The sequence below is a fragment of the Pieris rapae genome, chromosome 23 (genome assembly GCF_905147795.1).
Source record: "Pieris rapae chromosome 23, ilPieRapa1.1, whole genome shotgun sequence".
NCBI lineage: Eukaryota > Metazoa > Arthropoda > Insecta > Lepidoptera > Pieridae > Pieris > Pieris rapae.
In genome coordinates, this window is record NC_059531.1 from 1,107,665 (window position 1) to 1,231,222 (window position 123,558).

Consider the following 123,558-nt stretch of genomic DNA (forward strand, 5'->3'; position numbering starts at 1 on the left):
CATCACTCACACATTTGCACCCACACACTTACTCATGCACTCAGGCGTGTTGATAACAGTTAAAAATGTAATTATTTTTAGGAATTAAAAATTAAGTTTGTTTATGTAAGAGCTAACCCTGACATAGGTGTTTTTGATATGAAACATCTATAGCCGCACGTAAAACCGATTTCTGGCGTGGCGACGCATGCCGTGGCGACGCATCGCCACGCTATGATATACAGTCTAAATGCAGAAGTAAATTTCACATTAAAAATATTTAATGAAAATAATGTTTATTCAACAAATAGTCATCGTTATCTGGAAAAAAAATCGTAATATTTTATTTTATCATTATGACATATTTACCTTTAGATACTTTTACTAAAAAACTCAAACAATATCTTGTTAAGCTGTCCTATACTGATACAGAAAACATTCTTATTGCACAAAAATAGTATAGATATAAATTTGTTGAGTAAAATTAATTATTTAAATAACGTTTAGATGTAAAAGGAAGAGACTGGCTGCCCACAACACAGGGAATCCTAGTGTGGGGGCCAGTCCACTCTACTTTATAGAAACATTAATGTATTTTGTGTCTAATAAAGTTCTTTCTTTCTTTCTTCTTTCTTTCTTTCACCTGGTTCCTATCACAGTCTGTTCTTTTCTGCATATTACTTTTACAAAATAATGTCGATGTTTCACATCTGCCAGGCGTCCCGTTACGGCTCACAATTTTTTTACTTCAAAGGCTTTCCAACTCTTACATATAGGAATGAAAATGTACTTAAAATGGATGAACTTTTTACTTTTTTTATTAGCACCAAAACTTAATTGATTCTTCTACTGGGAGTACATAGAACCAACGCTTAACGTAGGTTTATCACGATTCAGAGAGAAATTGCTACCAGTACTTTGGCATAACGATAGAAAAAATCAGTTGCGTAACAACATTTTTAGATCTGGACCAAAACGGATACAGAAATCTGGTATCCGTTTCATGAACATTTGACAATCTAAAACGAGAGGGCCGATATCTGGCCATGCGTCATACTCGTGAACGGGTGCTACTTGTGGTGACTGGTCGTACTTGAATTCGTGTATTTGGTGTTAGTTATATTTTTCTATTAATTATATTTTTTATTAATTTTTTACGACTTTAGAAAATACCCGGAAGGGCTTTAAAGAAAAAGATACTGATTATACAAAAACATTTATTTATCAAAAAGCTGAATGTTCTCGATTTCATGTGGTATATGTCCACCGAATGGTGGACGACAGGTCCTTACTGAAGTCACAACCTCGTGGTAAGAGACCGGTAGACCGACGCTTCGCTGGTCGCATTTGTTAAGAACAGTGGGTGTTTGAAGTTGGACATAAGAAGCACGAAATAGATTGCGATGGGGATAACTTGAGCAGGCTAAGACCCATAAGGGGCTCTATAGCCATTGATGATGTTTTATATAACTGAAAGAATATTCATTAGAAACCATATCGAAACACAATTATTTCGCAGACGATGACGATGATGTCATGACATGCAGATAATTTATTACAACACAAATATTTTTGAAGTGATACATCTTTCGCGCGTTAGGGAAAAATGGTGAGAATAAATTTTTACGATGCGCGCGCACACCATCACAAAAAACCGATACCTGTACACCGTCACAAAAACCGACACCGGCATACCGTGATATAAAATAAAATTTATTTAACTATTTAATGCTTTATAATAATTAAATTAATGAAAAGATATTTTTCTGTGTATAATATTACGTATTCTAATATACCATTAACACTATCTATAATTCAGTGTGGTCTATGGTTGCTGAAATAGATGGTGGAGACGGCTGGCGGTAGTACTTTGAGTAAATCTCATCCCAGAACTGTGTTCTTTCCTTCAGCAATGAATCACTCAGGCGCATAGGATTGTCTATCACCATGTATGGAGTCCAATCTTTGCCTACTGGTGGCCATGACGGGAAGTCAGATCCCTCTGGTACTGGTTGACTGGAAAAAAAAGTAAAAATAGGAAACCAAAGACAGTTGTTAAAGTATATAGATAGTATATAACAGGAGTAATAAAAAAAATAAGTGGTGCTACAATCTTTTTAGGTCTAGCCCTCTATATATTATAAGTTATTGTATACGGGATGTTTTTTTATAAAAAGAATTAAGATCCATGTTACAGCCAAGTTTTTGAAGTGAAACTTCTCTAGAATCGTTGTGATTTTAAACCGGATGCAACGGAAAAAGCGTCACTAAAAAGAGACGGAAAAATAAATTCATAAGATTTAACGTGGGAGAAAATGAGACAGGAGGCATTATACAGCCTCTTTTTACTGCTGCTTTTTCATTTTATCGAATATAAAAACAAATGTTTTGTTTTTTTCCAAATTAAAGATTTATATTAAACTTATAAATTAAAATGTATAAAAATATACTGGTATTAGTTAAATACGTTTAGAAAGTGAAAAATGTTCAATTTATATATGATTAAAATCTGTGACAGAAAAAGGCGCGTATTTTTTTATTAATATTTGTCCAAATTCCTATTGAAAATGACATCTTTCTTAAGTATCATATGTTTCTTCATGATATGCACTTGCTGATTTTTGATAAAAACTAGTGATAAAAACTAGTGGTAGCGATACTATTTATTGGGTGCCGAACTGTTAAAAGTGTTTTATTTAAACAGAACTAAACAGCCTGACTTAGCGTAAGTGCACGTTATTCTTAAGTTGTACAGATATTAAACAAAGTATTAATTTACCGGCTGCGGCGCCATCTGGCGGGATGATTTGTGAATTTAAACCATCCAAGGCTCCACCCAAACGAATGCAAATGTAATTAAAATCGGTTAAGTAGTTTTGGATTTCATAGCGGACAAACCAACAATGTGACGCGTAATTTATATAGTATATTAAGATTAGTTTGGTTCAGCGAGAACAGGAAGCTGATGAAGAATATCTCCATGCACTAAAGACTCGGAGTCTGAACGCTTTTGACATATACGAGAAATATTTATCACTTTTATATATTTTTTTAATAGGCCGGCAACGCACTTGCGAGCCTCCTGGCAATGTAACACTTAACATCAGATGAGCCCTCTGCCCGTTTGCGTCCTGTTACATGAAAAAAATACATACCCTGTACTAACAAAGTTGTACCAAAGATCTCGTACAGTCTGCTTCATATCCCTGGCAGGCTTTGAGAAGAGCCCTTCATCCATATGTGTAAAATTCCCATCTCCCACATCGCTAGATTGGGCGCAGTGAGCTGCTCCACGCACATTTGTGTACGGTATTGTGGGTATATCATCATGTACAAAGGAATATTCATACAGATATATCTTATCATGGCCCGCTTCCACATGCAACTTAACAGATCTCAGTGTCGCATATGTGAAGAAGACATCCGAGAAAAAGTCTACATAACTCAAAACCTTCTCGTTACTAACCGGCTCATTTCCAAAGTAAAATTTCTTAATTTTCTCAGCAACCATCGCTTTTTCCTTATCATCTTCAAACTGCAAATCCGGTGGTAGAAATTGAGCAAAATCTTCGTTCATTTCATTTTTCCATTGATCGAAGGTGTCTTTCCTCAATAGGCCCTCCATAGCAGCGAAACCATACAGCATCGGTACTTTATTATACTTCCCACTCTTTAAGATGTTTACCGGACTCTCAGTGAGAAACTCTTCTTCATCTGTTTCACGCTCTACACAGGGAGACATTAAGAATGTGGAGTCAGTTCGACTTAGAAGACTCATTTCACCAGAAGTGAGAATTTCGTATGAAACAGTTTTATAAAACTCTTGGAGGGCTTCCACGTTTGTGTAATCGGTAAAGTTTATAATTTTCCCATATTCTTGAGCATTTTTAATTGGATCAGTTTGAACACTCCAAGCTGCTGTATTCGCGCCACTTTCTGGTATCACTCTTTTGAATAGACCTTTCGTTGTATGTGACAGCATGAGTAGATCGACAGATGACGATCCGGCGCTATAACCAGCTAAGGTGACTTCTTCTGGGTTCCCGCCGAAATTTGCTATGTTCTCCTTAACCCAACGCAGAAGAGCGACTTGATCCTTCATACCAGCATTGCCAGGGATATCTTCTGTCCCCAAACAAAGAAATCCATGCGCTCCTAGCCGGTAATTAAAAGTGACGACAATCACATCTTTGCTTTTCACTAAATTCTTATAAGTTACTAAATTTCCGTAACAGGCTATATAGCCTCCACCGTGCACATAGACTATTACTGGTAGATTTGTTTTTGTGGTATCCGGTACGAAAATGTTTGCAATCAAACAGTCTTCTGTTGGTAGCAAACTCCGTTTTACCATCATGGATAAATCTTGTTGTGGACAGGTGATGCCTTTGTCGACAGCTTCAAGCACGTAAGGCCGATCCGCAGCTGGTAGCGGTGCCTAGAATAGAATTTATAAATGCATACGTTATCCATTAGAACTTATACAATTTTAACCTATAATTTTATCCTCAAATGATAGCTAATTGACGATAACGCCTTGTCATGATGATCTTTTCTATATGTAGACTAGCAGTTGAAAGTCAACAAATACATATACAATAACTAGCAGACTCGGCCAAGCTTTGCTGTGGCTAAGCTTTTTGTTATATTACATAGTAGTAAACTATTCAAGGGAAACGGTAGCAGAACTTCTGTGAAACGTTGGTACTTTTAACACAGCGCCATCTGTTAGAATTGTATTAAATATGTATGTAAGCTATCCTATATTTTAAGTTAGATCAAACTGCACACGGTGTGCAAATTTGATTGATATCGGTTCGGTAGTTTAGGAGTCCATCGCTGACAAACATGTAAATACATATATTAAGATATTATTTTAAGTATCTCCTCTTTGTTAGGAATAAAAAAACCATGATTCATTTCATTTCCCGTTTTAAGTTTTTTTCTTTGCCTCTATTTATAAAATGGATAACATGAAATATACTATTGACGAGAGTTCCATCATACCACCAGTGAGGGCTCGAATGATTACTGATATATATGGCGGCGGTTTTGCAAAAGAAAATACAGTTTTCGTTCTAGAAATTTCATACTGCATGAAATCAACCATTGTGGACGGCCGGAGACCAATGTTGATCAATCGTGTGACCAGAGACATTGCGTAATGATGATAATGAAAATATTTATTTGCAAGAATATAATACAATAATGTTTTGGTGATATGTATGATATACAATCTAATGTTCACATATTCTTATATAATGACGTGCAAATTTGTCTTAAATTGGATTTTACATAGATTTATTTTCTACACACATTACTTTTGGTAATATTTTTTTATTATATTAATGATGATTTGCGGAATCTTAATTAATATCTATGTTTGATAAAATAATAATATATTATAATAATATTAAGTAATGATAAGATAATATTAGAATTGACTATAATGATATGACTCAAATGTCACTTGTAGGTAAATATTTATATTATATTCTTTTTTTTTTTGACGTTCATATTATGTTACCTATATTAAATATAAATGATTTTTGATTTTGATTTTTAACATTTTTGTAACACATTCTTGCAAATGAATTATTATAAACAATCACTAACAATCTTAAACCAGTCGTATGTTGAATCGGCATTCATTCTTATGGTGCAACAGTATGTAGTTTCGTTATAAAATCTAAGAGTTATGTAGAAATTACTGTCAACTTGACAAATGAAAGAGAATGAAAGAGAAGTGTCCATGGTCCGAGTGTGGGGGGTCAATTTACCTAAATATCCTTTTTATTGTGTAAAGATTGTCTTTCTTTTATTATACATATATAATTGTATACTTATATAAACATAAAACATTTATTCCAACTACATCACCTAATACATAAAAATATATCTAATAACTAACCTTAAAATTTAATTATTAAAAAATATTATTAAAAGGAGTGCCTTTAGGCAAGGTTCCGAAGATACTAGCAGCGTTCCCCCTTTGAATAGCTAGACTAATTCTTTGTGCGAGGTAGCTGCCAGCTCTTCGTTCTCCTGTGACTAACCTTTTTGATAATTCCCTAAAAAGCTTTAATGCGCTAGGACCCCATATAAATATATCTTTTATTAACATATACTGTAGAATTTATTATGATGTCTTATATTAAATAAATCACTCCATTTGTCCTATCTGTCTCCACGTTAACATTTTTTTAGTTTAGGTAGTTCTTCTTACCCGCTCTACGCCCTTGACTTGCGAACTGGTAGTAAATGTAAATTTACAATTAATTTAATTTTTTTGACGTTCATAAGTCATATCTAAATGAATAAAGATATTTTGAGTTTGCGTTGAGTTTGAGCGGTTCTAAATGCCCACATATTAATAACATTAGTGCCGATCGAATCTATTTCAAATATGAGATACGCACGCTTAAGACACGTCTTATACAATAATATTGAAAAAGGCACCTTCCCCATGCATCTCAAGAAGATCAAAGAAAAAAGGGTCCTGCCCTGCCCTCCTGTAACATAAAAACAAAGTTAGCTATAATTACCTTGAATCTATCTCTTCCAGTCGGAGCCTTGGCGTATGGCACACTATAGAAACTGTACAGCCCATCATCTTTGTACCCTTTCACTGGTCCCTGACTGGTACTAACTATGCGCGACTCAAACGCATTGGTTAAACAAAATAACAGACAAAATATTACAATCATCGCGTCTGTCGCTCGTGAAGCGTGGCACGCTTTGGCTAATCACCTGATTACACACACATGCGCTCCGGTTCGGCTCATTACTTCCCATCCACACTCTCCACGACGCGAGCGCGACGCGAGCGCTCGTGACATCGCGACAGCTCGGCCTGTTTAACGCCCAAACCCAATCACCTATCTCAATCCATAGTAATCCTAAACCAAATATTACCAACACCCAATCGACGGATTGTAATAGCTATCTGTGGATTAAAGCTTTCCATGGTAGGTCGGATTGGTGTATAGACCTTTGTGTGAAAATGACAGTTCAAACGTGCCAATAACCTATCTTAAGATTTAAACTTACATTAGTTTTTAAAATATTTAAAAAGCTATTGATTGATATGTTATTAAAAAATATTATTTGTACGGTTTTATTTACTTTATTTGGTTTATATTGATTATCAAATATAAGTGTAAAGAGCGAAGAGATTGCATTCTATCCGTCGCCGAAAATGAATTTTGTTCATAGGGTTTGGTTATTGGGTTTGAGCGTTAGCGAGCATTGCTCACTACTTTACACTTTGAAGGACTGGATACTTTTTCACAGTCACAACTGCTTCAAGGATATATACTTGGTACTGTCAATATCGGGTATCGAGTTCGTAAAAAAATGGTCTACAGCTTACGAGAGATCCAACGCCCATAATAATCCTAAAACATTTTTTCTAAGTAATGAAAACTTTATTTACATCTACGTAACTTCCCCATAACAGGATACCATAGCGTCTTTGCCATGCCTTTTCTATCATGCAGGCTTGCGCCGCATATCTTCCACTCGATTGGCCTATCCGTCCTAGGATTCCCTCCTACCTAAAATGAACAATATAATGAATCAATGGTATTCATAAAATTATGCAACGGTCTGTGGTCCGTAAGCCGACCGAACATAAAATAAAAACATTTTTTTTTTTCATCATCATTTCATTTTTTTGTGATAAAAACGCAATATATATATAATATATTGCGTTGGCAGCAGTAATGTTTAGGTTATTTAGGTAACGCAGCTACTCCAATGACGTTTTTCATGAAGTAGATATATCGATAGTGTGGATGGCTGCTCATGCGGCCTTGACTCGCAAATATTCGTTGTGATGGCCTCGGCGACTCGAGAGTCTTCTTCAAAATGGATAAAACATGGACTTAACGAAACCTATATTGAAAGGACCAAAGGGAAGAAGGAAGTAAGGGCGGCCCCACAAAAAGTGTACTAATAATAATAATCAGTGGCACTACGGCCTCTTTTAGGTCTTGGCCTCAGATTTCTGAATCTGTTTCGTGATCAATTTTTAAATCTAATAGGCAAGTACGTGATCAGCTTCCAGTGCCTGCGAGAAAAAGTATACAAGATGTATAAAACATGAGCTTATAACTAAGAAAACATTAGGGAATATCTTAGTTAGTGGACATTGGAATTACAAAAAAAAATATATATATATATGATATGTACCTTTAATAAAAATTATTATTTCCAAATTATTTAACTCCATAAAATCATGTTTTATACATCTGTATAATAAATATGACTATGTTTATTTCATTTTACAACTTAATCATTAAAGTCATATTTAATACAGAAATAACATAATACATAAAAATATATCTAATAACTAACCTTAAAATTTAATTATTAAAAAAATGTTATTAAAAGGAGTCCCTTTAGGCAAGGTTCCGAAGATACTGGCAGCGTTCCCCTTTGAATAGCTAGACTAATTCTTTGTCAGAAGTAGCTGCCAGCTCTTCGTTATATAATCAGCCAAATAAAAATAAGTAGGTACTCAAATGTCATATAAATTATCAGTACCTGGATGGCCTACGATAGTTTAAATTGGGACTGCTCAAACACCACCTTTTTGTCATTTTCTATCATTTATTCCTACTAGCTAGATCCAGCTAGATCGATTTATCGCCCCCGAAACCCCCCGTATACTAAATTTCATGAAATTCGTTGGAGCCGATCCCGAGATCCCAATTATATACATATATACAAGAATTGCTCGTTTAAAGATATAAGATAAGATAATAATAGTACATAACAAAAGGAAGAAATAATTGCTGTTTCACATCAATTTATTCTTAAAAGTTAGGATGATTTTTTACATACATTTGATCTTCTGCTGATGCTATTCTTGTTTGATGATTTTTTAAATTTAAGCTCTCAATTATAACTCCGAAATCCGAATATCACAAACAAGATATTTCCGCCTCGACGTGCAAAACAGGAAAGCGTAGTTTAGAAGATTTAAACGTACAAACAAAAAGAGACTTTATGTTAGCTACATAGAGATTATAACACAAATAAAACTCTATATAAAAACCACAATCGGTTGCGTGATTAAAAGGTAAGAGACTGGCTCCCGAATGTCCTGAACGATTTTTGGTACATTTATATCCGGACGGAAATTAAGTTTCCCGGGAACAAAACCAATTAGAGTACGAAGGCGGAAACAAAAAATATGGAACAATATATTATGCTATGTTATAATATGTTTTTGAAAGTATATCTGTCGCAGTAAAGTATTTAAATTATTAGGTTTAATTAAATCTCTAGACAATTAATTAAAGATCGATATTCGATAGATTTTTTTTGAAAAAAAAATATTGTGAAGTATGAATAAGAATATTATGATGACATTATGATAATTAATATACATTTGAATACCTATTTTATAAGACAGATTGTGCGGTATTTTATTTATTTATTTAATTTTTAAATCAATCTTAATGTAGCACTTTCATTGTAAATGATTTATCATTATTATTACAGCACCACGTGTCGAGTCCTTTAGATAAATCGTTTCAAAACTAAGATAAAAAAATAATAATAAGCAATTTGATAATAACGCCATCTAGTGTCTACTTCCGCTGCATTGGTTTCAGTATAAATTCTGAATCCCAAACTGAATAGTAATGAATCTGAAATTTACAACCAAATGAACTTTAAACTCCGACTTCATCCTAGAGTTTTGTATAATTGTAAGAAGCTTGTAGCAGGTTGGCTGAGAACTTTACCTGAGCACATTTTGGTGCGAATTCGCTAGTTTGAGACAGGCCTAATTGTATACTTGACAGCATGCACACACTCACTCACACAAATACACATACACACACAAACACGCATGCATAGATTAAGTTTATAGCTATTCTTTTTAGAATTTGTATAGATAAGGGAAGTAGCGTTAACCCCAACACAAGTGTCTCTTGACAACTTACAGGGTTTGTCTCATACACATTTATTGATGTAAAAAATTTGAGAAACAATCAAAAAAAATTAAAAACAAAAGAAATCATCATTCTATACAATGCGCAGAGAAAATGAGAACTTGGGGAAACTGGTCGTGTTTGGCAAAACAGAAAGCAAAAAATCACGTGGCAGTTCATACACTAGATGGATCGATCAAATGAATCATCCTCTCCAAAAGTGTACACTCTCATAAGAGAGGTGCTGGGCGGTGGAAACAGATAGTCTACAACAGTTTCCTTGCTGACCTGACGAAGTTTAGTTTTAGCAATTTGAGTTAGTTTTTGTCCGTCTAGTTGGTAGGAACGCAAATACGTAACATTATTTTATGGTGTTAAAAAATATTGGTAATTGAAATTCTGATTTTCTAACCAGTACCTATTTTCCAACCAGTAACCATTCCACCATGCTACTTTGTTTTTTAAAATGTACTTTTAACAAATTTTGAAATAAACATTATTTTTTATTGGTCGAACTTTTGGAAGAACTCATTAGCAATTTTACTTCCGATTTTAGAAGTCATTCTTTTCAAATGTTTATTTTCTTATTAAAAAGGGGAAAAGAAAGATCTATTGAAAAAAAATCTATTTATATACATTCCTTTAATCTTTAACATCTACATCGTGCTTATAATAAGTACTGGTTAAGTAATAATAGAAATAATTTAAATAAAAATCAAAATTAATTTATTTATTATTTATTTATTTATTCCAGTAAATTTTTCCCCTCCCTACATACAAACATTAAAAAATTAAACTTATATTCCCAAATCTTATAACTAACAATATAGCAACTCTTGTGAACTCAGCCAGTGTACAAACAAATAGGTCTACCTCAATGGAAATTTTGTTAATTATTATTTGTATTGCTCGCGTGAGTGGCGCTTTGATAATGAAAATAATTTTCTATTTATACATCTAGTCCAACTCTTCATGTGTTCACTGAACACATAAGACAGAATCCCCAATACGCAGTTTGTCTATTGTTTTTGATCAAATGTCTCTGGATGTCTAATCCACAAAGCTCTCTCGAAACAGTTTCAATTCGTTCACATCACAGTTGAACAAATTCGTCTTGTGTTTTGAACGAAGCCCCTACTATAGTGCTTCTAAATATACATTTTTGTATGGAAAAGACAATCGTGTATAATTACACTCTCCAGTGATGTTTTATCTCTTTCAATTTATTTGTGTTAACTCTATGAATGATTAATAATAATAATACCCTTTATTTAAAAAAAAAAACTTTAAAATTTAGGAATGTTTTATCATTTAGTTAATTTTTGGTTTACACCGTTGGACATAGGCCTCCTCCATCCGGTTCCACTCGCGTCTGTCGCGGGCCAGTGAAGATGATGATGATGAATATGAATGATTATTAATATTAATAATAACCCCGTAATAATAATAATTGAAAATTGATGAATAGAAATTAAACCAACTTTGAAAACGTTGATTGCGATTCTTATTCGAGGAATGAACCAGCTCTGATGTACAACCAGATGGAAACTTAAATACTTAATTACCAAAGGGATCAAAAATGTTAGTAGATTTTTTGTATTTTCGCCTGATTGTGCCAAAACATTAACATCATATCAGATGGATCAGGACTGGATTAAGGGGAAAAGGGGGAGGAGGGGCAATAAGAATGCTTGGAAATATGCTTTTCCTGCTCCATAGGGCCTTGACAAAATCAATTGGCTGCTGATCTAATTTTACATATTTTTGTTATTTTTTATATTTTATAATACTACAAACTATAATTATTTTATTTTTATCTGAGACACTGTTTTATTGTTTCTTATTACTCTTTAATGTATATTTTACAGTTTCGATATTTGTAAATATGTGAGGAACATTTATACTCACAATACAATTATATACGTGTATAGTAGTGTTATTCTAGGAGTACATTGTCTCATAATTATGTAACTAATGTATACAAATTTATTATACAATCTAGAATGCAGTATTTGCAATTTCCTTAAGCTCCAAAGTAATAATAAAAATTATTAAAAATGTATAATAAAGAAAATCAAAACAAATCCATCGTCAAAAAATGTAAACAAATATTGTAAATTCTATTTTAAAAGAGCAAGTGTGGAGTTTTTTGCCCTTTATCCACACTAATCTACTTTTTGGAAGGGGCAACTAGAACCATCTTTATATTTTATTTAACGTTCAAAAGTGCTATATTAGGTGCTCTAATTGGAATATTTTATTTGATTAGACTTTTTATAAATTCTTTTTATAAAGTATAAAGTACGACTTACTTCACGATAAATTATTGAAATAAAAATTCGACTGATTTTTTTTCAATTCATTGATTAAATATTTTGGGGGTTCGAGCCTCCACTTCGATAATAACTTATACTTATACACTTATACAGTTTCTTATTCACTGCCAAGATGATTCGTATGTAAAAGTTACACGTAGTAGTGGACCTCAAGAGATTCAATTTCCAACAATAATATTGTTTTGCTAAACTGTTGTTGTGAACTTGTGACCTCTACTGTATTTCGTATAACGCTTATGTCACTTTTCAAATTACATAAGTAGATTATGTGTTTGGAAGTGAAAGTTCTTTAGCCGCATGAGGATACAATTTTTATCAAACGTCACGAAGATGTGCAGCGTTTATGTCGAAGAAAAGGGAGAGAGCGATTGAGATCGATTGAGAGAGAGAGTGAGAAAGGTAGATCGAGAAAAATACACGCATATTAGAACTTTAGATGGTAATTCTGTCACATAACCTCTTATGTTAAACGCAGAATTTTATTTATGTATAAAATCATTAGCACGTATACAGTGTGTAAACGGTGTGAACATAAACAAATACATGGAGGGATCATACACTGGTACATGATCATCTATTGGTTTTACCTTAGTAATAATTAATTTATAAAGAAGTTTCACTTCTGACATGTGTAGGTTGTACGCGAGCACTGTTTTAATAGAACAGTTTACCATGAGTTTTCTTAAAACAATCTACTTAGTTGAGAAGCTGTTTCATTTAATAAAATAAATCTGTCGTTATGTTTTTTTTTATAGAACATGGGACAAACGGGCAGGAGGCTCACCTGATGTTAAGTGATACCGCCGCCCATAGACACTCTCAATGCCAGAGGGCTCGCGAGTGCATTGCTGGCCTTTTAAGAATTGGTACGCTCTTTTCTCGAAGGACCCTGGGCCAGTGGGCAGCTGGTTCCAGGTGTTCGCGGTGATACGGGTGGAATTTCGTATTCTGCCTCGACGTCCGATGATGAAACTCAGCTGCAGCTCAGCTCAAAAATCGATGCTTACACGACGATTATACTGGGCATCGTTACATGTTTTAACATTTGTAACTTTATTTAATTAAAAAAAAGTAAAAACATTGCTGCTCTCTCATCGTCTTCATTGCTAACCACATACCGTACTTAAGTTCTGTCAAATATTATATAGTGCAGAGATTTTATACTCGGTTCCAATTTGGTTATCTTCAGTCTCAAGTCTCCACGTTGTTCTATCTAGCTGATTATCGCCCTGTGGGGCATGGACCTCATGTTAGGAAACATTACTCTAGACTCCACACCTCTTAAAATAAACAAAATAATATGTAAAAGCTTTTAAAATATTTTTATAAAATCTCTCGACACTTTAAAGCGTTTAAAGTAAGTGCATTGCCGAGATTTCCACGCCATTTCACCGTATTTTGAATTTCATTTTAGACACGAACATACTTTGCAGTACAGGGGATGTACTAATGATATTTTTTGTCAAACGTAATATAAAATACTTTAAATATAAAACAACATTTTTACATAATGGTAAGAAAATTGATAAACTAAATTTTATTAACACATTAAGTTCTCTTTTCTCGGATCCGAGTGGAGCGGGGTCATAGTATCGGTGCCGCCCACTCGAATCCGAGAAAAGAGAACTTAATGTGTTAATTAAATTTAGTTTATCAATTTTCTTGTATTATTATAATTATTTAAACATAACTTTAAATTTAAACGTCGGTTAAATTTATTATTATATAAATTATGTTTAAATAATTATAATAATACATAACTTCAATCCGTTAAAAAAGTGTTTTTCTTTAAATTTGTAAAAGTTATGTTAAAGACAATACTATTGTCGATAAATTACTGGTGAAGATAATATCCTTTTCGGAATGATATCTTGCGTTAATAATTGAGTTGTGTTTATTTTGATACAAATTACTTTTTAAACATGGTCCTTGAACTCATGTGACCAAGAGGTTTTCCTTATAATGGACCAAGAAATAAACAAATAATGTTATAGATAATTTAGTATTGTATGGTCCATCGTTATGTGGAGTCGTGTTTTTATACTCTGCGCGTGCGCATGGGCATACTCTGAGTCACGGGTTGTGAATACGGCTCAGGGCCCAGTCAAGGGTTACCAGGATGACAGTGGGCTGTACATCTTCTATAATATTCCGTATGCGAAGGCTCCAACTGGAATAAATAGATTCAAGGTAAAAATTCAGGTTCAATTATATACAAAAAAAGTTTGTCAAATTTCTTTGTTTTAAAAAATATCAAAGTTTCTATAGTTATGCAGGTTTATGCTTATATTTTAATTTAAACTCACTAGAATATCGACGGAATCAGCAAGGCTATTTTTACGCGCTATTCTTAATGGGAGGATAGATAGCTATTTGCTATCGTTAATTTCTTTTAAAATCCCTAATCTGTATGCGACAAGATACTCAAAATTGTTCAGTGTGCCTCGTACGAAGTCGAATTACCTGCGTAATTCGCCAAAGTTTCGGTTTTTATCGAACATCCATCATCAACATCATCCATTATCAGGACATTGATCTTTTCCACCTCAAAAAGAGAGATGTAAAGAAGTACGAAAGAAAGAAAAAAGAAAGTAATATGTATAAGTATAAGCTGTTAGATTACTTAATAATAATAATAGCCTTTATTTAGATACATTTTACATTATATATTAGATTACTTACAATTAAATAAATAAGGTATTGCATACTTAAATATTGTCATTTTCTAAATAGTGTTAAAAATAAGTTTTGTGATAATTTTCAGTGTACTCGCTGCTACATTGTTTCGCCATAATAGTGTATTAAATATAAATAAATTTTAGGGGTTCCAGAGAAAGACTTAAAAAAGAAATCCTAAAATTGTGAGATTCATTACGAATGTTTTATGTCCACAGATAATCTACGCTACTAGTAACTAGATAGCATAATTATTATCAAACAAAATCGTTCATTGATAACGTAATGACTATGCACTGATTCAAATAGATACACTTAATACAAACTAAACCTTACTAAATTTTAAACCTTTTGGCGCGATGGAGAAAATGATGAGAGAGATTTTTTACGATGCGCGCGCACACCAACACCTAAATTCGACATCGTGAAGTTAGGTCTAGGTGGCATGGAAATCGATAACTATGTTCATGTTGTATATTTTAGTATTTTTTTTATTTAGAACACGTGTTTCGTAACAGTACAATTAAACAGTGTGAATAAATAAATATTGTTTTGTTGTTTTTAAATCAATTTCATATACGACGGTGATAGTATTTACTAATATTTTTTTATTTAAATAAAATCTTTTTGATCCATTTAATTATTTTAATACAAATCACTACTGCATTTTAGTATTTTTTTTCACAAGAAATAAGTACACACACCCTTTTTTTATTCCAGATTAAACACAATTAAACAGAAAGAGACAACAGAGTCTTATTAACTTATTTAGTAATATTAAATTCCAATAATTAAAAGTAGAATTTACAGCTTAGATATTATGATCCGAATATCCTTTCTTCCTTGAGTATCATTGATCGCTTCTATATCTTCTAGCCACCTTTTCAGGGAATCATTTTCTCTTTCTTTCCCTCGTCCCTTTTCTTTTTAAAGTCCATGTTCTATCGGTACATCATGCTATGATATACTTTCATCCATAGTATTAATCTGTTTTCAGGCGCCATTACCAGCTTCAAATCGATCATACGTCTTAGAAGCTATAAATAAAGGAATAATTTGCCCTCAATCAACAGAACTCTTATCTATGTTCATGTTCAACCAAACAATAACAATAACAGAAGACTGTCTTATCGCAAATATATTTGTGCCGGATACCAAGAAGACTAGTTTACCAGTGATTGTCTATGTACACGGTGGGGGATTTATCCTTGGACAAGGGAATTTCTTAACATACAAACAGTTTGCTCAAACGAATGATATTATAGTCGTCACTTTCAACTACCGTCTAGGCGCCCATGGATTTCTATGTATGGGAACTGATGATATCCCCGGTAACGCTGGGATGAAAGACCAAGTTGCTTTACTACGCTGGGTCAAAGAAAATATAGCAAATTTTGGAGGAGATTCAAATGATGTAACAATCGCTGGCTATAGTGCTGGATCTGTGGCTGTTGATTTGCTAATGTTGTCAGACATGGCAAAGGGATTGTTCAACAAAGTGATTCCTGAAAGTGGAGCAAATACAGTCGCATGGGGCGTACAAACAGATCCGATTAAGAATGCAAAAGAATACGGGAAATTACTCAATTTCACAGTGGATGATGTAAATGCGCTAGAAGAATTTTACAAAACTGTTTCATATGAAATTCTGACGTCAAAGCAATTCGGTCTCTTGTCTCGTCCAGATCAAACTTTCCTATTCTCCCCATGTGTTGAACGTAATACAGAAGGAGAGGAATTCCTTACAGATAGCCCAGTAAACATCTTGAAGAGCGGAAGATACAATAAAGTACCAATGCTATATGGATTTGCTAATATGGAGGGTTTGATAAGGATGACAATATTTGAGGAATGGAAGAATAAGATGAACGATAACTTTATTGAGTTTCTGCCTCCAGACCTTCAATTTAACAGCGAAGAGGAGAAGGAGACCGTTGCGAATAAAATAAAAGATTTTTACTTCGGTGGTAAGGTCACAGATGAAAATACACTTAGTTATGTGGATTTTTTCTCTGATGCCCTCTTTACATACTGTACTTTGAGAGCTGTTAAGATGCATCTAGCCGCTGGTCATGATAAAATATATCTATATGAATATGTTTTCGTTGACGACGATGTGCCGGTCGTCCTACATACTAACGTACGAGGTGCCACGCATTGTTCTCAATCCGTTGATTTAAGTGATGGCAATTTCACTCACGCTGCATATGTGCCCTTTACACCAGAGGCGAGGGATATGAAGAAAATTGTCCGCGAACTTTGGAACAACTTTGTAAAAACTGGGTATGTTATTGTATACTTTGATAGAAGGTTCAAGTTAAATTCGTAATTATATTAAGTTAATTATTAATAAACTTTTATTATTATTATCGCTTAACGCGAAATATTGTCACCCGTATGTCAAATCAAATACTATTTTGACATAATAATCTTATAATGAAATTAAAAGGATCATTTTGTCTACCACCAGAATAATCCCAAAATACATGGTCATCATCATCTCAAATTATAAGAACTGAAATCCATATGTTTCTTTCAAAAAACAAGCAAATTTCTATGATCCGATCCTAAAGTAAACATACCAATGATAATAAATTAATAATTAAGCCTTAATAATATTTTTTAATAATTAAATTTTAAGGTTAGTTATTAGATATATTTTTAGTTTGTAATTGTATATTAATATAATTTTTTTTCATTGTTTCCATGTTTTAAGAAATAATTACATCTTTGTTAATCCTTAAGTACTATATATTAAATAAATATTAAGCCTTTATATATCTACCCTATTGCCTCACAATACACAATAATATATACAATTTTGATTCAATAAGATGCAACTCCTGTCTGTCTGGTGGAAGGACTTCTCCAAGTTTTTCCACCCTTTTCTATTTCCCGCCGTCTTCATTCAATTTTGTTCAATGTCAATTCACTGTTTTTGACCATCTGTATTTGAGTTGTAGGACATGTTGACTTCACATACTTTTCTGTGTGTCACTTAGTTTCATTCTTACGAATTTTGTCATACTAAAGGTCTGTTTCACAATTTATGTGTTGAATAGCTATTTGGTACTTTATCCATACATTGTGAAACAAGCCCTAAGTCTAAATTCTACCTCATGAAATAGTTCTATCAAAATTAAAGTTATATAATTTTACAGGCAACCAGTACCGGAAGGTTCCAAGTTCCCATCATGGCCGCCAGTTGACAAGGACTGGTCTCCGCACATGGAGCTCAATAACCCTCTTCAGCTAAAGGGATCGCTTCTAAAAGAACGAGCATTATTTTGGGATGAAATATACGAAAAGCACTATCGCCACCCGTTACCACCACAAAATATTGCAAAAAGATTTGAACTATAAATAAATATATAAATTTAAAATGCGTTTTATTCTAAAATCTACCAAGAAACCAAAATTATGACAATTAAATAACTATATAATTTAAATAACTCTCTCAGCAACTATCATCATTAAAATAAATCAAATACACAATGACACCGCAATACTCGTCGAGCGAGTTTGCTTATCTTGCCGAAGCCGCGTACAAATTATTTGAAGAAGCCTATTAGGTATGAGGGTGTGCAATTATTTAATCGATTACCATCTCAAATTCGCGATATTGGAGTGTTTGACAAATTACAAAAGGCAGTAAAGATGCATGTTAGAATGAACACAGTTGACTAAAATTAAGACGGCTTATGGCGACGTGTATCTCGCTTGTATATATACATATTAATATTGTTTCTCATATATTTTTAAGTAATTGCTAAGTACAGTGAGCCTTCTGTGCCTGTCAGACAAAAGCGTGTAAAACACACTTTTTGTGTTTTTAACACACCGTTTGGCTTATTGTAAGATGGTGGAAGGTCCAAGCCGAGAGATGCAGCCGACCCATGTTTAGATCGTATCTGCTTCTATTGTTTTTGGCATAATAACAGAGGCTACCAGTTGACTATGTGTATAAGTTTAATAAAACCAAAAACGAATACGTAAAAGTACTTTTGTTTTCAAATTTATAAAAATATAAACTAAATCAATAAATCAGTGGCGCTACAACCTCTTTAGGCCTTGGCCTCAGATTTCTGAATCTGTTTCATGATCATTTTTAAATCTAATAGGTCGACTTTTTGGGTCTAAGACATGTCAGTTTCCTCATGATGTTTTCCTTCACCTTTCGAGCAAATTTTAAATGCGCACATAGAAAGAAATTCCATTGGTGCACAGCCGGGGATCGAACCTACGACCTCAGGAATGAGAGTCGCACGCTGAAGCCACTGGCCAACACTGCTCCAAATTTATAATAATTTTGACAATTATCCCGTGACGATTTGAAATTAAACTTAGACGAAACACTTAATGTTAAGATTAAGTTTAAGTTATTAAGTTTAGTTTTATGTTATTAAACTTCATTAATAGTACTGTAATTAATTTTGGTACAAAATAAAGTTACCTACACGTTCTGTAACTATATTTATTATTTAAATTATTTAAAATTAATACTGAGACCTTCGTTTTCTTGTAACCCGTAATTAGTTTAAAAAATATGATTAATTGAATCATGTTTAATCTTTTACATATAAATGTCGTACATTTTATTATTGCTTTTTTGTGTATTGTTTTTTAGCCGTAATGCGATAACGGGGTACAGATAGCAAAAGATAGAAAATTGTGGGAAATGTACTACAACTATTTGTTAAATTATTTACAGTTATCGTCACTACATAGTATAAAACAAAGTCGCTTTCTCTGTCCCTATGTATGTTGTATGCTTAAATCTTTGAAACTACGCAACAGATTTTCATGCGGTTTTTTTAAATAGATAGATTGATTCAAGAGAAAGGTTTATATTATGTATAATAACATCCATTAAATAGTGAAAATTCCGTGATGGAATATGTCTATATGGTATATGTCGCGTATATGATCGGAGCTTTCCAGCGACGGAAATAACAATACATAATAAAAACCTGCTTTTCATCAGCATTGCACCCGTGCGAAACTGGGGCGGGTCACTAGTAGCATATTATCATAGATGTGTTTGTATTTAAATAGAGCAAAAAATCTATATTATTTTCATACCTGCCGCATTGGGTTGACCCGTAATAGCAGCTAATGAGGTAAATTAGATAAATTATGATGATTACAGGCATTATCAGGTATTATTAGAAAAATTGCGTGATTATAATCAATTGTCCTTGTGGTAGTCGGGGCAAACAATCCACGCTGAGCTTTCAAAGGGCCTTGAGTACAACAGTAAAATTCCATCTTAGAGAAGCTACTGGAACCTTCAGCCAGCCAGAATGTATGCACAGGATCCTTCCATTATTATTTTTCTCTCGGCCTACACCCTCTGTCTTTGCCGATGAGTAGGGATGCCAACAGGTTCGAATTTAATGACGTGGAATAAGTGATACCATGATGATCTTATGTTACAAAATAAACGTATTTTTTTTTACTTTTACCCAACTTCAAAAAAGAATATCAGTATGTATCTGATAATATTTGAGTATAGTGTTTACAATAGTGGCGTGCCACTCCCGTTCTTGAGGGCCAAGGTTCGATGCCCGACTGTGCATCAATTGAATTTCTGTCTATGTGCGCATTTAACTCGCTCGTACAGTGAAGAAAAACATGATGCTTTGGACATAAGCAGTCGATATGTATCGCTCCAGGCTGATCACCAGTTCTTGCCTAGTAGAGAAATAATATCATGTAAATAAATTATTGTGTTTTATGACGTTTAAATTTTGTCAATCCGTTAAAAAAGTGTTTTTCTTTAAATGTGTAAAAGTTATGTTAATAAAAGACAATACTAATAGCTTACAATAACAGTCACACTCAAAACTAACTGAATTTTCTAAACCAAATGTATATTATCACGGATTGACTCATAAGTTAATTACAAAACATGATAAAAACATCGTACCAAAGCAAAAAAGATAATCTTTGAAGATAAAACTGGTTTGATACTCGACTGAGTTCGAAGCCACACGCGCAATGCTAATATTTTTAATTTTTACGTTTATTTGTGTCTGTCAATGTGTGGATTATCGTGTTGTTGAGACATCAGAAGGTCCGGTGAAAGGATACAATGATGATGGAGTCTATGGGTTCTATAATATACCGTACGCGAAAGCTCCGACTGGAAGAGATCGATTCAAGGTATTGTAAAATAAAAAATAAATAAAATACGTTTATGTATGTATATGTGGCGGATTGTGCGGATTTTTGTAATTTATATAACTAGTTGTACCACTATTCTAGCAAATAAACGATTTGATTTGAATAAGTTCACCCGTCGGCCCGGATTCCTTGTAATCGCAAGTGCTGCGCTGTAGGTTTTGGATGATTTTTGGTGAAGAAAAAGAACCTTCCACTGCTAGCTGCCGGGTTTTTTTCCGTGCTGACAAACGGCGGCTTTATATGCACCTCCGAGACAGAAATACGCGTTCCAATATTAATTAATTAATATTTTTTCTAGGATTTATATAAAATATATACACTCTTAATTATACGTTTAAATAACAGAAAGATTTTTAACAATTACTAGCTACTACTATTACTTTAATTTTGCGCCATCTATCCTTAGAGTTTGGTAACTTCATACATGTGGATCTACAAGCACTGTTTAAGGTTGTGCCACGCTTCACCAATATGTGGAACCAGCTCAGACTTTGGGCCCTTTAAGAAAGCGGACTAATTCTTAAAAGGCCGACAAATTTTTCACATTAGGGTTGCCTGGAAGAAATCGCTTGTAAGCGATAAGGCCGCCCGTTGTCTTATAACTGAATTATGGCATTGAAAGTATCCATGGGCGGCGGTATCACTTAACATCAGGTGAGCCTCCTGCCCGTTTGCCCCCTGTTCTATAAAAAAAAACTTTTCTAACCTGTCCTTTTTTTATATGTATTTAGAATAAGGTCATAAAGTATTAATAAATATAAATAAATAAATAAATATTGCGAGACCTCTGGTAATGTCAGGGTCCATGGGTTAACATAAATTAAGTTAAAAGCCTACATGAGACTTCCTTCGTCTCATTGGCTGGACGTCAAAAATGTATTAGATTTTGGCATTAACTTACTTTGTTACATCTCACTCTTAGGTCTAACTCCAGATCTGACTCCAGTGTTGAGCTCTGAACTAAGATAAACATTAAAAGGCGGTAAAGTCGTAATATCAAATCCATAGACAATCCAGGATTGGCTGACGGTACACTATTATTATTAAAATTACCATATTACACAGATGTAGATAGAACATCTCGTAAGTTTAACGAGTAGCTTGTTAACGTAATATATAATGTAGTAAATTAGTTGATATTATTGTAAAAAACAAGATGAAAAGTATATACTTAAATTGTTAAAGGATGTGAGTCAATCATGATAATATGGTTATTTTTGTAGCCTAACAAACAGTAATAATATATATTTATTATGATTTAATCTCGACTTTAACTTACATTGTAAATAATAATTTAATATTATACATTACTGATTTGTTTCATTTTAGGATACGGCCCCCAAATTTAGGTTTTTGATTTCATGCAGTTGCAATTTTAGACAATGCAACAAAGTCGTAAAAGCTTTTTGACAATTAAACATTATTGTTAACTCGTGGTAAACAAACGTAGAGCATAATATATCGTCGCAACATGGACAGTTTTTTCAAGGAACGTGTTTGAAGCCACCATCTTCTTTGAAGTGCTTCAAAAAACACACAACACCTTTAGTCGTCTTTGGCAAAGAAAGAAAGTTGAAAGAGCCAGATTGTAGATTATTGTTTATGATCGGGAACGTAGGCATAAATTCAAGATTCGTCACTACTGATGCTGTCGTAGATGTGGTTTGACTCTCCTCAGTTGAACCTTCGCAGAGGTTACTGCACCACCTGACGGAGACCGCCTTGTCGGAAAGCATATGCGGTATCCAGAGCAAAGCTTTCTCACACCAAGCGCTTCATAGAAGATCTTCTGAAACGTTGTCTCTGAGATGCCTAGTCCTCTATCTCTGAATACGATTTGTTTTCTCAATGCAATGAAGGCGAATTTGTCCTTCGCGAGATTTGTCCGTAACACTAGTATGTCCACACTGGAATTCTAAATTCCAGTGTTCGACAGTCCGTAGACATGGCTTCATCACCGAACACAGATGTTAACTCTTCAAAACACTGAAGCCGTGTCAGGCATCTTCTACAGTTATCTTATATCTTTAAACGAGCAATTCTTGTATATATATATATATATATATATAATTGGAATCTCGGGATTGGCTCCAACGATTTTCATGAAATTTAGTATACAGGGGGTTTCGGGGGCGATAAATCGATCTAGCTAGGGATAAATGATAGAAAATAACAAAAAGGTGGTGTTTGAGAAGTCCCAATTCAAACTGAAAAATGTATCTTCCTGACATCTATCGGCGAATAATAATACTATTTTTTTTCGCAATAAATTGCTTTAACGATACAACAATATTAAATCTATATCAGCATATATAATCTATATTGTTCATATTTCATCATTTTATTAGTATGTAATTCCATTCGTACTTATATATAATTTCCAAAAACACAATTTATAAAAAAATAAAAATACCGAGCAAAGCTCGGCCATCCAGGTACTAGAAAATTATAGCACGAACATTTTCCTTAGAAAGATTAATTTTCGTACGTAGCCTGACAGATTCCAATCACAGTGACTATAGAATCGCATTCATACTTATATTTTTAACAGCTGTTTTGAGAGTCAAAATTTAAACACATTTAAAAATATAACAGTCCCAGATTCAAAATTGCCGCGTAATATTATAGAAGGAAAGGAATTTAAATATAACTCTCTTTTATTTTCTTTTCAGCCAGCATTACCAGCACCACAACGACCTTATATCCTAGAAGCTGTTGACAAAGGAATTGTGTGCCCTCAACCAAAAGATCTTTGGATGCTTTTAAATCGTAGTTTACTTATGACTGAAGACTGTCTTATTGTCAATATATTTGCACCGGATACAACTAAAACAAATTTACCAGTCTTGGTAAGTGTTCATGGCGGTGGATTTGTGATAGGTGACGGCAATCTGCTGAAATACAAGAACTTAATCAAAGACAGAGAGTTAATAGTAGTCACATTCAACTACCGTCTTGGGGCTCATGGGTTTTTATGCCTCGGAACGGAGGACGCACCCGGAAATTCCGGCATGAAGGACCAAGTCGCTCTCCTACGTTGGGTTAAAGCAAACATAGCTAATTTCGGTGGAAACCCCGATGATATCACAATTACTGGCGGCAGTGCTGGAGCAGCGTCAGTTCATTTACTCATGCTATCACCCATGTCACAGGGATTATTCAATAAGGTTATACCAGAAAGTGGTGCGGCCACAGCACCGTGGGCCGTTCAGATAGATCCTATCTGGGTAGCCCAAGAATATGCAAAAATGCTGAATTTTACCAATTATCAGGACTTAAATGCACTAGAAGAGTTCTACAAAACGGTGTCTTATGAAATTTTAGCATCTAAAGGAATGGAGCTCATGAATCAGGCTCATGCATCAATTTCTCTTGGCCCATGTCTAGAGAAGGGTTATGGTGATAAGTTCCTAACTGAGAGTCCGGTGAATATACTGAAAAGTGGAAAATATAGTAAAGTACCAATGCTGTTTGGATTTGCGAAGATGGAAGGTTTGATGAGGAAAGATAATTTTGACGTGTGGTCAGAGAGGATGAATGCGAAGTTTTCTGACTTTATACCTCTAGACCTTGATTTAGATAACGAGACTATTCAGAAGGTGAAAGAGTTCTATTTTGGTACTACACCAATTGACAAAACTAAAATTGTGGATTATATTAACTTTTTCACGGACATTGTCATCGCCTACCCAACGCTTAGATCGTTAAAGATGCATGTTGAAGCAGGTCATGATAGCATATACTTATATGAATTCTCATTCGTACATGATGATGAACCGTATATACCTTATACACAAATAAGAGGAGCTGATCATTGTGCTCAAACGCTGCATGTGGGGGATGGTAACTTGACGCATACTGATGATGGCGTATTCCCGAAGGAATGTAGGGAAATGAAAAGAATAACTCGGGAACTCTGGTACAACTTTATCACCAAGGGGTAAGTTTGTATTACAAAAATAGTTATTAAGCATTACTGATTCCTGTTTTGCCCGACATATGCTAATCATGTGTAGACTACTAAAGGATGTCAGGTCTTCGTATAATCTTTGAACATCACAAAAAAATGCCCAATATGTATTTATCCAGAAATAAATCGGACAATCTTTATATTTTCTTCTTATTCGGTACGCTCTTGACAGAGCAGTCGTGATCGCTATGTGGTAGAAGGCGCAGATGTAATGCGCTTCACGACGCTCCGCCACCGTTGCCTATTGGAGGTCATCCTGCTGCACTGATTCAGTGATTCTCCTACAGCAGACTTAATCAGTCCAACGTATAGGTGATCTGCCGCGCGTTCTTTTTATATGTAACACGATAATTTGCTGTTTTCAGGAAACCAGTGCCAGAAGGTTCAGCATTTCCATCTTGGCCTCCAGTAGGTAAGGATCTATCACCCCATATGGTGATAGACGTTCCATTGGAGCTAAAAGATGTATTACTTAAAGAGCGAATGGTCTTTTGGGACGAGATATATAAGAAGCACTATCGCCATCCTTCACCTCCGAAAATTAAACTGTCAACACGTACTGAATTATAAATAATGGGTTAACGTTTGTTTTAAGTTTTTTTTTTGTTAATTGTTTTTCATTTTTTGTACTCTACCCTCTATTAGTGTTTCTTTATCGTTGTCTCTCATTAGGGTTGCCTGGAAGAAATCGCTTGTAAGCGATAAGGCCGCATTTTGCCTTATAACTTTTGTAACTGTTTTTTTATTTTTGTTATGTGTGTTTTTGTATAAGGCGATAAAGGATAAATAAATAAAAATACTATAACGAACCAAAAAAATAAGATTTAAAGAAACCAATGGTGCTACCTTTTAGATTTTTTTTATAGAACAGGGGGCAAACGGGCACTTGATGTTAAGTGATACCACCGCCCATGGACACTCTCGATGCCAGAGGGCTCGCGAGTGCGTTGCCGGATAATATATCTATATTTTTCGGGACTCTAATTTATATAGCAATTCGGGCCAGTGGTACACAGAAAGTCCATTTGTGCACAACTGGTGATAGAAACTACGAGCTCAGAGATGAAGCACGCTGCCTGAATGAAACGAACAAATTTACAACATCATACATAGTATGACAATTTTGGTGAAAATAAATGTTACAAAAACATAAGATACATATATATTATGCAAGTTAAAATAAAAATACCAAAAAAATTGTTAAGCTTAAAAAAATTTATCAACAAAACAGCGGATTTAGTTTCAGATAGGCACTTAACAATGCTTTCTTTAAAATTGATCACTACCGAATATATCCAGCTCCGGATATGTTTTAATCCGTTAAAATCGCGAAGACTTCGAAACAACAAGACACACAAAACTTTATTTTCATAACGGTCTTGCATCTAATGTAATGATGGGTTGTGTGTTAATCTTATTCGCATACGATGTCTATGCTGATTGACAGATCAAAGTTTCTTTTATTTGGACCACAAAATTAGGTGATAACACTTACAAATTGACGAACATACAAATATAATATACAGCGGTGCAGTCCCTATAAAATGAGTATGTATTAAACGTACACTACCACAGGGACCAACTCTTTTAAATTTGTTTTGAAAATAAGTTAAGAATATATTCATTTTTAATTAGGTTGGCCATCATGCTCTATGCTGAAAAAAAAATTATTCATTGATACAGTTTGAAATGTAATTTTCGCATTCTTTATAAATCCACACACATTTTATAAGTTAACGCCGGAGCCCAATAATGTTTCCACAATCTCAGATAGAAAATAATCCGAGATTGTGGATTGTCAGACCATGACAGTCGATCGATCTCCTATCTACATCCCAATAAACCCTACGAAGACAATCAATTTTTGGCGACATAAAAAAATAAGATAGGATATGGGCATAATGCAAGTCAAGGCCGTAGAGCAGGCAAGAAGCACTGGGAAGAAACTCTTCACTCTTTTTAATCGCCAACTATCAGACATATTACAATTGTTTGAACTGGATTAAATCAATGATAAGGATAAGAATCATTTAAATAATTGATATGGTTAAAGAGTGGTTCTTCTGAAACCTGGTTGGTCGTATGCTTAGTTTAGCTGAATTGAATATTATACCAGTTAATATATATATTATCTACACTAATATTATAAAGAGGAAAACTTTGTTCGTTTGATTGTAATGAATACGCTCATAAACTACTGGACCGATTTTAAAAATTCTTTCACCATTCGAAAGCTACATTCTCCACGAGTATTATAGGTAGTATAGTATATATCCCCTATATTTAATTTTGAACAAAAATAGGGTTCCGTAAGATATTAGGGGTTTTCGGACACAAAGTGTAAAAAATCAACCAAAAAAGTTACTTATTTTGCGTACCCTGCCTAAACTATTAAAGATAGAACCATAAAATGTTCTAAGTAATTGTAGATTTTATAAATATCTACAAGTCCGCGACACACTATACCTATCTATGTCGAGTGAGGCACAATAACCATAAATGATATACATGGCAAAACAACGTTTGCCAGTTCAGCTAGTTAATGAATAAAGTCGACGTTCATTTAGCAAAAACAATAGACAAATCATTTCTATGCCGTAACTATAATCGTAATTACAAATTTTGATGAACATCACAAGCTGTATCAAAATAAGATTTAGCCAAAGCTAGATGTCGCCTTACTTTGAAAAAGAGCTCTTAGAATACATGGAGTGACCCCTAACAGACTAGCTAATGCGGGCTAAAACTCTTTCCTAGCCTTTAAAAGATTTTTCCCGAGTAAGCGGTACCTAAAGGGTGTAAATGCGATTAAGTAATGCTTCAGTGTCCACACAATGGCGTAGTGTGCACTCATGTGAGTAGAGATAGCTAGTGAATCGTGCCTTGCCGCATGAACGCAACCAGAGGGAATAGAATATAGAATATAGATAATATTTTTTTATAATTAATATTACAGATACACGTATACATGTCTTCGACATGTATTGTTAAACATATTCATAATAAAAAAAAATCAAGTCAATTGTCAGTCATAAAAGAACTGAATTTAAACAAACTACAACAAAATAATTGAAAGAAAAGAAAAAAGAAATTTGTTAGACTATAAAATTTAGTTTATAAATTATAAATGCTACCAAATTAAATAATTAAAAAACCCAACGGTGTCCATTTACTGCCTGGAAGAAAATATTTAAAATTGTTTGCATAATTTCTAGTAAATGTCTTTTTTAGTAAATTAGGTTAGACATAAATTACTTTAGATTGTAATGTGCCATGTCTTAGTATAGACTAAAGACACATGTGATTTTCAGCATTTTCGTCAGGTTTTATACCTTTTCTTGAAGGTATAAAAACCAGGACATTGATGTTTAACAAAATCTAATTAATGTTAAAACACCTTTTTTTCTCTTTATTTACAAAATAATATAGTATATCACAAAATGTTACATTAGAAAACCGCTGTGGTTTGTATTAATGTAACCATAGCAGTCTTGTTTAGGAGCGCGACAAATGCATGTTAAAGTAGTTTTTTAATTTAGAGTTTATGTTGGTCAGTGTTAGGCTAATTATTATCTGATTGGGTACCCATTTATTAGCCACGGTAGCAAATACCTCAACACTACAGAATGTTACACGAAGTTTGTATCACTTAAGTGTTTCGATCGTTTAGGAAAATAACAATGTTTAACGTCACATATATAAATAATAAAAAAGGTTTTTTAAAAAGCCTTAACCTATTCCCGTTTAATAATGATTGTGATAATAATTTTGCCCTGTAATGCAAAGTAGGTAAAATAACATTATAAAAATCGATTTAAAATAATACAGTAAATTTGTATGCAATATTTCTACAAAGGTCCGTGGGTGAATTTGAAACTAAAAGAAAGTAATCACATACATAATTCGAATATAAGAAGTGATGCCCCCCACTCCTAATATGATTTTGTCCCATTCGGTGTCGACACCCTTGGTCCGTGGGGTGGATAAGGACTATTTCCTTATAAAAAGGTTAATCAACATCAAAGCGAAGAGCTGGCAGCTAACTCAGTTTGCCTAAAGGGACTCCTTATAATAATATATTTTACTTATTATATTATATTTTTTAAGACTTTTAGTTTTGCATTCAAAAAATGTAGCTTTTACGTTGTTTAATTAATTTAATATAAAATAAACGTAAAACATAATTAAAAATCCTATCGTAAATAAGACAACACGAGTTAGTTAGTTAGTGAGTAAATAAATAAGTTAAAAAAGTACGTTTTATTAAATTTTACGTTAATTTAGCACACCATTAGTATTAATTATTACCGATTTGCGGATCCCCAGAATAATTATTACTTTTTATTATACCTACTATCTTGATATTTCGGTAATGTAAAATATAATAGCAAATTATTTTATGAATATGCAAATGCGGCATTTTATTCTCTATTACTATTCTAAATTTATTATTTTGATTTGATAGAGAATCGATGGTGATAATGACAAAATGAAAAAATAATCGGTGGTAATTAAAACCCATGCTTCTATTAATAATGCACTTATGGTTACACACAACTATGGTTGATTTACTGTAAAAATTTAATGTAAGGTTCGAATTCAGTTCCTCAAAATAATCAGAATCGATTACATAACTCGACAATGATATAATATATTTTAAAATCGTAATTTAAAAAGTATGACTATTTAAACTTCGTTCTAGTTCTTTCCTGTAGGCGGTAACAACAAAGTTCTCAATTTGTATATTATATTAATCTCCTGCACACACCTACCCCAGTCTGTGGTTTCATGACAGAGTAAGAATTTTTGGCGGGAAAACTAATTTACGTTTTATTTTATATTTAAACAACCAGACTTTTAGACATCAAACAATTTTTTTAAATAATTTTATGGCCTGGTAAACTACAAATAAAATAACATAAGATACATAATTTTTATTAAGCACATTTGAAACAGTATTCATTATGAATTAACTTAAATTACAACAATTTGTATAACTGATAATTTATAATGTTTATTATACATTCAAACAGTTTATTGTACCACAACAAATATTTGTATCTATTTTAGTTTCATTCTTAAAACATCAGTAATTACAAAGAAAATGCGTCTCTTCCTTTCAGGTATTTATATCAAAAGACAATTAGCGCGATTCGTTTAATCGTTAAACATCATGTTTGTCTATGATTGAACTAGAAATGACTTTTATATAATAATATATTGGCTTCTGTGGCGAAACAAAGCCCATCCAGCGCTTGAAGATGATTGCTAGGCGCTAAGGAGTTTTGTTAGGCTTTGACCAATTTATTCCGTATAACATATAGCAACAAAAGCGCTAAGTACGAGTCAAGCGAAATGCGCTATTGTTTTTTTTTATAATTTTATGGCCTGGACCATTGTTTTCACATACAGTCATAGACTAGAAGTTATACAAGAAAAGTAAGAAATTATACCTCTCGTTTAATGTTAAAGAAATTTATTGTACCATTAAAAATAAGCAAATCACTTAAGTATACACAAATTGTACAGTTAAAATATTGTAACTGACATTAGAGTAATAAAAAATACAATAGGAATGTTTTTGACTTTACATATTAAGAACCAAATTATAAAAAGTTTAACATATTTAGCTTATTTATATGTTTTGAAATAATTTTAAAGATTTACATGATTATCATACATTATATCAATTTAAAATGCACTTTTTATTAGAAAAATAGATTAAGTTAGAGCCATATAGTTAATACACAATATACATTGACACCCTACTTATAATCACCTTCTAAGTAACCATCAATCCCATTTTAGTTTAATGTTAAAATTTTCAATGAATATTTTGTATAGTAATGTATCCTAGTAAGGATACATTTCTATACAAAATAAAATAAAAAATACTTACAAACATACAAAAGAAAGAAGTTTTCAAAGGTTTAAAACGACCAGTAGTGGCAAAAGTCAATCCACAATATAAACTACTATTTTTGTTTTACAATGCAAAATATACTCAGTTCTGTAATTACCAATATCCAGTCTATTAGATATATCATCTATGGGTACTATTTTATACAAATATAGTCTGTGTATTGCGCGTTTTTTTATCTTCGTCCCATAGATAATAAATAAATAGAGAGTTAAGAACGATACTAAATTATAAATATATGTTCTTAGTTTCAATCATATTTTGGCTTGATTTAAAAAAAAGTCTATCAGTGTTTTGAAATACTTATCAAAATAGGAAACATTTTTTTATAAACGTTCGTGGACCTGACTATGGCCGTGAACTTTTTACCAAATTAATAGAGTTCAAGGTCACTTAAAGCAAAATTAACAATATTTCGAGTCGAGCCTTCGCGCTAAATATATACGCATACTTCCGTATGTCAAACATCTATTGTCTTTGATGACATAAAAGTGTCAAATTCAGGCCATCTCTAACTAAACTTTAAGTAGAGGATTTTAGACTTTTATACAATACAGACAATGGGTTTTGATTCTGGTTTAATTAAAAGGTATTTATAAGTAAGTTAAGGATAAATAATTTAACAGTCTCACACACAAGCAAGTGTCCACACAATTATACTATGAGATCAATTTGTTAGAGCAGAGATTGTTCCACCATTATTTTCTCGAACCCATTCGGAGGCGGATACCGAAAATTATCGAGGATTATATCCAATATAGCACCATCATCAACTGAAAAAAATAATTTGAATATTTAACCAATTTCAAAAAATTACAATGAGTTCAGGTAACATAATTATTGGGAAAATAAAACCTATTCGCCAAATATGACCCATTTTTAGATTCAGAGTAAGTATCATTGAATTAATATGATACAGATAAACAAACAGTCACACATAATACTTAATCTACAATTATATTATAAATGTATTATAATTTAGTTCTGCCAAAAATAATGTTGTCATATGTTTGATATCTTATTTTATGATATTTGCTGATGATTTTTTTTTCTCTTCTTACATAATAAAATAACTGCACAGTAAAATTAAAGTACCAAAATTCTTGGTAATTTTATTTTATTGTGTTTTTTTTTTGTCTTATCTTGTTTATGTTTTTAATTGTATCTTTTTGTTTGTTTTAAATTCCCATTTTTTGCAAAACTTATGTTTACATATATTGTTGTACATAGTAGATAGAAGATTATATAAAATTATCAGTTGATTTTGTAATATGTATGATGTAGACTTAATAATAAATAAATAAATAACTAGATATCCTCAAAACCCTCAAACACATGAAACACTTAAATAAAAATTCCATCAAAAAGATAATATATACATATCAATTTATGCTAAATTAATAATTTAAAAATAGATGCATAAATTATCTCTTCACAAACTCCTAAATGGCTGGATTTTAATGAAAATTCTTGTGTATTCAATTATTTAAGATCATCGGATCAAGCACACCGTACATCTGTGTGGTCCACTAGTATTTATATAAATTTTCTGTTAACACTGTTTTATTTATTATTAACAACTCAAACTCACCATATAGGGCAGGATAAACTGTCCCTCTAACACTACGTACTGGTATTTCCATAGTCTTTCCATTTAAAAAGAAATTTAACTCGACATGATCATAAGCTAATCCTATAACATCACCTTCCACAGGCATCACTGATATTATATTATCTTCATTTTTGTGATTCTGTGGTGAGCCTGTTGATACTAGAATATCTGTTTGTGTGTCTGGGGCCGCTTTCAGTTGATAAAGTTCTACATTGTCATGCCTGACTGTGCCATCACTGTTTAAACACCATGATTCTTTATCTACTCCACCTGAAAATTCATTCATTTAAATTATAATCGAGGAGAGCATGGCCTAGTGGCATGTTTCTTAACCCAGAGACCATACCACTATTTTCTTTCGGAGTTACTGAAGTACTTTAAACAAGCTTTTCCTTATTTTACATGTACTAATACTGCCTATGTTTTCTTACTCTAATACTTTCAGTAATTTAATTTAGCCCAGAGTTTTTAGAGAGAATTTTCACTACAGGTATTAAGTGTATAATTGAATATGTATAATTTTTATGCAACTTGATTAATATTTTCACACCTGATGTGAATGTGTTGTTAAACAGTTCAAAATAAAAGTGAAATCATACCATGAACTTTATTTATATCAGTTTCCCGTGAAGCTAATCCAACAGCCCAAACACCACCTTGCTGTAGTTTCACCTCAAAGTAAGCCTTGTTTTGGACAAGTGGCGCGTTACCGAGAACACAACCGGATCCACATGCCCGTTGACCACCTTTTACAATTACTACTTCATGGCCTGTAATTTAATTCACAAAAATATTAATTATAGTCTTCTAGTAATAAATATTATTTAGGCTTTACCAAAACATCCATAATGTATCTATAGACTTTAATAAAAATCAAATATAGCTGACATTCTATGGTAGAGGGAGATTAATATATGATAACTATTCTTAACCCTCACAATTATTATCTTCAAAAAAATATATATGTCAAAAACCAAGCTAATAAAAATAGTTTCACAATAATGTTTATGTGGTAGTAATTGTAATGTATCCACTATTTGTAGTTGCATGCTTAAGGAGTTTTATAATAAATAAAAATTCCTAGTTAATTTGATGTGGTTAGCACAGAATAAGAATAAATCGTTTAAAACACTTTGTCAGAAACATTTCATTTTTTTAACTCTTACATACATATTTAGAAAGAATACACAAACAATATTTTGTTGGAGTTTTAAAAAAGCTAAAGCGACGATAAAACGATAGATTTTTATCAACCAACTCATAAGATTTTACATTTGTTACAGTATTCTTAGAATATTGAGTTTAATTATAATATTTATATATATTTATACCCATATGAAGAGTGTCCAGCTGAATTGGATTTTCTTTTACCCTAATTGGCACACTGGGTGTTAATGAGAACCCATTGACACAACTTTTCAAACAGCAAAACATTATGTTCACGCAAATTTATTTTATGAAAAATCAATACACTTATTTGTTTTGTTCCCTTCTTATTTTTTGTTTGTAGATCAAGGCAAAACGTTTATCGAATAAATCAACGTTGTCATATGTCAACGTCAATCCGGATTGTGTATATAAAATATATGGGACTAACAGCTGTCATATTAGCTATGCAGACTTCAATTTTAATATTATCTATAGTTTGTTTAGTTACTCTTATTTCTAAATTAAATTAGTAAGCCTTTCCCTTTACCACCTATGTAATTCAGATCAATAACGCAATAAAAGCAACCATAATTTAAATGATAGTACAAAATGTACACAATGTAATAATGGTAGTAAAATTGGATTTAATTGTAATTAAACAATTAGTGTTTACTAGACGATTAAATCAATGATCAAACAGTCAAACTGAAAATCAACTTATCATCTTAATATGATTCCCTAGACAAAGAGCAATACAATATGACTAGTGATTATCCTTCGATTTTAATTACTTATTGACTCTCAATTATTAGATCAAACATGAATGGATTACAAATATTGATCGAGATAATTGGATTGGCTAAACAATTTGTATTTATTTAGTTTATTGAATCCTTCTTTTTATTTAAATGTCAAATTCTTGATTGAAATTTACATTTTCCAGTTAATTTTAAGGATGTAGATAACTAATAGATAAGAACTCTTTTTGTTGCTATTTTACATGTTTCTAATAGATTTTAATTAGGGATGAATCCGATACCGATCCGGATAAATCGCCGATATTTAAATTGTCGATACAACGATACTATTCAAATTTCAAATTCCATCTTGTTTGATCTAGTGCGTTGCAAACAAGGCAGGGACTGTCATTGCCCCTCTCACCTCTTAAAAGAGAAACATGGGGGGGGCCTTGTCTCTCTTTTAATTGCTATCGCGTGTAGTACTTTTTCGATACCAAATATGATACACAATTACAAAAATCTTATCTTATTATTATATTTATTATTTAATTTAATTTTTACTCTTAATTCTGATTAAAATAACGAAACCTATAATCTTATTCAAAGATTGTGAGTGTTTATATTTTATAATAAAAATTAAACCAAACTTGATACATTTTACCTTAATTTAACTTTAATTCAATAAGCGTATCAGCAAAAGGGCGTATCGATGCATCCCTAATTTTAATATAACACACATACGAGAACACTTATATTTCTTCTTATTGTTTATTTATTTATAAGTAAAACAAAAAAAACTATAAAAATAAGCTACTCATTTACTATATATTATAAAACTTAACACTTAGATAATATTACACAAAGCTATAACACATCGACAAACAAAATGTACGAAATAGAAAAAAAATTAAAGTACCTACTTACATTAATATAATAAAAGAAAACTGAAATTAAACAACTGAATGTTTTAAAGAAAAGATTAGATAGTTACAATTCCTAAATACAGTATTCCCACTGCGTAAAATAATGCTTTCCTAATACCTTCTTTGATAAGGTGGAAAATGTCTAAATCTTCATAAATTGTATTGTTAGCTAAAACCCGCCTATTTAAGTCCAAGTAGGTCTACTTTTCAAGTAAATATTATGTAGTATCGCGTCTGTCAATGTCCAGTATTGATGTTGTGTAGCAAGCCTGCGATGTATACAAATATGTCGTAATATTATACTTTCGCTTATCACGTACGCATTTTTACTTAAAACCTCCTGGGTGTTTATGAAAACAGGGAAATGGTTTTGAAATATGCACTACTTACTATTATTATAAATGTAATTTATAACTTAAAAAGAAGTAGTGGCCTAGTGGCTTCAACGTGTGACTCTTATCTCTGAGATCGTGGGTTCGACCCCGTGCACCAATGGACTTTCTATGTGCGCTATGTTATATTGCACATATGACATTCGCTCGAACGGTGTAGGAAAACATCGCGAGTACATCGTCCAGTATTAGACCAAAAAGTCGATGGTATGTGTCAGGCACAGGAGGCTATACAGAAATCTGAGGCCCAGATATAAAAAGGTTGAAGCATCAATGGAAATGCGTCATTTTGATTTATTTTTCTGTGGCTTTTTTTTATTGTTTTATCTGTGTCAATTTTTTTAAAACTTATAATAAAAATTATACAACAAAGTATAGAGGAATATATTATGCATAGACAATTTCATTATAATAAATGCATTATTACACTGCCGTTCTCTATTGTGTGTACTTTCTGGCACATTATGTATTATAATCAGAATTTCTCTTGCGTCATGTTTATTGGGCAATAAAATCAAAATGTGTATAAAAATGTCCTTCAAGAAAAGAGCGTACCAATTCTTAAAAGGCCGGCAACGCACTCGCGAGCCCTCTGGCATTGAGGGTGTCCATGGGCGGCGGTATCACTTAACATCAAGTGAGCCTCCTGCCCGATTGCCCCCTGTTCTATAAAAAAAAAAAAAAAATTCCTCAACGTTTGACAAGATTTTTGTCTATATTAAAAAACAGTAGTTCAGTATTTGACGGCTTCAGCGATGGCTTAGGGCTCTCATACTCGAAGTCAGGCCTTCACAGACGTCAAAGGATTTTTCTATAAACGCATTTAACACTCGTACGATGAAGAAAATCATCGTTAGGAAACCCGCATGCCATAGACCTAAAATTGCCGGCGTGTGTCAGGCACGGCTGATAGCCTTCTTGTCTCATACAAGAAACAAATTAGTACTTAACAGATACAAAAGCTTCTCGCACTGATAGTTTTAAGAAATATTCGTCATAATGGTCGTTTTAGTCATGGCTCACCAATACCAGATTAAGCATTTCGATAAATGAGTTAGGTCTGGATATCCATAGTTGCCCACCTCACACATTGAAATCGATTTTGATTTAGTTTCTTAAGTTAATTTTTTTTACTAGTAATTTTTTATTTTGTTAAATAGTTGTTTTGTTTAATATTAGATTTCTTCGTGTAAGCCATGTTTGACCTGTGCTTGTCACATTAAAAATAAAATTTTGTGATTTTTTTTTGCGATGTACCTAACAGTGTGCCAAGCGTTGGCAAGCTTTTTAATTAATAAATAAAATGCTGAGAGCGTGTATCAATCAGGTACAAAATGCTAGTTACATATTTGCCCATTACCAGAATCTCCTATAGTTTGAAGACTACGGGTTTTCAGCCCCTGGCTGCCTACCAGCGACCCCCTTGTAATTTTTTATGGTTGTTGCCTGATTGTACACATAACTTTCGACCTACAGGGTCACGGATGAGTAATGGTCATTATAGAGAAAGCCTTTTTATGACTAACTCAGCGAGTATTTTTGCGCTAACTCATTAAAGCAAATACTACGCCATGCATTGCACAAAGATACATTATCAACGGATAATAGTAAGGACAGGGCTCGATTTCTTGCGAGCTCAATAAAATTAAATGGCTTAAATGCTGAAGATATGACTGAAATTCCACGTAAAAAATCTTATATTATTCTACAAGACTAATGCATGGTAAAAAAGTACTAGTAAGAGTAGGTACTATAATGATATCTTTATCAAATACTTTCTTCTTGAAAATACAATATACGATATAAAAATAACTAAAGCATATACCATAACAATATCAGACTAATATATTATATACTTGAATTTCTAATTGCACTACATTGGTAAAAAACGTAAGTAAATTGTCAATCTGAAATGTGATAGGATATGTGGCTTGCGCTGTGCGCTGCCATATTGAAAAAAAAATACCAACTTGCGCGGGCGGCAGGGATGCAAGCCCTCAACGGACCCTTTTTTATCAATATATAACTATGAGATAAGAAATTATTTTAAAACTCTTTGACAATAGATACAATTCAGGGAAACGAACCGTAAGATCAAATGTAATAAAAGATTTTATAGCAAATATGTATTTGAATAAAAGTACGTGGTGTAAGGACCTCACTGTTGGTTATTTCGACTATGTAATAGAGTGTTGTTCCCACGAGAATGTAAGTGTGTGCTCCTATTTCACCATACCCACTGCTGATAGAGGACAAATCTTTGTTTTTGATTTTTTATTAACTTACTATTAATTACTTAAGCTATCATATGGAATATGGTGAAATGGTTGTAACTCTTTACAAACATAGTGTAAAAAAAACTTGGCGATTAAAAGAGTGGCGGAGAGTTTATTGCCAGTCTAATTCTACGCCTTTGATTTGTACTGGCAGTAAATGAAAAATTAGAAGCATCTAATATAATTTTTTATTAACGTTCATAAGTGTACATTGTGTTACCTATATGAATAAATGAGTTTTGACTTGTGACTTAAAGGATCTTGGCTTCCCGGGTTTTCATCTTCAATTTGCACATAATAGCAGAGGTCCAGAAGTTATACATATCCGTAGTGGGAAATACTTGACTAGACTTAATAATGACATTATCTAAGATTGTAAATGTCTTTACAGGATTCAAATAAAATGCTACATCATCTTCCAGATATTTTTTCCTAATAAATGGCAAAAGGTCAAACAATATACATATATATATATATATATATAATAATAATATATAATCGTATATCTTATGTTCTTTTCAGAGCCAATAAATGCTAGAAGAAGACATCAACGCGTGGCCATTTTGTTATAGGTTTAGAATGTTGTACGATCAAATGTCAGTCCTAAGTTGTTTCAACGCAGATGAAACAGTTGCTCACGTAGTCTGGAATGCTTGGCTGTGGCTTGCCAATAATAATAATTATTTATTTATTTTCTCCCTTAAACATTAACAATAATAATTCATAATACAGAATGAAACCCTCAGAGAAGTGAGGTGTAACGAAGTGTCCACGAAACTTTTGAGATTCTAGAAGGATTTACTTAGGCTTATTTAAGCCTCTTTCTCATAATTATCTAAAACAAGCCGGTTTCCTCACGATATTTTACACCGTTTATTATTATATAAGATTGGAAGTGGCTTTGTTCTAAACTACTGTTTATAAATAATATCAACTTGATACAGGAGTACAGAGGAACTTTAGACTTGTATAAAATTATGGTTTTATAATCTTAATCCCAGGAAGTGGGTTGACTGAACCCCTAATCATACATCAGACATAAGTAACAGGTGTTTCTTGTCAGAATTTCAATCAAGTCTTGAATGTGTGAAATACAAATAACCACAGACAACATATAAAAAAAATATTTTTAATTTTGTTATCGTCATGTCTATTGTATTTACTAATGAATTCGTTATCTATGCTGCTAGCATTAAAAGTACACTGCCAGAGAACAAACTATTAGATATGTTTATTCTATTTATCAATTTTTAATTTTTATTATTACTATATAAGTTAGAAATATTGTAAATACTGCACATTGTAATAACTTTATTATTTATTGAATAAAATTATATATAAGAAGTTATATATAAGAATATATACTATTTTCCTTAATAAAATAAAAAATCTCTTGTGCTACAACCTTAATACGTCTCGCCCATAGATTTCTGTTTCTGTTTCATTCGTTAATCCATTTGTGCACAGCCAGGGTTCGAACCTACTACATCTGGGGTGAGAGTCGTTCGCTGAAGCCACAAGGCCAATATTGTTAAATAACTTTCATCAATAAAATTAATTTTATCCTATTTTATTTATATTTTGGAATGATTTGACATTTAAGACCCTAATTTCAGGTGCCATAAGATTTTATTAGATATTTAAATAGTTACAAATATTGCATACATGTAGTAAAAAAAGTAAAAATATTTGTTGGATAGCTAATAGAATATAGTAATAACTAAATGATTAAATAACTAATTATTAAATAAGCAAATTTATTTGTTCTATATTTAGATAACAATTTTGACGCCATAGCAGACAGAGCGGGGCCAGGAACCAGGACTTGGCTGTCAATATAAAACCAGCGCAGCGAGCTTGCACATCAGTTTGTGACGATAACGGACGCGTACACGCAGTGAGTATTAATAGCATTTCTTTTTTGTAGACAAATATTTTCATGTCTTATGTGAACCTATATAAGCCAGTGTATTAAATTTTTGATTTTACGAATAACTATATGTTGAAAGTGATTTCTTTAGAATATTTCAATTTCATTTCAGTATAAACTTTTTAAAAGTGACGTAATATTAAAAGTTGAATTGTATTCACATTTATATGAGCATTTAATATGAGCTTTTTATTGGTATATTATTACAGCAAAATAATCTTAAACGGAAATATAGATTATAATTATTTAAACTCAAATTGAAGTATTATTATTTTAGTAGAGTTAACGCTTGTCCACAAATGAACTTTTGAATATGGAATTACACAGATAACATATTTTTTTGCCGAATTATGCTTTTAACTGACGTAATATTACGCGGGAAATCGCAGTTTTTTAACAGTTTCTCGTAATTCTGTTAAAACAAATACAATAATTTATTTGTCTACAATTTTATCAATTTTTTAATGTTATAACTGTTCAACTAAATTTTGATTAGTGTTTATTTAATTGATTAATAAATATTCGTGATGTGCAAATGTCAAATTCAAGTCCAAGCGGTAATATTTGGAGTGAAACAAAAAAGACAAAGTTATGTTTTGTTTTAGAATTAGTAATTTAGAATTAAAATAATTGTGTTTATTGTGTCTCACAATCTAAGAAGAATATATTATTAATGTTTTTATAACGAAAGGAATTCCTCGTTATATTCGTATCGAATTATGAATAGTTAATTCTTAAAACGTCTCCAAAACCGGTAGTGATTTAATTGGAATTTGTATGGAGGAATGAACCCATGGTTAAATCGACAAGGTCGCTTTCTATAAACGGGTGAGCATGGTTTAAGATATTTACTAACATATATAATTCGTAAAAAATAAAGTTCTGCCGTAAAGAGTGACATAAAATATCCAAGTTTATTTATTCAGTACTTAAGAGACCTTTTGTCTTAAGTTATTGCGTAGCTAACATCTTATAGTGACTACATGAAAATTAAAAAAAAAAATTACCTGATATTAACTAGAATTACAGAAAACAGGAGATTAAAATTGGTGCTTGAATTAGTGTGAATTTCAATTCCTTAAAACTAAAGAGTTAAAAACAACATACAATTAATACAAAATAAAAAAGATTGACAGACTTTTAGTTTTATAACAGTCTTAAATGGCTTGAATGGTTTCCAGAAAAGTATAGGCCGCTCAACTTGGCGGGCACACTGAAAGACTTTACTTAATTTAGCTTTTGGTATAACAATTAAATGCATCAATTAATTAGATTCAGAATTACGACTCCTCAATAAAACAACTCCAATTTTTTTACATAATTCAAATTCAAAATCATTTATTCATGTAGGTAACATAATGTACACTTATGAACATTAAAAAAAATCATTCATCACTCGGCAATGGCATACCATACAATAATGTAATTATTTACTTCATAGAAATTAATTAAAACATCACGTTTTTTAAAATAAATGGAAGCCAGTACAAATTTTTGGCTTATGTATAAATATCAGGTGAGCCTCCTGCCCGTTTGCCCCCTGTTCTATAAAAAAAATCAGTGGCGCTATAAACTTTTTAGTTCTAGGCATCAGATTTATTTATCTGTTTCGTGATCATTTATAAATCTAATAGGCAAGTAGGTGATCAGCCTCCAGTGCCTGACACACGTCGTCGACTTTTTGGGTCTAAGACATGTCGGTTTCCTCACGATCTTTTCCTTCACCGTTCGAGCAAATGCTAAATGCGCACATAGAAAGTACATTGGGGCACAGCCGGAGATCGAACCTACGAACAAACTGTTGGCTCCACTTGAAGGCATCTTCAATGTTTTTCTATCGGTTTTAAGGACTTGTGTTATGTGTTCAAGTAATATTGGGGGCATGTAATCTTGACTGATTATATTTCATGTATGATGTAAATTATATGGTCTCAGGGCCCAATGAGGTTTTATTGATTACATCAGGTTAGGTTAAATTATCTAAAGAAGTCTATTAAGTATTTAAAATTCGTAATATTAGCGCGTTTAATCAATTCAAAATACATATCAGAATGAACCTATTAGACTAAAATTGGGACGGCTGATGGCGACGTGTATCTCGTTCGTATTAAGTTTGTCATGTAAATAAAATACATTTTTTGTTTCTTATGAGAAATAAATTTCTTTATACATAAAGCGATTAGAGGAGTGTTGGCCTAGTGGCTTCAGCGTGCGACTCTCATACCTGAGGTCGTAGATTCGATCCCCGGCTGTGCACCAATGGACTTTCTTTCTATGTGCGCATTTTTACATTCGTTCCCAAACAGTCGATGACGTCTGTCAGGCACCTACTTGCCTATTGGATTGTCAAATGATCACAATACAGAAATAGGCCTAAATCTAAAAGGGTAGCCTCACTGATGTTATAACAAAATACATTAAATTATTGTAACCCTAGCTAGGACCGGTCTCTCAACATGTATAATATGATAACTGTTATAATAGACATAAAACTTGATTTATTAAAATATCTGTACTGCTCGATGGGCCGGTACTACTTTCGCTAACTTCGGATAAATTGGTTAAAAATATCTAATAAAAAAAACGGTTGTCTATAAAGTCGATTTACTGACGATAGTTGAACGTGACAACGTCATAAGAAATTACTGATGGAATGGTTGCATTTTTTAATTTTATTTCTATTGCGAGAATTTTTTAATTTTATTTGTTTAATAGATATTTAGTTTGTATATAGAGAAGGAGGTAAATGGAAATCACAGTCAATCAGATCAAGTTACATTCATTTGTACTCATAAATACAATTATGTCAATTTTTAACGAACGAACGCTTCCGAACGCAGCCTATTGTGCCTCTTTGTCGCTCGTTCTGCGCTCTCGCTTGCACTTCAAGCCTTAAATAGAACGCCTCAGGGTGAGGTAACGCCTGAGTCATGTTTTTTCGGCTCCATTGAATTATAAGAAATTGTCATGTCAAAAAATACAATAAATAATAAATTCCCGGTTCGTGATGTAATTTTTAAATATACCTTTATTTGAATTGTCAATTTTTTTGTTTTACACAATGTTTATAAGGAGCTGCAACCATTACTCCATGTTCCACATCTTAAGTAATTAATAAATAAATAAAAACATGTGTGTGTACTTATGTATATACACGAGTTAGAAGTTATACTTCTTGAAATGAAATTTGCGAAGATAGATACATTAATTATAAAAATCCGCCACATATAAATAGGCATGCAAATGTCATATTAATTTTATAATGTCATAATCTAAACAGGACCTGGATGACCGAGCTTAGCTCGGTATATCTTTTTTATAAATTGTGTTTTTTGGAAATTTTATTTAAGTACGAATTACATACTAATAAAATTATGAAATATGAGTATATTTATCGAATAAAGATAATTATATTCATATGTAAGTGTTTATTTGGCTGACATCTTTAAACGAGGAGTTCTATGTTTAAGTTGATAAAACACAAATAAAATGACATTTTCTAGAAATGATTCCTAGCTAAATCGATTTATCGCTCCCCAAACCGTCCGTATACTAAATTTCATGAAAATCGTTGGAGCCGATTCCGAGATTCCAATTATATATATATATATATATACAAGAATTGCTCGTTTAAAGATATAAGATAATAATAATATAATAGGTCTTTGGCCTAACTTTTATCTTAAAAATCTTTTAAAAATGTTATCTTTCGCCTTATTCTTCCTTTTTAAAGGACACTTACAACATAAAAACTGTAATTTTGACTGTAGCTAACTTCAGAGTGTCGGTTTTTAGTAACTGTGTGCGTGCGCATAGTAAAAACTTTCATTATTTTTCGAAGTATAACTTCTAATAAGTAAAAGATTTGTCCTATAACAGTAGTAGACATGGTGATTCAACCATTCCCGTGGGAGCACGTCGAGATTCAGGTGGAATTTCGTAGTCTGCCGTCTGAGTTTATTTTCTCATTCTAGACGACAAAAAAAAAGAGAAAAAAATCACGAATCATTATACGATTCTAATCTCAATTAGCGAATGCAATTTTGATAATTCTAGAATAAAAATGTTGACCATGACCTTACATTTGACATTTTGAACCAATCCGGCCATCTTTGTTCATAAAACTTATGTAAAAACATAACTTTTTTTTATATTATTTTTATTAAATTAGTTTAGGCCGGCTACGCACTCGCGAGCCCTCTAGAATCGAGAGTGTTCATGGGCGGCGGTATCACTATCAGGTGAGCCTCCTGCCCGTTTGTCCCCTGTTCTATAAAAAAAAGACTTCTGATCATTTGTCAATCTAATAGACTAATAGTAATAGGTTCACAGCCGGGGATCGAACCTACGGCCTCGCGGATGAGAGTCGCACCCAAAAGCCACTAGGCCGCACTGTACAGTTAATTGACTTATTGATTAGTTATATTACATTGATACGGCTATCTTTTTATTGGGATTATTTTAAGAAGTACAATGTAAATATTTAATCTAAGTATTATTCTCATGTACTTAAGTGTTATTTTTTTTGAGAAATAAAGTCTTTAAACTAGACTTTAAACTAGAACCAATTCGACTTAGGGTCCTTCAAGAAAACAGCGAACAAATTCTTATAAGGCCGGCAACGCACTCGCGAGCCCTCTGGCATCGAGAGTGTTCATGATCGGCGGTATCACTTAACATCAGGTGAGCCTCCCTCCGTCCGTTCAATCCGTTTGCCCCCTGACTGTTTAATGTTATTACGCCTGTGCACCAATGGAATTTCTATGTGCGCATTTAACATTTGCTCGAACGGTGAAGGAAAACATCGTAAGGAAACCGACGTGTTTTAGACCCAAAAAGTCGACGACGTGTGTCAGGCACTGGAGGCTGATCACCTACTTGCCTAGATTTAAAAATGATCATGAAACAGATTTAGAAATCTGAGGCCAATACCTAAAGAGGTTGTAGCGCCACTGGTTTATTTTATTTTTTATTGCTATTACAATAAAATATAAAAAATTAAACATTTTGTGAGAGTATAATTTGAGTTTTTTTTTTCAATTAACAAATTTAGCAAACGTATATCGTTTTGTATAGTATTGTTTGCGTTACATCCTTGTTGATTGAATAATACATTTTTTATACAAAACGTACGAGCCAAGGCTGTCTCGCTCACTCAAGCTTATTTAGTTTTTTAAAACTACAGTTTTATTTCTCTCCAAGAAAAGAGATACTATTTTATATATAGTATTTAAAAAAATACGTTTATTTTTTAACATAAGATCATCAAGGTATCACTTATTCCACGTCATTAAATTCAAACCTATAGGCATCCCTTCTCATCGGCAAAGAAGACAGATGGTGTTGGCCGAGAGAAAAAGCCGGCGTAAAAAACTCTCGGTACTCTTTTAAAGAAGCAAATCATCAAACAATACTTATTTTTATATTAATTTGCTATATTTGTTTTAAATATAGCAAATTAATAAAGTTGTTTATAATAAACAAAACATAATGGGGAAAATCATTTTAAATACAATAAATTTATACAAAGTTGTGTCCTCGTGTAATCTTTAAAGCATATGCAATGCGTTCTTAAAAAAAATTGTTCTTATGTCAGAACACGTGAGCCCGAAGGCATTGGGAGTGTCCATTCAAATCAAATCATAATTTGTTTATTCAGTTTAGATGCGATGGGCATGCTTATGAATGTTAAAAACGTTTACAATATTCGCGAAAGAGCAAAACTACCAGGACACCTTGTCAACTTGTATTAAGAGTACTCAATACTCGGAACAAACGCAGGCTGCAATTTCCCTGTACTAGACTGTATAAAGTTAGTAATTTGGGAAAAGGGATACTCTTCTTTGATGAAATCCCAGAGGCTCTTTAATCTCTGCCTTTAAATAAATTTAAGAAATGTATTAAAGAAAAGCTGTGTAAAAATGCTTACTATAAAGTTAGTGATTATCTACTTGATAAAAGGGCCTGGGACTAGTGCTGGGCAGGCTTTAATTTTCCATATTTGTTTTAAATATTGTAGAATGGTTTGATGATTTGCTTTTTTTTATAAGAGTACCGAGAGTTTTTTACGCCGGCTTTTTCTCTCGGCCTACACCCTCTGTCTTCTTTTCCGATGAGTAGGGATGCCAACAGGCTCGAATTTAATGACATGGAATAAGTGATACCATGAAGATCTTATGTTCCAAAATAAACGTATTTTTTTTTATTTTTTTTTTAAAGAGTGTCGGAGAGTTAACCATTCTTCTCGTTTCTTGATTTGGGAACTGCTGATAAAAGTAGCTTATATTATAGTTAAAAAAAATCCATCTTTACAGATAATGAAACAATTCGTGCTATTAGCGGTTTTGGCTGTGGCCCAGGCGCAATTTCAAAATGGCCGAATCCTTGAACCACCCGTGCCATCGCAGTGTGTCCAGCGAACAATTCACGAGAGATATGTGGACAGTAAGTTTTTATTTATATTCACAACATACAATGCCAATACGGTGATAATATTAAATACATAAATAATATTAAATCATTGGCGCTACAAACTCTTTAGATCTTGGCCTTAGATTTCTGAATCTGTTTCATGATCATTTTTTAAATCTTATAGGTGATCAGGCTCACACGTCATCGAATTTTTGGGTCTAAGACATATCAGTTTCCTCACGATTTTTTCCTTCACCGTTCTAACAAATGCTAAATGCTCACATAGAAAGTAAGTCCATTGGTGCACAGCCGGGGATCGAACCTACTACCTCAGGTATGAGAGTCGCACGCTGAAGCCACTAGGCCAACACTGCTGTATTATTTGTTGTTTTTTAAATGTTAAATTTCAGTTTAATTTAGTTTTTTTTAATGTGTCTTCGTTTATTAACGCACTTGCTTGTTTTCTGTTTTATATACATATATTGTTTATCTATGTGATCTGTTTTGGCTTTCTGTATGGTCTTACGCCCGAACCCAATAATTAGTCCACAATCCCAGATTGAAAACAATCTGAGATAACTCCGTGACAGTTGATCGATCCCTTATCTGCATTCCAATAACCAAACCCTACGAAGACAATCCATTTTTGGCGACAGAAAGAATGCAATCTCTTCGCTCTTTACACTCATAAATATAATATATAATCAATATAAGCCAAATAAAGTAAATAAAACCGTACAAATAATATTAAAATATACATGCCTATGTTTAAAACATATTAAATAGCTTTTTATTCATTCTAAAAACTGGTGCAAGTTAAAATCTTAAGATAGAATATTGGAACAGTTGAACTATCATTTTCATAATATATATATACATAATATCCACATACGTCAATCCGACCTACCATGGATAGCTTGTATCAACAGATGGCTATTACAGTCCGTCGATTGATTAAGATGATTAAGATGTATATCTCAGATGGACAAAAATGGATTGAGATAGGTTATTTTTTTTGGGCGTAAGTATTTTGTGTTATAATATGTATAAGTATAAGCTGTTAGATAATACATTAGACCTTGATACAGATTTGTCCACGTATGGATCTTATTAACAGGAAACTTCATGTTTTAAAAGAGATAAATCGGCCATTACATAAATCGTAAAAAAATGTTTCAAAGCACTTAAAATGTTAGATTAGCAAAGGAATTCCATATCGTTATCAAAACTCCCGTTGAACAGGTTTTTTATCTCGTTTCCGGGGAGAGATAGTATTATTCATAAACATTTCTGAAGACCAAGGAATGTCACTAGCAATTTTACATCTTATTTTTATGTAATAGGAAGCTAACGGGCATGTGCACCTGATAAGTGATACCGCCGCTCATAGACATTGTTAGAAGGCTCGCAAGTGCGTTGCCGGCTTATCAAGAATTGGTACGCTCTTTTTAGAAGGACCCTAAGTCGAATTTTTTCGGATATATTTCAGTATTACTGATATATATAAGGCAGTTTTATGCCTTGCACCACTCTGTGGAACCAGCTGCCCACTGAAGTATTTCCGAACCAATTCGACTTAGGGTCCTTCAAGAAGAGCGTACCAATTTTTTAAGGGTAACTAAATCGTGAGCCCTGTATTGAGTGGTATCGGTGGTATCACTTAACACCAGATGACCCTATTTGACCGGAATTTGAAAACTGGGGGTTCTATAAAACAATAAAATGTTTAAAGGAATATTAATATTATTATTCAGCACAAAGTTTTTAAATTAGTTCAATAGTTAGTTTAATATTAGTTCTTATTAAATTAGTTCAATAAGAGCGTAATTATTTTATTTATTTATTAACACTTCGTTACATTACAATATAAAAAATGAACATAATTAAATGTAAAGGCGGCCTTATCGCATTCGAATGATTTCCACCAGGCAACCACTGTGCGAAATAAATGTAAATAAAATACTAAATATAGGTAAATGCTGCCACAGAGAGCAAACTTTTTTAAATTTGTTTTTATTTTCCTTTAATTAATTTTTAAATACTATATAATTGATGGTAGTTTAGATTTTAGAAATAAAACAATTTGTATAAGTAAAACAAAGAAATAAAATTAACACAAGTTACAATTTTGCTTTTAAAGATGTATTTCAAACTAACCTTCACGGCCCGGATAGCTCAGTCGGTAGAGCATTGGACTTTTAATCCAAGGGTCCAGGGTTCAAGTCCCTGTTCGGGCGTTAACTTTTTTTATTTTTTTTTACCATAACAAAACATATTAAAAACTCAATTTGAATTTAATAATATTATTTTATAAATGTTCGGTACAATTTTTCCTTTTTACGGCGCAAGAACGTCATATTACGAATTACGGGAGAAATTTATTACCGCTGAAGCCGTATTAATCATGTTAACGTAATTTTCTCTAACCTACATTTTTATCAAAAAACAAAAGCGTCGTTTTCCTTTCGCGTTCACAGACTTTTCCACGACAATATGGAAAGTAAGTTTTCTATTGATACCTCGCACCCAATTCCCATGATTCTATTACACAATGTAAATAGCGTTGGAAAAACATTGATTTACACTTTTCCTAGATAATGCTATTTATGTCATCAGAGCTGCATGCGTACAGGCAGATCGCAGTCTCTATATAATTAGAGATTTATTTATTAATGAGCGAAGATGTACTTTAAAAAAGCGGCGTACTAAGCTTTCGACTTTAGCAGTGTTCCCTGAGACTAGAGTTCTGACCGCCCTAGGCTATTTATCGGGATGCGCCCTCTTATTGTTTTTTTTTCAAATTTGATCGTTTAAAAAAATTTACTTTCTATATCTATGTACATTAGCGAGAGCACTGTAAGTTTTTGCTGGCGGAGCGTGGAATGCAAGTAACTTTAAACTCTTTTTAGTGCTGAAAAGACCTTTGCAGCTGCAGTTGGTAACACATCTATTTTGGTATCTTTTTCGAGTTTTTGACAGATTTTTTGTACCACCGATTCGTCATCTAATTGGGATACTAAAATCTCCCTTCTACATCTAGATCCAGTTCACAGTTCATTTAGTGATTAGTCTCGGTCTAGTTGAAATACGCAGGGAATGTTGCATAGGATCTGTCGCTCCTTAATTAGCCTAAGACTTAATCAGTGTTGCAGTGGCTTCAACTGACATCCCAAAAGTCGTAGGTTTGGTCCTCTGTGCACCAATGGACTGGAAATCTTAAACGAAATAGTCGAGGGCGTGCATTAGGCATAGAAGGCTAATCACCTACTTGCCTATTAGAATAACAAATGATCATAAAACAGAAATTGAGACCCATAAATTGTGCCATAGATTTATTTTGTTAGTATAGATATTCCGTAGTTGAGGTGTAAATAATTCGTTCTTGCAGATAAAGGATATTACTTCTCCTGGCGTGACCCAGCACAACGCGGCACTGAGGTCGACTGGCTGACTGCTAGAAACTTCTGTAGACAGCGTTGCATGGATCTTGTGTCTTTGGAGACCAGCGATGAAAACGAATGGGTCAAAGCACGCATCGTACAGGATAAGGTAGGATTCGTAAAGATCATAAGATTTTATTTATTCTTGAAACCAATTTGGCCACAGCTTAAATAAAACCTAGATTTATAGCCCATCATTGTCACGATTCAATGTAACAAATTCTTTTTTTTGCCCATGGCGCAGGCTATAGTCTTTCGACCATACCGCCTAGTATTTCGTAGAATTTTTCCATTAATTATATATTAGGTTCATTTATGTCTTTCGTAAATTTCAATTTCTTTTCAAATCCATGTTTTAACTTTTAAGTTATGTCAAATCGAAATGGTTATCAATAACAATTCAATTCAATTAGTGATCACAGATTAAATAAGCACTTCGCTCTTTCCTCCTTAATATATAAATATTATAGCTATAGTCTGTGATAAAAAAGAGACTAAAAGATAATGACATATTGTCAAGCATCATAATTGGAGGGAAAATAGTTCATATCTACGATTATAGAATAATTTCAAAGTGATATAATTCATATGAAGGTGTTTTTAAATTAGAAAACATTATCTTCCAAATATATAGAGCAATACAAAACCAAACATTTATTTCATTAGAAACTTTTCGCAAATGCTCCACTTAACATATTTAGACGTAATATGCGCACAATGCGTTTATCCGTGTCCATTTTCTCGCACCTGCACAAGAGATTTTCATGACAATGGCCAAACCTTGGCCTCGATAATTGTATAGAAATTTTAAAATTCGCGTCACGAATTTTCAAAAATAGAAAGCGCATACGTGTTCGTTGGCGATAAATATTTTTTTAAAGTGAAATTCTTGTGGCGCATGAGGGTATTACAATAAAAGGGAGAGAGCGATTGAGACAGATTGAGAGAGAGAGTGAGAAAGGGAGATCGAGATATTCGATTAGTAGTTAAATATTATAACTTTCGATGGTAATTCATTCGCATAACGTCTTGTGCAGAAAACGCAGATTTTTATGTATTTGTATTGTCATTAGCACATATACAGTGTGAATATAGATATACAAATACATGGAGTGATCATAATATACTGGTACATGATCATCTATTGGGTCTTTTATAATCTTCAGTAATAATTAAGGTAGGCGAGGTAATACGAATAGTATTTTGTATTCTGCCTGGTAGAAGGTGTAGAGATACCCCACATGTTAATGAACCCAAGTAGAGCAAAGGTAACCAAATTCAAAATTCCAGGTCAAATACATCTGGACTTCTGGGCGTGTATGTGATTTTAAGGGTTGCAACCGTCCCGACCTCCTCCCCAATGATGTCAATGGGTGGTTCTGGACTGCTGAACTCCAGAAACTGGCTCCGACTACCAACAGACAGCAGAACGACTGGTCCGAGGGTGGCGGTATTGGGAAACCACAGCCTGACAACAGGGTGAGTATTCCAACGCTGGATCTAGCGGCTTAATTCTTCAGCTAAGTGCCTAATTCAGCGCTATTTTGTTTATAAATTCAGACCATCTTTAGATTGTTGTAGTCGACGAATCGCGTTTTTTGTGAGTTGACACGCCAGCCTAACCACCCAATCAAACTAGCGATGGCAACAGCTACAGTTCGCCTAGGATCATTTTAAATTTATTTATTAGTTCTAAATCCACGTGTATACAATATACATACAACTTTTACACATAACATTGTTAAGATTTAATGGAAACAAGTAGTTTTATGTGTGAAAAAATACTTTATTTAGTAATATACAATACATCGGCTAATAATGTTCACAGAGTAGAGAGTAGGCCAAAAAACAAACGAGACTTGACATAAGACTCAAGTCTATGGAGCAGAAGGCGCGAAATTTTCAACACATCAATTATTTTTAGCAAGGGAATTAAACACATTACCACATAATAAAAAAAAATTATAATATGTCTAATCGGGGCTTTTTACTATATATATATCTAGAAGTGTTAGATTTAGTGTCTCTCTACTCTACATTTTGACCCCCCTCCCATGTAACGCGCCGTAAGGTTTTTCTGTACCCAATACTTAATCATTTCATTACCACCCAGTGACTCATTTTACCATTTATGTGGTTTGAAGTAACGGAATGTCGAGAATAATAACAATATATATGCATAATTCAATTGCCGCCCCGCATCGTAACGTTTTACCCCAAACCCCCCCCCCCCCCACAATTCGATACGTAATCCTTGAACGCTCCTTAAACCGGATCTATCTTTAGAACTTGTGACAGTAAATGACTTCTGCAGTTCATTATTATTCTTTGCAGTAACGGAACTGTATAAGCAGGAATGTTTATCTTACATCACCACGTATTAGCAGGTATTTCTTCTATAGGCATGACAAATTTCATGACGTACACATATATACGAACGCACTAACCACCAATCAACATATTTTTATAGAACACACGGCAAACGGGCAAAATTATCTGATGTTAAGTGATAGTCGCCGTCTATGGACTATATCAATGCCATAAGGCTCGCAAGGGCGTTGTCGGCATTTTAAGATTTTACTCTCTTTTCTTGAATGATCCTAATTCGAATTGGTACGGAATTACTTCAGTGGCAGCTGGTTCCACATATAGATGTGGAACGACGAAAGTCGAAGATGATTGGTGATACGGATGGTATTGTATTCTGACTCGACGTCTGATGATGATTCCGCCGCAGTTATTAATTCGAAAAAATCTGTAGTTTTTAATATATGTATAAGCTTTTTAGTAAATACCAACATGGAACATTTTGCTATGCTACCCCAGAGACTGTTTGGTTTTCTGGAATGAAAACTTTTTAAGTTTTTCTGTGATGTTTCTTTATATGAACCTCAGAGTTCATGTCAATTAACAAATAAAAATTGGGGTTACAAGTAGAGGGGTGAAAATTATGGGTTGTATGTATTTTTATATGCATCATAAAAACATTTAAAAAATAAACAAAAATAATTGAGTCAGACACTCCAGATCGCTTAGGGGTTCGAAAGAAAGATTCTCAGACTTACTAAATATGCATAATAAATTTCATAAGAATCGGTCGAGCCGTTTCGGAGGAGTATGGGAACTAACAAGTGGCGCTACAACCTTTTCAGGTCTGGGACTCAGATGTATTTCTTTCATGATCATTTGTCAATCTTATAGGCTATTATCAGACACCTGTGCCTAACATCGACTTTTTGTGTCTAACACAAGCCATACGTTTTCCTTCGTACGAGAGAATATATATATTTTATAGGTATTACAAATCTTATATATGCCACAATAACAAACGATGCGTGCCCTCATGGCGTAAGTCGTAAGGTATTGGCTAGTAGTCATAGGATGATGTCATACAATGAAAATGAAAGCTGCAGTTGCAATTACGAAATTAAAATCGCTGACAAATATTTCTCCTCTATAGCAACCGAATGCTTATAAGGAAGCTTGGTGATTGACAGATATGAGTGTAATAAAATAAAAAAATGTGAGCCGTCACGGGACGCCTGGCAGATGTGAAACATCGATATTATTTCTTTAAAAGTAATATGCAGAAAAGAACAGACCGTGATAGGAAATAAATATGTTATAATGATAAAATAAAATATTACGATTTTTTTCCAGATAACGATGACTATTTGTTGAATAAACATTATTTTCATTAAATATTTTTAATGTGAAATTTACTACTGCATTTAGACTGTATATCATATAGCGTGGCGAAGCGTCGCCACGGCATGCGTCGCCACGCCAGAAATCGGTTTTACGTGCGGCTATAGATGTTTCACATCAAAAGCCTTTATTGCTAGCTAAGTATCTAAATTAAACGGTGTCAGGAGCAGAAGGCAGCTGAGTTCTATTGAGAAAAATTGCTCACACACATAGAGCGTAGTACCACTAGTTTTTCTATACCTTTAGCACCTGCTTACATCATTTCGCCCAGGCTAACAGCCACTCTCATCTCTGAGGTCGTAGGTTCGATCCCCGGCTGTTCACCAATGGACTAACGTGCGCTTCTAACATTCGATCGCTCGAAGGTAAACATCGTGAAGAAACCGGTTAGGGAGCGTTCATGTATTACGTAACGCATTTGGGGGGGGGGGGGGGGGAAAACATTACGGTGCGGGGCAGGGATTGAATTATGCGTTATTGTTAATATTATTTTTGACTTCCCGATACTTTACACCATATAAATGACAACTTTTAGGTTTAATGAGTCCCTGGATGGTAACGAACCGTTTGAGAAAATCGTAAACGGTGCCTTACATGGGAGGGGGGAATCTCCAAAAATTACGTGAAGCAATAATTGAACGCCCCCTTAGACACAAATAGTGGACATGTGTCAGGCACAGGAGGCTGATCACCTCTCTTATTAGATGGACAAATGATTATGACTGAGACACACCCCTAAAAAGGTTGTGCGTTGTATTTATTATATAATTTCGCAACATATAACTATAATAATTATATAATTTGGCAACGCACTCGCGAGCCCTCTGGCATTGAGGGTGTCCATGGGCGGCGGTATCACTTAACATCAGGTGAGCCTCCTGCCCGTTTGCCCCCTGTTCTATAAAAAAAAAATAAAAAATAAAAATATGAAATGGATATCGTTTATTTGTCTATTTCCCGAACGGCGAAGCTTAACCTAGGCGATTCTTATCTCTGAGGTCGCAGATTCGATCCCCGGCTGTGCACTAATCAACTATGTTTGCTCCTAACATTTGATCGCTCGATAAAAGTACACATCATGATCACCTCTCCTATTAGATTGACATATGATCATGAAACATACAGAGGTCTGAATACTACACTTAAGAAGGTTAGGTAGTAGTTATTACATAATTTCGCAACATATGAAATCGAAAGCGTACAATTTGCCTAAGGGCGTACCCGCATACATTCCACTGCTCATCAATATTCGACCAGCATCGTCACATTGGCACTTTCACCAGAATTATTCTTTTGACATTTTCGCTCGTTCATTAGTAACACAAAGGTGTTTTAACTTTCTTTAGTGTGGAAATACGTGAAAAGCAAATAGACATTAAAATTTCTATTGGACTAACGGTATTAACGCAAAATGAATTTAAATTAGCTGGCTAAAAGGAAACAAAGTCATAGCATTTAAAATACCTGAACACCGAATCCTTTGATTTCACAAAAATATACTATCCTAAAATCTAATCAAATCAAAAATATCTTTATTCCGATCCGATTTAGAAACTCACTTATATGCTTCTCCACTAGGTACTCCGGCATCCGGCTTTTAACGGTCCGATAACTTGCTAGATCGGAATTAATATAGGGGATACTAGATCCGTACCAAATTAGTGTCAAAATCACACATTCATATTAATAAATATTTAATAAGGCTTATCAAAGATATGATTTTCCGTACACATCAATAACAACTTTTGCTATAAAAAAATCGCAGGCGTAAATTTTATTCTATGGTACATTACTTTTGCTTTGGAACGAAGTTTGACATGTTTCTATTATTATCTATAGCATTGACGCAAACTTCTAAAGCAAAATCTCTATTTGGATTGGATTTAGATTGGAAACGCCGTCGGTATTGCTATTAGAGCAATAGAACGGTGTTGTCAGCGTTAAAAAATTGCGCCTTACAAGAAAAAACGCTATACGGGGCCTATACGCTATATATCGCCTGTTTTTGCTTTATTCTAATTAATATTTACTTTTCTTTTACAGGAATTGATCCAAGGAGGTGCAGCTGAGCATTGCATCGCTATTCTGAACAACTTCTACAACGATGGAGTCCACTGGCACGACGTCGCCTGTCACCACGTCAAACCATTTGTTTGCGAAGAAAACGACGCATTACTAAAATACGTCCGATACACAAACCCCAATTTACGAGTTTAATAACGTATACTTATTTTAACACACCTTTTGTTATGAGTTTGATAAGTATTAAATATAATCTGTGTAAATTTTCACGATAGGTTCTAGCGCCACCTACCGGTTAAGAGTAGAACTTTCAAACATTTTGACGTATTGATATTACTTGTCAAACTCGTAACTGGAGGGAAAACCGTTAGTAGATAACTGAAATATAAAACAAATTGGTATTCTAGAAATTACAATTATCTAAACAATGACCAACAAAAATGTTTCCATTTGTATACTTTCAGTATTAAGGGTTTCCCATGGTGTTAAAATTATTAATTTTAAATCAAAGTATGAACATCACTTTTATATGTAATTTTTTTCTCACCTCAATAGTATTATAACGTCTAAGTACTTAATTTATTATGCGTTATTAAATAAAGATATTTAAAAGAATCGATTATTTAATTTATATATAATAGCCCCCTGATAAATATTTCATAATGGGACAGTTAGGTATATATTATAAACAAACTTATGGGAGTTTTGGAAAAGACACCAGCATCATCCTGTTTGTCGCGGTCACCATTATTTATGCATCACGTCGGGGTCACCATTTATGGGATATTCTATATTTTTATAAATCACAACCCATTTTTATCTTTGTTAAATTGATATATTTCTTCACAAACAACGGTAATTAATTTATATTCTTATAGAAACGCTCATAGGAAAAAATACATGCTCACCCATCTTAAAAGTCTGTTCTGAGTGACGTCTGTTTTCTTCTTTTCTTAGTGTCCTGTATTTATGTTGACACATATATCAAAATCGTATAGAAACTACTACACCAAACAGTATGTACATTTTTAGTGCGTATCTACGATACGCGACAAACTGATATCAAAAGAGGAAAGATATCCAGTGTAGTAGTATTACATATTAGTAATATCTACCAATATAGAACTAAACAGTTCAAATTTTAATGAGGAAGTTTGTATCAAGGAAAATCATAATCATTCATACAGACAATATACATAAGAATTATAATTTTAAGTTAATTAAGACTGGATAAAACCTGTATAGAATTTTTTTTCACAAGAATTAAATTTACAATTTACATGCCAAAAAGTATGTGATTTACAAAATTGTCCTATAAATATAAATACCAGTCATAAAAATGTTTGGTAAATATCTGCACAAGCAATGAAATGTGCATATAATAAATAAAACTAGCGATTATTGCTTCACTGAAGCTATTAAAACACTTGAAGAAGCTTATGTAATATGTATTTATAATATTTTAAAATATACCCAAACAATGCAGATATCACCTAGAAAGTAACAAATAAAAGACTGAATAAAACAGTATTAAATTTTATTCACATATTGACTAGCCGGAAAAAATAATCTGAAACGGTAAGCATATGATTTGCTTGAATTTTTCTTGATCATAATGAACCATAGACAAATATTGCAAAAATATACTAATGTCAATAGCATTGTGATATGCATTAACCGATACAGCCTTAGAAAACTTAGTTTCAGTCCAAAACTGGAAAAACAAATTAATATGATTAAGTTGGAAATGTATTTGTGTTTCATTCAATATATGCAAGTTGATACATAAGTCTGGCAAGCAATACCAAGTACCTGTAAAGTTTTATAATAATAATTAATACATATTATTGAAAATGGTATATAGAACTGGGCTTACTCTCTATTGGCAAAGTCTTCAATATTTGAAACAAGGGATTCATTTGATTGCTGTGAATCAGGCAGTAATGCAAAATCCTTATCAAATTGTTCTTGTAAACAACAAATCCGTTCCATAATGAATAGTAGTAGTATAGCCCAAAAATATTCAAACTCAAACACTGTATCACTCATTTTTTGCCTTCTACCATAATAATATGATATCCGAATTTGGTCTTAATGGGAGGGTCAGTGTACACTGGATTTGTTACGGAAGAAATTGGTAAAGCAAATGCTGCATCCTGGAATGGTCCCACCATAGAACCGCGCGTCATCCAACCCAAATCTCCACCTTGACGCGCTTTATCCTCACTATATGCAGCAGCTACATCAGGAAACTTTTGACCGGCTTTCAATTTTTCTAGGGCCTCTAAACATTTCGACTGTTTCTCGCACAATATATGACGGACTTTGACAGCGGTGCCACCTTTTTTTTCTTTCCCGCCAGATTCTAAATTTAAAACAAGAACATGTTGAAAAATAACTAATAGGAATGTGAATTATAAGTTTTATTTAAAACACGTTTATATCCAAAGTAAACAAAACATCAAGCAATTATAACCTTTTGAATCGCCGCCGGATTTCGATCCACCTTTAGCTGCTGCGTTACCCTTCCCGCCTTTTTCAGGTTGCTTTTTAGGAGGCATTCTTACTACTTTGTATCTTATCTAAAAAGGAACACAAAACAAAGTTTTTATTAATAAGTTTAATTTTAAGCAGTGCGTATCAGTGTTTTGAATTTTGATAAAATGTTTTGACATTGTTGTTTACTTTACATTAGAATGTCAATGTCATAAGTCATTCCATTTCAACTTACCGTTAACTGCCTTAGAACATAACGGATTACAGGTAAAACAAACAAGACTAAGAAAAATAAGCAAATTATTAAATAAATTTATAAATATTTCTAAATTTGGTAATAAAATACATTGTGTTCTTTATTTTTAATTTTAAGGAAAATTAGTAAATTAGTAAACAATAAAATTTTACGCATAATTTATGTTTTCCTGTAATAATTCGACAAGACTGCATATTCTTCCCGGTAACACGTCAACGTTTGCGGTTACCAGTTTACTTTGCTGATTAAAACTAACAGGGATCACGCGATGATTTTGTTATTGTCACATAAGTTGGGTTAAATTTTGCGTTACAAACATATCTATTTATAACTCTTATCATATAAAAAGCTATAAGTACCTACATAAAATAACTAGATTTTTCGTCAAATCAGCAGTTTAATTTTCTGCGGAATTCAGTTGGCCTTTCAAACACTTCTATTAGAATGCTATTCTTCATAAATAAAAACAGGAAATTCGAAAATTTATATATTTTTTTTTTAATTAGAAATTAAATTTACATTATGTTGCGTGTTTATATTTCCTGTGTAAACCTTTATTTATAAATTCTATTATAAATTATAAAAAGAAGAATTTCCATCTAAAGTTCTAATATGTAACTACGAAACGAATACATCAACCAATAGCATGTATTTTTACTGGATCTTCCTTTCTCACTCTCTCTCTCTCTCTTTCTCTTTTCTTCAACAGAAACGCTACACATCTTCGTGACGTTTCATCCGTAAAAATCTTACCCTCATAAATTATACCCTAACGGAGTTTTACTTTAAAAATAATAAATACATATATAAAAAAGTTTAGTATTGTCTTATATTAACATAACTTTTACACATTTAAAGAAAACACTTTTTTACGGATTATAGTTATGTATTATTGTATTTAAACTTATAATTATTTAAACGCAGGCTGTAAAGCACGCGAAACGTCGGTTTAAATTTAAAATTATGTCTAAATAATTATAAGTTTGAATACAATAATACAGACATAACTATAATCCGTAAAAAAGTGTTTTCTTTATAAAAAAGTTTGTTCCCTGTGTGAAACTTTCAGCATTTCCTTGGTTGCGAGACTTATTCGTCGTGGGAAGCAATTTAAAAAGCTCCGGTTCAATCAGGCACCGGTGACCCCAGAGCTTTTTAAATTTTCAACTAGCTTTGTGCTTTTGAACCCAAAGGCCCAAAAGTCTCATTTGACTTTTTTTTATAGAACAGAGCGCAAACGGGCAGGAGGCTCACCTAGTGTTAAGTGATACCGCCGCCCATGGACACTCTCGATGCTAGAGGGCTCGCGAGTGCGTTGCCGGCTATTTAAGAATTGGTACGCTCTTTTCTTGAAGGACCCTAAGTCGAATTGGTTCGGAAATACTTCAGTGGGCAGATGGTTCAACAAATAGGTGGTGCGCGGCAAAAACTGCCTTGAAAAACGCGCTGTTGTGGCGAACGCCGAGGTGATACGGGTTGAATTTCGTATTCTGCCTCGACGTCCGATGATGAAACTCAGCTGCAGGTATAAATCCGAACAACTCCTCTGAACACTCTCCATGGTAAATGCGGTGGAAGATAATTTTAATTTCATTTTTGTGTGGTAATTCCATATATATGTCATATGTGTACGCGGTTTAACCCGCTGAGGCATCAGAACATGGAACTCGTTTTCACAAGGAAAAACCTAAACTTATTTATATAATTGCAAGCTAATACTCATGCCAGTCGCATCCAAGATGGGAGTGCTAACACAGTATCTGTTCCTGGCGTGTTTAATTAACATTTCATACGCTCTGTATTTATCGTCACACGATTCAAAATATGCGGTAAGTTTAGTTTATGTATTAATATTGATTGAATTGTTTTTTTATACTCCAATCTATATTAATTCAGCGTTATAATCGAGAATATGCAAATATTGCAGCTGTTTTTCTTCGCCATTTTTTTGTTAGCAAGATCTTTAAGATACTTTAATGTCTTCTTTGACATAGAAAGAAAGTTCCTTTGGTACTTCAAAGGACAAGCTCAGACGACTGTATTTTTTTATCATTTCTTTATTAGCTACATAATATTCTAAAAAACTTACATGACAATAGTTTTTACTAGTAAAAAAAATACCTAATAAAAATACTAACTTCTTTGCTACTACTACAAAAATGTATTGATTTATTACTAAATATTAATAAATGAATAAGTATGGGCTTATTTACTTAATTATATTAATACATCATATACTATCGTTATGCATGTGTCATCTAAAGTAGATATGTGTTGCTTGTATCTTTTCTAAAATATGTATATTATGACAATTGTGGTAAGCATAAATGTTACCCACGTTATAAAATTACATTACCAATTTTAGATTTTTGTTTTACATGGTGGATTAGGTATTAGATAGGCACTTAATCATGCTTTATTACGTTTTATTAGATTCTTAAGTTTATATTTTTACTAGTAATTTTTTGTTTTATAAAATATGTAGTTGTTTTTATTTTGTGATTTTTTTAGCGAACAGTGTGCCAAGCGTTGGCAAGCTGTTTATCAATAAACTAATTAATTAATTAAAATTGATCAGCTCACCGAATATATCAAGCTATTAATAAGTAGTAGTAAAATATGACGTTTATATTATGTTAATTCATAAATAAGATATATTTATTTCCTAAATATTTAAACATCATGCGTTTTACTTTTCATTATGATATTTTAATGTAAATTGTCAATTATCTTTTCAAAAAATGTTTAATTGTCAACAGTCAATACATAATTTGGTCTACAGACGTCAGATATGTCTTACGATTTGATTTAATTTTTTTATTATCGGTTTTGATCATTGTATGATGTCAGCCACTTAATTAAACTATTTTAAGCAATAAACGTTCCGAATGGGTAACCCCCTATGATTTAAATTATACTAAAACAAGTTTTTGATTTATGATGCGGACCATCGAGCTGCATTTAGCTTTGAATAATCAGAATTTGTTTTTTTTTTAATTATTGGGGTTTCTTTTACTAAGAGAAGAAATTTTGTTTATATGATTTTGAAATTAAGAACTATCATTTTCATTACAATATTAAATAAAATTACTTACTGATTTTTAATTTAACTTAACTTTCCTATTATTACGACATAATGTTAATGCTTGTATTATGTGACATAATAAAATTAACGACATTTGCATGCCGATTTATATATGGCGGATTGTGCGGATTATTATAATAATTGTAATTTGTATCTAATTGTACCAGTATCTTAGCAAATAAACGATATCATTTCCAAATTAATTTTACCAAATAATCATAAAATTTAATACAACAGTTTAAATTCAAATAAAGAGCGATATATATTTGTATATGTTCTGTCTGTCACCATCGTAATAATATTCCTGCAAAATGAGTGATATTACGTTCTAGACATTCCAAAATTACCATCGTAATGTTCGTTTTTTTTTAATGGAATCTCGCTGTTGACCTTAAGGGCCTTTACAGCTCAGCACGAGCTGTTTTGGCGAGCATAGCTGAGCCTGAAAGGGTGGGGTTCCCGCGAATCGCGTAGGGGCGTCTCCTGTGAGACAGACCTCGGCTTGGGCCGTCGCGGGGGGGTCAATCGCCTGAAGGGCAGGACTGAAGCTCACTGGAGTGAGCTAAGTACGAAGTAAAGGTCCTCGCCTACCCCGGCGAAGGCGGATTTTTACCCTAGTCTGATGTTTATTGCTACTGTTATTATGTATAAACAGTAAAAGTTGTATATGTTTAAACAGTAAAAGAAATGGGCTTTATTTTCAGGGTTACTTAATCAAGTTCGGTTACATGAGAAGATCTAGCCTCAGTCGTCATGGCGGCAACACAAATGTGGACGATGACGACTTCAGGAACGCTCTGAGAAACTTCCAGAACTACGTTCAAATTCCTGCATCAGGTAGGATTACTAATAGAAGTATCGTTTAAGGATTTTGTCAATGTCATTTGTCAAGCGTTGTATTGCCAACGAACTTATTTTAATATTTATTAAATTAGGGGGACCCTTATCACTTAGTGTGTAAAAATACGAAATATATAAAACATATATGTGAATGGGAAATCACTTAAATAAAATACCAATAAAAGTTTAGTATGTCAAATATATAATTCAAGGGGAAGGTTATTAGGTTTTTAAAGGCAAGGTGATTTTATAGCGTGGGCGAGTATCTAGATCATAAGTTTAACACCAATTCTAATTTACTTAAATTTCCTATTATTACGACATTATGTGACATAATAAAATTAATGACATTTGCATGCCAATTTATATATGGCGGATTGTGAGGATTTTTATAATTAATGTATCTAATTAAAAAAATATGTCAGCAAATAAACGATTACATTTCAAAAATAATATTTAAGATAAACATAGACAAACTTATTACGTTTTCAATTGCCTTTTAACAAGTTGATGTTTTGTGAAGCACTTAAATGTTTCTTTAAATGACAATTGTCAAAGTCCTATTCGTCACCACAGAACCCAATTTTTTAAATTTGTCAAGTATTGGCTGTATTTAAAGATTCATAATTTCGAGATATCACACAGGTGAAAGATATTTTACATAAAGACATTTTAAACTTTTATTTTCATTAAACTAAACTAACTAACCACAGCCAAGTCTGTTCTTGTGTGTAGTACTGTAGTTATCTCTGGGCAAGTTACACTCACTCGCTTGTTCTGCCTGCCTTAGTTTTCTACAGGGCCGGATTTAGAGGTCTGGAGGCCTCGGGGCAACAAATGAGTGGAGGCCCCTGGCCGGAATTATTTTCAATAAAATAAACAATTATTTTTAGGCTAGTTTTTCAATCATTGTGAAACCAAGTAGATTATTTTAGTATGTAACAAACATATAAAAATATAAATACAGGTAAATTATTTTTGTCAATACTTAAGAATAATATACAATTGTACATTAAAAAAATATAAAAAAAAGTGTTCACTAGTTGGAATTTAAAACTTTATTTATTACTTTAAAACGATTTTGTTTGAAGTCTATTGTGGTGCTCTCCCCCTAAATCCTACCCTGGTCTTCTATATATATAGAGAACTAAGAATGATTAGAATTTAGCACTCCGGAAAATGCTCTGATTTCATCATCTCCTATCAAACTCAGCACATCAAGAAGCACGCTTGTTGTTGACACTTAGTGCCGCTCTCCACGATTTGCATCGACCCCGAGGGCGTCGGCCCTTCCGAGTATAACAAATACAAATTCTTAAAAAATCGGCAACACACTCGCGACCCCTCTGGCATTGAGAGTGTCCATGGGCGGCGGTATCTCTTAACATTCACACAAATAAAAATCACAAATTTGTATAGTAACTTTTTTTAATTCCGTTCACAGGTCAGCTGGATGATGCTACCAAAAACATGATGACCCGCGACAGATGTCAGGCAAAAGATACAGCCGTTGGTATGAGAAGAAGGAGATATACAACTATTGGTAAAGTACTTCAACGCCATCTTTGGCTTTCTTTATTTTCCGCCATTTTGTAAAATTTAAGATATTTAACAAGCAACTTGATTGCCCCCAACCTTTCAACTTAATTTCGTGTACCCCAGACCCCATCATCCCATTACTCTTTCAGAAGAACGTGTTTTGCCCAAAAGTTACCGATATCCAGAGTATTTTGATAAACGAGCTAGGACATTCTTAGTTGCTCCATTCACGATTAATTCTATTTTGTATGTATTAATGAATGTATGTATTTTCTCTTCGTGTTTGTTGTGTGTCTATAAGTGCTTATCACATTAAAAAACATATTATATGTTTCTTGTACCAATGGGGCAGTGTGCCGAGCGTTGGCAAGCATTAACAAAGGGGCACAGATATTTAAAATTTATTAGATGATAGAAATATAAATGCTATACGACGTAAAAGGCACGAAACTTACTTTAATAACAATTAAAAATAGGGTACTCCTATTGTACCAAAGGAAGAAAGAACTAATTATTTTAACCTGTATAAGGGGGCGTTTAAATTACTAAACATTCTCAGGGTTAACTCAGGTCAGTAACTATAGGGTACTTGAAGCGTCTCCATCTTCCACTATTAAACAATTATATCGCCTGGTGACCAATACTCAACAGCAGGCGATTGGTTTAAGTTTAATACCCATAGTGAAAAATATAGTAGGAGAAAATTAATTATATAGAAAAAAATGTTGTGGTTGTACCACGACTCGCCGGTATACTTCTATCACTCCTTGATGCCCCCTGTCTCCAGTCCCACTCGCAGCCGGCATTCGAGGGCGTTGCCAAGTAAGGTAGATGTTTGGTCATTGTGCAGGCAAGAGCACGTTGGAGATTTCCTTTGCTTTTTCCCATCATCTTTGCTTACATCTACTAACCCTCTACCCACCCTGATGACTCTCGTCTATCGACGCTCTTGATGTACTGCTTGATGAACTTATTGTTATTTTACAGGAAACTGGCCGAAGAAGCATCTCACATACAAAATCACGAAGTATTCATCGAAAATAAGCCAACAGGAAGTGGATTCTATAATTTTCCTCGCATTTTCCGTTTGGTCCGATCCATCTGGTATTACAGTCACGAAGCGAAAGGGTGGACGCACTGATATGGAGGTCAGGTAAGATTGTCATGATTTATTAATTAACACTTCGTTGCATTACATAAAAGAAAAAAAAATATTAAACATAATTTAATGAAAAGCAACTGGCGGCCTTATCGCTTTCGAGCGATTTCTTCCAGACAACCACTGTGAGAAAAAAAGAAAAAACATGGATTAAATTACATAAGGTAGGCAAGAAGTGCAAAAATACATATTACAAATACAATAAGAAGGAAAAAACATGATCTGTGTTGGTATATCTTATAATCAGGCTGTGGGAATATATTTGGGCTGGCGAACTCGAATAGAAAGAAAGCACAACTAAATACTAGCAGGATAACTTGGTCGAGAGAAGGAATAGTTACCCTGTAAGCTAAAGCCCCTTGCGGGATGTTGGTATGAGAACGTTATGTGGCACTCTGTGTACTGCTGTAAACTGTAAACCTACCCAAGACGCCATCTTCTGAGAAGCTGGTCCGGAGCTTTTCCGTCCAAGACACTTTTTATTCCAGAGGAATTGTGTTTCCTCCTGCACGTCTGAAGATGATTAAGATTAAGTAAAATTAAAAAACAGCGCGAATCCTTTCTATCAAAATCTATTATACATTTTCGATCGAAGTCAGACTTAGCACCAAATCTCTTTTCTGAATCTAAAGGCCTGTATTCACTTTGATTAGTGCGAGTGCAAGTGATTAGTGATGAGTAGGAGAAAACAAGTGTGGACAATTAATAAATCAAAGTGAATACAGGCCTTTACCCTGGTGTAATAGTTTGAAGATTAATAATAAGTACCTGGATGGCCGAGCCTTGCTCGGTATTTTTATTTTTTTATAAATTGTGTTTTTGGAAATTATATATAAGTACGAATGGAATTACATACTAATAAAATGATGAAATATGAACAATATAGATTATATATGCTGATATAGATTTAATGTTGTTGTGTCGTTAAAGCAATTTATTGCGAAAAAAAATAGTATTATTATTCGCCGATAGATGTCAGGAAGATACATTTTTCAGTTTGAATTGGGACTTCTCAAACACCACCTTTTTGTTATTTTCTATCATTTATTCCTAGCTAGATCGATTTATCGCTCCCGAAACCCCCCGTATACTAAATTTCATGAAAATCGTTGGAGCCGATCCCGAGATTCCAATTACATATATATATATATATATATATCGCTCGTTTAAAGATATAACATATTCAGTGGCGCTACAACCATTTTATATCTGCACCTCTGACTACAACTAGTCCAGCACTGCACTGATGTTAGAAACATACTTTATAGAGTTATTTATCTTGCAGATTCGATACCATCGCACCAAGAGCAGACGCCCACATCTATGGAAACACAGTAAGATTTTTCATTCTTTAATAAGTTAACATCAGGTGAGCCTCCTGCCCATTTGCCCCCTGTTCTATAAAAAAAATTCCAATTTTTTCTAAATTACTTTTGATTACAGAACAGCCGACACAAAACAACTGTCATCACATTGAACGACGCCATCGACTGGTCGCAAGACTTCAGCACTGGTTTACCCAATTTATTCCAAGTAAGTTTGAACTTTATCCACTGTAAATAGAAATCACTATCGATCTCGAAGCTTCTTTCAATAGAGAAAAAAATAATCAATCTATCAATCAATCAATGAAATGCAGACTCCCAACGGAGATTCATAATTAATTTTTTAACTTTCAAACGCAACAAAACGATTAGATACCTCGTATATCTTATCTTATATATATTTGTGGTATGTTTTAAAAATGTTTAATTAAGTTTGGACACAAATATGTGTAGGTGATACGAAGTTCGCGAGTTTATCTAGTGATATATAAAATAGAACGAATACTAGAGTGGCGGAGAGTTTCTTGCCAGTTCTTCTTGCGCGCTCTACGATTTCAAACTTGTAGTAAATGTAAATTTAGAATTTAAAAAAAATACTTTACTTGGAATGGCCCAGAGAAAAAAAAAGAACGCACACCAGAAACCTGGGAAGATGAAACAAAAATAACGGTGAAAGACTTGAAATAGCGAAGATGAGAGACAAGTTTATGATGTCTATTACGTATGCAGACATGTAAAAACCATATTTATAAACGTGTTATGTAAAAAACTTGCTTTAATTAATTCTAAATTACGTCTGATTCATTGACGTCATTTGCAATTTTGCCTTATTTTTGCCTTAAAACGGGACATTGGTTTCAATCAGTAAGTAGTCTAACTAATGTATATAAATATTGTAAATTCTATTTTAAAAGAGTAAGTGTGGAGTTTCTTCATTCTTCTCCACATGAAACCTTTTGGAAGGGGCAACTAGAAACACCTTTATATTTTATTTTACGTTCAAAAGTGCAATTTTATGTGGTCTAATTGTAATAAATGATTTGATTGATTGATTGATTCATGAATTTATTTGATCTATTTGGTCCAAGGAAAATAGCAAAAATTTCTTGGTGCCAGAGGACGCGTTAATTTCTCTAAATTCCTATTTTCTACTCTCATGTAATAAACATGAACTTTCAGACAGCATCACACGAAGTCGGGCACGCTTTAGGATTGGGGCACACAGAAGTAGTTGGTGCCATGATGTACCCAGTATATGACCTGGGTATCAAAATATTCGGCCTGCACGACGATGACAAGCAGGGAATAGAGGTATGTGTCTATTAAGTACTTAAACAAAAAGAGAAGCCGCAATTGCTTTTCTGCACTTCCTTTTGATACTGGCTACGTAGTAGAAAAAAAATATACTTTGAAATTTTAAATGCCAAAATATGAAAATCGTTTTCATGCATTTTAATTTTCTTTTTAGTCTCTAAAGTCTAAAGTATTTCTGAAAGACCAGCGTGGCGGTTAAATATTATTCTCATTTTCTACGCGCCATTTAGATTTTAGTGTCCTACTGTCAAACTATATTGACGCAACAGTATTGTCAACATAAAACAGTAATTTAGCAAAGCTGCGACCTTAAACGACTCTTCGGACACAGACTAAAAATCTGTATTTAGGTACTACATTTAGGGCCTGTTTCACAATGTATGGATAAAGTGCGAAATAGCCAATTTATGTGTTGCATAGGCAACACATAAATTATTCGAAAGATAAAAGTTCCAAATAAGATACTTCGAATTTCATGACGTATAGCGCTATCTGACAATCGTGAAACGGAAAAATACTATTTATCCTACCAATAACCAATAGGTAAATAGCGTATTTGAAACTTATCCGGACATTGTGAAACAGGCCCTTATAGTAAAAACTTAGACTTAAATCTTTGTCATTCGAATGTAATAAATGAATTCTAACAAATTGGTTGCAATGTGATTACGATTCTAACAAAATTCCAAAAATGTATTAAGTTTTTTTTTTAGGATATCTATAACAACGTAAAATCCGTATCTTACCCGGGAAGATTTATCTACAAGAAGAACAGGAACAATATGGAGTCATCATTTAACAAATTAAAAGAACGTATAACAAACTCATTTGGACCCACCGACTTCGAAAACCTCAATTTGCCAACGGAGTTCTTCGAGAATGGCTTCTAAAGATCTAAATTAAAAATACCCAACAAATTTAATTTACATATTTCTGTAACATTTGATTGCATTTATTTAGAAATATATTGATGAATATAATATAAAAAAGCCTTTTATTTCCTAAAAATTAATTTTACATATAATTTTTACATTATCTTTAAACGCTTAACTACTTAATTGATCTTAATACCTACTTATTCTTATTTATTTTCTATATTATTTACCTATAACTATTTGATTTACTATTATTAATATAATATTTACTATTATTATTAGCTAGCTTGGTTAGATTTTAGATACCTAAATAATATAATTTGTAGGAACCCCATTACAGGGTGAAGGATCCAAAGATGCCCATTTGTCTCTGTCCTGTGCAGTCTGTTTCCAGTTTGGGCTGGCTACTTTTTTTATCTCGTCGACCCAGCGACTCTTATTGATGACATTGATGAATATAATATGTGGCTCTATTATTAAACACTTGCTTCAACTTAAACAATCATTATCGAAGTTCCTTTTCATCCATTTCCTTTAACAAAAGTTTCTTCATGCAAACTACTAGTACGACAGTTATCAAATTTACTCGTGTCTTTTGAAGGTGAGGGATAACTGAGAATAATAATTAATTGAAGTTTTCATCATCTAGTAGCGCCATCTATGTGTCAGTCTACGAACTTTTCAGATCTCTTTTGAAGGTTAGGGATAACTAAGAATAATAATTACATAATTGAAGTTTTCATCATCTAGTAGCGCCATCTATGAGTCAGTCTACGAACTTTTCAGGCTATCTGTTATAACATAAATATAAAAGCAACTCTTACGTCATAACTAAAGACAGATTCTATTCTAGTGAGTATTCTTTGACTCAAAAAGATACATTAGTTTTATTTACGTAAAATAATAATAATAAAAACCCTTTTAAATCACAAAATATAGGTACCCAAAATGTTAAGTTACTTAATTAACAGAAGACAAAATTTGTTATTAAAGTGAAACTTTTATTACATCGTCTCAAACTTTTTGGTCTGTGTGGCGCATGTCGCGTGACGGTCGGCCGCGGAGTAGGGATAAAGTGAGAAGCGCTTAATATATAAATGTAAATAAAATTTATAACACGGTCATAGCAGCCAAGGACAACATGGCAGCGCCTGACCGTGTAGTTACTATTATTCATTTGTGCCAGTGCTCCACGCTATTTCGTTTGTTTTTGTCAGTGTTTCTTTATTTAATATGTGTATAAAATCTTAATAATTGTTAAGTATTATGTACGTCGTACTCCCAAAGACACAGAGTTCAATAAAAGTATTCGTTGGAGACTAGGTCTACTTTTATTATTTCCCATTATAATTCAAGTTTTCCAAGTTTAAAATAAAGATTGATAAAGCGATTTCTCTACCCTTAATGGAATGTTATTATTTTAATTTTTGAAGTGAAACTTCTTTAGAATCGTAATTTCAAACCGGATGCAACGGAACGAACGGACGAAATAGCATCGTTTTGTCAGTAAAATAAAAAGACAGTATTTAATATAAATTTATTATAAATTACACATTACTTGTTCCCAGTACAATTTTACTATTGACTAACGATATTTATTCAACAAGATAAAAATTGGTATTATGTACTGTATGTGCTAACACATTTTATATCACTTTTAACCTAAATTTGTTTAAATAATTTTATGGTAACGAGACCTTTAAGCTTAATTTAAATAGATATAATTATTTCAACACTCAAAGTCAGCGCCTATTAGTACTAATATTAGTACTAATAGGCGCAGAATGTTTGTAATCTGTGGCAAATGACTCTTCTACTTATCTGTGGCGTGGACCGTTTCGCGCGCTTTTAATGTTCAAATAACGTAAAATGCTGGGCCAGCTAAAGTTTAACGTAAATAACTTTATTATAATATACATAGCTTAGCAATGTTTTACTTAAGTTATAAACTATTGTAAATAATCGACTAGACTTGTATTTAAACTATTTGACATCAATTGTTAACATTTTATTTTTTGGCACTTTAATACACACATTTTATAAGTAAATTATACATATACTAATAATAAATAAGTACACACACACAATCTTTCCGTTATACGTTTACGAATATAAACATTTCATAAAACGTTTGACTTTTCACTCTTTAATACGTCAATTAAGTTTTTGTTTATTTATTTATGAAGTCTACAACATCATACATATTACTAAATCTACTGATAATTTTATAAAATCTTATATCTAATATGTATGACAATACATGTAAACATAAGTTATGCTAAAAAAAAATACAAAATTAAAAACATAAACAAAATACGATAATTACATAATAAAATAAAATCAAAGTTTTTGTTAGCGTCACAACCTGTCTCGCTCGCACTTATAGGACTTATGGAGGGGAGTAGTGATGTGCGTAAGAATTGTTTGTACTACACACAGAAGTTAACTAGGCATCTCGCTGTAATGACGTCATAGAAATACTAACTGCATAAAAAATTCAAGGTAATCTATAAGGCCGCGACACTCGCGATAGTAGGTATCTGTGATTATAATATCAATAAAGAGTTTAAATGTAGGTATATGTTTCCATAGCTTAATAAAACAAATATAATTTAAGATTATTCTTTAATAAAATGACAATTTACTGATCGCACTGTCATGTCAAAGGCGAGAGCGGTAGGCGGTGGGGTGAGGTGGGAGGGGAAGCACATACAGCTGCTTCTAAGACCTATTATGTAATTACACACTTTATTCATTCATTCACTCACTGACTCACTCATTCACTCACTAACACATTTGCACCCATACACACATGCACTCAGGCGTGATGATAACAGTTATAGTGTAATTATTTTAAGGAATTATATATATAGAATTAAGTTTGTTAATGGAAGAGCTGGGAACCCTGACACAGGTATTTTTTACTTAAAAAGGTTTCCAAATCTTACAAATAGGAATGAAAATGTACTAAAAATGAATAAACACTTTTTATTATGTACACCGCGCAGGTGCCAAGTTGACTTCTGCGTGTAATTGGCAGTCATTACCTACACCACATACCACATGACATCTTAAGTAATTAATAGTTAATTAATAATAAAAAGTCAGAGTGCGTGCGCAGATAAGTATCGATAATGCGTCAACTTTAGTCATTAGATTTATATATCAACAACTTGGAACCCGATGAAGGCATATATCAACGCCATGGCACACATTTCCACTAAAACAGGCAAAGCCGTGTGCAGCCCTTGTCAGCGATACAGTTCCCGTTCGTTCCTTCGCGAATCGCGCCACAGACTAGAATAATGTAACAGCGGAAGTAACGCACCGCCTAATAACAGAGCACCAAACGTCGTCTTGTGAAATAACCTACGAAAAAAGAGATTAAAGCGAAACTAGAGAGCGCTAAGTATGACTTAGACATGTCAAAAATATGTTATTTGGAATCTTAAAAACACAATTTTATTGGCAAGTTGCAAAGTATGACTTTGACATTTCAAATTAAATTTTTGACATATCTAAGTCGTAGTTAACGTTATTTGTAACCGTAAAAAAAACACAATTTTATTGGCAAGTTGCTAAGTATGACTTTGACATTTCAAATTAAATTTTTGACATATCTAAGTCGTAGTTAACGTTATTTGTAACCGTAAAAAAAACACAATTTTATTGGCAAGTTGCTAAGTATGACTTCTTTATGTCAAAATATCAAAATGATATCGCTTTACAGCTGATGTTAAGTGAGATTAATAACGCCTTTCGTCAAAACTTTGGATTTGACATACCGAAGTCATACTTAGCGCTTTCTTACACCTGATATTCAGTGACTTAACTAAGTATGACTTGTGACAAAAATTTATGGTAACCCTATTGTACTCACATAAGTCAAAATATTATAAAATATTTATAGTGATAATAACTGGCAACACACAGTAAAAACTATAAATAATAACTCACCAAGGTATTGATATGACGAAAAGTGTGTATGAGAACGACAAAACTAAATTGACCCACAGCCGGGTACAACGGCGCAAGTTACTTGAGACCAACTTACATTGGAGAACTGAAATAATTTAAATACGTTAATAATATTTATTTATATTATCATTAGCATGTATACAGTGTGTAAAAAGTGTGAATATAGATATACAAATACATGGAGAGATCATAATCTTAATATATATAAATCTCGTGTCACAATGTTTGTCCTCAATGGACTCCTAAACAACTTAACCGATTATAATAAAATTCGCACACCATGTGCATTTCGATCCAACTTAAGATATATGATAGTTTAAATCTCAAATTATAGTCTCAATTTTATTTTATTGCAATTTATTTGTTTATTATTTGATACAATTCTAATAGATGGGGCTGTGTTAAAAGTACCAATGTTTCACATAAGTTCTCCTCCCGTTTCCCTTGAATAGTTTATTACTAAATACATGTAATATCACAAAAACCTTAGCCACAGCAACGCATGGCCGAGTCTGCTAGTATGATATATATTATACTGGTACTTTAATCATCTGTTAAGTTACACCGCCGCCCATGGACACTCAATGCCAGAGCGCTCGCGAGTGCTTTGCCGGCCTTTTAAGAACTGGTATATTGGTTGTTTTTCGTTATATATGTCAGCTGTAGGAATACGTAATATATATATATTTTTACTTACACAATGTCAACCATTCCGGATGCAAGGTCATGGCGGAAGCGAAGACCTGTATGAATCCCAATATTCTATACTTCCATGTGTGTGTGTTTGCATCCTTTTTCTCCAGACTATAAAGCTGCTTTAAGCTATACGAGCCCTTTCGTAATAACGAAATGGGGTCCGCGTAGGGAAAGTTCGTTGGACTGTATGGTTGGAGAGTACCACTCTCTACCACTCCCACGACTGTATACTAAAAAATTGTTTTTTATAAAATTTTTTTTGGTACAAAGAGATGTATATAATCAAATTGTCTATAAAACAAATTTCATAGACTTGTCTAAAAAGCAAACGTCTCATAATCGTCTATGACATAAACGTCATATGCTTGTATATGAACCAAATGTTACATAATTGACTATGAAGCAAACTTCATAGACCTGTCTATGAAGTGAATTTTATAGGCTTGTCTATGAAGCAAAAGTTACATAATTGTCCGACGCAAACATCACATAATTGTCTATGATGCAAACGTCATAGACTTGTCTATGACACAAATGTCATAGACTTGTCTATGAACCAAATGTCACATAATTGTCTATTAAGCAAACTAGGTCTATGAAGTGAAGCAAACTAGGTCTATGAAGTGAAGCAAACGTCACATAATGTTATAGGAAGGAAATTTCACATAACTGTCTATGAAGCAAACGTCACATAATGTTATAGGAAGCAAATTTCACATAATTGTCTATGAAGGAAACGTTACATAATTGTCTATGAAGCAAACTTCATAGACGTGTCAGAGCAATAGACGTTACTGTCAGCTGTCATGAACGTATACTTACAATATCGTCCTCCCGTCCCGCGTAGGAGAAGTGGATTCGTAAATCACCAATTTCATGATCCAATGCGCTATTCCCGTGATAATAGAATCCCGAATGGAGTTTAATATCACTTCTTTCCGGCCTCGAATCAGACCAAATCTCATAATAATCGTTCACTTTTCTTTTCACATCTACACCTGGAAAAATAATAATGTTGGTCCTGTGGCTGACATCCCTGAGGTGAGATCGGTACACCAATGGACTTTCCGATGCGCATTTAATGGACGGAAAGCTAGCACTCCCTTCCCTGAGGTCGTAGGTTCGATCCCCGGTTGTGCAGCAATGTTCTTTACAGAAAACATCGTGAGGAAACCGGCTTTCCTTAGACCCAAAAGTCGATGTGTCAGGCACAGGAGGTTGACAAATTAGCATAAAACAGAAATCTGAGGCCCAGACCCCGACAGACTCAAATTCAAACAAGTACCAGGATCTTTCTGATTCAAAGAGTGCAAAGTACCAATACTGTTTCTTAAATTATATATTTTTGACATTATAGTATTGGCTTAGAACTGTATTGCATTGTATTGTATTTTATTCTAAACTAGATTTTTTTAAAACAATACCGCAGAGTATTTGCGTCAGTCTGCTGCATTTTTTTACGAATATCGAGATATTATGTTAACAAAGAACTATTTACCTAAAAACATCCATCCAATCTTTACATTATCCGCTACATGCGTTTCACTGAACATCGGCATGGAAGTAGGATTATGGTGACCAGGTCTGATGTAGAACAGAGCGGAATCAACGACGTAATCCTTCCATTCCTTGCGGTACCAGTATGTCTTCTGTGATTCGTCTGCATGTTCGCTTATAAAGTTATCCGTTTCCCTGAAATTGGTCATAATCAAGTCAGACTTAGAAAACTGTTGCATGGAGAAGGTTACTTGGATAAAAAATGGCAAGAGAAATAAAGTTAATTTGGCAAAAAATTGGCAAGGGAATAAATTCAATGAAAAGTTTTTTTTTTGGTTAGTCACAAGTTCACAATGGCCCGGAAATAGATTTGCCAATAAATAAATATGCCATACAAAGGGTAACACAATTTCACTTTTTTCAAGGCTAGTTAAATCAGTAAATCTGAATAAAAATTTAAATAAATATTTACAATACCGCTATATAAATTGTAAAACCTTTAATGTATACACTACTCCATATTCTAGAGGCACTAAGCCTTTAAAACGATAAACACTCCATTTGAAAAGTTATAGCAGAAAGCATTAAAAGGTCTGTAACATCTCAGGTAATTAAATGGTGTTATTGCCATTAAGTAACATCTAGGCTAGATGTTAATTTAATTCAGACTGAATATAAATTTAATTAAATACTTACGTAGTTTCTTCAATCCACTGATACATTTGTACTCTTTTTCTGAGCTTGACAGCTTGGACTTGTATATTGTAATCTGGTTCAGATATTGGCTCTAATATTCTTATAGGTCCTATGACATGTACAACTTGACCCTCATACCTCTTTGGATCATCATTTGAATGAACATCAATAGTCTCTGCTGCTGATACAAGTTCTTCTAGCATCAGGTTGTTTTGAATTGCATGGCCCTAAAATAATTTTCAATGTTAATTATATATCTACTTGTTACTTACATATTACACAGTTTATTGTATTTATGACTATCTCCTGTGTTGTGATATTGATGTAACCAAAGTGTTATTATATAGTTTCTAGATTACTACAAGCATATACAAATCTAGATATTAAAACATCACTTATAAGAAACTTAGAAATGCTTGAAGACTGATTGTATGTGCAAATTATAAAAATATAATGTACCTACTTTAAAAAATCCCCAACTTCTTTTAAAGCAAATTAATTATTTTTAACAGTCTCACGATAAGAAAAGATCTTCATTTGTATTTTGTTAACATACCTCAGCCCAAACTAAAAAATAAGTAACTCCACAAAATAATATACAACTCATTAAAGTCGTAAGCCAAGTTTGTTTAAAATGATTACTAACAGCTGACCAATCCATCTGTAATAACAAATTATTCTTTAAAAAGTGCGCTTTATGATAATTCATAAGACAAAAATAGCAGTAAAAGTAGTACTTAATTAAAATAAAATTTAATTATATTTACAATCTTTTATTTTCTATCATTTTTTTTATTATCTAGGTACCTTTAAATTATGGCGCTGTACTTATAAAAATATATTTCAATTAATTCTTATTTATTTCTTAAGATTATTGGTTATTTCAGAATGAAATATACCAAATATAATATATTCAATACACTATAAAGACATTGTAGATACCGGCTTACTGCTAAAACATAAATTCCTGAATAGAATTGTACATTAAACATAGTACATACTCATCTTATGGCTAGTAAGTCAATTCGATGACAACTGACAGCAGTCAGCTATCAAATTGAATTAATCAAATGTGTAGTTTATTTATATTCAGAGTATGTGGGCTATTCATGAAATTATATATTCTAATAAGTAATCTGTGTGTGAAGTTGTTAATTTTTATTTAAACTGTGCCGGGTGCCCTCTGGAGTCTGGGCAAGTGATAAAATAGTAAACAAATGAAGAATGTCGAGATTAAAATTAAAAATAATTAAATAAGTAAGCATTAAAACAAATACTGTGTGCAAATACCTAATCAAATTTATTAAGTAATAACCAGTATAACTCTTGTTTATGCCAAATTTTATTATATTAATCTTCTATGCTAAGGTAACCTCTTGGATGTTATCCAATAATTATACATTTATACAAGTTTTAGTTCTCATTTAGTCTAAAACCATTTTTAAAGTGATTATAAAATGATATCAAAAAAGAGTGTTATTTACTTTGCCAAAACCTCGTCAAGACTACTTATATCTAATATTGATAAAAGATATTACTCTCAAATTAATGATGTTCCATTTCTAAACTTCTACAAAAATATCATGGGTAAGTGGTTCTAAGCGCATTTTGTTTGATTAATTGTAGTTATTTAAATATTATCAGAAACATGAAGGACAATAAATATAACTTATAAAAAGTTAATAGTGGCAGACTAGACTCCATCAGATGGTTTTCATCACTAATAAAACATAATTATAAATATATGTATCCCAAGTTATGCTATAGCTATATTTAATTTTCTAGCAGGTATTTGACTGGAAAACCTGTGTACAAAACAATTAATAACAAAAAAATTAAAAACGACACACTAACATTTGAATTTTAGAGAAAATATTTTAACTAATTTTGAAACTGTATTGAGAAACGAAAGTAAAAAGAAGTATTCCATAAAATTGTATATATCTAATAATTTTTAGACTACCAATTCACATTTTATATAAAAAAGTAATTTAATATTACAATTTTATTACAGGTGAATCGATTCCTGAAAAAAAACTAGAAGAATTGAAGAAAACTGAGCCAAATCTATCAAAAATCACTTCAGATACTTTAAAGATCTCTCTAGGTGTATTAAAAAAATTTGATATCACACCAGAGGAGGCATGTCTCAACCCTCACTTGCTATGCATAAACATAATATCTCTGGACAATTATGGAGAGATACTCAAAGAATGTGGGTTTATTAAAATTTTACCTATACATTTAATAAGGTATTTTTGTGTTAGTTTTAGTATAAAATTTTATAGAATCAAGGTTCACCTACTGACTTGTTTAGGCTATTGCCTATCGCGGAATGTGGTTAAAAAGTGTATTAAGAATATCCATAGCGCAAAATCACCTACATCATGAGCACACATACACACCATCACGTACACACCCACACTTTTACACCATCATACAACACACAACACAACCAAATTAGGCTTAGTTAAATAAATTGAATCACAATTAGTTAAATGTATTGAATACTTTTTGTTTGTTTGTGTCCTTTTGTAAATCTTTGAACCTTTTTGTAGTAAAATGTATGATGTATTTCATCTTTGGCTATATTTTCAGTGTATTTGTTTTTAATTATATATAATACTAGCGGATCCGACAGACGTTGTCCTGTCTACACGTCTTTAATTTCAAAATTTCAATTTTTAATAAGCCATTTTGATGAAAATTATTATTCAAATGTTATGACAATATCTAACGATCCAGCACATGGTCACACACGATATAACACAATGATAACAAAACTTTTTTTAAATTTCGGGACAGACTAAAATTATAATTCGAATATTATTTAAAATTTGACACTGCGATGGTAGCGCCGTCTGTCGGATCCAATGTAAAACATTCCAAAATCAACAACAACTAATAAATTGAAAATTAATTAAAAAAACATTGTCCTGCGGACAAAATTGTGAATCTAAACCATTCCCAGATCCCCTTGAACACACACAAAAAATTTCGTCTAAATCGGTCCAGTCGTTTAGGAGGAGTTCAGTCACATACACACGCACACAAGAAATATATAGATTAAGATATGTTAGCTGTAGGATTACGAAATAAATAACTAAATAGTATTTCATGTTTCTGTAAATAATTGTGTCAATCAATATTTTAATGGTTATAAACATGTTGAGTATATTTTAGCAATAGTGGTCAGGGAAACACTGCTACGTGAAATTGACAGATTAATTATTGCCTATAAAAGTATTAACATAAATAGGCAATAATTAAACATAGAATAACTTGAAAATAATATTATAGTAAGATCTTTTATATAGAATCATTTTGACAGTTTCAATTCAAATACATAATATGTCAGTATATAACATGTATATAAATATTTTCAGATACAATACCACAGTGAAGTCTCGTACAGTATCACAATTGAAAAAGGATGGTCTTATTAAAGAAGCAGCTAATCTTGAGGAGACTCTCTTGGACATATTTCAGGAATGGCCTATTATTGAGAAGTCATTGCAACAATTCTCCGATTCCACTACTAATATATGTAAGTTGTACTACCTGCTTTAACTCCCATAGAATAGATTTTGATTACCATTTAAATTATTTGCCTGAAAATTTAAAAATAAGTGAACTCAAATATTGCAAAAATAAAATAAATAAATCAGTGGCGCTACAACCTCTTTAGGTCTTGACCTCAGATTTCTGAATCTGTTTCATGATAATTTTTAAGTCTAAAAGGCAAGTAGGTGATCAGCCTCCAGTGCCTGACACACATCGTCGAATTTTTGTGTCTAAGACATGTCGGTTTCCTCACGATGTTTGCCTTCACCGTTCGAGCAAATGTTAAATGTGCACATAGAAAAGTCCATTGGTGCACAGCCCGGGATCGAACCTACGACTTCAGGTATGAGAGTCGCACGCTGAACCCACTAGGCCAACACTGGTCAAAAATAAAATATCGCTGTCATTCAAGTTTGACGTTCTAGTCTGTGTATTTAATTATTTCAGTAACAATAAGAATGAGTGTATTGGAACGATATTTGCAATGGCGTCTCTCAATAACATCGGACGATTTCGCCAAATATTGCAAACACTACTTACCCTTGAAACACAGACCGATGAATGACATTCGCCAATCATTGGAATTGGCCGAGAATGTAATAAAACTGGATAGGAATTGTATTATAAGGAATGGGTGTATCATATCATCAGATCCTGTTAATACGCAATTAATTTTGGAGAATGTGAAGTCATTGGCTGGTATAGATATAAAGGAAGCGATAAAAATGGTACCCGCGCTTTTGAAAAATAATTATAAAGCGCTATTGGAAATCAAGGATTTGTTAAAGGTAAGTGTTAATTAATCCCAGAAGAGATGAATGTACCTAAAACAAACAAACAAAAATATATTTATTCATATAGGTAAACAAGTAAACTTATGAAAGTCAAAAAATTAAATTAATTGTGAATTTAAATTAAATTAAATTTAAATTTATGTGAAAACATTTACTGTGAGTTCTCAAATCAAGGGCGTAGAACGGAAGAGAAGAACTGGCAATAAACTCCGCCATACTCTGCGCCATAGTCTTGATTTGTGATTTTTTGTACGTTAACATAATATTATGTCTTTTTCCGTCTAATTGTATTTATTTTGTGATGAAAAGAGATAGTGGGTTAGTTATAGTGATATTCTGGCAACAGTTTAACAGACTGTTCGTTATATTGCGTTACTATATATATAAGATTAGAAATACTTTTTTATTCACGGCCATTAAAAATTACTAAAGTAATACACAGATCATACATCGCCATATTGCCTGTCAATAGAAGCATTTGTTTAAATTATGACATTTATTTAAACCCCTCTCAACCCTGTATTCAGTTAATGGGTGAAAAAGTAATTTCAAATTATACAACCAAACCGCCATTTTGTCTGACAATAGGTAATGTTTAAATTTTGACATTTATTTAAACCCCACATAACCTTAAATTCATTTAATGGGTGAAAATTTTACTTTTTATACAAATATGCTTACGTTCTTCCGAAATATATCCTTTTAATTCATTCTTGACGAATCCTTTAAGCTCTCTGCAGTGATGCATTGGAATTCCATACCCATCTTCTCTTCCTTTAAATCTTTACTGTAAAAAACATTGCCTGTCCACATAATATCCCTAACTTTCATACTAACCGATATGAGACTAATCAGAAATTATTGTAATTTCATGCGAATTTTTTTATTTTAGTTGTTTGATTTCTCTAAATAACTATTTGTATAATGTATAAGTTTTGCACTTCTTCCTTACCTCATCAAATTGTTTCTTTTCATAGTTGCCTGGAAAATATCGCTTGAAAGCGATGGCAACTTGCCAGTTGCGCTCCTTTTTATTTAATTATGTCAATTATACTATATTTCTGCATCGAAAAATAAAATAAATATACAATTTAATGTGTTTATACTATTGTACTTTAGGAATATCAAATATCTGAAGACGCCCAAAGACGATGTTTGCGTGTGTATTGTATGAACCCGGATTCAGTAAGAGAAAGACTAGAAGATCTTGGAGGAATGAAGGAATACAAAATACTTTCTTCTAATCCTAGGGTAAGTTAGTATTAGAGATGTTTTTTATTAAAATATTTGTATCAGTCATTAGTTTTGTGAGGGATTTTAATGGTGGTAGGCTTAGATGTTCAAAAAGCGTCTGCAGACGGCCATATCGGGACAATGATGGTGGATGATGATTCTCTAGTAGTTCGAATTGGTAGTAGCAGTAGGGTTGATAGTAAAATTAGGGTACGATTTGTCTACACACAAGTTGTCTAGGGTACTCCCAACTACTTACCCGATATTGTCCGGTCGTAAAATCAGAGGATGTAAGGACCGTACGTAGACGCTTTAAGGGTGAAATTCACTATGTGGAACCATTCCACTCAAGTATATACAATTCTTAGGGTCCTTTAACAAAATAACGTACTAAAAGTTAAACGGCCGGCACTTGCGAGCCCTCTGGCATTGAGTGTCCATGGGCGGCGATATCACTTAACATCAGATGAGCCTGCCTGCCCGTTTGCAAAAAAATATGGCAATATTAAAAGTGGTTCTAAATAATATAAAACAGCATTTAATTTTTTTTTACTTATATTTATAGATATTGTCTATGGTAGTGCACCAAAGGAAAGTTTTGAATCGTCTACTAAAAATCCAATCAGCGAAGAAACAATGTTTTAGTCTCAATAGTCTTATTTCGTCGCGGAATATATTCAATTCGTAAGTATTGAAATCAACATTTTACAGACATACTAAACAAAATACATTTTGCTCGCACGAAACAAACGACGCATTGTCCCGTAACGCTCATTGTACGCTTACGCCGCATCTATCTCTCTCACTCGATTGGCCTAACCGTCCGAGAAGATTCACTCCTTTGTATTCATACAAAAAAAAAACAAACATATTTATTCATATAGGTAACATAATGTACACTTATGAACATCAAAATATACTTTAAATGAATCTAAATTTATATTTACTGCCAGTTCTCAAATCAAGGGCGTAGAACGGAAGAGAAGAACTGGCAATAAACTCTCCGCCACTCTTTTCAATCGGCAAGTTTTTTATTACACAATGTTTGTAAGGAACTGCAACCTTTACACCATGTTCCGTATGACATCTTGAGTAATAAACAATAATAAAATAAATTAAAAACAAAGATTTGTCCTCTATCAGTAGGAGGCATGGTGAAATAGGAACACGCACATAAATACTCGTGAGAACAACACGCAAAAACGTAGTATAACAAAATATATATATCTTCTATCGTGTCACGGGGTTAGTAACCGAACTCCTCCGAAACGGCTCGACCGATTCTCATGAAATTTTGTGTGCGTATTGGGTAGGTCTGAGAATCGAACAACATCTATTTTTCATCCCCCTAAATGTTAAGGGTGGTCCACCCCTAAAAATTTTTATTTATTTTTTAGACAAAATTTTTCGTTTCTATTTTTTTACGATACACCATACAAAAATACATGCAACCCTAAATTTTCATCCCTTATGTTTTTTTTGTTAATTATAAACTTTAATTTTTTGGCACAAAAACATGGCAAAACAACGTTTGCCGAGTCAGCTAGTAATATAATATAAATATAGTGATTATACAATAAAAATATTACATTTTATTAATAACGTATGCATTCATTCTATCAATGTTTTGTTATGACTATAGTTCCTAAACAGAGTTTACTTTTAACACGTCATGTCAGGCACAGATGCCTGACATAACAATAATTATGAAACAGATATTTTTGGTAGTACCGCCACTTTTTATATTTTTAGATATATGACCAGCTTTGGAAGCAAAGTATGTAGTCGAGACATCGCCATATTGATTCTAACAACTCTGAATGGAAATAATCAGAAATGGCTAATAAATAACTTAAGACGACACAAATATTGGCTACATACAGCTTTAAATGTAATATATGAAAATATATGTATGTTGAAACGTGATTTCAATGATGAAGTTATTTTGGAAAATTGTCATTTACTTTTGTATCCTGGGTGAGTTGGATACACTATTTTCCGATAAATGCCGCTAATTTTTCACAGTTTAAACGAATTTAATTTTAGGAAACGCCTAGGGTTGTCATCTTTTTTTGCAAATGAAATACATTGGTAATTTTTTTATTAAAAAAAAAATTATAAAAAAAAATATATATACAGTCAAAATAAAAAATATACAGTCAAAATCTGTTATAACGACATTGAAGGGACTACTCATATTTAGTCGTTATAACCGATAGTCGTAATAGCCGATAACACATTAATTAAGAACCTAATACAGAAGAATTCAGCCGGGACCATTGATGTTGGTCAATATAACCGGTATGTTGTTCTAAACGATGTCGTCGAAAACGGTTTTGACTGTATTTTTACTTTATAACGAGTAGCAACATCAATTCAGCACCTATCGATAAACAAAATGTTTATAAAATTGATCAGTTTGTTGAAGTTTGTTCATGTAATTTACTCATGTGTTTTCGAAAAAGGCGGGAAATTTCTACAGTCTATTATATTCTCTATGGCATAATCTGTGGATGATTTTTAATTACAGATCGGAAATAGCGAAACACATTGGCAGCTTTCAAAAAATGCGCAAAGGTCTAACAGAAAAGACCACAGATAATTATAATAGTTTAAATCATATAAAACTTACCGACAGTCAGGTGTTGAGTCTGGTTTTATATGAAATTGAGAAAAACTACCATTTCAGCGGGGATGGTATATGGACGAACCAGGATGGATCAAGAGAGCAGAATATGAATAAGAAAATCCAAATGAAATAAAAAATTACTACTACTACTACTACTATGTGTGAGAAAATTGATATGTCTCAGACTCAAAATCGTGTGTCAGGCACAGAATGTATTTGCAATCTGTAGCCACGAATGGTGTTTTGTAAATTATTTATGTAAATAAAACATTCTATAAGCACAAATTTTTATTTAACTTAGATTTATATTGCTTTATAAAGGTATAAATCATACGATAATTTTGTCCCTGTAAAAATAAAAGAAATTTAAGGGACATCTTAATATCTACTAAAAAAATGTTATCTCTTTCTTAATATTTCAAATGCTAATAGAACAGAAAGAGACAAACAGTATTAAATATGTACAACATTGAAAGCATAGGTTTTTATGCATGTAAAATGTATTTCTAACTTAATAAATCACTTAAGAACTATAACTGTAAAAAAATATTCAAGTTGTGTATTTTACAATAAAATACGTTTTTTTATAACGCTATAATATAAAATAACACTTAATTACTTTTTGGCACATAATTCACGTTTTAAAATATTAATTTACCTTAAAAATTGTTTTGAATACTATGTTAAATAAAATGCATAATTTCTTTGGCTCTGCGGTTAGGATTTAGTTAAAAAAGGAATTGATTTAAGAATTGCTCATTTAAAGAGATGTTTGGTTATTAGTCAACACCACTACCACAGTCATTCAATCCTTGCGATTTCTTCAACAATGAACTATGAAGATGTAATGATAATCATGGTTTGTTACTAAATTATAGATAGATGACAATTGACAACTCTTACTGAGTCAACAAAATTCTGTATACGTTTTTAAGGAACAAGTTTTCTTTGTTATAAGCTTTACTGTTAACTTTTTAATTTTGATTAATCTTGCTGTTTTAAGTCAAATTTCTAAAAAAAATAGGATTGAATAAAATGTACTTATATAAAATATTATTTTATAAATAACAAATACCTATCTAGTTTAATAATTCTTACTTATAAGGCACAAGGAATGCAACTATTTTAAGATGTATTTATTTTTAACTAACACAACTAAATTATGATTAAATCTACCAACTATATAAAGAAATTAATAATACTTTTGGTCACGATTTTTGGCGCATTCATTAAAAAAAATATATTTCAACTAAAGGTAGGCGTTGCGTTGCGCGGGAAAGTCAAGTTTCAATGTTTAGTGTCACACTGCGAACACTAGATGTCAGCTATGACATTAGGTGTTAGTGAATTTTCTAACAGTAAAGTTGGATAGTTTAACTAAAAATTTAATACTACGCGTGCATCTATTGGAATTTAATTAACTGAATAATAATTATTAATATATTATATTATTATTAAATAATAATAATTGTTATAATACGTTATACAGGAAATGCACCATAGTTTTCAGTCATCTCTAAATTTCACAGTTTGATTTATACCGAAATGCCATAAATCGTAGATTCAATATTATGTGGACGGCTGTCAATACCCTCGCTATACAAAAATCAATGACGCAACTACAACTGGATTATTTGTTAAAGAATCTGTTATACGCAATCTAAAATTATATTATTAATCTTAAATTCGTGTTTTACATAAAAATGCGAGATAAATATATTCTAAATATCGCTTATTATCTAATGTAATTTAAATATTGAGTAGACGAAGCCATATACTCTTTTTCGAAATTAGTTAATTTCGTTTTTTTACACACTATTTGTTCTACCACGACTGTAAATTACACTGACATTTCGCTTAGTACTGTTAACTGCCCCGGTAAAGCTATTGCTTAGCATTTTTTATCAACTTATTCAATTATTATTAATTCAATCTTCTACTCTGCCAGACTAACACGATTATATCGTCTGTCACACTCTAACGCGTATTGGCCACACGTATCATCACCGCACGTCATCGTGTGTTAGTATTATTTTCGTTACGGAATTTCTTGATTCGGTCGCCGCGCTCAAAGCCGCGATAAAATCTATGCAATAGCTTAAAAATTTGTATCTTGTTGTGATGTTTAGAATAGTAACAAATGTCTGTGGACAAAATGTTTGGCGTAACCCACGTAATCCATTTGAACTATCAATATCTATGCCGTCAAATTATTGTCTATGTCGTGTGCTTTCACTTGGACAATTTCGAAAAAGAGTATTTCAATTCAAAAAAGGGGGCAGTGACGTGTACGCCTGACCCGTGCTCGGCTCCATTTTCACCACAACCGGTTGCGACAAATCCTGGCGATCCATCTCATAGTGCTTCTCATGAACCATCGCGCACTTGTCGTAGTCCTCTGGCGGGTTGTACCGTGGCTCTTCCTGTAGCGCACACGCGTACTTCTCTTCATGCTCATGACGGTACTCCACTTTGTCCTCGTGCCCATGGGGTTCTATTTGGGGAGAGTGAGCTACCATGGGATACTCACGCAAGGGGGGACTTCCTTCACCATAATCGTAATGTCTAGCAAACATATTTTGTCCGTCGTGACCGTTGAGAACTGTGGTGTAGGAGTAGCCAGGTTGAGGGTTGAAGGCGGGGTAATTACTCCCGGATGACAGTAGGTGGTGGGAGGATAGTTCGTACGAGTGTTGGTACGACCAGGAATCAGCCGGGGCTGGTAATCCGTTTTGTGGGAAGGCTGGTAGATTGCCACCGATGCCGGAGAATCCGCCGCTCAATGTGGTGGAACTTGGTGAGCTGGACCCGATGTAGCCGGTTTTTCGTGGTGGTTCGCGTTTACGCCACTTTGCTCTTCGGTTTTGGAACCATACCTGTCAAAAATATCTGTATTAATACAAACGTTCATTTATGGCAAATTAAATAAAACAGAAGAAAACATGGTTATCAAGGTGAAACAACCATCACACCAGAATTCGTCACAATTATGTTTAACACTCCCTCGTACGGTAAAGAAAATGTTGAGAAATGCCTTCCCAAATATCGAAGTATCGGAAGGCTGACTTTCTTGTCTATTAGAAAAAAAAACATCACGAAACAGAAAACTGAAGAGCAGACCTTAAAAATTGTAATACCACTGGCTTTTTGCGGACACGAATTCTTTTTTTATAGAACAGGGGTAAGTGGACTAAAGGCTCATATGATATTAAGTGGTACCGATGTCCAGACACTCACATTGCCAGACGTCTTGCAAGGGCCTTTTAAAAATTGCTACGTAAAAAATTTTTCTTCCTAAGGGCGAGGTCCCACTGCTGCGTTGCGTCAAAACGAAGACGCAGATGTGCAACATATACTTTTATTCTTATTCGGCCTCCACGTCCGTTCAAGTTCACCATATTCATGGGTGCGTCACATGAACAGCACTAAGTTTCCAGCACTTCAAATAAGGCAAGTAATCCTACCTGTACTCTTGATTCCGAAAGATTCAATTTCAGTGCCAGTTCCTCCCGAGCAAATACATCGGGATAAGGAGCGCGTTCAAACGCCCTCTCGAGCTCCTCGAGTTGATATGCCGTGAATGTTGTTCTGTAAAAGAAATTATAAATAAGAGTTACAACGAAAATATGTTTGTTTCCTAATTTCCTATTTTTACAGTAACTTAACTATTACAATAGAAAACTAAGCTAAAACATAATACAAATATAACAAGGAAAAACTTATAACCATTTTAAAACTGATTATAAACAATGCAATTCTTGTGAATTCAGTGTGCAACTAAATACATCTGTCTCGCTAAATAATATTGGGATGCAAATATGAGATCGATCAACTGTCACATCATAATAAATTATAAATATATTTGTTACTGTAAAAGCTCGAACTACGGTTAATCTTAAGATTTAAGTGTAAGTCTTAGGATTTACCGACATGAGTTGGTAAATGTAAGTATTTCTAAAAATACGAAGCTTTTTTCGAGCTTTTACCATTTGAATTCAGTAGGTATATGCTAGATTTTACCAGTTTGGTTTTAGGAAAAAAACAATGAGTAATCCGGATCCGACCTACCATGGATAGCTTGTATCGACAGATGGCTATCCGTCGATCGGCTATTGGCGCATGTTTGTCAATATTTGGAATAAGATGTCTATCTCTTCTTCTGTCTATGTATAAAATATCATAGCATGTAAAATCGAGAATTGTTCACATAATTCCTTTTCCGTACAAGTCCTGCTTAGACAGTCACGGAAAACACAATAACATACCGTTACTGTATCCCAATTGACAGGCAATTAGATGCTCACGCGCAGGGGGTGAATTTAGTTTCACGCTCAATCAATTTCTGCGCGTGCGCCCGCAGACATATTGCACGTCATATGTTTGATTCGCCCCGGGATAAGGCGATTGAAAAATGTAATTAGAGTTTTAAAAAGCCAGTGGCGCTGGAATTTCAATAGAACCACTCAACCAGATCAACTGATGTGACATCGATGTTGCCAGGCTCGCGAGTGCGTTGCCTGCCTTTAGATCAATGTTGGTTTCGGGGGTTAAAGCGTCATAAAGTCATGAATGTCAAGTACCTGCTACGGTGCATATGGAAAGTATTTTTCAGAACAAGGTTCTTCGGGACATTATTATTGCAACATGGTATATTAAAAATGAGGGTAGGTAGAGGATCTGAGTGTGGATACAGTCCCAAGTACGGATACAGTACAAAATTCCTACAAAGCCGCGTTACAGAGACTCCAGGCATAATAAACTCAAAAACCTTCGGTAGAATATACACTACATTGAAGGTAGTGTATATTCATACATATCTTCTCTGAACCGAACTATCTCAGATTGTGGATTAAATATTGGGTTCGGGCGTAAGACTGTTAATGAACATTACCTTTAGTAGTAAAAATTTAATCAACAATATTAATTTGTTGTACAGAGTAGTTTGTTATTAATGTAAAGTTGTAGTCCTTTTTGTGAACTTAACCGTAGGGAAAAAAAGAGTATTATGCATTTGGCGTATGGAAAAAAAATTAAAATGCAGTAGTGATTAACGATAAATATTAAAATTAATCAAAAAGATTTTATTTAAATAAATAAATTATAATTAAATACTATCACCGTCGTATAAGAAATTAATTTAAAAATTAAATTAATTCTACTGTTACGAAACACGTATTCTAAATATAAAATTACAAGAATACTATACAACTTGAACATAGTTATCGATTTTCATGCCACCTAGACCTAACTTAACGATGTCGAATTGAGGTGTTGAAAATTCACTTTCCTAATTTTTCTCCGTCGCGCCAAAAAATAATAAATAAAAAAAAAGTAAAAAAATACCCTATTCCAATTTAAGCTTATTTTATGATATCAAGATAAGTCTCTCATAGGGGTAATAAGCAAAATACCCAGCATTGATCGTTTCCCCTTCATTGGTTAATAATGACTTGAATCTATCACAATGAGCCAGATCGTGGTAACGAAATGATTTTTTTTTATAGAACAAGGGGCAAACAAACAGGCAGGAGGCTCACCTGATGTTAAGTGATACCGCCCATGGACACTCGATGCCAGAGGGCTCGCGAGTGCGTTGCCGCCCTTTTAAGAATTTGAAGAAAGTGCGCTTTTTAATGTTGTGGGCTTTTAACTTAGTAATAATTAATTTACAAAGAAGTTTCACTTCTGACATTAAACTTATTTGGATTGCAGAGCCAGTATGAAAGTAATGTATACAGAGAAGTGTTGTTACGGAGCATAAGATTTCTAGAGGTGGTAGGTTCGATCTCCGGACTGTAATAGCTGTCTATGCCCGCATAAAGCACCTCATAATGACGGAAATTTTGAATATTTGCAGAATAAAAATTATCACGAAATTTAAGGCTAAGAAATTGTAGTGTTTAATCCAAAGTAACGTCAAACATATGGCAACATTTTTAAAAATCATCATATTAGTTATGCAATAGGGTTGCCAGTTAAAAACTATAAGGGTGAATTCCTCTGCACTATGCCCCTTTTACCGTCTCTACAGATGCGCCTGACCTGAACAGTTGTTCGATATTTGAAACTCTAAGTTCGATTCTCGATAGGAATTTGTTTAATAGATTTTGTAAGTAGCTCTGTCATTTATATATTTTATTTATTTATTTATTTCCTAGATCTAGGAAAGATAACGAAACACCAAATATTACACTAAATTTAAGCATAATATAAATCTTTAGAATTTAATGTTAACTTAACAAATCCATGTACCTAATTGATCTGAATAAAAGGCTATTATTATTACATTTATTTATTTAATTGTTTATTTCGGAAAACAAGGTTCCATAACAATGTCAGTAATCACAACTTAATAACTTAAATCTAAGTGTTAGTAGGTTTCCATTTTATTCATACCGGAATCATTCCGTATGAAATAGCGGAACACTGATTGAGGTATGGGCAATCGACTCGGTAAAGTCTGTAAATTGGACCATTTTGAAATGCGGTCTTGAAATGAATTGCACAGCATAGGTAATAGCTGTATTAAATGAAACTATATTTATTTAGCTTTACGTATAATTAATAAAAATAATTACAGCAACACAAGATAATTACCATTTTATTTACTAATTCGTACTTAGTACATACTTATTTATTGCACCACACATTTGGTAAGTTCAACTTAGAGAAAGCTTACTTATAAGCGGTAACAAAAACGAAAACGTAATTTAAGGAAATGTTAGGAATAAACTTACTTATGAAATATCCATAGCACATTCCTTCATCATCAGCACATCTCACACCCTCTTCCGTACATACCCATACTTTTACACAATCACACAATACAGCCGAACAAATTACTTAGTTAAATGTATTTAATAATTTTTATTGCTGTTTTCCTTACGTAAATGTTTGAACCTTTTTGTATATATGTAAATAAGTAATTAAATTTGATAAATTCGATTTTTCTATTTTATGTTAACATAACATATCATACATTTGTTTTTTTTGCTTTTTATTTGTTTGTCTATGGAAGCTAGTTTTGTTTGTCTATGTATGTGTTAGTCATTTAAATTTGAATGCGAAGATTTTTTTGTCAAAACATTTTGGATTAATTATAAACCAAATAGGAAATAAGTGATTTTCCAGTAAAATAACAAACTCTAAATGTGGTTTTTCAAATACATATTTTTGTAACAAATTGAGTTTCATTTATTATATATATATTTATTGCGCCTTTGGCTATATCTTTAGCATAATTGTTAGCTGTAAGAAATAAACAAATAAAACCTTTTTTTAACTAAGACATCCTTTTTAAATATATAATTTGGATAAATTATAAATTGTTTTCTTATTGCGTAAAACAAAAGTTCTCAATTTTAATACACGAATGAAATTTATCATCTAACATTGTTCAGAAACTTCTAAAATAAAAAATGCTAGACTTGGCAACACAAGAGGATAATTAAAAAATTAATTTTCACTTTATGTCTAAATCACAAAATATCTATAAACGTCACTCTATCACCTACCTTGTCTTTTTCTTCTTAATCCCGTTGTTTTCTCCCTTCTTTTTCTCACTCTTCTTTGTTGGCGGTGGATGCGTCGTATGCTGTTGGGGCGCATCCACTTGCTGCAGAAGTATCGGCTCCTCTTTCCGCTTCTGCTCCCCCGGGAACACCGGCAGCTCCTCCCGATACAACTCTCCACTCGACCCGACCACTACTTGAACCCTATCCTTCCCAAATTCGCCGAACATATGCTCCTCAAACGTCGGGTGCTCCATACTCGGCGCCGGTTCGAAGGAGCACTCATATCGCGGCCCGGAATCTCCACAGACGTACATAAACTCGGCTGGTGGCGGGTGAGAACCCGCTACCTCCGTCCCAATCTCCCTTGGCTCCGTGTCTACCCGCCGGGCATGAGATGCCCGACCAACTTAATTTAATATTAAACAATTTACGCTCATTTGAGTTCTTTCGCGTTCGTACCGTCGCGTCCGTACCGCTTAAATGGCTTTAATCAGCATTAACGAACTAACCGACTTTCAAATGCGGTTGGTCAATTTATATTACCATAATACGAGGATAGAAGGAATCGTGAGCCAATGAGTGTACTCAATGAGTGCGGACCGTTGTATGCGGGCGAAACAACTCTAAACTGTAGCATCATAGCTCAGAGGGGAGTTTCCAATCTTCGAAGCCGGTGCATAAGCTTATTTGAACGGGAGAGAATCTACCAATGGGTGGAGAGATCGGCCACACCCCTCTGTATCCAGCACCCTTCATGGCACGAGCTGCGGGCTATCACTACGCTGTCTTTTTGGAAGCATGCGGGATTCCCAGGAATTCATGAGATTTCTCGTATAGGGCGCAAACACCCACATCATTATCAAATATTATAAATCCCTGGTCGTGGGAAAATGTAGCAATCTTAGATTTTCAGGATGGCGTGTCCCTGCTCCGTGGCCAGCCTCCGTTTCAGCCGATGGCGGGCTTAATTATCAATTAACAGTGGATTATTAATAAAACATTCTATTGGCACTTAGATTAACTGGGGGAGTAATGGCGCATTTCAACAAATTCGGTTGTTATTTAATTGAAGTCAATTTAGATGATCAGAGTCTATTTAGGTTGGTGCTGGAACGGGATCTCTGCTTCATTGGGCTCATTGGAGACTTTCAGGCAAGACGAGTTGCACTCGTGAATGCATTTGTGCATATGCAATTTGTTCGCGAAGCATGGCGTCTAATTTGGGAGTGTATTGGCGGAATTTGTGTTTTGTGTTGTGTTGTGTTTTCGGATTGTGCCGTCTTGCAACAGTCAAACCAGTAATGATCACATGATGTGAGGTGAGGTATGTCGCTTAAAACCTTATTCATCTACATTTTTTTTATTAACAGCCAGTCGTATAGTCTATTTTCAAATTATTTTCCACAGATTAACAAATTAAATGAAACGTCAGTTCACACAATAGATCTAATAATAATCTAAGAAATAAAATTATTTCTTTAAGGTTGTTGCTTGTTTATTTGTTTCACAATGACCGGATAAGTTCCAAATAAGCTATTTATTACTTATTGGTAGGATAAACAGTATTTTTGCGTTTCACGACTGTCAGTCACTTTCATCGAAACTTTTATCTTCCGAATATGTGTTGCATAGCTATTTGGTACTTTATACATACATTGTGAAACAGGCCCTAAGCCTGACTTTTGACTAAATATACGAGTAATAAAGAATCACACTGTGTTAAAGGTTCGGATTGGTTCTATTGTGAACTTAACTATTAAATATGGATGAAACTGAGCATTTTAAGCCCATAACTGGGATTTAATGACTTGATTTTCGAGCTGGAACGAATGAGTCGAGTCTTTTTTCTTCTGTATTTAAATTAATTAAATATGTAATAGGCCACAGAGGTGATTTTCATGAAAATAAAATGAATCGTTAGTATGTCTTGAGATGTTTCCTTATATTATTTGTTTTAAAATTAAATATAAATATAAGACTTAATTAACTCATATATTATATAAAATAATGATTTAAGTACTTATTTACTTATCAGACCGTGACAGTCGATCGATCCCCTGTCTGCATCCCAATAACCGTACCAACGAATGCAATCCATTTTTGGCGACGGATAGAATGCAATATCTTCGCATATTTGATAATCAATATAAACCAAATAAAGTAAATGAAACCGTACAGATAATATTAAAACATATCAAATAACTTTTTAATTATTTTAAAAACTGGTGTTAGTTTTGATGTATGCTGCCACATACATCAACATCTTTTAGAAAATACTACACAATAATTAGTATGTACATTTTTAGTGCTTGTAGCATATCTACGATAAGCTACAAGCTCATCCACCGTCCGGCGTTCTGATATTGTTCATGTATTTTGTGGCCCGTTTCCACTTACTTTCAAAAATAACAAATAATAGTAAAGAAACAAATATGTACATCTTATTCTAGTCCGTTCCATCTCTTCGCCAGATCATACCTATGCATTGTTTTTTTGCTTCACTTCATTTTAGTCTTATTTTGGATATTACATTAATACATCGTTTTTGCTTCTAAGAATTGTGAATTTCCATTTTAATTTCTAGATTATTTGTTGAACGTAAATTATTTTTGGCTTTTTTTAGTCATCCTGTCATGTAATTTTATTATTTAGTTCTATCCATGTGTAAGCAATGTGTTATAAGCACTTTTAGCGCAAGTGCGTATATATTATATATATATATATATATATATATCGACCATAATAATTATGTTATAACAATGAATTGTAAAACACCTATACTCTTCTGTCTACTTAGACAAATTGCTGTATAACTATTTAGTTATTTACTATTTACACTAAATAAATGACAACATTGTTAAATCGTTAAGCTTTCATTTGATAAACAAATATGTATATGTACTTACGTAAGTGTATTTTTACTGAAAAAATTTGAATTTGTTTTTACGAGTCCAAATTCTATTTTTTTCCAAGCCGACACAAGAAGCATATCATACGAAAGCCCGTCTTATGAAACACACAAATATACAGTACTTACCTATATAGCAATAATAAAAATTTAAAAATGATGGAATACTAAATTTCAAAAGTATCCCTGTGCCAGTCTATTTTAACTTTACCACTTTGTGGAACCAGGTAAAGCTATACCAACGCTCGGCACACTGATACAGTGGTAAAAACAAACACAAAATACAATTTTTAATGTGACAAGCACTTAAAGACAAACATGATATACATTTAGAGCTCATACAAATATCAATCGAAACAATTATTAAACAAAACAAACATTACAAAAAGAAACAATTACAAAAAACTAAACAAAAATCTCAAAGATTTTAAAGTGTGAGGGGAGCAACTATGGATATAGCTCGCGTTGCCCGTAAAACATTTACAACATCCATTAGTAACTAAATGTATTTTAATGCATATTTGAAATTACCTATCAACCCGACAGTACAACAAAAACTTTAGGGATTTTAAAGCGATATTAAGAGTATAATCTAATATATAAAATTCTTGTGTCACGGGGTTAGTAACCGAATTACTCCGAAACGGCTTGACCGATTCTCATGAAATTTTGTGAGCGTATTGGGTAGGTCTGAGAATCGAACAACATCTATTTTTCATCCCCCTAAATGTTAAGGGTGGTCCACCCCTAAATTTTTTTATTTATTTTTTAGACAAAATTTTTTTTTTTTACGATACAAAAATACATGCAACCCTAAATCTTCACCCCTCTATAATCATCCCTTATGTTTTTTTTGTTAATTATAAACTTTAATTTTTTGGCACAAAAACATGGCAAAGCTAGTAATATTCTATAAGATTTTCTGGTCTGGGCCTCAGATTTTTGTATCTATCCCATCATCATTTAATATAATAAGCGAGTAAGTGATCAGCCTTCTGACATTTTTGGGGACTAAGACGTGGCGGTTTCACGATGTTTTCCATCATTGTCCAAGTGAATGTTAAATGCGCATATAGACAGTCCATTGGTGCACGGGTATCGAACCTACGACTAGAGATGAAGGCTGATGCCACTATTCCTACACTGCTGCCACTGTACTCGCGTAATATGAAAAAATGTCTATTTCATAACAATTTATCACTATCATTAATGACGTTCATAGCTTTGTCCAAAAAAAGATAGATGTAAAAGTGTCAAGCCAGTGGGAGCCGGTGCACGAGGTCATTTCAATTGAAATCAATTAAGCCAATTGGTCTCAATTGAGCGGGCGGATTCGATGCCAGAGAGATTTTATGTGAAGCTCCTTCATCACATGACTCAGAAAACCATTGTCATGCAGCTTTGTATACGAATAGGATTTTCGTATCAAAACCTCTTACAGGGTATTAAAATTGTAGTCTCATACTCGTTCCCTAGGTCTAAAATCACCAATATTTTCCAAGTTCCTTCTACCAAAACCAACCTAGGAGTTCAGGCACCTCTCGTTCGAATTCTTCGAGACTTTAACGGATTGATCACAGCTTATCCGGAGCTGGATATATTCGGTAGTGGGCTGATCGGTTTTAGAAAAAGCATTGTTGGGTGCCTTTCTCAAAACTGTAGGTACGCTAACTAGCTACGTACGTAATTCGCTGTTTGGCTGATGATTTTTCTTTTTCTGTATTTTAAGTTCCAACATTCTTTGTAATTTTATTTTATTTTATTGTGTAATTATCTTATCTTGTTTATGTTTTTAATTGTTTTCTTTTTAGCATAACTTATGTTTACATATATTGTCATACATATTAGATATAAGATTTTATAAAATTATCTTAGATTTTATAGATTTAGTAATATGTATGATGTTGTAAAGTTAATAAATAAATAAATAATAAAAACAAAACCATGTCTCGAAGTTTTGAATACCAATCATCTCCAAGTTTCATCATTGGACGTCGAGGCAGAATACGAAATTCCACCAGTATCACCTCGACGTCCGCCGTTCCACAACTGCGCGTTTTTCAAGGCAGTTTTTGCCCCGCACCACCACCTTGTGGAACCAGCTGCCCACTGAAGTATTTCCGTACCAATTCGACTTAGGGTCCTTCAAGAAAAGAGCGTACAAATTCTTAAAAGGCCGGCAACGCACTCACGAGCCCTCTAGCATCGAGTGTCCAGGGGCGGCGGTATCACTTAACATCAGTTGAGCCTCCTGCACGTTTTTCCCATGTTCTATAAAAATATAAAAAAAAAGAACCGCATGCAGAAATCTTTGAAATTTTTAGGCATCAAAAATTCGGTGCCCAAATTTGACGCCCCAAAAATCTGCTATCCTAAGCTTCACCCAGCCTGCTGGTAAACCCACCACTGCCTCAATACAGAACAGTATGCCGACCTAGAGCAAAAAGCATCATTCATCTTTTCCTGGAAACAGTTTAGGCCATTCTCGACGCTTGTTTCATTGTAGAATTAGATTCAGTAACCAAGCGGACGCAAGGACACGGTATATTTAAAATTTCATTCAATTTGAACGAGTAGTTTACACATTATGTGCTCTTTTCTCGGATCCGAGTGGAACGGGGAACGTTTTTTTAAACCATTGCCATCCCTAGCTCTCGGATCCGAGTATTGGTCACTCGACGTGCTGTGTATGCACTCGGATCCGAGAAATGTTTTTTTTAGTAATGATATACCTAGTCTTGCCATAAATACTGAAACAAAGAAAAATATTTTTTTTTCTGTTGCAAATAACATTTATTACTTTTACAGTGTGTTAGTTTAATACATAAAAAAAAACAATTTATAATATAAAAAGCTTATTCGAAGTGGTCTCCATTGGGTGCGATACAGTCCTTAAAACGTTGAGGCCAGTTATCGATAGAAGCACGCACTCATTCCATGGGAAAAATCTTCACTGCCAATCGTAAGGATTGTCTTAGGGCTTCCAAATTATAATGCCGTTTAGAGCAAGCCATACTCTCTAAAACTGACCATAAATCATAATCTAGCGGATTAAGATCGGGACTAGACGACGGCAAGTCTTCAGCGCTGATGAAGTCCGAAACGTTCATTTTCAACCAAGACTGCGTTGACCGAGCTTTATGACCCGTTGCCGAGTCTTGTTGGAAGGACCATTCTTTGTTATTGAAAATGGTGTTGTTAAATGGCTTCACTACCTTCTCAACGATGGTATCTTGATACACTTGTGCCGAAGTTTTGATACCTTTTTCACAAAAGTATGACTCAGTCACTCCTTCATAGCTAATACCCCACTAAACCATCACTGAAGTCGGATAGTTCCCACGTTGCACACTGGCGACTTATTGGGAAGCTTCCTTAGAGCTTTGAGCACAAATACAGTCATTTTGTTTGTTAAAATGTTGCTCGATTGTAAAAAAAATCTCATCCGTAAACAAAATTTTTCTGTGACCACTCTTTGCGTACCGCTTCAGTAATTTTTTCGATTTATCACCCTATTCTTTTTTAAATTATCATTTAAGAAATGACCAGAACGTCTCTTATAGGCTACAAGTCCTAAGTCATCTTTTAAAAAACGCAACATGGTTCTAGGTGCTATCTTTGTCTCCCGAGATAAAATCTTTTGCTTTCGGACAGGATTTCTTCGAATTCTTTCCCTTACTGCTTTGACCATCTTTTTCTTAAAAAGACTACGTGGAAGGCCAGATATTTTTCTGTCACAAATAGAGGAGGTCTCATTGTACCTATTAATAGCTCAGTACTCAAATATTTTACAAATACCAAGCGTATGGAGAGTTTTAAAATGTGCATTTAGCTTTATACCTACTTTGGTAATGCAATCACAGCGATTCGGTTCTCTTCATCACCCCACTGCATTTTAATATAGCAAAATATTATACAAAGTATTGGCGCCAAAATGAGAAAACTTAATGGACAATCATATAAAAATAACAGATTCCAAATTAAAATGTAATATTTTGTTTATTTTTAATTGTATCAGTATTTATGGCCAGACTAAGTACATTCATACATATTTTCAAACACTCATATTTAGCAATCAAAATTCAAATTAAAGTTATTCAAATTCAAGATAAAGAATTCTATCGACTGACGGGCCGATCAAAACTCTGAAGCTTATAAAGTACTAATAACTAATTAAAAGTAAGAAAAAAATATATTAGCAATTACTCAATATGTCATATGGAACATGGTGTAGTGGTTGCAGCTCCTTACAAACATTGTGTAAAAAAAACTTGGCAATTAAAAAGAGTGGCGGAGAGTTTATTGCCAGTTCTTCTCTTCCGTTCTACGCCCTTGATTTGAGAACTGGCAGTAAATGTAAAATTAGATTCATTTAATATTTCTTTTTTTTTTACGTTCGTACGTTTACGTACGTTCATAAGTGTACATTATGTTACCTATATGAATACATAAATTTTGACTTTGACTTTGACTAACGGGTATACTCGTATACCCGTAATTGTATACAATATATAATTAGTATAAAATTACGAGTTTGTGCATGAAAAAAAAACTAAAAACAATTGCAATATCACTGCAAGTCTTCTACATTACATTTATGGAAGTTTCACATAATACATAATATATCTACGGCATATGTTACAAACTATCTCATTTAAAAATATATATGACTACACTGACAGTCTAATTACTATAATATATATTATTTTTGAGATACATTGTTTCGTGCGATGGCTATATCAATGTATTTAAAACATTTTTTGATAGTGACATGTTCACTATAAGATGTGATTAGCTAATTACATAATAAATAACGACAGATGGCTCCATTAGTAGGAACTGAATTAACTGATTTGGTATTACATGGATCTTTTTAATGTAACTGAGTTGTTTTTTTTTCACAAATTAAGTTTTTGATATTTATTTTGTGTTAGCTCAGTTGGTAAAAAAAAACAAATAAATAAAATAAAATCATTTATTTCAGACCAATTAATAAGTCCATATGTTGTTAGTATAGTAAAACTTATAACCATGTTAGTAAAAAGTTTGGCAAGATAAGCAAACTCGCTCGACGAGTATTGCGTGTAGTCGTGTATTTGATTTTTTAAATGATACGCTACTATGAATACAACTTTATTCCAAACATGAGGGATATAATTAGCCAAAGATAGGAAAAAATACCAAAGGGGAAATGTGAATAAACAAAATTATAATTACAAGTAACTATATTATCCTTTTTAGTAATTTAGGTAAGACATAAAATACTTATTAGTCTTAAGATAACGTTCCATGATTAAAGACACATAAAAAAACAAATAACAATACATACTAAGTAATATAAATACACTCGCGCCTTGATTTTGCGCAGTTTTTTTTCACCCACACTTATAAAAAGAGCAGTGTTGGCCTAGTGGCTTCAGCGTGCGACTCTCATACCTGAGGTCATAGGTTCGATCCCCGGCTGTACAATGGACTTTTATATGTACGCATTTAAAGTTGCTCGAACGGTGAAGGGAAACATCGTGAGGAAACCGACATGTTTTAGACCCAAAAACTCGACGAGTATTTGCCTCTTAGATTTAAAAATGATCATGAAACAGATTCAGAAATCTGAGGCCAATACCTAAAGAGGTTGTAGCGCCACATTTTTTTTTTACTCATATAAAAAACTGTAATTCGTTTAGAACAATGTAAAGTTGTTTGTATAGTTTAACTACAGCTGCCCACATGCAAGACCGGTCATCGCGCCATTTCCTAATTAAGTTCAATTGCCGAGAGGACACGTGCCAAAATACACTTTTTAGATGTTTATTTTTATTCATAATCACAATTAGAGTTGTGTTAAGATTAAATGTTTCCATATTTTCAAGAAATAACAGATACAACAAATATTAGATACATAGTTATCGATTTTCATGCCACCTAGACCTAACTTTACGATGTCAATTCAGGCGCATTAAAAATTCACTGTAGTTCTGAAGTATCCTAGTTTTTATTAATGAAAAACTTGGTTATTAAAAAATAGCTGAGAGTTCTTGCCCGCTCAACGACCTTGACTTGCGAACTGGTAGATGTAATTTATGTAAAATCAATTTATATATTTTTATGTATTATGTTATTAAGATACTAAAATACCGTTTAAAATAAAGTTTATTCTCTATTGGAAAAAATCAATTTAATATCTTTTCTGTTAACGTTCATAAGTTTGAGTAAATACCCTAATTATTTTTGTAACGACGTCGTAGATTATTACAATATTCGTGAATTACATAGTAATAATAATTATTAAAAATCAATGAAAACTAATTTACTTTTTAAAAGAAAACAAATGTAAAAATTTGGTCCATGTGGCAGTGTCTTTAATGTTGGATTTTCCTCGCTGTATTGCGATACTGATTCGTATATATCTTGGGTATATACTACCAGACAACTAATTATATATTATAGTTTATATAATAAATATTAGCTATAATATTTAATTAGCTGTCTACTGGAACCCCTCGGCCTCAAAGCAATAACTCCAAAGGGAGCAAAATGGAAGGAAGGAAGGACTCTTCTTTCTCTGTGTATTTGCAAACGGGCAAGAGGCTCACGATGTGTTAAGTGATACGGCCCATGGACACTAAATGCCAGAGGAGTTGAAGTTGGTGAAATGAAAGACAATTCTCACAATAAATTTATTAAATTCAATTACAAATATGAATATAGGACGTTCTTTGTTATATTTAATGAAATATAAATAGCCCTGTTGAAAGGACAATTTCTGGAGTTAAAGAATGGATATGGATATAGTATGGACGACGCGGGCACTAAATCCTTGCCACTTAAAAAGTGCCCATGCAGTGCAAAAGTCCATGCGTTTAAAAGTAGGTAGTAGTAAAAAGATGACCCATCCCTGCAAGTAGTGGACCCGATCTTCCCTAGCTATTTATCCCGGTCTGTGAAGGAACTTGCTGTGACAAGTATCCTTACAAACCAACAATTGGTGTGAAGAGGCGGACGCAACCGCATCGCATGTCGGGAAGCGGAGAAGGCTCTGCTGTTACCGCATCCCTCATAAGGCGATTGTTGGTGGCGCCTTGGTGTTTTAGTTGATATGCACAGTAGCTAGTCCCACATAAACCTTCTGCACCAAGCAATCGCCGCGGAAGGGTATGCGCAATACCCCAAGTAAAAAAATGGGTAACAAAAACAATTATATGGATAGTGCTAAGTCGAGTTGGACGGTTTCAATTTGAAAGTTTGATAATAGGCTCTTTTTTTATGTGTCTGTTTATTGTTATATCGTGTTGCTTTGTAGTCCAAATAAAAGTAGAATCATCGCAAAGGAAGACGGGATTTCTTTTGTTTCTTCTTTCCCGATCGCCAAAAACCCTTAAATTCCTTACTCGTGCCTGGTTTTTCATCATCTATTGTATGTTCAGAGCTTTCTGGAGTATCGTTCCTTGGTATTGTGACAATTTCTTCATCAAATCTCAAATGTTTGTCTTTGGTTTTGTAAGATATTTCAACAGGTTTTTCATATACTGTATTATTTATTTCTGTTTCAGTTTTATTACTTGAATCAGAGTCTGAAATGTTTAGATTTCTTATAAGTTGGAGGAGGTTCAGTTCGCTGTTCCTTCTGGGTCTGTTCGTATTTTGTGTTATTGGATCAGTACGCGAATCCAAGATGCTTTTCTTTTGTTTCTCTGACGTTCCCTCATTTGACATTTTGAAACTTGCGCTCGTCTTTTGTTTCACTGACGTTTCTCTCGAAATTTCCAAACTGCTGCCAGTCTGCACACCAGCGTCTTTTATCACCGGCGCGATATTACGCAGCTCTAATTCAGTGAACGAATACAATTTTCTCGGGACATGCGACAACTGTTCAATCTCTGCAAATGCTTCATCCGAAAAGTTATCCGCTTTCTTGCGCAAACATCCGAAAAAGAATGCTGCAATTCTCCTGCATAGAGATGTATCATTTTCTTTCAAGATTTCATCATCATCAAAAATATTGGCCTGATAGAACATTTTGGAGTAATCATCGGTTGTGTCGTTGGGAGATCTCATGACCGTGTCCAAATAAAGGCTGTAATCATGTTTTAATATATTCAGGTTCGTAGTCTAACGAGCAATGTTAGTCTCTTTGTATGATAATTGACTTAATTGATATGAATCTGACTAATAATGTAAAATCTAAACTAAGATAAATTTGCGCGCCACTGTGTGTGGCAGAATATGCGAACGACTGACAATTGTACCACCTTGACATTTTGTACTATATTCGTGCAATTAATAAATTATTATTATGTATTAACAGTCTCGTCTCATGACGGCATGTTAGATCAAGAAGTCGATGACGTATGTCAGAAGGTGTGACAGACAACAAATGATCATGAAACAAACCCCAGACCTTAAGTTTCAAATGCAGTTGAAGAAAAGGTTGATCACCTACTTATCCGTTTGTTACACACACAAACACAATTTGACAAAGACAAATAGAACTATAACTACTAAGAACGAACAAATAATAATTCTAATTCTTCTGTCTTCTGGCAATATGAGTGTATCACTTTACATCAGATGAGCCCGTCTTTACACAAATAAATCCATCTTTGGCTATATCAAAGTAAAGATTGAATAGCGTACCAATTCTTAAAAGACCGGCAACGCACTTGCGAGCCCTCTGGCATTGAGACTGTCCATAGGTGGCGGTATCACTTAACATCAGGTGAGCCTCTTGCCTGTTCTATAAAAAAAATCTTTGGTATAATTGTTTTTTGTATGTAACTTAATGGGAGTAAGAATTTGTTTTTTCTTCTACCAGGACGACATCTAGTGGAGCAATCAGTAGTTGTGTTAAATGTTTATGTACTCCCCATACCCCTTCTCATCCAAGGGCAAGAAACATTAATAGCCCACAATTTCACTTAAATTATTTTACTTTAGTTAAAACAAATAACAACAGTGGCGCTACAACCTTTTAGCTCTGGGCCTCAAATTTCTATGTTTCTATTTCAATTATCCCTTTTTCTAATAGGCGAGTACATTTTGCGGGTCATGTTTTCCTTCACCGTTCGAACGAGTGTTAAGCACATAGAGTGCACACAACACAAACACAGAAAGTGCATTGTTGCACAGTCGGGAATCGAACTGGCTAACCCCTAGGTTAACTCTGCTCTCTGACAACTTTCCCGTCAGGTCACAAAAATCGGTCAAGCTGTTGAGATGTTCTACAAAAACCAAGAAATTTTACATGTTTTCAGATGCGTCGGCGTAGATGAAGAATGCCTGTGACACCTTGGGCACACATCGCTTCAGCCAGTAGTGGACAGTGTATAGAAGTGTCAAAATTACAGCCAGGAATGTGCAGGCAGCCAGGGAGACGTTATGCTGAAGCCCGTGGGACCAGCCACATCGAAGACGGTCCTCGTCGTATATATCTAGAAAAATTGTGGCAATGATCTATATGACAGTATGAAAATGTGGTTTGCTGATCTGTTTGTATATCGCTGTAATAAGCTTAATAAAATATCTTTGAATAAGCATTGTGTTTCATGAAATCCATTAAAAACTTTTAAAAATCACATGACAAAGAACGGTTACAGATTAGTAGAATCGATAATGTAGCTTATAAATAATGTCCGAATGACAACTAGACATTTATTATAATTTATTCATTTATTTATTTCTTAATTACAGACATAGCTAAACTCACAATAAAATAGACTATAATATATACAATACAAAATTAATTAAAATAACATAAAACACAGTTTATTCTAACCCTTTATACTCTCCAAGTATAATATAGTATATATATATATGATAGTTCTAAGTTTGGATTTAATTCCTGATTTAGTAAACAGACCTCAAACTCACCGTAAGCCCCACAGTTAGGTACACCATCGCACTCGTTGGTTGAGTCTATACACACCCTTGTACCAGCCACTTGACACTCCAGATGGGCTGGCGGGCAACGCCCCACAGTGTTCAGCAGTGAACGAGCTGGTGTCACCACCAGGGTCATCCTTTCAAGCTGCAACACTGTCGTCTAGTGAGGTTCTTCGGAATAGGTAAGTTTCTGCCTAATATGACTTTTGTATGTTAAACTCCAAAACATATGGAACGTCCAACTCGTTCTAAATATCTTGCATTTTTCTCATTTAAAGAAGAGAAAGAGATGAAAGAGTACTTCAGATAAGAGTGAAATAACACTAATTTAATTTGGAATAAACGAAAATATATAAGGCGGAAGACTCTCTCTTCCTTGGGCCATAGAATTTTGGATTTTGCCTCAAAAAAAGCTTGGGTGGTTGTATTCTATGATGGTAATAGAAGTAGTGTGTAGAGTGTTCTTGTAAGTAAGTGTTGCCAGTTACCGTAAAATTGCTAATGGCAATGACGATCCTTGATGCGTTAAATAAATAAACTTGCCGTGTTTTCGGCTCGTGATAATCGCAAATATTAAATAGCGCTGCGCCGACATATTTCCGCAAATATCGAAGAGACACGCGGCCTTGGAGCTGTAAACACAAAACTTATGCATACTTCTTGTATCATAGTTTTTTATTAGATAACTTATTAGAAGCGAGACGACCTTGATTTTATTCAGTAACCAATTAGTTTCTTTTTTAAATGTTAGGTGGTCGAAACAGAAAAAAAAGAAGAAAGAAAAAACTGTATTAAACACAGGTTCGGTCGTTTGTTTAATGTTTAATTTCAGTTTACTAAATGTATAACCAAATATGTTTTTCAAGTCATACTTCTTTTGGCCTTGCCAGTTCTTCTTGCCCGCTCTACGCCCTTGACTTGCGAACTGGTAGTAAATGTTAATTTAGCATTAATTTAAATTCTTTTCTGACGTGCATAAGTGTACTTGTTTAAAATTAAAATAACACATGAATAAAATAATTTTGACTATGACTTAATCCCTTTAAGAAAAAATATATTAAAAGAAATGGTAAATGGTAATATTAAAAGAAATTGTAATATTAAAATTACTTCATCATCCTGAAGTTCCACCAACTGTGCCAAATCCTGCATGTCGGAATATTTGTATATCTTTTCCGTTGTTTCTACTGTTGATTTGTGCGTCGTGCTTCTTGGTCTTGCATTCTCAATATCCAATGCTTTAATGTAACGTTTAATTCTAATAAAATGAGAAATTTATCGTGAAACCAAGATCAAATGTTTTAGATATCAGCGAAACCCATGGTCTTGTCAAAGTATCTGATTCTTGACAATTAGCAGTTATAATAGGCAAGTTATAAGACTTAGGGTCCTTCGTAAAGAGAGCGTACCAATTTTTGTAAGGCCGGCAACGAACTTGCGGGCCCTTCGGATATGTGAGTGTCCATGTGCGTCGGTGATGATGATGAACGCATGATGGTTTCCTCATGATGTCTTTACCGTATGAACGAGTGGTAAATAAAATAAATCTTTAACAATGTGCGCACCCTCACAAAAAACCAACTCCCTGCAGTTAGCTATAGACCACATTTTTTTTTTGTCATATTTAAATAAACTTCTATTAACTAGATAATGCGTTATAATAAAACTTTCAATCTGTTAAACACCTTTTTTCTATTTTTAGTTTTTCTACTAATAACATTTTTGAAAATATTTTTAAGGTAATATGCTGAAAACTACGAGACATTTGCAAGTCTTATTAATTTAACACAAACATACAATTTCTTGGAGTGTTTCAAACAAAACGATAAACCTGGATTTAGTTTCATTAATTGTATTGTTCAATAACACAGCAATTATTGGGGCAGCTTGCACGACGTTTTCAAATGTTTTTCGATTTACCAACGAACCAGTTCCAGGATCACTAAAGACAAAATATTAATAGTTATTTATTTGCAAGATGGTACAGATATTATGGCAGTTCTTTCTAAACTTATAACTAATAGTCTACCACACATAATGGTATGTCAATGTGTCTTACATTATTTTTTTTATTTTATAACATACTGAAATTATTTTATTTTTATCTCACACACTGTTTTTTGAGGCATCTTCGTGATAAATTACGCTGAAGCAATCCCAATTTGTTTACAAAAGAACTTTTTAAAATTTTTCTAGAAAGTTCGGTACGTATGGTGGCAATAGTCGATTTTATAACGGGCTAGGACTTATTATTTTTTAAATTTATATATTAATTATATTAGGATTAAAACGTCAAAATTACGTTATGTAGAGTGTATTATTGTAAAGAACGCAGTCAACCAAAAATGCATGATTTTGATGCTTTACGGAGTTTGACGTTAAAACGAGTGACGTTACATGGAGCACCGTATTTCCAATTTTTTTCTCCAAAAATTAGTCTTTGAAATATTCTAGCAACTTTGCAATTGCTATATATGGATGGATTAACCAAGCTGTCGGTACTATAGCTGGCTGTACGTCATGCACAACTCGTTTTTAATGTCATCTCAAAAAATAACTTGACTAGATCACACTTACCTAAGTGGTTTTGTGAAGAAAACCCTGACTTCATCATCAAAATCTGAAAAAAAGCAATTAATATTATTATATTATCAGAAAAAAAGATCGAGAAATAATACACAATATTATTTTAGTAGGTTTCATATTAGAACTTTAGTTGACAATTCTGTCGCATAACGTCTGGTGCAGTATACGCAGGTTTTGTATTTATTTATATTACCGAGAGTTTTTTACGCCGGGTTTTTTCTGTCGGCCAGCACCGTCTGTCTTCTTTGCCGATGAGTAGGGATGCCAACAGGCTCGAATTTATTGACGTGGTATAAGTGATACCATGATAATCTTTCCAAAATAAACGTATTTTATTTTTATTTTACTATCATTAGCACGTAAACAGTGTGAATATAGATATACAAATACATGGAGTGATTATATACTAGTACATTATCATCTATTGGGGCTTTTACTAAGTAAAAAATAATTTACAAAGAAGTTTCACTTCTGACATTTGTACTTTTTAAGCATGCACTTTTTTTAATGCAACCTACCTGAGCTTTCTGTTCTTGTTTCATTAATTGTTTGGCTTCTCTTTGTATGCATTGTTACAATTTCCATTTTTTCAGTAGGTGAATATGTAGTACTAAAAAAGTAAAATTCAGAAATGCAGTTTGTTATGGCTTATTCATAATGATATTAATGTATCTCAAACGCCTTTCTTAACATTCGAGAGATTAGATTCTTAATATTTGCATTGTTTTCATTTAATAAACAATATTTAATCAAGTAATTTTAATGCCGGCAATGATTTTTAATTTATTCTTTCATTCGTTCTATGAAATAGAAAAATTAAACATCTGTGTTATATTATAACAATTACATCATTTACCTTTTAAAGATAACACTTTTTTAAATGTGTAAAAGTTATGTTAATAAAAGACAATACTATCATTTACCTTATGTAATTTAATACTTTTTTTTCTTCACTCACAGTGCTTGCCTGGAGGAAATCGTTCGAAAGCGATTAGGCCGCCTTTTCATTTTATTATGTTCAATTTTTATATTGTAATGTAACGAAGTGTTAATAAATAAAAATAAAAATAAATAAATTAAGTATCAAATAATAACATTAATTAAAGTGATGAGTATATATATATCAGTCTACCATAAAGAATTGTCTATTAATTCAAATAAAATTATGAAAATATTAAGAATCTTCGTGCGAGATATTACATATGTATATGAAGGATTTTGATGGGTATTATAATTATTTATTATATTATCATTTGTTCTATGCATACAGCATCGGTGTTGCCATATTATACAAATTCGTTATTTAGTGTCAAAGGATAACATTCGTCCTTTTGTCTACGATTAATAATTGTCTATTAAATGAAAGGAAACTATTAATGTATGATGCTATTTATAATGATGTATTATGTGATATTAAAACAATTGGTTAAAAATTTAATTTTTATTTAATTTAAATTACTAACTTTATCCATTATAATAATATACTTACATAGAATTAATATTTTTGGTAGTTGGCGTGGTTGTCGAATTAAAAGATGTCATTAGCCTATCAATAATATTCCATGAATTATTGTATATAATTGACAGTACATCTTCAGGTACTGTTGGTAACGGTTTTGTATGAGATAACTCGGAAAATCTGAAAGGAGTATTTAATAACCATTGCATTATGTATAATTAACTCTTGTTTGCTTCGTGGAGAGGAGAAGATGGCGCCTTTTAAAGGTGGATAGATAATATAGAAGTGTTAGGAAGTTAATCGATAAAGAAAGCTTTGGATTTTTTTTCTATAATAGAGGTGGGAAACGAGCGAAAGAGGGGACGCGCGAAATGCCTTGTAAACTGACAGCCACCTTGATAGCTGAAGTCTTCCACATACATATATATATATATATATTTTTATAGAACAGGGGGTAAACGGGCAGGAGGCTCACCTGATGTTAAGTGATACCGCCGCCCATGGACACCCTCAATGCCAGATGTCTCGCGAGTGCGTTGCCGGCCTTTTAAGAATTGGTACGCTCTTTTCTTGAAGGACCCTAAGTCGAATTGGTTCGGAAATACTTCAGTTGGCATATATATATATATATATTCCATAACCTACGTGAGAGTGGGGGAATTTCTATGACTTTTCGCTCTCGTGTCCCGCTGGTCCCGGGCAATCATAATTAAGGAAATATATATATATATCCTCACTTATGCACTAGTCGGAGCACGCGGTTGGAGTGGGTCGCGTCACCTCTGGTATTTTAGTAACATATTTGATCTCCAGAAATATATCATATATACCAGAGATCATGCTAGGCTCTACATTTGTTAAGGGCGGGAAATGATCGAAAAGACCTGGCAACATCGCGACTGTTTCGTCGCCATTTTGTGTTACACGCTTCACCATGATCGACGTGATATGGAATTAATTATGAATAAAATCAATCGTAATATCTCAAATTATATATTCAATGTAAGTATTGTTTTCTTGTTATAACGTTAATTAAAACTTAAACTAACAATCAAATATACAGTATTTACAATTTTACCTACAGAATAATAAAATAATTACAAATAAATAAAAACAAACTAAAAAACATTTGGTCCCTGTGACACTGTGTACCTTTAACGCTTTCTTCGCTGTATTACGATACTTATTCGTTGAGAGAGAAAAGCACCAGATTTAAAGTCATCGATACTATCTACTAGGCGCCAATCTAAATCTTAAATTATACATTGAGTCATTTTCCGCCTGCTTTGCGGACGCCCCGGCTGTTTTGCTTATATGGGTCGTGAGGTATTAATAGTATTTTAAAACCTAAAACTCTTTACCTTTGACGTGAGAAAAGATGTTTAGTGCGAATTGATGCTGTATTCTTCCGTCTGAAGTTCAATCTTCGTGTCATTTTATACCTTTTTGTTTCCTTCCTCTTGTGTAATGTACTGAAGGTTATTCTAGAAGGTTTTTATATTATTTGTAATTTCATTCTTATACTTACACATGAAAACATTAAGTTTATGTGTGGTCTTATCTACAAAAATGTGTTCTATTTTCATTGAATCCGGATACACAGGAACACTCTAGCAATTCTAGAAAAAAAAACTATTTTTGTATGTTAAATATAAATACTGTACATGACGGATTCTTTAACAGTTTTTACGAGTTTTTGTTTCAAGTGTCGTGACGCTGCGTTGCGGCGCATACCGCAGCGTTGTGCGTCATGATCACCGGACCAAAGCTTTACCTCGCTCATGACGCATGCGGCGTTACCTCGCTCTGAGGCGTTCCATTTAAGGCTTGAAGTGCAAGCGAGAGCGCGGAACGAGCGACAAAGAGGCACAATCGGCTGCGTTCGTTCGTTAAAAAATTGACATAATTGTATTTATGAATGTAACTTGATCAATACAATTGTGATTTCTATTTACCTCCTATAGATATAGATCCATACAAATATCTATCTAACCATGCCATGCAACCATTCCATCAGTATTTTCATCACATCCATTACATTGACTTTTTTTACATGTTATGTTTTGATCGCATATTTGTTTTCCATAATAGAAACATTTTATTATTGAAAACTTATCTTCAAACGAAGATGTAATCGCCATTGTTTCATAACTTTCATGGCGTCGTAAAAAGCGAATTAGCTTGCAATAAATACGTTTTACGTGTACATCAACCTTTAATATTGTGTTCAGTCGTACCCAAAGGCGTCGCCAGGGGGGGGGATGGGGGGTGAAAGGAGGCAACTAAGCAAGCCTATTTAGCCCAGTCATATTAGGGCTTTCACCTCGGAATGAAAGATAATAAGCTGCAAATTGGTATGAACCTTTGTTTTGTCATTCTAAATGTTGTCTCAAAAGTCACAATCGTTATCGTGTCCGCGTCTCAAGATATTCAAGGTCAAAGGTCACAAAAATCGGTTTTTCGCGAATATCTGGCTTCCTATCGGTTGAATGAGATTTGCATTTATTATAAAAGTTGTAGGCTATAAAATTCCCTACAACTTTTGTTTACACTTTTTTTTCATACGACCAACCGTTTTGAAGGTAGAGCGCGAAGTGCACATCGTACAGTCATATACGGCCTAATGCAAGGTCAAGCGTGAGTTATGGTTATCAGTACGTTATAAAGTCAATTATTTACTTGGAAATTATAATTATTAAACAATGCCTATTATTTATGTACTAACTATTAATTATTTATATTTAATTAAAGTAAGTAACTTGATTATTTATATATAATTATTCATATTTAACTATTTAAGTATAAAATATTATTAATTGTGGATTATATATTTTAGTTTTATTTTAAGTTAAAATGATAGTAAGAGTATATATTTTACACATATTTATATTTATTATTAAATACGGCATAATATACATTTATCAAAATGTGAGTTCAAATATCAAAAGTATCTTTGTTGATTTTAATTGTAATGAAATTGGAAATGGAAGCTAATTATCTTCTTCTTCTTCGTCTTCTTCTTCTTCTTGTCGCTCAAAAAGTTCGATTCATTGTCATCATCCTCATTATCTGTCATGTTCATCTCCAAACCTTCCAGAATATCGGGATCATATGTATTTTCTTCATCGGGATTACTTGGATACAGTGAAGCGTTGAGGCAAGCTTGTCCGTTGCACTGGCCGCAAGCTAAAGAACATTGTAGCCCTGATTTTCTGCATCCACAGCGGGAACCACAACCATTTTTGCAATTGCAAAATATTACGTTTAGTAGTTCGGCTGGTGCTGGAGGTAATAACGTTCGTATGGGCTCCAGGATTTCATTTTCAAGCGTCCAGCCCCATTCTTGAGGTTCTAAGTCCTTCCCTAACCACGTTTGAATCTGGTAGTAGACACGTTTTATGTGTTGATGAGCTGCTACACTTGTTGGTGGAAGTGTTGACAGTTGTACAGGTTTATTTAGTTTTGTAAATTTGATGAATTGCGTGTAGCGGAAATGATCAATGTTGTCCTCAGATTTTGGAGCATTATAATATAATGCCAACAAGATGCGCACTCCATTTTCTAATAATGTTTGTTTTGGGCAGTTTTCTTGTTGAAATACTTCCACCAGTTTATCTAAATCAGGAATTTTTTCCAATGCTCTAGTAACAGTTTTTTTTCCTTTTTTATATAGCGCAGAAGTCGTGTCACAGCCACTGAATGCGTGTAAAAATAAAATGTGCTTTTTAGTACGAGGATATTGGTCAAAACTTTTAGTAGAATATATTTGTGTTTTGACATTGCCTTTGCCAACTTTTTTCAAAAAAATTTCCTGATGATGTGACTGAGTACGTCCAATTAAAATAACGAGCAAATCGATATCTTCTCCTATGATGACAGCAGTCTTTTGATGTTCTGATAAGGCAATAGCTGTGTCAATGATTAATTATATATAAATAATCAAGTTACTTACTTTAATTAAATATAAATAATTAATAGTTAGTACATAAATAATAGGCATTGTTTAATAATTATAATTTCCAAGTAAATAATTGACTTTATAACGTACTGATAACCATAACTCACGCTTGACCTTGCATTAGGCCGTATATGACTGTACGATGTGCACTTCGCGCTCTACCTTCAAAACGGTTGGTCGTATGAAAAAAAAGTGTAAACAAAAGTTGTAGGGAATTTTATAGCCTACAACTTTTATAATAAATGCAAATCTCATTCAACCGATAGGAAGCCAGATATTCGCGAAAAACCGATTTTTGTGACCTTTGACCTTGAATATCTTGAGACGCGGACACGATAACGATTGTGACTTTTGAGACAACATTTAGAATGACAAAACAAAGGTTCATACCAATTTGCAGCTTATTATCTTTCATTCCGAGGTTGACCCCTTTTCTTACCTAATATGACTGGGCTAATTGGTGTTTTTTATGTATTGTAGGCAAACGGGCTAGAGGCTTACCCGGTGTTACAACCGCCATGGAAATGGCTAGGAGGTTCGCAAGTGCTTTGCGGGTTTAAGACTTTGTATGCTCTTGGTTGGTTGGTTGTTGTTGTTGGCTGGTTCCAAATAGTGGTGGTGCTTGGCAAAAACTGCCGCAAGAAATGCTCAGTTGTGGAACGACGTCGAGGTGATACAGATGGTATTTTGGATTCAGCCTTGACGTCCGATGATGAAACTCAGCTGCAGGTAGTAGTCCGAACAACTCCTTTGAACACTCTCTATTTACGTTTCGTGGTTACGTAATTATCACTGTTACAACGGCCTTTTAAAATCGTTGTTGTAATTGTTTTAATTATGTACTCTAAATTGCTATTTACATTTTGCTTATACATAAAGTAAATTAATTTAAGAAGTCGTCTAAAAGCCTATATAACATATATATCTGTTATATATATATATATATATTTGTTATCTATCTGCAATTTTTCCTTATTCACTTCTACAGAAATATCTTATATGACCACAGATATACATACCTAGAGTCTGGTGTGTATTCAGTCCCATAGACAAGATTATATCTACGTCCGCCATTTTGTTTCTCTTGCTTTTCGATTGAAAATTCAACTAATGGATATACAGTCGTATCGTAAGTACCACGATTTCTAAAACATTTTGTCTTCATCAAAACTTTTTCTTTACATTTAAAATATTCCCCATATTAAGAGGTTACAGTACGCCTATAAAGAGCAATAGTCGCAGCCAATGAACAACCATTTTACGCCTGAATCCAATAATTAATCCACAATCTCTGATTGTTTTCAATCAGACCGTGACAGTCGATCGATCTCCTATCTGCATACCTACGAAGACAATCCATTTTTCGCGACGGATAGAATGCAATCTCTTCGCTCTTTACACTCATATTTGATAATCAATATAAACCAAATAAAGTAAATGAAACCGTACAAATAATATTAAAATATACATGTCTATGTTTAAAACATATCAAATAGCTTTTTAATTATTTTAAAAACTAGTGTAAGGTAAAATCTTAAAATAGGATATTGTCACAGTTGAACAGTCATACAAAGGTCTATCCATATACACTGATCCGACCTACCATGGATAGCTTGTATCGACAGATGGCTATTCAAATCCGTCGATTGGTTATTGGCACACATTTATCAATATTTCGATTAAGATGTCTATCTCAGATGGGTTTCGGCGTTAGGGTCATCTGAATATTAGAGGTGTATTTACTTTTGCGTTTCCGCTGTTAAATGTTCATAAGCAAATATTAATTAGGGGATTCCGTTGACCGGAACCCGTATACATACCGCCATATTGTCATGATATTGGATTATGTTTATTATAGGTTAGGGGTTTGATTTTTTAAATATATTATTTTTTATTTAGATTTTCAATATTATTTAAGTACGGTTTCATCAGGCTGATCCTACTAGCTAAATAAATTAAACAAATTTGTGAGATTTTTTTTGGCAATCAAAGTTCACTAATCTGTTACTTTATGTATATAGATGTTTTGTTATATGGTTTGGGCACGTATACAGTTATTAATTTAAAGATTATTAAGCATACCGAGGAGCGACGTCATATAACAAATCAATAAGTTCCTCCATATCCTCTTTCTTATTCTGGACAAGCCCAAACTCACCAGAGACATTTAATAAAGGCACTTCTACTCTAACAAAATCTCTCTCTGTGGATGATTCTTGTGTGTGATATATTGTCTGTGTCGTCTCTTCCGATTCCTCTTCTGTACTTGCTGGACTATAAAACATTATATTCCCTTTACGCTAGAATTACATGGTTTTTATGTAAACGGTTTTTATGTAAAATTTCTTATATATATATATAAAAATTAACCCATTTTCCGTTGTCACGGCATCACGCCTGAACGGCTGGACCGATTTCGCTAATTCTTTTTTTGTTCTGTTCGTTATTATCAGGAGAAGGTTCTTATGAAAGAATAAATAAGGAAATTGCGCAGAAAATTTGAAAATTTAAAATTACTTAACCACCATATAAAACTTTTTTAATGTAACCTTAAGACATTTAACATAGAATTGACTGAATGCGTGCTGCAAATATAGTCAAAGAGAATGAAAAAAAAATGACGTTTTTTCAAACGGATTCTTCTGTCAATCTTATTTTATTGATAAACAATAGATTAATTCGAAGTCGAAATGGTTCGGAAATATTTCAGTGGACAGCTGGTTCCACAAAGTGCACCACCAATGGCACGTGGCAAAAAATGTCTTGAAAAACCCGCAGTTGTGGAACGGTGGATGTCGAGGTGATACGGGTGGAATTTCGTATTCTTCCTCGACGTCCGATGATGAAACTCAGCTGCAGGTATTAATCCGAACAAATCTGAACAGTCTCCATGGTAAATGCGGTAGAAGATGCAGACTGACCCCACATCAAGAAGATCAAGCCGCTCGAAGAGGGTTATTCAAATATTACAATTAGTTTTTACCTGGTTTCAACAGCCTTCGGTGTAGTTTTCAATGTATAATATTTTGTATAATTATCGGGTTTAATATTGAACATGTCGTCGGGAAATGCGCCCCAGTAGCCTCCAAACGTCTCGCCCAATTCATATATGTGTAATTGGTTGTGATTTGGTCCGCACGATTTTGTAATACTATGCTCCGATACTATTTGTATTACTAAAATAATATTGTTACCGAATTCAGTCCTAAAACAATATATACTATATATATATAATGGAAATGTCGATTCCTTTTTATCAGAATAGTTTATTTATTTATCATGTTAGCAGTAAAACTGGCTTTATTAGGGCAGGATTCCTCGGAGCATTAAAGCAGTGGAGGCTCTAAATTTTTTTCCAAATAAAATGAACAAGAGTCGTCATTTAGACGAAATTTTCAATTAATAAGAATCTATGGTGAAACCAAGTAGATTCTTTTAGTATTTAACAAACGTATCAGTTTCAGTTGTTTCCTAATATTAATTAATTGAAATTAATAACTTTCTTTCTTCTTCTTTCTTTTCTTTCCATGGTATTTGTGATAAAATACACAATTTTTATATATAACAGGTAGCAAACGGGAAAAACACGTGATATTAATATCCGCCGTCTATATACACCCAGATTGCCGTTGTCGAGATTTTAAGAATTGTTACACTCTATTCTTGAAAACTGAGCTGGTTCCACATAGTGGTGGTGCGGGCATAAACTACCTTAAAAAGCGCTCAGTTATGGGACGGATGTCGCTGCTTGAAAGCCTAAATTGCTGTTTTTTAAAGCCAGACAGGCAGGAGGCACACGTGATGTTAAATGATACCATGGACACTCGCCAATGCCGGTCTTTTAAGAATTGAAGAGACCTAAGTCGAATTGGTTCTTCGGTGGATAGCTGGTTCCACATACAGGATAGCTGGTGTGCGGCAGAAATTGCCTCGAAGTCGGACGTCAAGGTGATACGGATGGTATTTTGTATTCTTCCTGGACGTCCGATGATAATTACAACATTTTACAGGAGCAACTGATTACCTTTTATTAAGTCGGTAAAATAGCTAACCTGACACTGATGGAACAGCTGTAAGGCAATTGGAGTCTTGAGAAATGTAATATTTCCGAGTTCGCATTCATGACATGCTTCCCCAAGAACACAGATGGCACCACGCGTCGCCGACAATGCTCCGAGATGTCCTTCTGATGGACAAACTTACGTACAGCTATTGAATTTATTCCAAGGAAAAATGTAAAAATAATAATTATTTTCATTTTTCAACGACTTGACCAACTAGATTGTTGTTGTTGTCAAACATCGTCAAAACACTTTAAATAAAAAATAAAAATGCAATAAAATACGTTTAATTTGGAACATAAGGTCATCAATGTATCACTTATTCCACGTCATTTAATTCGAACCTGTAGGCATCCCTACTCATCGGCAAAGAAGACAGAGGGTGTAGGCCGAGAGAAAAAGCCGGCGTAAAAAACTCTTACTTACTTACTTTTAAAAAAGCAAATCATCAAACAATACTACAATATTGAAAATGTATAGCAAATTAATCAGAAGAAGTAGCTTGCCCAGAAAAGCTAACTTTATAGTAAGCCTTTTTACACAGCTTTTCTTTAATACATTTCTTAAATTTATTAAAAGGCAGAGATAATAGAGACTCTTTCAGAGAAGAAGAGTATCCCTTTTGTTCAATATGACTTATTAATATATCGAGTGTTTCATATATTAATAGTGCCTTCAATATTTCATAATTACTTGAAAGTAATGAAATTGCATTTACTGCCCTATGGCCACAGATATATTAATTTATGTTAAATGTTTAATATTTATTTATTTATATATATATATATTAATATGATAGTTTCAGTAGTATTTTCTTGCCTGTACGCAATTATCTCACTTGTTAAATACATAGACGATAGTAATAATAATATCTTTTATTCAGATACATTTTATGTGTACATTTAAACAAATTTAAGGAAATTGAAATACACATATATACACATATGTGTGCCAATTTTTGGCAAAAAAAATTTTTCTTCAAATCCTGCCATTCCTCTCTGCACTGTGCTACTCTCTGCCATATGTGTGGTACATGCGATAATAGTACTTCAATAGTCTTACAGAAACATAACTTTGACACATTTAAACAAAAAACACTTTTTTAACGAATTGAAGTTATGTAATAAACTTATAATTATTTAAACATAATTTTATACATAACTTCAATCCGTTAAAAAAGTGTTTTTCTTTAAATAGAGACGATAATCACAAAGTCAAAATAATGAAAAATAAATAGCGAGCAACAATTGTGTAACTAGTAATTTATGGACCAACATTTCAAACAGTAAATTAAGATGACCTGACGTCAGACGACGATAGGGGTCGCGTGACCCGCACTGGGGAGATCTGAGTACCCGCTGAGGCAAATAATACCTAATCGTAAATAAAAAACGCTTGCATTACACTGTACGTAACTAAAACGTGAATATTATTATTCAATCAAGCTATTTTAATTTGATATTCGTCTCTATTGTAGTTTTTGATCAATAAATAGACAGTCTATTTCGCTTAGCTGCATATTTTGGGTATATAACCCAATAACCTCTCTCAATCCATTTTCGAAGAGATATAATTCTTAATTCAAATATTGATAAAAGTGTGCCAATAACCAATAGAAGAATTGTAATAGTCATCTGTCAATACTAGCTATCTATGGTAGGACCGGTGTATGTGGATAGACCTTTGTATGAAAATGACAGTTCAACTGTGCCTATATCCTGTATTAAGATTTTAACTTAGGTACACCAGTTTTTAAAATAGTTAAAAAGCTATTTGATATGTATTGAACATAGTACATGTATTTAATATGATTTGTACGGTTTTTTTTGTTTTATATTGATTATGAGATATGATTGTAAAGAGCGAAGAGATTGCATTCTATCCGTCGCCAAAAATGGATTGTCTTCGTAGGATTTGGTTATTGGGATACAGATAGGAGATCGATCGACTGTCACGGTCTAGAAGGGATGATGACCCATCCCTGCAAGTACTGGACCCGATCTCCCCTAGCTATTTGTAAATGCGTATGGCCCGGTCTGTGAAAGATGCAAGCATCCTCACAAACCAACAATGGGCGGGAAGAGGCGGACGCAACCGCCGCATCGCGTGTTGGGAAGCGGATAAGGCTCTGCTGTTACCGCATCCCGCATAAGGCGATTGTTGGTGGCACCTTGGGGTTTTAGTGGGTATGCACAATGGCGAGTACAACATAATCCTTCTGCACCAAGCAGTCGCGCCGCGGAAGGGTATGCGCAAAGCATTTCCCCAATAAAAAAAAAAAAAAAGACTGTCACGGTCTGATCTCAGATTGTTTTCAATTGTGGATTTATTTAGTTCGCGCGTTAGTACTGAACAATTGTGTTGGGTCAACTAGAGAAATTTTTTTTTTTTTTTTTTATTTTTTAATTAGTCCGGAAGGTTTTAACTTTATTCTATATAAATAAAATCGTTTATAATATGAGTACAGTCTTTCTATAACACGTGATGTAATAGTTGCAGCTCCTTACAAACATCTTGTGAAACATAAAACTTAGCAATTAAAAAGAGGGGCGGAGAGTTAATTGTCAGTTCTTCTCGTCCGATCAATGCCCTTGATTTGAGAACTGGCAGTAAATATAAATAAAAACAGTTATATTATTTGTTTTCTTTACACGTGAGATTCATAAATACATTACAGTGTATTACCTAAATGAATAAATTCTTTTGAATTTGATTAGTTATTATATGAAAAAAGTCACTTCATACCATCTGTCTACCGTTGAAGCTACTACGAATCAAAATACAGTAAAAAATCTTAGTAGGGATCTTAGATAAAGCAATTAATTCCTTAAAGCCTCAGTCTCTGCTGTAAAAGAATTATACCATATACCTATCGGAGAATAATTATTATATTATGTAGTCGTAGTTATATAGTAGTAGTTTTTATTAAGCTGTAAAACAAATTTTAATAGATAATTAATCTTATAAATTTCCTGTCACGATGTTTGTCCGCGATGGACTCCTAAACCACTTAACCGATTTGGGCACACAGTGAGGAGTGGGTGCAACTTAAGAGATAGGATAAGTGAGATCTTTCATTATAGTCGCAATTTTATTTTATGGCAAATTATTTGTCTATAATTTGATACAATTCTAACAGATGGCGCTGTGTTAAAAGCACCAACGTTTCCCATAAGCTATCTACCTTTCACATAAGTTTTCCTGCCGTTTCTCTTAAATAGTTTACTACTATGTAATATAACAAAAACCTCATCCACAGCAACGCTTGGGCGAGTCTGCTAGAAGTTTATAAGATTAACATGTAATTATAAACTATATCCAACATTAATACAACAATGAACATTAAAAATTTAACCATAATGCATATTTAATAAATTTTGTATTTAAATGATTCTATAAAATTATTGGAAAAAGGTTTTCAAATATATGCGATAATCTAGGATATATGCATAAATACAACTTAGACAGTTGACAACTTAGTCAAATTCAAAATCAGCTGATTGTCATAAATACGTTAAGGTTACTATAGACTGTCAAGTATAAGTTGGCGTTCCAGTGGCGGCGCCTCCTACAACCCTCTGTGTTGCCACTTTTTTTGTTTAGTTTGGATTGATGGATATTCTTAGATATTACATTAAAGGTAAATAAAAAACTCAATAACAAAAAATTATTTTTTATAGTAATTATGGTCTGTTAGAGGCATTATTCCTTCCATGAATTCTTCAGAGTCATCTGTGTCAGAAGAATCTGAGTCGCTGCTATTCAAATCAATTAAAAATGGTTCCATTACTGTTTCAAGGCGGTTGTCTGTCATACGATAATTATTTTCAACATTTATAACGTGATTACAGTGTTTCTGCCATTCTTCAGCAGTTATTTTGGAAAATGCACTATGGATTCTCTGTTCCATGTTTTCAGAGAGGCCAGTAACATTTGTGTCTGCAAATATTCTTTTGAACGAACTCCAAATGAATTCTATTGCATTAAAGTCACAATGATAAGGCGGAAGTCTTACAGCCTTATGACCATGTTTCTTTAATATTTCATCAATTAAGTAGACATTCTCCTGATTGATTGTTTTTATAATTTCATACAATTCTGCTTTTTTCATGGTTTCCAAGTATGAAAGATTGTTTTTTTTTATGAAATCTTGCATCTCTTGTTTCTTACTGTTCATTGTCACGCGTTTATTTATTTTAATACAGTGATATGACGCATTGTCCATCACTATTAATGAATTGGGCTCTAAGTTTGGGATAAGCTTTTCTTGTAGCCATTTACTGAAGTTATCTCCATTCATCTCGTCGTGATAATCTCCACTTTTGGTCTTAGATTTGAAACACAAAAGACTATTGGGGATAAAACCTTTCTCACTTCCGGCATTCACTATGATCCATCTCTGACCTTCTGAGACTTCTGTAAGGACACCTTCAGTTTCCTCAGACTGCCAACATTTTTTAACTTTATAGCCAGGGTGTAAATAAGTCTCGTCCAAATAAACGATTGGCCTCGGATTGTCACTCCTTCTATTATTGTCTATTTCTCGTAAAAATCTTGATCGCCAGGCAACAACATCATATCGCTCCATGAGAACCATCCTTTTGGATTTATTCTTTTTATAACTAAATCCCAACTTGTGTAGTATTTTTCTGAGAGATTCTATACTACCCTTGAAATTGATGTCTGCCTTTAGATCACAATGTAATTTTCTGAGAGTAGGGACGGAATTATTTAAATAATAAGATTGGATTTTGCGTCTAATAACACAAAGATCAAAGTCATCCAAATCAGAAACAGTTAATTTTCTTTTTCTACTTTTACCTGGAGTGACTAGTTTTATCGTCTTAGCCTCGGAAGTAGTGTTCTCTGGTGTGGAATTGTCATCACAAGCTGTGGATGTGGAAGGTCCTTGAGCTGCTTGATTAGGGACTTCAGTTCTCGCTGTAAAATTACTTTCCATGATTTTTCCCTCTGAAACTATACGGTTCACGGTTCTTTCAGAAACACCTTAAATAAAACAAAAAATATTTTAAGTTATCCATCAATCACATTTACTTTCAAAAGCAATTATTATTTTTCCCTAAATTTGGGGATATAAATATCACTTTTAACTGGCAATACTTTACCTGTCAAAGCCGTTCGAGCTCTGTTCGAGCATTCACTTGTTGAAATGGAATAATCGGCCCATTGTTACGTTTCTCCTCTTCACAAAAACGTTTTACAGCTAGAATAATTTCTCTAGCTCCACTCCGCACTACTTTTGGCATGTTTCGTAATGATTTTTACACTTTAAAACACAAATTATTAGCACCGACACACGTGAGGCTACCAAGCTGTTAGAACTGTCAACACAACTGTCAAAATTAGTACCTTTTTCTGCCACACGCCAACTTACACATGACAACCTATAATATTGCATTGCGACTGTATGGCGTAACATTTAAAATTTTGCTTTAAAACTAAGATTTAGAATATAATAAAGTAAAATGCCTTTAACGGAATATGTGGCGTCATTATCTCAAAACCCCTATTTCGGGGCCGGATTTGGACTCTTTGGTGTGGGTGCCGGTGCAGCGATTTTACGTAAAGGTTTTCAGACTTCTGTGATGTTATTTAGAAGACACTGTATGATAACACTAGAAGTTCCGTGTAGAGATAAATCTTATCAGTGGTTGTTGCAATGGATTACCCAAAAAGGCGCCAAACAAACCCAGCATTTGAGTGTAGAGACATCATTTCTCCAGAAGGATACAGGGCAAATAAAAACAAAATATGACTTTATACCCAGTGTCGGACAACATTTCTTTAGGTAAGACCTCGACGTCCACCGTTCCACAACTGCGCGTTTTTCTAGGCAGTTTTTGCCACGCACCACCACTTTATGGAACCAGCTGCCCATTGAAGTATTTCCAAACCAATTTGACTTGGGGTCCTCAAAGAAAAGAGTGTAACAATTCTTTAAAGGCCGGTTACGCACTCGCAAGCCCTCGGGCATTGAGAGTGTCCATGGGCGGCGGTATCACTTAACATCAGATGAGCCTCCTGCCCGATGTCCTCCTGATGATGTGTGAGTCCCCTGTTTTATAAAAAAAAAAAAAGGTACACAATGCAAATTAGCAGACAATACTTACTGAAACTATGTTGGTAATGTGTAATAGTTATATTGGGATGACAATAAATTTACAGATACCAAGGTGCCTGGATAAAAGTTGATCGTGTAAGAGAACAACAAACTCTTGATCTTCATATGGGAATACCATGGGAGACTGTCACATTAACATCCTTTGGAAGAAATAAGCAACTTTACTATAATATTCTTGAAGAAGGTAAATTATCAATATTTATTGTAATGTGTTATAATGACATTCCATTATTTTCAATTGGGCTTTCGTGTACAGCTAAATGCTTTCGGAAAAAATAATAACTTAATCAATGATCAGTGTACATTATACATTGAAAATGTATGTGTTACAGAATATAAGTATAACATTGATTTGACTATTTCAGCCAGAACTATGGCTCTCAAACAGCATGAAGGTATGACAGTGATGTACACAGCAATGGGATCAGATTGGAGACCTTTTGGCCATCCAAGGCGGAGGCGACCAATACAAAGTGTTGTTTTACGAAGTGGCTTAGCAGATAAGATTGTTGCAGACTGCTTAGATTTTATTGATAATCCAAACTGGTATACCGATAGAGGAATACCTTATAGACGAGGTAAGCAACCAGAAAATTAACTATGATTTTATTTTACTTACAGCTGACAATAAAAGGTAATTTTTTATTCACTGAATATATTATTTGAATTCAAATATGAAAACAAAGTCTTTATATAAAAAAATGTATATATTTTATCAACATTTTCAGGGTACCTGCTCTATGGACCACCTGGTTGTGGTAAATCTTCATTTATAATGGCATTAGCGGGTGCTCTAGAATATAATATATGTGTTTTAAATCTCTCCGAAAGGGGCTTAACAGATGATAGATTGAATCATTTACTGAGGTAAGAACTTTATGATAAATCTTCAACAAGTATAATTGTAGTTTTTGGGCTCGATTCTCAGCAAAATGAAAATTTGTTTTAGGTCAAAGGATGTTCACTTATGTGAAGTAAAATAAAGCTATCTGTAGAATGACTTCTACTACTACTGACTGCTCTAATACAATGTAGGTTAAGTCTTCTAGTCCATTTTGTTTTCTACAAAATATTATTGTTTTTACCAAGTTATGTGTACATATGACTCACACAAATTTATGTGTCTTATATAAACATCACTTAGGTTGAACAAACCATTCAAAAACACTTTGTAGAGCTATAACTTTATAATCTTCTAGTAGTGTAAGTCATGGACAATGTCAATCATTAAGTGAACCTCTGGCATGGACGAGTTTAGGGGGTCTTGCATCATGTCCATGGACAGTGTCACTCAATAAGGCAGACTGGCATGGACAAGTTTTGGGGTTATGCATCATGTCCATGGACAGTGTCACTCAATAAGGCAGCCTCTGGCATGGACGAGTTTAGGGGGTCATGCATCATGTCCATGGACGGTGTCACTCAATAAGTCTGACTCTGGCATGAAAGAGTTTAGGGGGT

The 123,558-nt window shown here is 33.3% G+C and overlaps 12 protein-coding genes and 1 non-coding gene across 16 annotated transcripts in view; 7 read left to right on the forward strand and 6 right to left on the reverse strand.

The window, feature by feature from the left end:
* Positions 1-1,184: 1,184 nt before the first annotated feature.
* On the reverse strand, positions 1,185-6,724 carry LOC110999087 (cholinesterase 1). The gene is made up of 3 exons (XM_022267986.2): positions 6,525-6,724; positions 3,135-4,417; positions 1,185-1,995 (listed from the first exon to the last, which is right to left on the reverse strand). The coding sequence occupies exons 1-3, from the start codon at positions 6,684-6,686 to the stop codon at positions 1,788-1,790; spliced, it is 1,653 nt and encodes a 550-aa protein (XP_022123678.2). The 5' UTR covers positions 6,687-6,724; the 3' UTR covers positions 1,185-1,787.
* A 7,508-nt stretch (positions 6,725-14,232) lies between these two features.
* Positions 14,233-18,318, forward strand: LOC111003147 (cholinesterase 1). The gene is made up of 3 exons (XM_045633539.1): positions 14,233-14,449; positions 15,933-17,218; positions 18,097-18,318. Exons 1-3 carry the CDS (start codon positions 14,282-14,284, stop codon positions 18,296-18,298), a joined length of 1,656 nt encoding a protein of 551 aa, XP_045489495.1. The 5' UTR covers positions 14,233-14,281; the 3' UTR covers positions 18,299-18,318.
* Positions 18,319-20,888: 2,570 nt separating this feature from the next.
* Positions 20,889-25,677, forward strand: LOC111003139 (cholinesterase 1). Its single transcript, XM_022273504.2, has 3 exons — positions 20,889-21,100; positions 23,794-25,061; positions 25,457-25,677. Exons 1-3 carry the CDS (start codon positions 20,936-20,938, stop codon positions 25,659-25,661), a joined length of 1,638 nt encoding a protein of 545 aa, XP_022129196.2. The 5' UTR covers positions 20,889-20,935; the 3' UTR covers positions 25,662-25,677.
* A 4,333-nt stretch (positions 25,678-30,010) lies between these two features.
* Positions 30,011-34,169, reverse strand: LOC111003148 (SPRY domain-containing protein 7). The gene is made up of 4 exons (XM_022273517.2): positions 33,955-34,169; positions 33,223-33,393; positions 32,603-32,893; positions 30,011-31,784 (listed from the first exon to the last, which is right to left on the reverse strand). Exons 1-4 carry the CDS (start codon positions 34,055-34,057, stop codon positions 31,687-31,689), a joined length of 663 nt encoding a protein of 220 aa, XP_022129209.2. The 5' UTR covers positions 34,058-34,169; the 3' UTR covers positions 30,011-31,686.
* A 5,709-nt stretch (positions 34,170-39,878) lies between these two features.
* Positions 39,879-56,229, forward strand: LOC111003149. Its single transcript, XM_022273518.2, has 5 exons — positions 39,879-40,000; positions 46,348-46,477; positions 49,833-49,993; positions 51,175-51,363; positions 55,636-56,229. Exons 2-5 carry the CDS (start codon positions 46,351-46,353, stop codon positions 55,807-55,809), a joined length of 651 nt encoding a protein of 216 aa, XP_022129210.1. The 5' UTR covers positions 39,879-40,000; positions 46,348-46,350; the 3' UTR covers positions 55,810-56,229.
* On the forward strand, positions 48,609-48,681 carry Trnak-uuu. Its single transcript has one exon. It is a non-coding gene; the product is annotated as a tRNA-Lys (tRNA).
* A 905-nt stretch (positions 56,230-57,134) lies between the features above and the next one.
* Positions 57,135-58,277, reverse strand: LOC111003146 (peptidyl-prolyl cis-trans isomerase NIMA-interacting 4). The gene is made up of 2 exons (XM_022273515.2): positions 58,091-58,277; positions 57,135-57,979 (listed from the first exon to the last, which is right to left on the reverse strand). Exons 1-2 carry the CDS (start codon positions 58,173-58,175, stop codon positions 57,660-57,662), a joined length of 405 nt encoding a protein of 134 aa, XP_022129207.1. The 5' UTR covers positions 58,176-58,277; the 3' UTR covers positions 57,135-57,659.
* Positions 58,278-60,064: 1,787 nt separating this feature from the next.
* Positions 60,065-68,580, forward strand: LOC111003136 (matrix metalloproteinase-19). The gene is made up of 8 exons (XM_022273501.2): positions 60,065-60,195; positions 62,156-62,288; positions 63,736-63,834; positions 64,818-64,983; positions 66,275-66,323; positions 66,433-66,522; positions 67,494-67,625; positions 68,342-68,580. The coding sequence occupies exons 1-8, from the start codon at positions 60,088-60,090 to the stop codon at positions 68,516-68,518; spliced, it is 954 nt and encodes a 317-aa protein (XP_022129193.2). The 5' UTR covers positions 60,065-60,087; the 3' UTR covers positions 68,519-68,580.
* Positions 68,581-70,023: 1,443 nt separating this feature from the next.
* On the reverse strand, positions 70,024-76,345 carry LOC111003137 (transmembrane protein 43 homolog). Of its 2 annotated transcripts, none has more exons than XM_045633544.1 (8): positions 76,313-76,345; positions 75,927-76,031; positions 75,371-75,597; positions 74,676-74,869; positions 74,000-74,175; positions 73,179-73,407; positions 72,461-72,566; positions 70,024-71,872 (listed from the first exon to the last, which is right to left on the reverse strand). In XM_045633544.1, the coding sequence occupies exons 2-8, from the start codon at positions 76,029-76,031 to the stop codon at positions 71,755-71,757; spliced, it is 1,155 nt and encodes a 384-aa protein (XP_045489500.1). In that variant the 5' UTR covers positions 76,313-76,345; the 3' UTR covers positions 70,024-71,754. The 2 variants fall into 2 exon arrangements, with proteins under 2 accessions (XP_045489500.1, XP_022129194.2); XM_022273502.2 differs by having other exon boundaries at positions 76,178-76,345.
* A 191-nt stretch (positions 76,346-76,536) lies between these two features.
* LOC111003144 (transcription termination factor 5, mitochondrial) lies at positions 76,537-83,875 on the forward strand. 3 transcript variants are annotated; one of them, XM_022273512.2, is made up of 8 exons: positions 76,537-76,957; positions 77,385-77,622; positions 78,757-78,917; positions 79,382-79,722; positions 80,848-80,979; positions 81,527-81,645; positions 82,714-82,938; positions 83,492-83,875. In XM_022273512.2, exons 1-8 carry the CDS (start codon positions 76,828-76,830, stop codon positions 83,721-83,723), a joined length of 1,578 nt encoding a protein of 525 aa, XP_022129204.2. In that variant the 5' UTR covers positions 76,537-76,827; the 3' UTR covers positions 83,724-83,875. The 3 variants fall into 3 exon arrangements, with proteins under 3 accessions (XP_022129204.2, XP_022129205.2, XP_045489496.1); XM_022273513.2 differs by having other exon boundaries at positions 77,385-77,585; XM_045633540.1 differs by lacking the exon at positions 82,714-82,938.
* A 1,161-nt stretch (positions 83,876-85,036) lies between these two features.
* LOC111003145 (retinal homeobox protein Rx1) lies at positions 85,037-91,639 on the reverse strand. The gene is made up of 3 exons (XM_022273514.2): positions 91,105-91,639; positions 87,055-87,178; positions 85,037-86,466 (listed from the first exon to the last, which is right to left on the reverse strand). Exons 1-3 carry the CDS (start codon positions 91,416-91,418, stop codon positions 85,852-85,854), a joined length of 1,053 nt encoding a protein of 350 aa, XP_022129206.2. The 5' UTR covers positions 91,419-91,639; the 3' UTR covers positions 85,037-85,851.
* A 9,605-nt stretch (positions 91,640-101,244) lies between these two features.
* LOC123690191 lies at positions 101,245-102,157 on the reverse strand. Its single transcript, XM_045633307.1, has one exon. It carries the CDS (start codon positions 102,065-102,067, stop codon positions 101,330-101,332), a length of 738 nt encoding a protein of 245 aa, XP_045489263.1. The 5' UTR covers positions 102,068-102,157; the 3' UTR covers positions 101,245-101,329.
* A 19,209-nt stretch (positions 102,158-121,366) lies between these two features.
* LOC111003140 (mitochondrial chaperone BCS1) overlaps positions 121,367-123,558 on the forward strand; it is a 5,340-nt gene continuing 3,148 nt past the window's right edge. Inside the window, exons 1-4 of the mRNA XM_022273505.2 lie at positions 121,367-121,764; positions 122,142-122,281; positions 122,463-122,675; positions 122,826-122,964. Of these exons, the coding sequence (XP_022129197.1) occupies positions 121,442-121,764; positions 122,142-122,281; positions 122,463-122,675; positions 122,826-122,964 (815 nt within the window). The 5' untranslated portion in view covers positions 121,367-121,441. The remainder of the gene's footprint in view (positions 121,765-122,141; positions 122,282-122,462; positions 122,676-122,825; positions 122,965-123,558) is intronic.

Coding starts and splice junctions, on each gene's coding strand:
- LOC111003144 (XM_022273512.2), top strand. CDS start 76,828: ATGATATCAAAAAAGAGTGTTATTTACTTTGCCAAAACCTCGTCAAGA. Junction 76,958..77,384: donor CTTCTACAAAAATATCATGG/GTAAGTGGTTCT, acceptor ATTTTATTACAG/GTGAATCGATTCCTGAAAAA. Junction 79,723..80,847: donor AAATCAAGGATTTGTTAAAG/GTAAGTGTTAAT, acceptor ATTGTACTTTAG/GAATATCAAATATCTGAAGA.
- LOC111003136 (XM_022273501.2), top strand. CDS start 60,088: ATGCCAGTCGCATCCAAGATGGGAGTGCTAACACAGTATCTGTTCCTG. Junction 66,324..66,432: donor CCCACATCTATGGAAACACA/GTAAGATTTTTC, acceptor TTTTGATTACAG/AACAGCCGACACAAAACAAC. Junction 67,626..68,341: donor ATGACAAGCAGGGAATAGAG/GTATGTGTCTAT, acceptor TTTTTTTTTTAG/GATATCTATAACAACGTAAA.
- LOC110999087 (XM_022267986.2), bottom strand. CDS start 6,686: ATGATTGTAATATTTTGTCTGTTATTTTGTTTAACCAATGCGTTTGAG. Junction 4,418..6,524: donor CTGGAAGAGATAGATTCAAG/GTAATTATAGCT, acceptor ATTCTATTCTAG/GCACCGCTACCAGCTGCGGA. Junction 1,996..3,134: donor TACAACTTTGTTAGTACAGG/GTATGTATTTTT, acceptor TTTTTTTTCCAG/TCAACCAGTACCAGAGGGAT.
- LOC111003146 (XM_022273515.2), bottom strand. CDS start 58,175: ATGCCTCCTAAAAAGCAACCTGAAAAAGGCGGGAAGGGTAACGCAGCA. Junction 57,980..58,090: donor ATCCGGCGGCGATTCAAAAG/GTTATAATTGCT, acceptor TTTTAAATTTAG/AATCTGGCGGGAAAGAAAAA.
- LOC111003147 (XM_045633539.1), top strand. CDS start 14,282: ATGTGGAGTCGTGTTTTTATACTCTGCGCGTGCGCATGGGCATACTCT. Junction 14,450..15,932: donor CTGGAATAAATAGATTCAAG/GTAAAAATTCAG, acceptor ATCTGTTTTCAG/GCGCCATTACCAGCTTCAAA. Junction 17,219..18,096: donor AACAACTTTGTAAAAACTGG/GTATGTTATTGT, acceptor ATAATTTTACAG/GCAACCAGTACCGGAAGGTT.
- LOC111003137 (XM_045633544.1), bottom strand. CDS start 76,031: ATGGATTGGTCAGCTGTTAGTAATCATTTTAAACAAACTTGGCTTACG. Junction 75,598..75,926: donor ATTTTTTAGTTTGGGCTGAG/GTATGTTAACAA, acceptor AAATTATTTTAG/GGCCATGCAATTCAAAACAA. Junction 71,873..72,460: donor TTCGTCATATCAATACCTTG/GTGAGTTATTAT, acceptor CTTTTTTCGTAG/GTTATTTCACAAGACGACGT.
- LOC111003148 (XM_022273517.2), bottom strand. CDS start 34,057: ATGTTTTGCTGTTTGAAAAGTTGTGTCAATGGGTTCTCATTAACACCC. Junction 33,394..33,954: donor GCTGGACACTCTTCATATGG/GTATAAATATAT, acceptor ATTAAATTACAG/GCCATGAAGTAGTAATTGTA. Junction 31,785..32,602: donor AGTTTATCCTGCCCTATATG/GTGAGTTTGAGT, acceptor TATTTTTTTCAG/TTGATGATGGTGCTATATTG.
- LOC123690191 (XM_045633307.1), bottom strand. CDS start 102,067: ATGAGATCTCCCAACGACACAACCGATGATTACTCCAAAATGTTCTAT.
- LOC111003145 (XM_022273514.2), bottom strand. CDS start 91,418: ATGTACGTCTGTGGAGATTCCGGGCCGCGATATGAGTGCTCCTTCGAA. Junction 87,179..91,104: donor ATTAAGAAGAAAAAGACAAG/GTAGGTGATAGA, acceptor TTTCTTTTACAG/AACAACATTCACGGCATATC. Junction 86,467..87,054: donor TTTCGGAATCAAGAGTACAG/GTAGGATTACTT, acceptor TATTTTTGACAG/GTATGGTTCCAAAACCGAAG.
- LOC111003149 (XM_022273518.2), top strand. CDS start 46,351: ATGAAACAATTCGTGCTATTAGCGGTTTTGGCTGTGGCCCAGGCGCAA. Junction 46,478..49,832: donor TCACGAGAGATATGTGGACA/GTAAGTTTTTAT, acceptor TCGTTCTTGCAG/ATAAAGGATATTACTTCTCC. Junction 51,364..55,635: donor AACCACAGCCTGACAACAGG/GTGAGTATTCCA, acceptor TTTCTTTTACAG/GAATTGATCCAAGGAGGTGC.
- LOC111003139 (XM_022273504.2), top strand. CDS start 20,936: ATGCTAATATTTTTAATTTTTACGTTTATTTGTGTCTGTCAATGTGTG. Junction 21,101..23,793: donor CTGGAAGAGATCGATTCAAG/GTATTGTAAAAT, acceptor TTTTCTTTTCAG/CCAGCATTACCAGCACCACA. Junction 25,062..25,456: donor TACAACTTTATCACCAAGGG/GTAAGTTTGTAT, acceptor TGCTGTTTTCAG/GAAACCAGTGCCAGAAGGTT.